Raw genomic sequence first — 144,179 nt, forward strand, 5'->3', positions numbered from 1 at the left:
TAAGCCCGTGCTTTTGTCAGTAGGCCATGAGACTTTTGGGGGTGTTTCCACTGAGCTTTAAATCATAATGTTGACAGACAAATAAGGTGGGCCTTCCTAAAGCAAGGAATTGTGTTTTCTCATTCACAAATATCTCTACTGACCTGCCTCCAGTTCCTCTTTTATCTTTGTTCTTCCCTTAGAAGGATCGGTCTAGGTTGTCTATATTGCTCTTCTTCTGAGCCCTCTTAGTTATCTAAATCATCCCCTCATATACAACTTCTCCCACAAGTCTGAAGCAGGGCAGGCCAGGGTCCCTCCCCTGCCGTGGGCAAGAAGAAGCAACCCTATGTTCTTAGAGAAGCAGTGTGGCTTAGTGGAAAGAGCATGGGCTTGGAAGTCAGAGGACATAGATTCTAATCCTGACTCTGCCACTTGTCAGCTGTGTGACTTTGGGCAAGTCACTTAATTTATCTGTGCCTCAGTAACCTCACCTGTAAAATGGGGATTAAGACTCTGAGCCCCATTTGGGACAACCTGATGACCTTGTATCTCTCCCAGCACCTAGAACAGTGCTTGGCACATTGTAAGCGCTTAACAAATGCCATCATTATTATTAGTATTATTTCCCCCTGCCTTCTGCATGCATGGCTATGGCTGGACCTATGACTGGAGACAATCCCATTGTGTATCGTGTGCCTTAGCTTTTACTGTATGAGCTGAGAGCTACTTTGGAGGATTAACCAAATTCACTTCTTCACTTGGATTTGGAGTCTCTTAATTTTACTATTTTGAGTGTAGTCCCGGCTCTATCACTGCTGTCATTACAGTGGAAGAGAACCAGAGAAAGGAAACTTGGATTCCCATCCCAGGTCTGCCAAGGACATAAAGGATGACCCTGAGAAAGTCATTTTAACCGCCTTCTGCCTCACATTCACTATCTGTAAAATGGGGTTAACCTACGTACCTGAAAGAATTCATGTACGAGAGTGACTTTAAACCCTCTCCCTCCTATTTATCCACTGTCTCCTCCAATGTACCCCAGATCACAATATTTGGTCTCCTCAAACTCTCATTCTCGTCTCTCCCACCACAATCACCAGCATCTTACTCACGACCTCCCACTTGCCTGAAGCTCCCTCCCCCTTCAAATCTAACTGACCACAGCTCTCTGCTTCTTCAAAGCCCTTCTGAAATCACATCTCCTGCACGAGGCATTCCCCAATTAATCTCTAATCTTCCCACCCCACAATTGCCACTTCCATACCACTTAAGCATTAAAGTATTCACAGTGCCTTCTCATATAGCACTTGGGTACATATTTTTTAGTAGTATTTGTTAAGCACTTGTACTGTTCCAGGCACTGTACTAAGCACTGGGATAGATACAAGCTAATTAGGTTGAACACAGTCCATGTCCCTTGTGGGGCTCACAGTCAAAATCCCCATTTTACAGATGAGGTAATTGAAGCACAGAAAGTTAAGCTACTTGTCCAAGGTCACACAGCAGACAAGTGATGGAATTAGAATGCAGGTCCTCTGACTTTCAAATCTCTGCGCTTTCCATTAGGCAACACTGTCTCTCTAATTTTCTGCTTTCTATTACTGCCTTCTATTTGACAACTAGATTGTAAACCCTAGAGCAGGGATCCTGTATATGGATTCAATGGAACTCTCCCAAGCACTTGGTACAGTGCTCTGCACAAGGTAGAAATTCAGTCGATATTATTGATTTGGAATTCTTTCAAGGACAAATATTCCATGACTATTAAAGAGGAGCGTGGCCTAGTAGAAAGAGCATGGGCCTGAGAGTCAGAGGATCTGGGTTCTAATCCCAGCTTTTCCACTTGTCTGCTGTGTGACCTTGGGTAAGTTGCACAACTTCTCCATGCATCAGTTCCTTTATCTGCAAAATAGAGATTCAATGCCTGTTCTCCCCTCTACGTAGACTGTAAGCGCCGTGTGTGACCTGATTATCTTGTATCTACCCCAGTGCTTAGTACAGTACTTGGCACATAGTAAGTGCTTAGCAAATACCACAGTTGTTGTTGTTATAAGTTCTTATGAACTTTCAGGGGAAGGTAGCCTAAATGTTTTCTAAAATAAAGAAGCCTCAACAATTGGGTTTGGTTCCAGTATAGTCCACCCATAAGAACCAAATGGCATACTTTTCTGGCATATCAGCCACATGCTGGGAAACACTCATTGGTATACCTTTCCTTTGGAGAGGCAGCAGAAAAAGGAGCCATGTCTGCCATCACAGTCTCTAATTATTGGGGGTTGTTTGGATGCTCGTTGATTTGGGGGGAAAAATTAATGAAGGCAATTGGTGGACTCATAAATCAAATGAAATCAGAGAGTAAAGACCAGTCATTCGTGTGGTGGAGGTGGAGTGAGTAATGTCAGTGCTCTACATGTTGAATCAATAATCCCTTAAGCCAAAGGCGGGGAACAGCAGCTAACTTGGCAGAGCAGGTACTGTGGGAAAAAGCCAAGAGCCCAGACAGCTCACCTTCCTTCCAAAGTCTATGCTGTGGGCCGTGTAAAGGATAAAAAGACAAAACTTGGGTTCCCTGAAGGAGTCACGCTAAATTCAGCAGAACCTGCAGTGTCCCAGCAGCCATTGTCCTGTCATTCACTGACTATGCTGAGTTGGTGGAGGCGCTTTGTTTGTACAGTGCATCCTTAGGAGCCCAAATTACCACATGATTTGCTTGTAGTCAGTTGTAGGCTAGAGGGCGGAGGAGGAAAGGAAGGCTTCCAAGAAAGCTTCAGTGAGATGGCAGTGACTCAGTGGGGAGAGCGAGGAGTGTAATATACGGTGAAGAGTCATAGGGAGGAGTTCTGAAGAGATGGAATCAGTGAGCAGAGGCGTAGGTGGGTCCAGGTCAGAGAGGTAAGGGGAAGGGGTGGGGAGTGACAACTCTGTTGGAAACCCAGATTGTGATTCCGAACAGACAAGAGAGAAAGATAGGAAAGAACCTAGATGGTGGCAAGGGAGTGGGCGGATGTGACAAAGGTTCCTCTTGCCTCTGTTGCCCCACAAGTCCCATGTTCCTTGCTGATTTCAGGGCTGCTGGTTTTCTATGGAACATGGGCTGGGGCTGAAAAAGTGCTACGCCTTCACCATTAATCAATCATGTAAGGTGTTGAGGTTCCAGAATGGGTGCCAGGGCTTTACCCACAGGACCCATAGCCAAACTTTGGCGCAAGTTGGCATCACACATTCACACATTCACCTCCTCCCCCAACAGACACACATACATATACATCTGCTCCCGTACTCTTCTCTCTCTCGTATACACAAACACTCCCCAAAGCCAACCCCCAGAAATACCAGAGTCATCATGGGCCTGGGAGTCAGAAGGTCATGAGTTCTAATCTCTGCTCTGCCACTTGTCTGCCATATGACCTTGGGCAAGTTACTTCACGTCTCTGTGCCTCAGTTGCCTCATCTGTAAAATGGGATTTGAGACTGTGAGCCCCACGTGGGACAGGGACTGTGTCCCACATGATTTGCTTGTATCCACCCCAGTACTTAGAACAGTGCCTGGCACAGAGTAAGTGCTTACCAAATGCCACAATTATCATTATTATATTATTATTACTTGCTACACCAGTTGCTCCTTCCCCATCTCCCCTCCCAGATTACTCAACTATAAATGTGGCGACTTAGTTGTGGTCTCTCAAAAAACCACCAGATGAAGGGAACAGCAAGGATGTCTGTTTTTGAACTCTAGTGGCCACATCATAAGATTTGTTTTGGTAACAGCAGGCTGTTTCTTTAACAAAAACTGTTCCTTAGAATGTCTGGAAATGGTTTTCTTCAGGTCCTCTTCGTGTGAAACAAGTCACAGTCTGGGGGCCTAGATGACAGGGATAACAAGGAAAATTCAAATGAACAGAACATTTTTTTAAAACTGGCAATTTCAGTTTCTGTAGAGCCCAAATTTTCCAAAACCTAGAAAAGAGCAAATGAATAAGTTTTGTGTTCCATCTCAGCTCCTTTCCTCTTCTCCCCTTTCAGAGAAGACTTCAGCAGTAAGTGGTGAAATCAAAAGCTGGAAGTGAGGAGAAGAGGCTTAGAAAGCCCATCAGTTGAAAAGCAGCATGGCTTAATGGGAAGCGCATGGGCCTGGGAGTCAGAGGACCTGGCTTCTAATTGCAGCTCCGCCACTTGCCTGCTGCATGACCTTGGGTGTGTCACTGAAGTTCTCTGTGCCTCAGTTGCCTCATCTGTAAAGTTGGGATTAAATCCTGTTCCCTCCTACTTAGACCATAAACCCCATTTGAGATGGATCGTGTCTGACCTGATCATCTTATATCTGCCCTAGTACTTAGTGTAGTGCCTGATGCATAGTAAGCACTAAGCAAGTACTGTTAAAAAAAAAAGTAGGCATGCAGTCAATTCCACCAGTTGACTGAATGACACCACCTTGAGTTCTGTCTAGATATGTGTCCATTTGTGGAAGAACATTCCCTAACTCCCCATAACATGCTGTCCCAAATGCCTAGTGGAAAGACGCATTGTACAAAGATGGACTGTAGTTGAAGTTAACACGTGGTGCCGTGTAACAATAACTGTCACTCTTTCTTTTGTTCAATCCTGCAGTGGAGTATGACAAGGAGTTTTCCCCTCACCAGCAGCACCACAAAGAGTTCAAGTTCAACTTGTCCCAGATTCCTGAGGGCGAGGCGGTGACAGCAGCCGAGTTCCGGATCTACAAAGACTGTGTCGTGGAGGGCTTCAAAAATCAAACTTTCCTTATCAGCATTTACCAAGTCCTGCAGGAGCATCAGCACAGGTAGGAGAAGGTCAGGGTAGCAGAGTGGAAGACTGCAAAGAGCGAGTTGGGGTGGGTTAGTGGATGGACCCTGGCCAAGTCCCATCCTGTCATGTGCAGCTGAGAGAGAGAGTGTCTGTGGGTGAAGGGTGTGAGTCTAGACTCAATCGCTCAATCCATGGTATTTATTGAGCACTTTGTGCAGAGCACTGAACTAAGTGCTTGGGAGAGTACAATAATAACAGACTTGGTAGACAAGTTCCCTGACTCAAGGCCATATTTGAGGAAGTCCTTTGGGCTATGGGCTTTGTGGCATTTATTCAGGCCAACAGGTTGTTGAAGCTGAATTGAAGCATTGCGTAGTCCAGTGACCATCATTCAGGGAAGGCAGTTTTCCCATCGTAGAACAAGGGAAGAATCCACTGATTGACAGAATCTCACCTGCGGCCTTTGTCAAATTCCAACTGCCTTCTTGTGCCTTGATCCAAGTCTTGTTCCTTTTTATTAACAGCTGCTGGCAAGCATGTTCGAGGGTCTCTTCCAGAAAGCTATAGCAAACGGACTGTGGAAGGATTTAGAGCAGGGTGGGAATTCTCAGAAAAACATTGCATTTGAATTTCGTCGTAAATTTTGTCTGTGTTTAGTATGATAAACAACACACTTTTAAACTGATTCCTTTTTAAGGAAGTTCACCACACAAATGAATATGCTGCCATGTCTCCCTAACATTATTATCCCTTGCCTGAGTGGAGCTTACCCAGGCCTCAGGGTATTTTACAAAACGCTGAGCAGCTTGGTGAACTAATGTGTGGAAATCTGCCTGTAGCGTTTATCCCTTCAGTTTTCCTGGAGGATACACAGGGTAAGTCAGTCAGCTTGTCTGAAAATCTAGAAATGTATTGGGTATGTACTCAGCGAGTCAATGCCATCATCATTATTATTATCTAGTAATTCTGGGAGCCTCAAACAGTCTCGGGTGAAGGATATAGGCTGTACCAAGACGGAAACAGAGATGTTGCACCTGTATTTCAAATTAAAACGTTAAGAAATAGAGTCAGGAAAAACGAAACGAAACAGCCCCCATCCCATATGGGCACGTGAAGCAGGGTTCCAGTGTGTAATTTTTAAGGGCGGGTAAGGAAAGTCAAGCCTCAGCTTGGCTAAGTTGAAAGCACTACAGCCCAGCCCCTATGCTTCGCTACTTGAGCATGGGCCTGGTAGTCAGAAGGTCATGGGTTAATCCTGGCTCCGCCACTTCATCAATCGTATTTATTGAGTGCTTACTGTGTGCAGAGCCTGTACTAAGCGCTTACTTGTCTGCTCTATGACCTTGGGCAAATCAGTTAACTTCTCTGTGCCTCAATTACCTCATCTGTAAAATGGAGATTAAGATTGTGAGCCCCATGTGGGACATGGACTGTGTCCAACCTGTTTATATCTTGTATCTACCCCAGCACTTAGTACAGTGCCTGGCACAAAGTAAGCACTTAACAGATGTTGTTGTTGTTATTATTATTATTATTATTATTATTATTATGAATACCAGCCTGCTCACTGTGGCTCACTCGTGTCTCTCCTGCCATAAACCTCTTGTTCACATCCTCCCTCCCTCTTGCCTTGAATTCCCTCCCCGTTCATAGCTGACAGACCACCATTTCCCCATCTTCGTAACTCTACTAAAATCATATCAATCAATTGCATTTATTGAGCATTTTACTGTGTCCAGAGAACTATACTGTTTGGCAGAGTATAATGTAATAGAGTTGGTAGACACATTCCTTGCCCACAAGGAGTTTACAGTCTAGAGGTGAATGCAGGCATTAATATAAATAAATTACAGATATGTACCAAAGTGCTGAGGGGTGAATAAAGGGTACAAATCCAAGAGGTGAATACAGGCATTAATATAAATAAATTACAGATATGTACCAAAGTGCTGAGGGGTGAATAAAGGGTACAAATCCAAGTGCAAAGGGAAGGAGGGAGTTCCAGGTCAGAGGCAGGATGTGGATGAGAAGTCAGTGGTGAGATAGATGAGCTCGAAGTACAGTTGAGTAGGTTGTCATTAGAGAAGCAAAGTCTGTGGGCTGGGTTGTAGTAGGAGAGTAGCGAGGTGAGGTAGGAGGGGGAAAGTTGATTGAGTGCCTTAAAGCCTATAGTAAGGAGTTTCTGTTTGATGCAAAGGTGGATGGGCAGCTACTGGAGGTTCTTGAGGAGTAGGAAAATGTGGACTGAACATTTTTGTGGGAAAATGATCCAAGCAGTCTAGTGAAGTGGGGGGAAGCAGGGAGGTCAGCAAGTAGGCTAATGGAGTTACAAAACAGGGTAGGATAAATCCTTGGATTAACAAGGTAGCAATTTGGGTGGAGAGGAAAGATCAGATTTTAGCGATGTTGTGAAGATTGAGCTGACAGGATTTGGTGACAGACTGAATATGTAGGTTGAATGAGAGGAGGAGTCAAGGATAATGCCATAGTTGTGGGATTGTGAAACAGGAAGGAGGATAGTGCTGTTTACAGTGATGGGAAAGTCAGGGTGAGGGCAGGGTTAGGGTGAGAAGATGAGGAGCTGTATTTTGGACAGCGTTACGTTTGAGGTAATGGCAGGACATCCAAATAGGTATGTCTTGAAGGCAGGAGGAAATGTGAAACTGCAGAAAAGGAGAGGTCAAGGCTGGAGTTGGGTCAGGAACATATATATCTCACATCTCTCAGAGGATCATATCTCCTCCAGGAAGCCTTCCCTGACTCACCTCTCCACCCTATTCTCCCTCTCAACAGCATTACTCAGTGGAAAGAGCACGGGCTTTGGAGTCAGAGGTCATGGGTTCAAATCCTGGCTCCACCAATTGTCAGCTGTGTGACTTTGTGCCTCAGTTAACCTCAACTGTACAATGGGGATTATGACTGTGAGCCCCCCATGAGACAACCTGATCACCTTGTAACCTCCCCAGCGCTTAGAACAGTGCTTTGCACATAGTAAGCGCTTAATAAATGCTTTTTTTATTATTATTATTATTATCATTATTATTATTATTATTATTACCTATGCACTTAATTCCATATCCCCTAAGCACTTAAATCCACACCCTACCTCCCACCTCCACAACATTTAGGTACATATTTTCATTATCTATTGCTTCCCCAACCTGTAATTTAGTATGACTGTCTCCCCTGCTAGATTGTAAATTCCTTGAGGGCAGCGATAGTGTCTATTTACTCCATTGTACTTTCCCAACCACTTGTACAGTATTCCACAAGCAGTAAGGACTCAGTAAATACCACTGATTGATTGACTGGGGTATCGGGAGGTCTGTGTACTAATCCCGGGTCTGCCACTTGCTAGCTCTGTGATCTTGGGCGTCAGTTAATTTTTCTGTGCCTCAGTTTCCAAATCCGTAAAATGGGAATGCCTGTTCTCTCTTCCCCTTAGGTTCTGAGCCTCATATGGGGCAAGGACTGGGTCAGATACGATTGTATTTACCCCAGAATTTAGCACAGTGCTTGGTACGTAATAAGTCCTTAACAAGTACTACAGTTTTTAGCTGTGGGTCATAAGAAGAGGCCTACCATTTGGCCACGGACAAATAATTTACAAAAAGAGCACCACCATTGGAAAGGAATCTTGTTCTCCTGCAATTCTGCTTTTGTGGGAGTGTGTCTTTGTGAGGATTCACACATTGTAGGCAGAAACTTATTTGTATTTTGGCTTTGCAGGATGTAGGTATAGGTCTAGGGTAGTGGAATTGGGGAGGGGGGCTGAAGCATTTTGTGCACTTTAATACTCCTTGTGGTTACCTGAATGGTTATATATGTATTTCTTCTTTAAAAAATCAAAATAGAAGCAAGTTCTAACCCTTCAATGGCTTTCTTTTGAAACTGTAGTTAGAAATTGTCAGCTGTGTGACTTTGGACAAGTCACTTAACTTCTCTGTGCCTCAGTTACCTCATCTGTAAAATGGGGATAAAGACTGTGAGCCCCCCGAGGGACAACCTAATCACCTTGTAACCTCCCCAGCGCTTAGAAAAGTGCTTGGCACATAGTAAGCGCTTAATAAATGCCATCATCATCATCATCATCAAATGAGAACCTTGGTGCTGGCTTGGAATTGCTTCTTCACTGGTTACTGGTATATTTAGTTTACTTTTTATTAACCTTGAATGCAAATACCAAAACCAAGAGGTTTTTTAGGGCTTGTGGTAGTTTGGTTTTGATCCTAGTGATTTGTTTGGGATAACCTTGTTTTTTTTACGTGGTGGGAAAGGATCTTTAAATCGTAAGCAGAAAGGCACTAGTGTTGAATGCTGTATAAATGAGCATGTTATTTATTTTTTTTACATAGCCAACAGAACATTTGTAAAGTTTAGGCTGATCTTCAGCCAAAAGAGAACAGCTGCTTTCTGCTTAGCATGGTGGTGGCATACTTATTTAAGGCCAGTGAGTTTGGAGACAAAAATCCTGACCTGCCTGACTTTGATGACACTTGGTTAAACCGAAAGGAGTCTGCAAGGAATTTTGGGAGAGTAGTGTTTTCATTCTTTAGCCAAACTTGGTGGGCTGCTCTTTGTGTGGGAGAGGGAGGATGGTACCTATGTTTTTTCCTCTTGTTTCCACGCGCTGTGTACAGTCCCCTTCTGCCTGCCTCTGCCTCTAGTTGGTAAACTCCTTTTATCGTATGTTCCTAAGTGCCTTGTTCTGTGCTCTGCATGCAGTGTATGCAGGGGCTCAAATGTAGCTGATGGTGGACTGAGCACCGACATATCCTCAGAGCTGGGTCCAGGTTTATTTTGGCCCAGGGCTTGTTTGCCTTGTGGGGGCCCCAGAGTGACCCGAGACACAGATGACATCATAAGCACTGTTGTGGGGTGACATCACACAGGCAGCACAACATACCTTGGCTGTAGCATGTGAGGGTCCCCCCACCCGCAGCAGCGATCCCCAACACTCAGACTCAGTGAAAACCTTGAAATGTTTTCTGCCAGTTAGGCATACATGCTGGGGTCAGGGTGCCTAGGAGGGGACGGGGATAAGGCTAGAGGAGCGAAGCCAGTGCTTTTGGCTAATGTAATCTCAGTGCTTAAAACTAGATTTGCTTAGCAGATTCTTGTTAAAAAATACATTTGGCCCTGTGCAGACACTGCTAGTCATCCAGCTGTTCTGTGTTGGTCTCATGGCACCTAAACTGGGGATGATCACTGCCAGGCTAAATTGTAGGTTAATCTCTGTAGATCACACAGATTCTCCTGTTAGGGTTCTAATTCCCTGTGCAAGCAGGGTGTTCCCAAGGGTTAACAAAATTGCGAGAAGCAGTGTGGCCTAGTGGAAAGAATACCGGATTGGGAGTCCGAAGACCTGGGTTCTAATTCCGGCTCTACCACTTGCCTGCTTTTTGACTTTGGGCAAATCACGGAACTTCTCCATACCTCAGTTTCTTCATCTGCAGAATGGGGAGTCAATCCCTATTCTCCCTTCTACTTAGACTGTGAGCCCTGGTTGGGACCTGATGATTTTGTATCTGCCCCAACACTTAGTGTAGTGCTTAGCACATAGTAAACACTTAACAAACACTTATTATTATTACTATTATTATTATTATTAATTATCAAGGCTTGAACCAGGCAAGGCCCCTCAGCCCACCCTCCTGGGGTCTTTACAGTGTCCAGAGCCCAGCCACCCTGAATTGACTGATTGAGCAGAGCCAAACTGTGAACTCTAACTACAATGTTCAGTCTTTTTGAGGAGCAGCTGGGTGTGGTGGGTGGGGGTACCACTCTTTGGAAGCTGGTTACCCTCAGGGGAAACATTTAAAGAGAAAAGAAAATAGATTTTATTTCTGGAAACTGTGCTTGGTGTATTATTCATTCCCGGAAATGGATGGCTTTGTTTGTCTTAAGTGCGTCTCTCTCTGGCCGGATGTCAGGGATTGTGGCAGGCAAGACTCGGCAGTGGGGTAGGGAGGAGGAGTGGGAAACTGAAAATATGATGAAGATGGAATTTATCAAGTGCTTATTATGAGCCAAGCACTGTTCTAATAATCAGAGTGGATGCCATTTCTGTCCCACGTGGGAGTCACGATCAGAGAGAGGGAAAAATAGGTATCCTAGCCCCATTTTACAGATGAGAAAACTGAGGCCCAAGGTCAGACAGCAAACAAGGTGCAGAGCCGGGATTAAAACTCAGGTCTCTTGCCTCCCAGTCCGATTTTGTTCTCACTAGGCCACACTGCCTCCCGCAAAACCTAAATTTTAAAATTCCAAAGAAGGGTCCTGTAAAGTCCCAACTTTTTCAAACCTCGAGTTGATGTGAACAATGTGGAGTTTCAATACACTTAGGATATGAGTGATAGAGGCAATATAACAAAAACGTTTAGGACTTCGGGTCTAGACAACCTTTTTAAACTGGTTATAATCCACATCTAGTCCATCTGTAGCTCCAAAACAGCTCTCTTTCTCCTAATTTGTGTGGTGCCGAGGGAGGAGTAGTGGATCCAGGTTCAGGAAGCATGGGAGAAGCAAGGGAGAAACTTGGGAGTCATGCTAGTGTGGAGGCATCGAGGAGAAGGAGAACAACTCAGGCTAGGGGATTTTAAAAACAGTGGCCTTAGTAGGAGCCCCAGCAAATTTCCTTGAGAACCACTGGTTCATGTAATAAAAGCATTTGGGGTTTGGTAAGGTTTTCTTTCAGGACCCAAATTTAATTCAGTGCAACTACAGTTTTGTCTGACATCAGTTAATCAATCAGCAGCATTTACTTAGTCCTTACTCTGTGCAGAGCACCGTACTAAGTGTGAGGGAGAGTACAGTAGAGTTGGTAGATATGATCCCTGTCTCCAAAGAGCTTACAGTCTAGGAAAGAGAGTTCAGTTGTCCCTTGAGAATGACTAAAAATTCCTCAGTTCTGGAAGTGAACTACTATGGTATGGCAACATATTTTGGAGATAGGACCATAGACCCCAACCACAAAGACAAGTTCAGAAAGTACAACCTATTTCATTTTAAGAGGTCATTAGATGTTTTGGAGCATTTTATTTGAAGCAGCAGTTTTACAGAGTCTAGACTGTTATGTCAACTTGTCTTTGAAGAACAGTAAACAAAAAAGGTCAGCTGAGGTAAATTTTAGAAATCTGGGGTAATTAATACCTGGGGAAATGACTGTTGACACAGAGCAACACCTGGACGGTTGTGCACTTTGAAGTCAGCCTAAAGAACTGTTCTTTGAGCCCAAATTAAAAAATGAGGCAGTCAGCATGGCTGTATGAAGCATCTGTATATGTGCTCTGTGTTGTAGTTTTCTCAAAGGTTTGCCCCGTTTTGCAAGGGACAAGAATGGGAAGTGGAATATGGTTTCAGTACTAAAATGTCTTTGTAGTTCTCACTTCGCTAAGGTACGAACTTTTAATTCCTTCACAAATAAACCCAAAGATTAAATCCTATCGTCCTGAATTGTTGTGGCATTTATTAAGCATTTACTATATAACCAAGCACTGTGGTAGATACAGTCCAATCAGATCAGACACATAGTCCTATTTTATGGGACTAAGGGAGAAGGAAAACAGGTATTGAATCCACATTTTACAGATGAGGAAACTGAGGCCACAGAGCAATTAACTTGTCCAGGGTCACATAATAGGCAAGTGGAGAAGCTGGGGTTAGAACCCAGGTCCTCTGTCTTCCAGTCCTTGTCTCATTCCCTTAGGCTATGCTCCTCCCTTTAGCATTATCATCATCAACAGCAGAATTCATTGAGTCCACTGTGTGCAGAATATAAAACTGGCACGTGGGGAAACATGTAAAAGAAATAAAAGAAACTATCCCTGCCCTGGCAAATTTATGTACAGATGCAAAGTACTCTTGTCTATCTTGCATTTGTTACACCTATGAAATTTGTCTCATAGCTTTTAATTCATTCATTCATTCGATTGTATTTATTGAGTGCTTACTGTATGCAGAGCACTGTAATAATAATAATAATGATAGCATTTATTAAGTGCTTACTATGTGCAAGGCACTGTTCTAAGCGCTAGGGAGGTTACAAGGTGATCAGGCTGTCCCACGGGGGGGCTCACAGTCTTCATCCCCATTTTACAGATGAGGGAACTGAGGCCCAGAGAAGTGAATTGACTTGCCCAAAGTCACACAGCTGACAAGTGGTGGAGCCGGGATTTGAACCCATGACCTCTGACTCCAAAGCCCGGGCTCTTTCCACTGAGCCACGTTGTATTAAGCGCTTATATGAAGTTGGCCTTCATTTTAATATGTAATGCTGCTGACAGTGCAGCCCTTTCCCTTTCCCCATCTCTGGCTGTTATGTGACTGATGTTCTCTGCTGCAGTTTGCACCTTTAGCAAGATCCCTGTTACGTCAATAGCACGGACTCAGGCAGGGCCTGTCTCTGCCTTCGATCCTGCCTCTTAGCCTCTGTATCTTTGCAAAGCTTCTGCCCCAAGGGGGCAGCCCCTATTTTGATTTCTGTCCATGAGCCTAGTCCATTTGCTGCATTGGTCCCTCAGCAGATCGTCTCCATCTGCCCCACTTTGCCTTTCTATTGTTTGTTCTCCCTTCTTGCTTCGTGGTTGCTGCCTTGCGGTTCACTATTCAACAGCTGTGGGAATGTCCGGTGTCCTTGCATGTTTTATCCACCAAAACCATCTTGCTACAGGCATGGCCCCCAATGAATCATTTGTAAATGGTACCAGAATTAATTAAAACTAAACTCTGCTGTTCCTCTAGGCGCACACTTGGTGATCCAGCCTTTTTTCGGAAACCTGGTCATCCTCACTGAGTATGTGCATGTATGTGGGCGTCCGTCTTTTTTTTTTTTAGAAAGTTATTGGAGGAAAAACCTACTGGATTTAGCCACAGAGTGAATGTGAGAATTGAAAGGGAGTGACAGGGCTGCTACTTCATAAAAAGAAAGGGTAATAGTTTTGGCAGTTACTACGGGAAAGTTAGGTGGAGAAGGTGATTTGAGGGAGAAGATGAATTTTAGATATATTGTGTTTAAAGGACATCCATATGACAATCTGCAAATGTGTGAGTGCAAAAAAGAGAAAACTTAAGAGCAATTCTTGAGTACAGACAATGCAGCAGTGAGGATCAATTGACAATCGGCCTCTTCAGTAATATTCAGGCAATCAGTAGCATTTATGGAATGTTTACTGTGTAGGGAAGTAGAGTAGTATTAGTATTCGTTACAGTCTAGTTGGAGAGACAGACACTAAAATAAATTACGGAGAGAAGGAAGTAATAGAGAATGACGATATGTTACTTAAGTGCTTAGGTGGTGTGGAAGTGCTGAAGTAGCACTTTTGGAGATGTAAGGTGAGAAGCTGAGAAGTAATGTAGGGAAGGCCTCCTGGAGGAGATATGATTTCAAAAAGGGCTTTGGAGATGGGGAGAGCTGTGGTGTGGTGGATGTGAAGCAGGGGCAATTCCCAGGCAAGGAGGAGGGGGTGAGCAAGAGGTCAGGGGCTGGAGAAACAGGAACGAGGAAGAACGAATAGGTGAAGAGTGTGTGCTTGCACATAGTGGGAGAGCAGTGAGGATAAGTAGAGTGGAGAGAGCTGGTTGAATCTTCTGAAGCCAATGGACAAAATTTTTCTGTTTCACGTGAAAATGGAGATTTTTGAGGAGTCGGGAGATGTAGGCAGAACGATGTTTCCGAAAGATGATTTGATCAGCAAAGTATGGACTGGAGAGAGGAGAGGCTCGAGTCAGGGAGATCAGCAAGGAGGTTGATGCAGTAGTCAAGCCCAGATATGACAAGTGCCTGGACCATTTGGGTGGAAAGGAAAGGGAAGATTTTGGAGATGTTGCGGAGGAAGACAGACTGAAAATGGGAGTCAGATGAGGGGGAAGAGGCCAGAGTAAGAGGCTTGAGAGACAGGGAGGATAGTGGCATGGCAATTGTAATGGAAATGTAAAGTGCAGGCCAGTGTTGGGGAGGGGAGATGAGTTCAGTTTGGGACATAAGGAGAGCTTGACATGTCGGTGAGTCGTCCATATTGAGAGGTCCTGGAGGTAAGAGGAAGTGCCAGGCTACGAAGTAGATTGAGTAGTCATCTGCAAGGAGGTGATTATTGATGTTGAAGAAATGAGAGAGCTGCCCAATGGAATGAGTGTAAAGTGAGAATAGAAGGAATCCCAGACAGAATCTTGAGAAACATTAATGGTTAGGGAATGGGAATCTGAGGAAGATCCCAGGAAAGAGATGGAGAAGGATCAGCCCGAGGAGTAAGAGGAGAACTAGGAGAAAAGTGTGCCAGAAAAACCGAGGTTAGAAAGGCACAGTGAGGACTAGAACCAAGGGATCCTGATTCCCAGAAAAGTGTTCTTTCCACCAATAGCAGGCTCAGGAAGAAAGAACGGCACAGAAATTGCTCCTCCGGTGGATTTAGTAGGTACTGTATATTCCTTAAGCCAAAGGTGAAGTGTGAAAGGATGCTTTTTCTGCTGTTTAGGCTCTGGAATACTGCCCGTTCCTCCAGAGCTATAATACACATTAAAAAAAAAAGGGAACACCAATAGGAAATCCCTGTGTTTTACCCCTATTAATTGGCTTTCATTCCGATGACACATCCCCTTCTCTTCTGATGTCTTCATTCCTTTCCTGGACTTGAACAACCGAACCCAGGTCCCTTCTTCTGTCAGCTCAGACAGGGTGTGGGGAATAGGGAAAAGGGAATAGCTCCAAGGCTGGGGACCCATATCTCTCCTGGCAACCCACTTGGCTCACTGCACTTCCCTGTGACGCTCCTAGGTGTCCTCCCAAGGCTTGAATCAGGGGCTGAGCCCCAGAGTCTCACACCTGGCTAGTCACGTCTCATGCTGACAAGGGATTTGTGATGCTTTGATGGGCCCTCTGCCTTCATATTGATATTTCTCCGACCCCAGTGGCTCAATTGTTAGACCTTCAGCTCTTCTTCCAGAAAGAAGAGCAGCCAGTCAACCAGAGAGGCAGTTGTCAGTTGCAGAAACCCCAGCCTTGGAGCACCTACTGGCTCCTTCTGGTTCCTTGCTACTGCCCTTTTTCACAGACTGTCAGTCAATCAATGGGGTTTCTCGAGCACTTACTGTTTGCGGAGCATGGTTTTAAGCTCTTGGGGCGTTCAGTACGATAGAGTTGGTAGATACGATCCCTGCCTTCAAGAAGCTTACAGTCTAGCCAGGGAGACAGACACTAAAATTACAGTTAGGTGAAGCAACAGAGTATCTATTCATGAGTGCTGAGGGATTGGGAATGGAGTGGAGTGATTAGGGAGCAGAGACTCAAGTGCATAGGTGATACAGAAGAGAGGGAGAATATGGCAGGGAGAAGAAAGATTAGAGGAGATGTGATTTTAATAAAGCTTTAAAGATAGGGAGAGCACTGATGGGCCAGATGAAAAGGGGGGGTAGATCCAGACAGGAGGGAGGGCAAGCAAGGGGTTGATAGCTAGAGAGATGAGAGTGAGATACAGTGAGGTGGGGGGCGTTGGAAAAATGAAGTGTGAAGATTGGACTGTAATGGATGAGGAGCAAGTATACGTATGGGTGAAGGAAAAAGCAGGGGGGATTACTCCCACCTGGAGTGGGGTTCCCCCAGTGCTGAACCCCTTTCCTAGCTGCCGATTCCAGGGATCCAGTTAATCAATCAGTTGATGGCTGGAGGGGTCTCCAATCCAGCAGCTGCAAGGTTGTAAGCATGTGACATCCCAGCATTGCAGCAGCCTGCTGTGCTGTGTTGGCCAAGGGCCCCTCCCAGCACTGGGCTGGCTGTGCTCCTCAGCTGCCTCCGCCCACCATCAGAGAGAGGCAAGGCTCAACCTCAAACCCCGAGGGCTCCACCTTTCCCAGTGGTCCCCATTTCTTCTCCTTTAGCATTTTGTATATGTCCTTTTCACGACTCCTAACCCTTAACCTTGTGGAACTGTCCTGCTGATTTTCCCTGAATCTCCCCTGCTTGGTTGCTGGGGAGTGGGGGAGAGTTGTGGGAGGGAGGGGCTGTCCGCAGGCATTCTGTATCTAGCCTTAGCACTTAGAAACTTCCGTCATCTCTCATACGCTCTAGGCCTTTCCAAATCCACTCTTTGGGACTGGATATCTCCAGTCCAGAGCTTTGCTCCCTGAAAACATCTTTAGAAATACGCTTCCTTCTTTTTTTCCAAAACCACAGGAGTGTCTGTTCTACGGGGGAGATTTGGGGGCAATTTATTGCCCTATGGAGTTGGAATTGTACAGACTAAGCCATTATGGAAGCAGTATGGCCTAATGGAAAGAGCATGGACCTGGAAGTCAGGGGACCTGGGTTCTAATCCTGACTGCCACTTGTCTTCTGTGTGATCTTGGATTCATTCATTCATTGTTGTACTTATTGAGCACTTACTGTGTGCAGGCACTGTACTAAGTGCTTGGGAAGTACAAATGGCAGCATATAGAGATGGTCCCTACCCAACAGTGGGCTCACAGTCTAGAAGGGGGAGACAGACAAAAAACAAACAAAAAAAACCCCTCGGGCTGAAGGGAGGTTGAGAAATCACAACCCATCACGCCTCCGGCTCTTGGGCCAGATCCCGCTCAAACAACTCACCTGCCATCCCTTCATTTCTCTGTACCTTAGTCTCTTCCCCTGAAAAATGGGGATGAGATACCTTTTCTTCCTCCCACTTAGACTGTGAGCCCCAGGAAGTGCGTCTATATGGGCAGCGATCCTGCTCTTTGGCAATTTCCTCCAAGATAGTCCAACAAGGTGCTGCAGAACCTTAATGACTCGACCCTTGTCCAAGCCTTTTAAGCTTTGTGGTTGCAGTGCTAGTGAAGAGGGATGAGGGAAGAGTCAGGGTTGGACTTCTGCTCACCTCTCTGTCAGCCAACCAGCCAGTCAATTGTATTTATTGAGCACTGCCAGCAAGCCCTTCGCTCCCAGCATCCACCCTTCCTGAACAGCCAAGGAACAGCAAGGCCTAGTGGGTAGAGCACAGGTCTGGAAGTCAGAGAAGGACCTGGGTTCAAATCCTGGCTCTGCCACTTGCTTTCTGGGTGACCGTGGGCAAGTCACTTCACTTCTCCTTTGCCTCGGTCACCTCGTCTGTAAAATGGGGATTGGGAGTGGGAGCCCCATGTGGGACAGGGACTGTGTCCAACCTGATTAGCTATTATCTACCCCTGTGCTTAATACAGTGCCTGGCACATAGTAAGTGCTTAACAAAAAACATTTTGAAAAAGTGCTGGGGATGGGGAAAGGTTCAGATTTTGATTTTTTAGAAACGTTACCTCTGTCTCTCTCAGTCTTTGTTCCCCCCACTATAATCCCACTACTGCCTGAAAATCATCTGGCTTTAAAAAATAAGGCTTTTAACGTGAGCAATACACACGCCAAGACCAAAGAATTGCAAAAGCAATTAAGCATGAAACTCCCGGCAAAAATGGTGATGCTGTTACCACCATCTTCTTTTCCACTCCCGTTACTGACTGTGTCACAGCAGGAAGTGGTGGCTAACAAGCAGATTGGCAGATTTGTCTGCCAGTCAGATCCTTTCTGTGGGAACCAATTAGAAGAAGTGGCCTGTAGACTGATACTTTTAATTGATGGTTGATGATCAAAGAAAATCACCCTAAGAATCTTAGCAATTTGTAGTTTATTTGATTCACACCCTTGTTATTGAAGCTCCTATGGCTTGCTGGAGCAGGTGTGTTGCTTTTTCCACTAGTTCAGTTCATGAAATGCGAATTACTCCTGGACATGGAATCTCAGCAGGCTTTTGGGATGATCTTTTGAAATGACGTCTATTTTGCATCTTAACTTGAAAGCATTGACTTGGAACTTCCCCCTTGCTGTTTGTGTGGAGGCTCCATCCCACTGTACAGTAGAGAAGTCTGGAATGGAAGGATGGTCTCCGTGGTTTGTGGGGAGAGGGGGGGAATTGTGGGGGAGGTGACCTGCCAGTCACCAGGATATCTTTAAAGATGGCCTACCAGGGTGCCATGCGGCTCAGATTGGTTAAGCAGCTGAGTAAACTGCTGTTTTGAATTTGAACGAAATGAAGGATGAAGTGTCCAACTAGATCTGACCCGCAGACTGAGCAGGAAGGGACCTTTTGGTGGAGGCTGTTTTCCCCTAAAGGACTTGAAGCAAACCTGAGGAGCCTCTCAAGTTGGCAAAATTGTAACAAAAGCATAGTGAGAAACAGGTGGAAAAAAACACTGTTTCCTCTGAGCCTGAGGATTTAATGCCTAGCCCGTATTACTGTCATAAATGTCTGAGACTGGAGAAACAGTATTGCCTGGTGGGAAGAACATAGGACTGGAAGTCAGGAGACCTAGCTTCTATTCTCGACCTTGGCAATTGCCTGTTGTTTAACTTTGACTGAATCACTTTACTTCTCTGTGCCTCAGTTTCCTCATCTATCAAGTGGGGATTCAATACCTGTGCGTCCTATGGGGAACAGGGCCTGCGCCTGATAGGATTGTTTTGCATCTCTAACCATTGCTTAGTACAGTGTTTGGAACATAGCTAACAAATGTTCTTCATGTACTATATTAATAATATAACAATAATAGTTAATATTGATAATAATTGCCATCAGAGTATCCATAGTGAGTCTGATAATTCTCTAAAGGGCTAATTTTTGAAACTCACTCAAATTATCAGTCTAGTGGGTGGCATCAGCTAAAAACACCAATGCAGTATTGGCCTCATCAGTAATGGGGTGGAAGGAAAAACACAAATTTGAGTTTTGCCATTATGTCACCCCACGTTACCCCCACACCTGGAATTATGCACACACTTGTGGTCCTACAATTTAAGCAGAACATAACAGAGCTGGGAACAGTACCGTTTCTAATCCCAGCTCCTTATCTTGCCTGCTGCGTGACCTTGATAAGTCACTTCACTTCTCTCGTGCCTCAGTTTCGTCATGCGTAAATGGAGGCTATAATGCCTGTTCTCTCTCCTACTTAGACTTTGAGCAGTATGTGGGGCAGATTGTGTCCGACCTGAGTAGCTTGTGTCTCCCAGTGCTTAGGACAGTACTTGACACATAGTAAGCACTTAGCAAATTCCATTAAAACAACAAGGAGTGGGGTGGGGCAGGGAGGGGAGAGAGAGTGAACGAGAGAACCTCCGATGGAAAAAGAACTAGTACCATTCTAGGAGAGGTAGAAAAGACAAAGACTGAATGGAAGAGAACTGAAGTTTATGGAGTCCTGATAGATGTAGATGAGGTGAACTAGGAATTTTTCACCAAATCCCAAAGCATCAACGCCAGGGGGCACCAGGGTGAAAGGCTCAAGATAAACAAAAGGAAACCCTTTTCCCTGGGCAGGTGGTAAAGCATATGGAATTCATTTCCACAGGAAGTTGTGCAGGCTGAAATGTCAGTTGTCATGAGGAGTTACGCAAATTGATGTATAAGAGCTCCAAAATGGAATACTAGCTGGGCTGTCAGAGACCAAAGGTTGAGGACAAAAACCATCAAGTTTTTCTGTTGTGTCCTTTGATGTCATTGCTAAAATCAGACTATTGGGCTGGAAGAACCATTGGTCTGACCTTCTAATATTCTCCTGTTGGGCACATGATTTGGGATGTTCATTAGAAGTTAAAATGGGGTTTGAATTGAGTTTAAATGTAGACTTACAGCTGCCAGATTATGTTGAGCAAAGCCTTCTCCACAGCACCAAGTTGGTGAAATATGACACGAGCAGATGAATGTGATCAGTGTTGCAGCTCAGCAAAAAGACAGTGTTGAAGATAACAAAATAATATAGTCTCTCATTCACATATCTGCATTTCTAGAAGCAGGGAGAATGGTGGTGGTGTCTACTAAAATGGGTCATTTGGTTGTAGGAAATGATATGGGTGGGAAGGTGACTTCATTTTTCAACTTACTGAGCTTCAGGAGCTGGTGAGACATCCATTTGGATAATTTGAATCATCCATTTCAATCATATTTATTGAGTGCTTACTGTGTGCAGAACACTGTACTAAATTCTTGAGAAAGTACAGTATAACAATGTGATAGACACTTTCCCATCCCACAACAAGTTTACAGTCTTGAGAGGGACACAGACAGTAATATAAATAAATTATAGATATGTACATAAGTGTTGAAGGGCTGGGGGTGGGTGGGTAGAGGCAGTGAATAAAGGGAGCAAATCAAGGTAACCCAGAAAGGAGTGGAAGAAAAGGAAAAGAGGTCTTAGTCAGGGAAGGCCTCTTGGAGGAGATGTGCCTTCCATAAGGCTTTGAAGGTGGGAAGAGTAATTGTTTGTCAGTTATGAAGAGGGAGGGCATTCCAGACCAGAGGCAGGATGTGGGAGAGAGATCGGTGGCCAGATAGATGAGATTGAGGTATAATGAATAGGTTGGCATTACATGAGTGAACTGTAGGCTGAGTTATAGGAGAGTGGCAAGGTAGGAGGGGACAAAGTGATTGAGGGCTTTAAAGCCAATGGTAAGAGTTTCTGTTTGATGCAGAGGTGGATGGGCAACCACTGGAGTTTCTTGAGGAGTGGGAAAACATAGCCTACATGTGTTTTGTAGGAAAATGATCCAGGCAACAGAATGAAGTATGGACTGGAGTGGGGAGAGACAGGAGGCAGGGAGGTCAACAAGCAGGCTGATACAGTAATCAAAGCAGGATAGGTGGAAGTGCTCTACGCACAGTAAGCACTCAGTAAATACAATTGAATGAATGAATGATGGAGAGGAAAGGGTGGATTTTAACGGTGTTGTGAAGGTCAATCCGACAGGATTTAGTGAGAGATTGAATATGTGGGTTGAATGAGAGAGATGAGTCAAGGATAACGCGAAGGTAAGGGCTTATGAGGCAGGAAGGATGGTGGTGCTTTCTATAGTGTTGGGAATGTCAGGGGAGGACAGGGTTTGGGTGGGAAGATAAGGTGTTCTGTTTTGGATATGTTAAATTTGAGGTGACTCCGGGACATCCCAAGTAGAGATGTCTTGAAGGCAAGAGGAAATATGAGACTGCAGAGAAGGAGAGAAATCAGGGCTGAAAATGGAGATTTGAAGGTGTAGATGTAGGTACTACCAAGTACCCTGATGAAATTCAGAAGCCTCTGGGAGAACAGCACAGATTGTAGGGTGGAGGTGTGTGGGAGAGAAGGCAGGTAGGAGGTTGTGGTGAGATAGAGGAATTTCAGAGTTGGTATGGCTGTGAACACACGAGTGGTGATAGAATGTCCCATTGGGAATGATGGAAGAGGTGGATGTGGATAGGATACAGTCTGGAGAGAAGAAAATGCATCCTGCGTGCCCTTATGTTGGGATTCCACCAACCAGTCAACCAATAGTGCTTTGCTGAGCACTTACTGTGTGCAGAGCACTGTTCTAATACTTGGGGGGGAGCACAGTAGAGTTGAAGGCAGACACAATGCCTGCCTTCAAGGGAATAGCAATCCAGCAGGCAGACAAACATTAAAACGAATTAGAGGTAGGGCAAAGTACAAAGATATGAACATTAGCATGGTCTAGTGGGAAAGAGCAAACTGTGTGCAGAACACTGTACTAAATTCTTGAGAGAGTTAGAGGACCTGGGTTCTAATCCTGGCTCTGCCACTTGTGTGCTCTGGGACCTTGGACAAGTCACTTAGCGTTTCTGTGCCTCAGTTATCTCATCTGTAAAATGGGGATTAAATCCTGCTCCCTCCGATTTAGAGTGAGCCCCATGTGGGACAGGGACTATGTTCAACCTGCTTATCTTGTCTGCTTATCTTGTGTCTACCCCACTGCTTAGTATAGTGCTTGGCACATAGTAAGCACTTAGCATAAAAAAGATGGGGAGAGTGAGTATCCAAGTGGTTAGCTGATGCCAAAGTGCCAGGAGGAGGGGAAAAGAAGTGAAGAGATGAGCGATTAGTCACAGAAGGTCTCCTGGAGGAGATGTGATTTGAGTAGGGCTTTGAAGATGGGGAGAGCAGTGGTCTGCTGGGTGTGCAGGAGGTGGGAGTTCCAAGCAGGAGGGAGGACATGAAGTCGACGGCCAGGGAGAGATGAAAACAAGGTGGATGGGGGAGACATTGAGGTGGCACATCCTGGGCTGAAGTTCCGGCCCGGTGTTCACTTTGCCTCATTGTTTCTTTCAGAGACTCCGATCTGTTTTTGCTGGACACCAGAGCGGTTTGGGCCCCAGAGGAGGGCTGGCTGGAGTTTGACATCACTGCCACCAGTAACCTGTGGGTGATGACCCCGCGGCATAACCTGGGACTCCAGTTGAGCGTGGTGACGAGTGATGGTATGTCGCGGGACCCACCTGCCGAGCATGCAGCAAATGGGTTTTTGTGGTGGTTCCCAGCTGAGGCTTGCGGCACTGTGATTTTATGGCTCCCCTCTCTGCTGTCCCTGCACATGCACCAGATTCCTTTTTAGCATTTTAGCACAGAGAACCAACGTGACGTAGTGGATTGAACACAGGCTTGGGAGTCAGTCAGAAGGGCCTGGGTTCTATTGCCGGCTCTGCCACTTGTCTGCTACGTGACCTTCACTTCACTTCTCCAGGCCTCAACTACTTCATCTGTAAAATGAGAATTAAGACCGAGCTCCATTTGGGACAGGGACTGTGCCCAGCCTGATTACCTTGTATCTACTCTGGCAGTTAAAACAGTGCTTGACACACATTAAGTGCTCAACAAGTACTGTAACTGTTATTAATTATTATTTAGAATGGGACCTCCCGGGCAGAGGTCTGATCCTCTAGTATGGAAAGATGTCCTACAGTGTGAAGTTTGAGACACCCAGTAAAATAATTTTTCCATTTTTTAAAAATGGTACCTAAGTACATTTTGGCAAAGAGAGCATGTTAGATGGATTTCCAGTGGCTATTTGTCTGGTTCTCAGCTGGCCTGCTCCCTGCCCAGGACTGGTAGGGCACTGGGGCCCTTTCTGTCTGGTACTTTCCTTTCAAATATCTAGCCCCTCAACCCCCCTCCCCCCAGCCCCTGCCATTTTTCATTCTGTAAAATGATTTGCCATGTAATGTAATTATGTCTTGCAGAATCTACTGTACACCTAACAATAATAATAATAATGGTATTGGTTAAGTGCTTACTATGTGCCAACTATTGTACTAAGCTCTGGGGGTGGATACAAGCAAATCGGGTTGGATGCAGTCCCTGCCCCATGTGGAGCTCACAGTCTCAATCCCCATTTTATAGATGAGGTATCTGAGACACAGGGAAGTGAAGTGACTTGCCTAGGGTCACACAGCAGACATGTGGCAGAGCCAGGATTAGCACCCATGACCTTCTGACTCCCCGACCCGTGCTCTATCTACTACACCATGCTTCTTCTCTAGATCAGCAAAGGGGTGTTTGGTCCCTTAGATTGCTGTTGCTAACCACCCTTAATGTAATGATGAAGCCATGGGATTCAGTGGAAAGAGGACGGGCTTGGCAGTCAGGCGATCTGGGTTCTAATGCCAGCGTCGCCACTTGCCAGCCTACTCTGTGTGACCCTGGGCGAGTCACACAGTTTATCTGTGCCAACTTGTACTTCCCAAGTGCTTAGTACAGTGCCTTGCACACAGTAAGCGCTCAATAAATACGATTGAATGAATAAATGAATGAATCTGTGCCTCGGTTTCTTTACCTGTAAAAATGGAGATTCTCTTTATTCCTTTTCCCTAAATTGTGATCCTTGTGCGTCTGACCTGATTATCTCATACCTCCCCAACTGCTTAGGACAGTGCGTGGCACATGGTGACTGCAATGCTAATAAATAATAATAATAATAACGATCATTTTCCTGTTCCCACTCCACTGCTGTTACCCAGCTTCTGGCTTTGGCCTGTTGTAGTGGCCCTTCTGATATCGTCATCTATTCATTTATCCCTTGCCCATCCCCTGGCGGGGGCGGGCAGGAGGGGAATGGTGGGGGCAGGGGACGAGAGGATTGCTGGCCTCCAAAGAACTCTCTCTTTGTTGTTTCGAAGGTCTCAATATCAGCCCACAGGCGGCGGGTCTAGTGAGCCGAGACGGCCCTTATGACAAGCAGCCCTTCATGGTGGCCTTCTTCAAGGTGAGCCAAGTCCACGTGCGCAGCCCTCGGGCCACCTCCAGTCGGCGCCGCCAGCAGAGTCGCAACCGCTCCTCCCAGGCCCAGGACGTTTCCCGGGCCTCCAGCGCCACAGGTGAGTCCTGATTGGCCCGGTTTGGGCTGAGGCGAGGGGCAACCTGGCTTCCTGTCTCCATCTCTCTTCCCCCATCTTCCCAGTGGCTCCTAGTCCATGGAGGGGAACGCCAGTGGCAGTTTGGAGCCCTGAGCAGGCCAGTTTCATTTTCTCTGCTGACAAGTCCTGCCAGTGCTCCCTGTACAACATCTCTCAGATCTGCTGTCACTCTTTATTGTTGTGTTGTACTTTCCCAAGTGCTTAGTAGAGTGCTCTGCAGAAGGTAAGCGCACAATAAATGTGATCGAATGAATGTACGAATACCTCCTCTTAACCTCACAAACTGCTGCCACCATGGGACAGTTTCTGATCATACTGTGACTAGACTATTGTGTCAGCCTCCTCACCAGTCTCCCTGCCTCCAGCATCACCTTCCCAGAGCATTGCTCAGCCCTCAGCTCTCCTCTCCTCAAAATCCTCCACTGGCTCCCTGTACCTCTCCACGCCCATCAAAAACTCCCAGCCCAGCTTCCAGGTTTCAGCTCTTTGTTTCTGCTCTTTTCTGCCACTCTCCCCCTGCCAACTCGCTCTGCTCATTCCTCCAGGTTGATCTTTGAACTGCATCTCATTCTTGACTGTCCCATGTCTTCGGCTTGCTAATGCTCTTCCCTGAGCCATGGGAACTCTTTCTCTCCCCTAATCTGACAGACCTCCCAGCTCTCCCTACATTCAAAGCCTTCCTAAAATTGCACCTGCAAACTTTCCCCCATTAATGCCGGCACTCTAAGACGTAGAAATCCATTAGTCATCTATAGTGCTTACAAATGTATTGATACCTATCCTCAGCATTTTGTGTATGTATATATATATATATATATGTTTGTGTGTGCGTATTTATATGTATATGTATATATATATGTGTATACACACACACACACACACACACACACACACACACACACATATACAATCATATATATATATATATATTCCTATTCGGTTTTTCATCCATTCAATCAAGCAATCAATGGTATTTTGAACATTTTCCATATGCAGAGCACTGTACTAAGTGCTTAGGGAGAGTACAATACACTAGAATTGATAGACACAATCCCTGCCTTCAAGGAGGTTAAAATCTAAAGACAGACATTAAAATAAATTACAGGTAGGAGAAGCAGCTGAGAATAAGGATGCATTCATAAGTGCATCTGATGATATATCTTGACTACTCTATTGTAAATATTTACAAATAGGTGAAGACTGGTAGGGTGAAGCGACCGAGTTTAAAGATATGAATGTAGTTGCTACTGGGGAGTGGGGAATATACAAGTGCTCTGTTGATGTGGAAGTGCTGATGTGACAGTAGAGAGAGTCATAGGGTGGTGAGATGAGAGATTAATCAGAGAAGGTCTCCTGCAGGAAATGTGATTTCAGGAGGGCTTTGAAGGTAGGTGGGAGCTGTAGTCTGCTGGACCTGAAGGAGGAGGGATTTCAGGTAGAAGGGAGAATATGAGCAAGAGATCCATGGTGAGAGAGAAGAGACTGAGGCACAGAGGGTAGGTTGCCTTGAGAAGAGTATCGCATAAGGGCTAGGATGTAGGAGAGGAGCGAGGATAAGAAGGAAGGAGAAAACTGAGTGTCTTAAAGCCGATGGTCAGGAGTTTCTGATTGATGCGGGGAGGAATGTGAAACTTTGGAGGTTTTTGAGGAATGCAATGACATGAGCAAAATGGAGAAAAGTGATCTGGGTGGCAGAGTGAAGTATGAACTGGAGAGGGGAGAGACTGGAGGCTGAGAAGTCAGAGAGGAGACTGAGGCAGTAATAATAATAATAATGTTGGTATTTGTTAAGCGCTTACTATGTGCAAAACACTGTTCTAAGCGCTGGGGTAGATACAAGGTAATCAGGTTGTCCCACGAGGGGCTCACAGTCTTCATCCCCATTTTACGGATGAGGGAACTGAGGCCCAGAGAAGTGAAGTGACTTGCCCAAAGTCACACAGCTGACAAGTGGCGGGGCCAGGATTTGAACCTGCGGCCTCTGACTTCAAAGCCCATGCTCTTTCCACTGAGCCATGCTGCTTCCCAAATTGCCAAATCCTGCCGGAGCAAGGACCTATGGGAGCCTGCTCTTCCGAAGAGAAAAATTGCTCCGTGGAGCCAGGTGCCCATGAGCTGGGAGAGCTTCTAACGACTCATCAGGTTTTAGTCAGGGATGTGGGGTTCCAGCAGCCTTCCTCCTCTTGGAAACCTTCTGGTCCATTGCAGACTGGGATTATTTTGCCTCTGCTGCCCCCGTCCTTTCACAATATGCGCCTGGCAAATAACTCACTCTTGAGCAAAGCAACAAAAGCTAGAAGAAACCCCACCAGAGATTTCCTACATCTGTGTAAAGAAGTTCGCATAATTCATCAAAGAGGCTGTCATCGGGGTGGAGCCTGACAGTGAAAGATGGGGCTATTTTTGGAACTTCACTTGGGCTTGAGACCGCAGGGCCCCCTCTCACAACAATAGAAAGTCCAAGAGACCCCTCCCAGCCCTGCTACAACATCTGTACTTTAGGTCTGGATTGGGTTTGAAAATAACAAGGGAAGTGGACAGAGGACTTGGATAAGAGCCTTCCTGGATTAGCTTTCACTTGCTGTTGCTTCTGTTCCAAGTGAATGATGGCCATTGGCTTGCCCTTCACGTCTCCAATGGCCTTGGACCCTGCCCAGACGGACTGGTTTCGACACATATTTTCTTGGGGTTAGCCCACGACACACTCTGCAGTCCTTCCAGGGTTTGGAAAGTTCTGTTTTCCGTACTGACCTTCTCAGATCCAGGCCTTCCTGCTCCTGATCTTCCCACACCTTACTCTACCAACCTCTAAGCTCTAAATGCTGTTCTGTAGACTCTTCCTTTATGAGGCATCTATAGGGAATGATTTGTTAAGGGCCATTTTTGAGACTGGATTTTCCTCCACCATTGATTGCCTCGACCACTCTGGGCTGCCACTTTCTAATATCTGTCAGTATTTGTTTGGGGCTAGTAAATAGTGCAGTGACTGAGTGGATGCTTGGCCTCAAATGAAGTGGAGCCAATTAGATATCTTGAGAGAGAATGCACAGAACCCTGCAGCATCTTTACCCCAGCCATCTAAACTGTCAACCCAGCCTGGAGGTTAAAACCAGACCGTCCCCATCAGACAATCAATCGGTGGTATTTATTGGGTGGCTGTTGTGTGCAGTACACTGTACTAAGCGCTTGAGAAGAAAGAGCCTCGACCTGGGAGTTGGAGGACCTGGGTTCTAATCCTGGCTCTGCCACTTGCTTGCTGTGTGACCTTGGGCAAGTCACTTAACTTTTCTATGCCTCAGTTTCCTCACCTGTAAAGTGGGGATTAAACAACTCGTCTCTCTCCTACTTAAACTGCGAATCGTGTTAAACAAAGTCTGGGTTCAGTCTGCATATACCATATCTACCCTATTGCTTAGGACAGTGCTTGGCCTTGAAGGGCCCAAGATGTCCATGGGGTCAGGGTTCAGTTCTGTTTCCTCAGCACCTGTTGAGGCTCTGGCTTCCAAAGGCAGGATGGATTTTCCTGGCTGGTGGGTTGCTTGAGAGCATTCAGGGGTCTGAAGCTGGTTTTTGGGATCCACCCAGTGCCCAGCGCAGACAGCACTTGTTTTAGTTGGCCAATAATCCCAGGTGGTGACTGGAGATACCCTAACTGTCCCTTTCTTGCTCTTTTCTTCCTGGCCTGAGCCGTCGACCCATCGCTCTTCCCAGTTCCTGGGCAGTAGGCCCTCTGATTAGCCCAAGTAGCTATTGGCTGTCCACCTACGTCAGGAGAGTCTTCTCCCGAATGGAGCCGTACTCCAAACTGTGGGCCGGGGAATGTGTCCACTCTGAATAGCCTGTCTACCCCAGCAATTAGTGCAGTGTTAAGAGCTTAACAAATACCCAACAACTGTTTTGAGTAAAATAATAATAATAATGATACTTGTTAAGCAATTACTATGTGCTGTTGTAAGTGCTAGGGTAGATACAAGTTAATCAAGTTGGGCACAGTCTATGTCCCACATGGGGCTCACACTCTTAATCCCCATTTTACGGATGCAGTAACAGGCCCAGAGAATTGACTTGCCCAAGGTCACACAGCAGACAAGTGGTGGAGCTAGGATTAGAACCCAGGTCTTTCTGACTCCCAGACCCATATGATCGTGGTTGTTTTCCAGCTTTGATGGGAACCCAGTGCGGGAGGACTTAGTCATGCATTTGGAGATTCCACTCCACAGTCGAAGTAGGTTTAGTCGTCCAGAGATCTCACTTTTCTAACCCCACACCCATCCCTGTGCCCAGCTTCACTCTGCTTCCTATCAATAGCCCTATTTGTAGTTAGCGCTGGCATCTCTCCGCATCCCACCCAGCCGGATCACTTTCTTGCCAAGTGGGTTAATACAAACCGGCTGATCGGTTTACAGCCACTCGATCTAGTCACGCTGGGGAGGGGAAAGGGCGATCCCAGAGATTTTTCTCAGCTCCTGACAAAAAGCAGCTTGCCGATTAAATACCCGGCCAAACCCGGAATGCGAGCAACTTGGGAGCAGTCAAAAGTATTCTTAGGAGGATTAACCTCTGTAAATATTTATATATTCTTTGCCAGTACTTAGCATAGGAGTCATTGGAAACCCAAGTTTGCTCTAAGGGTATCTGGAGGAGGAAAAACACGAGGGTTGAATTATTTTTCCAACCCGACCACCTTCTCCCTCAGCACCCTAAACAACAAAAATGCCAGTGTCCAGCTCTCAAAGGAACAGTTGTTCTTGGGTAGAAAGTTGTCTCGGTTGAACTTCAAGATGGTCAAAATAGAAACATGCACAAACAGGTCTCTGCCACAACAGAGGGGAGGCCATAGGTGCCCTCTGAGCAGTGATGTCATCTCCACATCTGACTGTGAGTGGGAAGGGTGGAGGCCTGCTCAGTCAGCCTCCTCACCTCAACCGATGGATGGTGAGGCACTCCCACCAGCCCTAGAATGAGCCCTCAGATGAGGACCCTTGTTTTTTCTCAAAGAGAGAAGGCTATCTTGTGAGGTCTTTGCTTCCAATACAGTTAATAGGATAAGAAGAAAAATTACTTTTGTATAATGTGGATAGTTGAGACCTTTTTCCCCCCTACCCCCAGCCAACTCCTTTCCTCTGTTCCACCCTCCTTTCCACCCTTCCTGCTTCCCTGCTGCCATACTTCATTACCTTCCTGCCTCTCCCTTCTTCCCTCTCTCCCTCCTTCCTTTTTTCCCTTCCTCCCTTCTTCCTTCTGTTCTTCCCTCATTTCTTCCTTCCTCTCTCCCTCCCTCTCTCCCAAAATCTTAAATTTGAGTAGGTGATAGAGATAACCCAAGATAGAAATGTGACCTAGATTTAATTCACTGCTTGTATATATGGAACTGCTGAGTGCAGAGTTCTGTGCTAAGTGCAGTAGAGTTAGTAGACATGATCTCTGCCTTCGAGGAGCTTCTGGTCTAGACACAAAAAATAATTTACAGGTAGGCAGAACAATGGTTGAGGAATATGGCTTTTAGTAATGTCATAGGGTATGTAGGATGTATACATAAATGGTAAAGAAGGTTATGATTACAGAAGTTCAGAAGGGGGAGTTGGGGGGATGTGACCTGAGGAGCAGTGTGGTCTAGTGGAAAGAGTTCAGGCCTGAGAGTCAGGTGACCTGGGTCCTAATCCCATCTCCATCATTTGTTTGCTGTGTGACCTTGGGCAAGTTGCTTAATTTTTCAGTGTCTCATTCTCATCTGTCAAATGAGGATTTTAAATACCTGTTCTCTTTAGGCTGTGAGCCACTTGAGGATTATCTTGCATTTACCTCATTGCTTAGTTGTATACTTGGCTCATAGTGAGCACTTAACAAATACCATAATTAATCAATTATTAGATTGGAAATTAATCAGATAAAATCACATCACATCTTCCTGGGGGAGATGTGAAATCCAAACAGCTTTGAAGATTGGAAGAGCAGTGGTCTGCTGGATGTGAAGAAGGAGGGGGGTGGTCCAGGGAGAGAGAAGAGAGGTGAGCCAGCAAAGGGTGATGAGAGAGACAAGAACGTAGCCCAGTGAGTAGGTTCTTTTGAGAGGAAGAAGAATGCAATCTTGGAGTATAGTGGAAGAAGAGAGTGGCTATGTAGGAAGAGAGAACTGAGGAAGAAGAATGCAATCTTGGAGTATAGTGGAAGAAGAGAGTGGCTATGTAGGAGGAGAGAACTGAGGCAGAAGAATGCAATCTTGGAGTATAGTGGGAGAAGAGAGTGGCTATGTAGGAGGAGAGAACTGATTAAGTACCTTAAGTAGGGATCAGAAGTTTCTACTTGATGTGGAGAGGAGTATTTCACCACTGAAGGTTTTTTGAGGAGTTGAGGAGACCCGTGCAGAAAGACATCTTACAAAAGAGGATCCATGCGGCTGCGTAAAGATTTTTGAAGAGGTGAGAGACTGGAGGCGGGGAGACCAGTGAGGAGCCGAGGCAGTAGTCATGCTGAGATGAGAGAGGTCCACAATGTCCAAAGCAGCCAAGTAGTGGAGGAGGATTAGGTTAGAGCAGGGTTCATTGCGGTTGGCAAGGAGGTGGTCACTGGGGAGCGGTTTCAGTCAAATTGAGGGTGGAAACCAGATTTTATGTTTTGAGTGAAACCGTGTTAAAAGCACCAGTGAATTTATAAATCCAGACACTGATCTTGAGACCAATTTCAGAGCTATCAAAGGATGCACCAGTGGATTGTCTCTTTGGGTAGAAACTAGGGGGAAGGAGAAGTAGGCTAAATGAATATTTTACAGCCAGTGTTTTGTTCTCTGGGGCAATGGGAAAGAAAGAACATGGAAAATAAGATGAAATTCCATAGACAAGGCAAATTAATATTATCTTGGAGACTCAACCTCCTCCCCCACCAGCCCTTTTTCCAGACCTATTAATGAGAAGCAAAATTGACTGTTGGTTCCATTGCCCATTAGTTCTTCCACCAGAAGCAGAGAGAGAAGGTGAATCTAAAGCCAAACAAACAAGAAACCCCAATAATACACAACTGGGGCCTTTGCATCGATCTCATTTCTCCCATTGTTGATCCCTTGCTCGTGCCCTCTCTTTTTTTTAAAGGTGTTTATTAAGTGCTTACTGTGTGCCAAGCATTGTACTAAGGAAGCCCTGGGGTAGATACAAACTAATCAGGTTGGACAGAGTCCTTGTCTCACATGGGGCTCATCGCCTTAATCCCCATTTTGCAGATGAGGTAACTGAGGCACAGAGAAGTGAAGTGATTTGCCCAAGGTCACACAGCAGACAAGTGGCAGAGCCGGGAACAGAACCCAGGTCCTCTGGCTATCAGGCCTGTGCTCTTCAGTACGTTACTCTGCTTTCAATCTGTTCTCCTGCTTGGAACTCTTTCCCTCCCTCCCTCATCTTCAAAGCCGTGCTGAAATTACATCATCTCCAGGAAGCCTTCCCTGACTAATCTCTCATTCCCCTCGCCTATCTTCCTCCCCACTGCATCAGGTACCTATGCACCTCCCCACTATGCGCTAGGTACTCATCCTGCTTCCTTCACCGATAGCTCTAATGAACATTCCATTTATACTTGGTTGCTTCCTCTCTAATTTATGTAATGTCTGTCTCCTCCACTGGATTGTAAACTCCTCGAGGGCAGGGATTATGTCTACCAACTCTCCTTGCATCCCCAAATTAGTGCCTGGGCAGCAGGGGCTGACGGAACCAAAAATAGATTTGTGCTTGGTGTCTAAGTGTAGGTTGATCTATGTCTCCTCCTCTCTCCTTACAGATTACAACAGCAGTGATTTAAAAACAGCATGTAGGAAGCACGAACTTTATGTGAGCTTTCAAGACCTGGGATGGCAGGTGCGTTCTCCTCCCCATCGGGGTGCCTTCTAGAGGGGCTCTCCCAACTAATCATCCCCCCGAACCCTGTTTGGCAACTGTGGGTGGCCAGCAAAGATGGGGGGCTTTGGAGTCACAGGGCACCTTCAAGGGCCTTGTCTTGTGGTTCTCAAAGTGATTTTCCAGCCTAAAGTAGATGAGTGGGAATTTAGTCCTTGCTCCTAGTTGCAAATGTCTTAACCTGAGATATAAAATACTAAGCCAGGAGTTTTGAACCCTCTTATATAATCCTGGTGTTTTCCCCTCTCCATAAAGACTTTTGCTTTCTGTTTTGGTAATTGGTTCTTCTCACACTGTTCTTCAGGAAGAAAATATACAGTTTCTACGTCACGATATGGGTAGTCAGTCCTGAACAACACAGTGATTAGGAAAGGGTCCTGGGGAACTTAAGCACCCCTTTCACACACACACTTCCTCTGCCCCCCTCACCCCCCCACCCCCCGCAAAAGAAACACACTGTGCTCTTAATGCGGTTGTTTGGGAATTGCTGTGGTTTTTAAAATGAGAAACATTAGGAAGTTTGAACGGAGTTGGTGCTTTAGGGGGATTCACTTGGTGGTCGTATCCTACTTCCCATCACTCTGTCTAACCAAGTCATAGAGAATATGGGGTCAGTAAAACCATCTTTAACTTCTGCTTCAAGTTAGACATTCGACGAGTACACCTTCAAGTAAACCTACTGCTCTCCTAGAAATACCTTCATCAAGATTTTCCAGCTGTCTCAAACAGTGTTCCAATGTTCAGTTTGGCCCACCCATCCAAATGCCCACGTTTAAAGATGTCTGTGCTACAAAGCCAGAACTGCAGCTAAAACATGCTCCTACTTGGACAGCCATGACAGGTTATCTTTTCCATGAGTAAATCAAGAGCATCCAAATTTGTCCAGGAGCCAAGTTGCCTCGTTTCCCATTAGCCTAAGGATTGGCTCAGTGTTTCAAATTTTTTGCAATTTTATAATGTAAAATGCTTTCTTTGGAAAGTCTAGTTCCTAGCACACCTCGAAGGGATAAGGAAAACTGATCTCTGAGAATCACACTTATTTTGAAGATTATGGGATCTCAATCATCTATGCTATAGAGGAACTTGTGTAGAACTAAATCCCTGCTTCCTATTCTTTTTCTGCTAAAGGACTGGATAATTGCACCAAAAGGTTATGCAGCCAATTACTGTGACGGAGAATGCTCTTTCCCCCTCAATGCCCACATGAATGCCACAAATCATGCAATTGTACAAACGCTGGTGAGTAGCCCAAGATTTTGACACTAGACAAAAATACAAAACACACTACGGGTACCTGAGAGGCTTATGCCGTGCTTTTTTTCGTCTTTCCTAATAGGTTCACCTAATGAATCCTGACTACGTCCCTAAACCATGCTGTGCACCTACCAAGCTAAATGCCATTTCTGTTCTTTACTTTGACGATAACTCCAACGTCATTTTGAAAAAATACAGGAATATGGTCGTAAGAGCTTGTGGATGCCACTGACATAAATGCCAACTTCTCGCTTAGGGGCCAGCTCTGCAAGCCCACCTTGGAGTTCTCGATTTCATCTGCCTTAAAAGAGAGAAGATGCAGTAGCACCTCTGCTGGCTGAGGTGGAAGAAACTTTCAGAGTCTTACAGCTTGGTGGTTTACCACCTAAGGAAGAATGAAAAGACTGCACAGATACTTGCTTGCTCAGTACATACTGTTGAGTAGGTGCCAGCGGGGAGGAAATTCTATCTGGAGCTACAAGACGGTGAGCATTGCAAAAACTTGACTTTGAAGGGTTTTCCAAAGAAAAGTCTGCCAAAATACATTTGTTGTAGCTTGGATCAAGCTATCTGTGGCCTTAGCACTTAGAACTGGGAGAATAAAGTTGTTACCTGCACTGCAAAGCCAAAGTTAAGGAATCAGCCCAGCGTTATTTTAAAAGGAGCGGGGAAATTGACCCTCAATGGTAGATTTAATTCGGAGATACTATTTTGTGCAGGACAGAAACCCCAAACCATAAAATAGGGATCTGGAAGTGCCTTCTGTTTCAGAGGACAATCCTTATTAATCAAGATATTTGGGAGGACAGCGGGGAGGCAGAGAAGGAGTTCTGTTTCAGATGATATTGCTTCAGCCAGAACTTTTTGCTATCCACTCCAATGATCTCTCCCCTTCAGAAGCAAAAGGGGACAAGGGTTTGGGCCGGTGAACCGCCCGACCCTGAGTTTAGCCACAGTCCAGTTGGTTCTCCTATAGTGCAGCAGGATACGTTCCTGAAGAACCCCATGTTAAGGAACACTTGCACTGTAGCATGTCTGCTCGACCCATGCCGCACATACATGTGCAGCACATAAATGGGCTTCCCAGAGCCCACCCTGTCCTAGCCAGACACCTGATGTGAGAAGAACACTGCGGGGTCAGTCGAGCTAGCTAAGTGAGCTTGCCCAGTTCCCCAATTCTCCAATGGGGCATAATGAAAAGACTTGTTCTAGAAGAACTGACTGTATATGTGAATTTTGCAGCCAGCCCTCCTAGGTTTGTGGAGCATCTGCTCTGGCTATACGTCTTTTTTTAGAAGCAGTTCTTTTTGACAATGTAACTTGTGAAATATCACACTTTTCCTGGAACTTTTCCCATTTGAAAATGACATCAACTGCTGGAATGCTGAATCCAAAGTCCCATCAGTTCTGGCATGTTCACCGCCTTTTGCAATATAGAGTGCATATCTTGCAATCAGGGCTAATGAAAAATAAGTATCACTGAAAGTCTGGCTCTTGACTTAGGGAAACAGTTTTCCCGCACAAGGGGCTGTTTATGAAGGGTTAGGTGACTTTTTTTAAAAATAAACTAATGTCTTTTTATAGATTTTTGAGACAAAAAATTTACATTCATATAGAAAGTCAGATTCAGTCAAACTATTTTAGAAATTATTTTTGTCAACCGTGATTCTAGAAAATCTTTAATCTGTTTCATACTAAACTTGTTAAATGCATTTATGGTTTCTAACTGTTTGCACTTAGTTTTTTGTAAATACAAACCTATAATTTATTGCCATTTTATTATATCCATTTTGCTGTATCATTTATGGAAAGACTAGACTTTTAAAAAAGAGTTTATTTAGAAAATTCATAGTGTAAACAATTTGTACCACTTTTTTATACAGGAAACTAATGTTGCAAAAAGCTCAAGCCTCTCACTGAGCATTGTGCTTCTGTAGAAAGTTTTTAAAAGCCCATTTGTGAACCATACATGTTTAATAAAGTATCCTTTATGACAGAAAAAGTACCTTGTTCTAATTCTGCCTTACAAATATCATGATCTTTTTTCCTCCTCACCAAGATTTCCATCCAATTTGCCAATATTGTTATTTATGCTAAATGATCTTATTGTCTTTGAAAGTGGGTGGGGATTCTAGGCCTTGAGTGATTAATTTACTGATGAAGAATACACTGCAAACAAAAGAACTTACTTGAACTTGCTCATAACTTAGCTTCTTTCCAAGAAAGTTTCCAACACTGCAAAGTCTTTGGTTTGGGAAGATGACATTTTAAAAAAGGAAACATTTACGCACAATCACTCTGCTCCTCAGCAGCACAACAGCGCCTGTGTGCTCACTGTTCTAAGATGACTATTGGAAAATCTCTAAAGAGGGCTGTTTCATGGTCAACAAAATCAGCTGCACTTCACCTCAGCTGTTCCTTAATAGTCAGGGCTAGCTGGACAAGTGAATAGAGGTGACTACCTTTCTGAAGTTGTAACCACTTCTAGGACTGGCACTTTCCCAGTGAATAGGGATTGTATTCAGACTTTAAGTACACCAATCATAGTAGAGACCCTAAGGAAAAGGTTTCCTTTCTAAGACAGCCATTTTAACATTTTCTAGTAGAGGTTTTACCAAAAGGTTGTCTGATCCTTTTATTCTGCTCTTAAAAGACAAGTTGGAAGGTTCATCAAACTTTAAAGTTTGAGAATGTCTATATGCCATCTTGTAAACTCAATGAAGGCATGTGAATTTCTGCTTCATTAATAACAGATATGTTCTTGATCAGTTAATAAATTCCCCAGGCATGCATGGCATGCTCGCTCGCTCTCTCTCTCTCTCTCTCTCTCTCTCTCTCTCTCTCTCTCTCTCTCTCTCTCTCTCTCTCTCTCTCTCTCTCTCTCTCTCTCTCTCTCTCTCTCTCTCTCACACACACACACACACACACACACACACACACACACAATTATGGCATCAGTATTATCTTATTCAGGCACAGATTAAAAGTACCATTAATGTCATTATGGCTAGCTAGTGTCCCACACAGAGAAAAATATGAACAGAGAAACACTTGATATAGTGGGCTGACATCATCCAACAGGGTGGATTTTTTTTTTTGTTGTTGTTCTTTTCAAGATCTAGAGTGGAGCATAATTAAGCTGTAAACTTTTGTTTAAAAGGCAGTTTTAGTACAACTGAGGCTTGTGCCTTTCTAGTAATCCTGGGCAGTTTGGGTGCTGACCGCGGGTAGTGAGGCTTTTGATCAAATTCATCCTGAAACCAAAAAAGTAGTTAACCAGTTTCCTTAGTCTTGACTATCCTCACCTTTTTAGTCTCAAAAGACTCCATTTAAATTTCATCGAGGGACAGTCAAAGGGCAACAGGACATCGTGCTTCTGAAAATATTCTGCACCGTGGCTGTTTGTGACACATTTACCTAGACAAACTTAGTAGAGAATCTGTACAGTGTGTTGGCTTAAAAAAAACACTACACACAAAAGCCACCACAAATTTAGAACATTCGAAATAACCGCCATTTGAAATGTGGTAACATTGACATGATTTAACTCCTGCAAATAGGGTGTGGGAGAGCAGCCAGGGAAGGTGACTCCGAGTATTTTTACAGTTCGTCTTTGGCCTGGCGCAGAACAAAACTGTGCAGGGTTTGTAGGTCTCTGGCTCCACTGTGTTCCTTGATCATCTCTCCTGCCCGGAAGAGCAGCAGCGTCGGGTAGCCCCGCACCTGAAAGATGGAGGAGAGCACAGATCTTCAGGTGCTGCTCATTTCCATACGAAGACATAAATCAGAGCTGCCTCAATGAAACCACCAAATTACCTTCCAGTTAGTTGTCAGACTTACTTATGACTTCAAGAATGAAGTTGCCCAACACAAGTCTGCTTCTTTAGCTAAGGATATGATGTTTTTATTAACACACCTAAAAGCAAGAGTTTTCTCCAAATTCTTTCCCAAGTTTGAAACAAAGAGGAATGACTTGTGTCTGCTCTTCTTGATAACTCTTTTCCAGAGGGTGACCCACCTCTCTGCCTTCATTGGTGAACATTTGAGAAGTTACCATCACACAAGTATTACCAATTCTAGGAGACCTTTTGAACTGGATTCCCAACCTTGTACATCCCTGGTCTCCACAAGGCCCAAGAGTTTCCAGCAAAGGCTGAAAAGACCCAAGATGGTGGCTTTCTGGTCTGTTAGCTCTTTGAAGTGTGTCTCCTTCCAGTCCCTATCCCACCCCACTCTCCAGCTGAAACATTTGCAGGGGTCTCCTGTTTAGTAATGTTCTAAAACAGAGCCCACAGCCATCTAAAAAAACAAGTCATTCCTATTGTCCTTTTGAAAACAGTTCAAGGACCAAAACTTGTCTCTTCATCACCAAATGGGTGCCTGTAGATTATTATTATTGTCTGACTGTAGTGAAAATAAGCAAAATACCAAGGAGGGTTGATGACCCCCAAAATACCCAATCTTATTTGACTTTAATATCCCACATTCTTAATCCATGTAGTAACAGGCTACAATTCCTAAACACACTAAGGTGTTAAAGGGGATTATGGCCCAGGGCTTAGGCCTTGGGTTGTTTTGTTTTAATTTTAAATAGAGATATGTACAAGGAGCCAGAGAGGCCAGCTTTTTATTTTGAGTGCAGTGGCAAAAAGCAGTCAGGGACTTTAGGGGGCAGAGGAGGGAGGCAAGACAATATAGAGCTAAGCACTCGTAACAGTGCTCTGCACACAGGAAGCACTCAATTAAAACCATTCATCGACGAGACTGGGAGGTGACAGGCTCTCAAGAGTTAATAGGCCAAAACATCACCATATGGGGTCATTTCAACTTTGACTGAAAACTCTGAGGGAATCTTTTCAGAGGTCTGGGCTGAACAAGTCGAGGAGTCCAGCTCAAAACAGCTGTGGGAGCATCTGTCTCCATCACCCCAGTGCAGAGAGCCCCTTGGCATCCCTGGGAACCCAGCTAGAGCCCTTTTGGAGGGTCAGTCTTCTTTCGATTCCACCAAAGGCCAGTAGGGATGGCGTTTTTAAATCCTTACTACAGATGGGGACGAGGAAGGGATCAAGCTAAAATGAGCCAAGCTTCAAACTTGGACCCCTATAGCGCACACTTACCGAGAATTTGCTGCAGATGGCATGTTGAGCGGTGCAGTCCACCTTGGCTATTTTGACATCTGCCAGCCCAGGGAATTGCTTTTTTGACAGGTCCTCCCAAGTAGGAGCTAACTTCTTACAGTGCCCGCACCTAGGAATGAGAGAGGGAAAAGCAATTGGCTTTGCCCAATCAACATTCACCCAAGCACTTGGTGCCCTTCCTAATCCTTCCCAGCAACAAATGCCCATCAGAAGAACAACTCTGGAAATTCTCACACAGGAACAAAGGCAAAAATGCCAAAAACATCAAACCTGTGGCTAGTTTGATGAGCTGTAAACTGATTTTTAAAGGTTTCTAAATCGAGGGCCACATCATTAATATGCCTCAGGCAAGAACGGGAAAAATGTATAAACTAAATATTTGGAAGGAAATTGCTTTAGTATCTGAAATTATTTTGGTTTGTTGAAGACGACATTCTGTTGCAACAATTTTAAGGCTAACTTTAAACAAATAATTTGAAAGTATACTGAGGCAACTCAGTGAAAGTTAAATAGATTGATTTTTAGGGTGATTTCCTTCTTCTTAATCAAGAGTTTGCTCCTTTGTACTCCACAGGCATCTGCAGGGAAGCTCCACCAATAATGGTGTGATTACTTTTCCCCTTATTGCAAAGCAGAGCCCTCTGGCATTCACTTGCTCTTCAACAGAAAGGCATGGGTTACGGGAAGAATGAGTCCCCATTCCCCAACAGCACTCTACACTCTAAGTTCTAGAGTGGGCAGGAAACATGCCTATCAACTCTGTTACATTGTACTCTCTCAAGTGCTTAGTATAGTGCTCTGCACAGAGTATGCACTCAATTAATACCATTGATTAATTGATTCCAGCCAAATCACATAGTGAAAACACATTATAGAAAGCTAGATAGTAAGTTACTGGTAGGCAGGGACTGTACTGCAGAAATGCTCTGGGCATGTTACTCCCCTCCTCAAAAACCTCCAGTGGCTACCAATCAACCTACACATCAGGCAAAAACTCCTCACCCTCGGCTTCAAGGCTCTCCATCACCTCGCCCCCCTCCTACCACACCTCCCTTCTCTCCTTCTACAGCCGAGCCTGCACCCTCCGCTCCTCTACCACTAATCTCCTCACTGTGCCTCGTTCTCGCCTGTCCCCCCGTCGACCCCCAGCCCACGTCATCCCCCTGGCCTGGAATGCCCTCCCTCCACACATCTGCCAAGCTAGCTCTCTTCCTCCCTTCAAAGCCCTACTGAGAGCTCATCTCTTCCAGGAGGCCTTCCCAGACTGAGCCCCCTCCTTCCTCTCCCCCTCCTCCCCCTCCGCACAGCACCTGTATATATGTTTGTACATATTTATTACTCTATTTTACTTGTACATACTTATTCTATTTATTTTATTTTGTTAATATGTTTTGTTCTCTGTCTCCCCCTTCTAGACTGTGAGCCCACTGTTGGGTAGGGACCGTCTCTATATGTTGCCAACTTGTACTTCCCAAGCGCTTAGTACAGTGCTCTGCACACAGTAAGTGCTCAATAAATACGATTGAATGAATACTAACTCTTTTTTGCTGTTTTCTGCTAAGCGCTTAGTACAGTACTCTGCACAGTGAGTAAATACCACTGACTGATTGATCAGGAGTCACTTTGTATTAAATGATAGTATTGATTACCCACCCAAGGATAATCCGCCCCACCAAATAAGTTTTCAATAGTGTATGGGTGATTTGACCCAGTTTTCTTATAAGTGACTGCATGCTGAATGAAATGTAGATAGGGGAGATTAGAAAACTGTACTGCTTCTGATCTGCCTTGCTGTGATTGTTGGTGACACATACTAATATGGAGCTGATGAAGTAAAATTCAGAAATAGAGCATACATTGGCTGAGGAAGAAAAAAGCTAATTTAAGCAGCAGAAAATGCTCTCTAATCCCGGAAAATCAAGTATTAAAAAGATTTTGTTCATCTAGAGTGGATGTAACAGTTTGGTAACGATACAAAAAATATCATGGCTCTAACCTGCTAGCAAATACTAGGGGAAATTCTTACCCCAAATAAATTACTGGCAAAACTTTCTCAACGCCTGCTAGAATTTAGTTGGAAAAGAACGTGACTTGAAAAAGGAAGTGATTTTTAAACCTCAAAAATTGATGCTGACAAGCATAGAATGTTGAAAATTTCACCTGCCCAGTTTCTGAAAATAAATAAATAAGCTCTAATGCATGTGATGTTGCTTACCATGGAGCATAAAACTTGACGAAAGTTATCCCATTTGCAACGGTTTGATCAAAGTCATTTTCGGTGAGAGACAGCACATTGACCTATCAAAAGAAATCACAAAATATTCAAACCCTGGGTTGAGGGAGATCACCTCTGACCTGTACATTACAGAAAAACTGAACAAGAACTCATATTCTGATATTATTGCTACACTGGCCCTACAGTCATAAAGACACACAGAGTTTCTATTTCACTTATCACAAGCTAATAGGCAGCGTGATTTAATGGGCTCATCAAACTGGGGTGTTGGCCAGGAGGTTGTACGTATGAATGACCGAATCCCTAAATGGTGGGGGATAAGGGGTGGTGGTCAGGGCATGAACCAAATTCCCTGCTAGATTGTAAACTCCTCGAAGCCAGGGATCATGTCTACCAACTTCATTATACTCTCCCAAATGCTTAGTACAGTGCACTGCACACAAGAAATGTGCTCAAGAAATTTCACTGATCGACTGAAATAGCAGGTCCAGTAGAAAGAGTTGGGCTTAAAGAGCATTCCGGGACAGGAAAGGGGCAGAGGTTGGTGGCTCTGTGAAGAAAAGAGCAGGGCCGTGGGCCGTGCCTCAGAAGAAGCAAAATACAAGCAAAAAGTTCACTGAAATCAGATCTAATCTGTATTCTGAGTTCACCAGTCTATGAGCATGAACAAATCCCAAAGCCATTGTGGACCTCAGAGAGTGTGCTCAGTAAGAAGCACCATGACTTTGGAGGGTTGGTGTAAGAGAAGTCCACAGCAGTTTTGCAGCTGGACTCAGAAAGCCTTCAAAAACATTGTTTTTTCAGGCACTCAAAACGTATCCATCTTTGCCAATCAATGGTATTTACTGAACAATTACTGTGTGCAGAGCACTGTACTAAGTACTTGGGAGAGTACAATACAACAAAGTTGGGTAGACACGTTCCCTGCCCACAATGAACTATTCTTGCTAGAGTCAGGACAGAAATCCATGGGCAGTGAGTATATTTTTATAAAGGTTCAGCAACAAGTGTTCAGTATGTCCTCTTCCAATTTATTAGAGTGATTTTATAGGCAAGGCCAAATTCCCTTAGCTGGGGCTTGTTGGTACTGATGCCCTTCAAAACAGATGGTTCCTGCCTACCACGAACAAGCCCAAGAAGTGGTGTAGGACTTGCACTCACGTTACCTTCTCACTTCCTAGTAAAGTATGTAAATATCTTAATCTAGCACAATATGGGAATGAAAAGTGGGGATTTGGTAATTTGGCATTCCCTGGTAATGCTGAGCCCAAGTTGTTCACAGAACACATCACCATCAATGATATTTATTGAGCGCTGAGTGCAGAGCACTGTACTAAGCGCTTGGGAAAGTAAAATACCACAGAGTTCCCATAGCTCACTCTTAAGTACTTCAGAAATCCTAGTGATCACAACCAGCCCTCCCGCACAAGATCACTTGAGCAGTTTCTGTAAGTTCAGGTTAGGGTAGGGGTAGAATTCATTATAAATGTTCTTGCATTAGAAAAATTTCTGACAGGCAGCCTAACCTGGCACCGCTCATATGTGGGCTATGACAGATTTATAACTGAGGAGTATAACTAAACGAAAAGGAAAATTTGGTGTTTGGCTTCCCAAATTAACCAGTGTGACCCATGGGTAAATATGGAGGCCATTCACCTGGATTTACACTGGACAGTCTGGTTTTCCACTGGTCTGTCCCCTGTCTGGTACTAATTACATCTGAGATTTTTAAGTAACCCAGCTCCCCTCCACCTTGGCTCCAACCACCGAATCCCATCAATCAATCAATAGTATTTATGGAGTGCTTCCTCTGTGCTGAGCACTATGCCAAGCACTTGGGAGAGTACAATAAAGGTGGTAGGTAAGATCCCTTTCCACAAGGAGCTTACAGTGAAGTGGGGGAAATGGACGCAAAAAGAAATTACAAGTAGGGCAAACAACTGGGTTTGAAGATATGACCCTGAGTGCTGCTATGGGAGGATGTGGGGTGACTACCTAAGGGTTTAGGGGGTTTGGACTCTCAGGTGGGGAGGTGAACAGTATGGTGGGAAATAGGATGGGGAGGTGAGTGATTAGTCAGGGAAGTTTCTTGGAAGAGGTATGATTTTTAGGAGGGCTTTGAAGATGGGGCTTATGGGAACCCTCGGCTTGGAAGCGACACCCATTTTTACGGGGACTGGGATGAGAAAAGAACTGCTCTGGAGCAAAGGAAGGGATAATAATAATAATTATGGTATTTATTAAGTGTCTACTATGTGCCAGGCACTGTACTAAGGACTGGGGTGGATACAAACAAATTGGATTGAATACAGTCCCTGTCCCACACGGGGCTCATGGTCTTAATCCCCATTTTACAGATGAGGTAACTGAGGCACAGAGAAGTTAAGTGACTACCCAAGGTCACACAGCAGACAAGTAAGGACTCAATACATACCACTGATTGCCTGAAATACCTATGTACTGGTATGGCTTTTTATAGATCAGTAATCTCTTCCAGTATTGAGAATCTGAACACAAACAGATGATTTTCTGGACAAGCGTGTAATTAGAGGACAAGTCTCCTAATAGAAATGAGAGTAAAACCACCAGAACTGTTTCTCCCCTTAACCTGAGACGTCAGCCTAAAGAAGAAAACTCAGTGCTCGATCAATCTCTGTGCTCTGATGCAACATAACCACTTTGCTTGAGATACCTGAACTCAAACATTCAACAAAAATAATGATCAGCCGCCATTGAATGTTTTTCTTGAAAGCGTTTTGGTTATTCTAAATGTGGGTTAAAGCTTCTTCATATACAAGAATGTAGGGCAGTCTGTTCTAACATCGATCCCATCTATTGACAATCCTGGAAATTAACTGGTCTAGAGACTGCCTCGAAAAGTAGTCTCTGTTTCTCCTGGGGAAGATTTACAGCATGGCGCTAAGAAAATACCACAAGGTTGTTAGTCTAGAAATAAGCAATATTTTCATGTTGGTGCTGGTAGGAGTAGCTTGTGGAAAAATATAAAGAGATTCTGAAGTAAACATCTACCAAGGTGGGACTACTATTAAAAAATACCATTTTAGGAAACACTCTGCATTAGTATATAATTATATACTATCAATATTTGCACCAGTTAGGGATAACCTATCATAACCATCATGACACATACACTCCTTCACTCTGTGGTGGCTGACAGGGCAGCAGTCTTATCTTAAAGAAAATTGGGCAATCTTACAATGCACCTACCTCATCCGAAGTGGGCTCAGCACCCTCTGGTGGGATTTCAGAAGGTTCGGGAGCCTCTGGGGCATCATCAGCATTTTGTAGTTGTGAGTCAATATATTCTTTTAGTGAGTCCAAATCCCGCTTTCCTTTGTATTGATCGACCTTAGTGTAAAACACAACATATTTCACAGAAAAATTTTATTTTCTAAAAATCCCTTCAAATTCATAGTTCAACTTTAAACTCCTCCATTCTCAGGGCAGTGTCTATTGTTACACATTCATCTTCATTGTTTCAATAATCCTGTGAATGGTAAGACTGAGTCTTAACATTTTTGACTGGTTACTAGAAACCCAGTTTTTTCTTGCCGGGGGTGGAGGGGAGGGAGGGGGTGTTAAACTATTACTAAAACCCCGTCATACTGCTTGGCATTTCATGAAAAATCAAAACATAATAAATCAAAATATTGTTGTGAACAGGGAATGTGTCTGTTATACTGTTATATTATACTCTCCCAAGCGCTTAGTATAGTGTTCTGTACACAGTAAGTGCTCAATAAACACAACTGGTTGACTGAAAAAAGATCCACTATCACAAGTAGCAATGGAAGACAACTATTGGAAAATTATCATTATTATCAGAAAATTATCACTACTTAAACCACACATCCCATGTGGGACAGGGACTCTGTCCAACCTGATTATCTTGTATCTACCTCAGCACTTAGTTTGGTGCTTGACACACAGTAAGCACTTAAAAAGTACCATTATTACTGTTATTATTATCAGTCTATATTGCGATCATATCATTGATTACACATGCCCTGACCTATGAATTTAATATTATTGTTTTATGATATGCCATGCATTCTACCTTCCAAATCTTTTGCCAATCTTTTAACTTCTTTTTACCATGCTATCTTTTGCATGCGTTGAAGTGACTTCTATAATGAAACCGAAAGGTCATTTTAAGATGTCCATTCATTCAATCGTATTTATTTATTGAGTGCTTACTGTGTGCAGAGCACTATATTTAGCACTTGGGAGGGTACAATATAACAATAAACAGACACAATCCCCCTCACGACAAACTTACAGTCTAGAAAAGAATCAAATTTTGACTCAAATTAGTTTAGGTATATTTAAGTCTCACCTTTTCGCCATTCTTAAACCAGAGAAGGGTGGGGTAGCCACGCACTTGGTTTCCAGAACAAAGTTCATAATGCTGTGTACAGTCAACCTATGAATAAAAATGATGAAATCCAAGCTTCCAGCATGTCACACCCATAAATTCCTCACTTTAAGACATTTGAAGAGATATGAGAAGCAGCATGGCCTAGGAGAAAGCGCACGGGCCTGGGAGTCAGAGGACCCGGGTTCTAATCCCAGCTCTGCCACATAATTGCTCTGTGACCTTGGAAAGTCACCTAACTTCTCAGTGCCTCAGCTGCCTCATCTGTACAATGGGGACTGAATACCTGTTCTTCCTCCTACTTGGACTATGAGCCCCATGTGGGACAGGGACTATTTCCCACTTGATTGACTCGAAACTACCCCCTGCACTTAGAAAAGTGCTTGACATGTAGTTGTTGTGCCTAGCAACAGGCCCAAAGCAAATATAACAAAGCAAACTTCTGCATTCACCAACTGAAGATACTGCTTGGTGAAGTTAAAGGGAGTTCAGTATAGTTCACGAAAAACTATGGAAAAGGGCTAGAAAAGGGTGAGAACAAATATTATCCATACCATCTCTACGTTCATCAAATAAGCATCAAATGACTTTGTCCCACTTTTGTAAAGAGGGAAGTCAGCAAACTTAAGACAAAACAGTTCTCCCTGAAGGGAGAATGAACTATCAAGTGACAATCAATCAATCAATCAATCGTATTTATTGAGCACTTACTATGTGCAGAGCACTGTACTAAGCGCTTGGGAAGTACAAATTGGCAACACATAGAGACAGTCCCTACCCAACAGTGGGCTCACAGTCTAAAAGGGGGAGACAGAGAACAGAACCAAACATACCAACAAAATAAAATAAATAGGACAGAAATGTACAAGTGAAATAAATAAATAAATAGAGTAATAAATATGTACAACCATATATACATATATACAGGTGCTGTGGGGAAGGGAAGGAGGTAAGATGGGGGGATGGAGAGGGGGACGAGGGGGAGAGGAAGGAAGGGGCTCAGTCTGGGAAGGCCTCCTGGAGGAGGTGAGCTCTCAGCAGGGCCTTGAAGGGAGGAAGAGAGCTAGCTTGGCGGAGGGGCAGAGGGAGGGCATTCCAGGCCCGGGGGATGACGTGGGCCGGGGGTCGATGGCGGGACAGGCGAGAACGAGGTACAGTGAGGAGATTAGCGGTGGAGGAGCGGAGGGTGCGGGCTGGGCAGTAGAAGGAGAGAAGGGAGGTGAGGTAGGAGGGGGCGAGGTGATGGACAGCCTTGAAGCCCAGGGTGAGGAGTTTCTGCCTGATGCGCAGATTGATTGGTAGCCACTGGAGATTTTTGAGGAGGGGAGTAATATGCCCAGAGCGTTTCTGGACAAAAATAATCCGGGCAGCAGCATGAAGTATGGATTGAAGTGGAGAGAGACACGAGGATGGGAGATCAGAGAGAAGGCTGGTGCAGTAGTCCAGACGGGATAGGATGAGAGCTTGAATGAGCAGGGTAGCGGTTTGGATGGAGAGGAAAGGGCGGATCTTGGCAATGTTGCGGAGCTGAGACCGGCAGGCTTTGGTGACGGCTTGGATGTGAGGGGTGAATGAGAGAGCGGAGTCGAGGATGACACCACAGAAAGTGACACACCACAGAAAGTATATAAATGTCTACGAATGAACAAAATGAATTCCATGCTGCTCTGGCTAAATACGTCATTTGAAGGAAGGAAGAAGATTTGTGTTTGATGGGGAGCTGGCACTTACCTTGCCAATCTTGACCATTTCAGAATGTTCCAAGATCGAAGCCAGCTGCTCCCAGGTTGGGGCCAGGGCCTTGCAGTGGCCACACCAAGGGGCAAAGAACTTGATAAAGTGGTTTCCTGTTGGGGGAAAAAAAATGCCAAGGAGAAAATGTCCAGTTCACATTGATACATTCTGTGACTCTAGGTTTAGTTTAAGGTAGTTCTGGAAAAAAACGAGACGCACAACATTCCTATTTTATTTGAACAGATATCACAGTTCAACGATTTAAAAAGACAAGGTGTCGTCTAGGTCTGTCTGAGCTTAGAGACGCCGGGCTTGAAAGGTTCTGGACAAAAGCACTCCAAGTTTAAAATATAATTCTCAGGCCTTGTAATTATGGATTTTCAGTCCTAGTATACTATTTTGGAGGGCAAGTGGAATATTTTGCTTTTACAGACTTATAAAAAATCTGTCCACAAGACCAACTGTGTTTGAATGGTTTAGGTTAGCAAATAAAAATAAATTATAAAATGACTGTATCTGTTAAGTGCTATGTGCCAGGCACTCTACTAAGTGCTGGGGTAGGTATAAGCAAATTGAGTAAATGCTGTGGCTCAGGTAAAATAGTATATAGAGGAAAACAGGAGGGGTGAGAAACAGAAAAGAATACCAACACTAAAGCACTGCATAACTTTAGGAATATTTAGAAAGTCCATTAACTAGTAACCCTTCACTAGTCATGACCACAGGGCTTCAGCTTCTTGGAAGGAGTTGCAAGGAGATCTTGTTTAAATTTTACTTTGATCCTGCTAATTATCTTTCCCTGCCAAACACCCTCATTCACTGGAAGCAGTACATATTGCATTTCTCCTGCCTTCAAGAGGCCATCTTAGAGAGGAGGATGATGGGGAAGAAAAATCATTAAATATTTTGGAGGAGAAAGACAAGAAAGGGGTGCACATAAAAAAACGATTATTAAAATGAACAAGATTGGGTACATAAGATGGAGTTTCAAAATATATTTCCTAGTTCCCCTGGACCCCAAAAGTCATACTGGGTAATTAGTTGAAAATCAGTACAACATGATAAACAAATCAGGGATTCACTTTATGTTAAATTAAATGGAAACTGCAGACAATAGAAACACATGTCAAGATCCTAAAGATCTTGATGTTCCGTGGACAGAGTACTGATACGCTTTTCTGAGTGAACACTATCTGTGAAAAAAACAGAACACTAATTTAACCATGTGCCAGCCCTCTTGCCTAGAGATTTATTAGAATATCCAGATTGACTGAGTTTGATTTGCACGTCTCCCTAGCCTTCTGATGGAGAGGCAAACAGTAAAATGTCTTAAAGGTAATTTCACAAGATGATGTTTCACTCCTTCTGTAGTGATGAACTCAAAAGTACTTCATTTGACTTCAAATAGACTTTAGGCTCCTTGTGGACAGGGAACATGTCCCCCAGTTCTGTTAACCTCTACTCTCCCAAGTGCCTAGTACACTGCACACAGTGAGCATTCAATGAATGCAACTGATTGATTGATTCAAATCAAAAAGCATTTGTTTCTACCTAAATGCAGTTGACGTTCTAGTAAACTCTTATCCCCAGATGGATTATCCAGGGTCTCACTGCTGCCGGGTGGCACAAACACTAACACATTAGTTCCTTCACGGCTTAATAGCAAAAAAAAGTGGGGAAGGCAATAGGAGCAAGTGACTTATATAAATGGTATTTTTAAAGTGCTTACTATGTGCCAGGCACTGTACTAAGAGTTGGGGTAGAGGTGAGCTAATTGGGTTGGACAAAGTCCATGTCCCACTTGGGGCTAAGAGTCTTAATCCTCGTTTTGTTGATATAACTGAGGCACAGAGATGTTAGATGACTTGCCCAAAGTCATACAGCAGACAAGTGGAGGAGTAATGATTAAAACTCAGATCCTCTGGGACCCAGTCTGCTGCTGCTCACTTAGTTCCTAGTTCCCCTCTTGAGCTTTGTTTTAACAGAGGGCAAGACAGTAAGACAGGGCAGAGAAACTAAAGCATCTACACTGGCAAGACTCTTCGTTGTGAATCCTTTTATTCATCACATTGTATTGTACTTTCCCAAGCGCTTAGTACAGTGCTCTGCACACAGTAAGCACTCAATATGATTTAATGAATGAATCACGTCTCTCTCCACCACACTCAAGACCATGTAAATCTCTGAGTACAGAAACCAGACAAAAGAAGGACCTGTGTCTTCATATTCCACAGAGCATCTATCACACTTTGGATACTTTACTAAATGCTAAATCACAGAACTATGACGTACCAGTTGTAGTGTGCAATTTGAAATTGGCTGCTGAAAGCTCATACAGTCCCTGTTTAGGTTCAGGGGCTTTGGAAGGTTCCACTGGAGGTTCTGAAGTCTATTAAGGAGAAAGGAAGGACATAATCACACATTTGTTGGGACAGCTAAAACACTGTTGTATGAAATCCATGTAGAACCCCTAATCCATAAATCAGTGGTATTTATTGAGCACCGACTGTGTATAGAGCACCATAAACTCTAAAGTTTAGACCACCATCTAGACACAAGACTGAAAGCCGGCTGTGGACAGGGAACATGTCTACCAACTCTGTTGCACTGCATTTTCCCAAGCGCTCTGCAAAGAGTAAGTGCTCAATACCATTGATTGACTTAGGGCAGGGATCGTGCCTACTAACTTGACTGTACTCTCCCGAGTGCTTAGTGCAGTACTCTGCAATCAATCAGTGGTATTTATTGCGTGCTTATTGTGTGCAGAGCACTATCCTAAGTACTTACACAGAAAACAATAAATACCACTTATTGATAAACTTAGTGATTGTCCAGAATTAGTTCAAATCAGAAAGATAAAACCACAATCACACCACCCAGCAGGTACCCTGACTAATTTGCCAGTCATTCAGAGAAGCAGTTTCTATCAAAGAGGGTCAAGACATACCACTGATCAACTGAAAATAATACTATATTAAAATATTTAAAACTCATGCTCTTCTGCAATTGCACTTCCACCAGGAAGCCTTTCCTTGTTTCTAACCTTTCATCGTCTTTAGTAAGCACTTACTATGTGCCAGGCACTATTCTATGTGCCGATTAACTTGCCTTCTCCTCCAGCTGGCATTTTAGTACTTAGCATAAACCACACTTTTTTGGGGTATTTGTTACGCGCAGTGTGCCAGGCACTATGTTAAGCACTGGGGTAGACACAAGCTCATCAGATTGGACACAGTCCCTGACCCAAATAGGGCTCACAGTCTTAATCCTCATTTTACAGATGAGGTAACTGAGGCACAGAAAAGTGACTTGCCCAAGGTCACACAGAAAACAAGTGACTCCCACGCCTGTGGTCTATCCACTAGGCCACACTAATGCTCTTCCTGCAACTGCATTTCCTCCAGGAAGCCTTCCCTGATTAACTTGTCCTCTCCTCCAGTTAGCACCCTAGCACTTAGCATAAACCACACACTTAGAGCCTCACCACCCTTTATAGCACTTTGGAAGGCACTCTTCTAGTACTTAAACACTCACTTAAATATCCACTTTCCTTGTTCGTCCTCTCTGTAAATTACTGTAGTATCACCTGCTAGACTGTACGTTCCTCTAGGGCACTGAACGTACTTACTAGCTCTACTGTACTCTCATAAGTATTTAATACTGCGCTCTGCCTACAGAAGACTGAAATACATCACTCCTGATTTGACTGGCTGCCGAAGAGGCAGAGAAGTTAACACTTTTAAACTAAGGTGAATTTGAAGATAATTTGTACTACACCTTCTCTTAAATAGAGCATTTTTATCTAAACCCGAAATTCATGTAACACCTGAAGACAAAAAAAAAAGTTTACTGATTTGATGTTCATTGTTCAAATAATCCTCTCATTTCTTTCCTCCTGGGGGCATCAACAAAGAAGAATCTGTTTAGTGAAGTGAGACTAATTTCTGAATTCTCAAGGCCGTACAATTCAAAAGAGTGACTTGGCAGCACTCCTCTCTTACTTTCGATAGGGCTATTTTAAGCGTTTGAGAATGTTTCATTCCCTTTTTCTGCAGGGTTTCACGGGGGTTTATTTGTACAAAAAGCATTTTACCCAAAGTTCAAGTATACATGAAAGTCGCACCTGGCAAATGCTCCCTACAGCCATCAGAACGAACAAAAGACCAGCTTGCACAGCGTTAACGGTGGGGTGGAGAAAAATAGTTGAAATGAAAGAGTTTTAAGGGAGAAAGCATTGTAATCACTGCAGAGAGCTGGAGTTGAGGAGTCCAGGACACCAAGTTCTTCACCGTAGTTTCCTAAGTGGCCTACTGTGTGAACTTCAGCAAATCACTTAACCTCTCACCTCAATATATCTCCCCTTACCTCATAAGAATGAGATATGGAAAAACCCAAATCAGAGATGTGAAAGCAGATTACAAATGTAAGGGAGGGTTATTAGTAATGAGAAAATAAAAGTGCAAGACCTTGAACTCCCCAAATTGCTTTCACAAAATGATCTCATTTTAATGTACTGGAATTATTATTAATAATAATGGTTAGAACAATGCTTGATACATAGCAAGCACTTATTAAAGGCCATTCTTATTAATAGTGTTGCTCATTAGTCTTGGATCCCCCCTGTTCTCCAGGATACATCACAGGCAGAAATATTTATTACTTAAATCTGTAGCACAGCACTACAAGATACCAAATAAGATTCAGATCTAGAGTTGTCTGGGACAGCAACACATTCAAACAAAAATTACTGCCCCTAAACGAAAGATGTAATCTTTTCAAAATGCCTACCTCTGATGCTGATGGTCGTTTTACTATCTACTCCATGTTATTAAAAGGACAAAACATTTACAACAATGTAATAGAGGCAGCACTTTCATTAGCATTCTAATGATCAAGTCTCAGTCAGCTCATCGGTATGAAATGTCATATCACTCCCAGCAAAACTCTCTTTCTCTTAGAGAGCAAAAGATAATTTTTTTGAGCAAAGGGCATTAGCCTGATGAGAGAGGAAGGAAAGATTTCCAATCCACTTACACTTGGTTCCTCACTTAGAGTCTGCAACATCCAGCTTTCCAGTGTCTGGAAATCCCTGGATCCCTGATACTTCACAGCTTCTTGGCCAGGTCTAAACAACTTTAAACTGAAAAATTAAAAAAATATATATATAAGTTAAAGCAAAACTTCTTTTCTCCTATTCTTCAAATAGCTACAAAGCTTGGAGTGCTCTTCATCTAGGAAGAAATGGGTCATCAGAATCATGAATAAACACAGCAAACAATTCGGAATACATTTTTCAAGGTATGAAAAGCCAACTCAAAAGAAAATTATAAGGAAACAAACAAGACCACTCTCTGCTTAATGTAAGTTGTAGATAATAAAAATAATAATAATAATAATAATGATAGCATTTATTAAGCACTTACTATGTGCAAAAGCACTGTTCTAAGTGCTAGGGAAGTTACAAGGTGATCAGGTTGTCCCACAGGGGGCTGGCTCACAGTCTTCACCCCCATTTTACAGATGAGGTAACTGAGGCCCAGAGAAGTGAAGTGACTTGCCCAAAGTCACACAGCTGACAAGTGGTGGAGCCAGAATTTGAACCCATGACCTCTGACTCCAAAGCCTGGGCTCTTTCCACTGAGGCATGCTGCTTCTCCAATAAAATTCAGGTGGGCAGACTGCAAAATGAAGTGGTCACTAGATGATTAGGCTCAATCTAATGTACCAATTCTCAATTTGCAAAATGCATCAGAAAAACTGTTTTTCAGAATTTGTGAAAAAACCTTTTTCCTTTATTTCAAAAAATGATGCAAAATACAACCACCTAGTCACAAGCCATCTCATTACTAGCAAAATTTATTATCATCGTTATATTTACGATATATTATGAGCAGCAGCACATGTCCTGCTGGCAGTGGGATAGAGTCTTCCTGTCCTAACCACTGGTGTTTGAGTCAGGCTCATCCTGAATGACAAGGGACCCAAAATGGCACCCTTTCTGTATTTTCATGGGCACAGTGTGTGAGAGATTTTCTCTAGGAGACACACACAAGCATGACTACCGTTTCACTGGTGTCAACATGACCTTCGAATTGAAGGACAACTCTACTCTATCTTCCATTTTTTCCCAAGCCCTCTCTGATCACAGTCCCCGGCCCACAGTCCCACTTTGTCAGCTGGGAGGAAATGCGAACGGTTCTCCAGGTGAAGCCCCCGATCCCCAGAAGCTACTGCCCCCTCTTTCCCTACCAGAATAGGAATTAGGGTCTGGTTAGAACATTTGTTTGGGTCCGATTACATAGTAACGCATGTTGCACTTCATGCTGTCTCCATGTTTACGATGCTCTTGCTCGAAACAAGGTTTACTGAATGGTGAGGTCATTTAGTAGCCTGGCCTAATAGAGCATAGGCCTGGGAGTCAGAGGGCCTGGGTTCTAATTTCAGCTCCACCAGCTGCCTGCTATGTGACCTTGGGCAAGTCACTTAACTTCTCTATGCCTCAGTTCCCTCATCTGCAAAATGGGGATTCGATACCTGTTCTCCCCCCTACTGAGACTGTGAGTCCCATGTGGGACCTGATTATCTTGTATCTACCTCAGCACTTAGTACGGTGTTGGCACACAGTACTTGTGTTTAAATAACACAGTCATTATTAATGTCACCGGATGCAGGATCGCTCAGCTATCATCCACATTTAGGGTGGTCCAGAGGTAAAAGGGAAGGCCTGAAAGTCTAGAAGCCCACATTACATTCCACCTCAAGTACTACCCTGCTGTGTGTCCTTGGCATATCATTTAACTTCTGTGTTCCTGTTTCCTTATCCATAAAACGAGGATGATGCTATCTCTTTCTCCCTACCTCACAGGGATGCTGTGAAGATAAAAATGAAATAAATCCAAAAACACTTTGGAAAAATAAAAGTGCTACGCAAATGCAAATTATTATCATATAATTAATGCACATTGGTTACCTGGAACCAATTTTAAAAAGTACCAATGCCCTATGTTGTCTGAAAGACATTTTTTCTCTTCTGCTTTCACTGGACAAACCAAAGCACTTAAAACAGAGACAATCTAATATAGCTTTACCCTGGCCATAATGCGTACACTTAGATTTGGCATTTACAAAACAAAATTTAAAAAAAGATGGCTTGAAAAATTCCTTTACATGGTTGGCAAAGGGCTGTGGAAAAACCTGCAAAATAATAAACATGCAGTCTTCTGTACTTACGTGGGATAGCCTCTAACCCCCTGTGCAGAACACACTTCAGTATCTGTAGTGCAATCCACTTTAGCCACATAGACCTTGGCATTTTCCAGCTTGTTGTATTTGTCCCCTAGTTCATTCCATGTTGGCTGCAATCGCTGGCAATGCCCACACCTAGAAGATGACGAAAGCACAAACTACTAAGCTATCAATCAACTGTATTTATTTTTTCAATCAATCGTATTTATGGAGCGCTTACTGTATGCAAAGCACTGCACTAAGTGCTTGGAAGAGTACAATGTAACAGAGTTGGTAGACATGTTCCCTGCCCACAACAAGGTTACAGACTAGAGGGAAGCAAGGGTTGTCCAGAGTGGGATTCGAACTCATGACTCCAGAGGAAACTGAGCCCCGAACTCAGAGGCTCAGACCGCTCGACCACCCTGTCTGCAGGGACCCCTGTTTATCAAAATACACTTACAGTCGCTCATAACTACAGCCCAATAAATTATCAAGTAAGAATTATGGAAAAGGCCACGTCAGGACATGTCAGAGGTGAACATGCTCTTGGGATTGTGCTTTAAGAAACGAAGACTGCAGAACTGGTTCAGAAGGAGAGTCCTTCTAGACTGTGCGCCCGTTGTTGGGTAGGGACCATCTCTATATGTTGCCGACTTGTACTTTCCAAGCGCTTAGTACAGTGCTCTGCACACAGTAAGCACTCAATAAATATGATTGAATGAATGAATGAGAAGCAGCACAGCTTACAGGAAAGAGCACGGGCTTGGGAGTTGGAGGTCATGGGTTCTAATCCCAGCACTGCCACTTGTCAGCTTGTGTGACTTTGGGCAAAGTCACGTAACTTCTCTATGCCTCAGTTCCCTCATCTGAAAAATGGGGATTAAGACTGCGAACCCCATGTAGGGTAACCTGATTACCTTGTACCTGCCCCAGTGCTTAGAACAGTGCTTGCCACATGGTAAGTGCTTAACAAATACCATCATTATTTATTATTATTATTATTATCATTATTGGAAGGTGGGTGTGGAGCTATGGAAAGGGCAAGGAGAGAAGCGACAGAGGAATCATCACACTTGATGAGGAATAATTCTCATTTTCTTATTTATAAACTTTTGAAAACCAAGATTAACTTTTAATCTCACCACCTGTGATTTTCAACAAGCTCCTACTCACCTTGAACCACTGATTCCTTCACTGGGAAGCACCTACTACTGCAAACTAGCCACAGAAATAAGTTGCACAGAATTGTCTTCATTTCACCGGGCAGCCTAAAACCTACTTGAGGGGGATTATGGTTTGGAATAATAATAATAATGTTGGTATTTGTTAAGCGCTTACTATGTGCCAAGCACTGTTCTAAGCGCTGGGGGGCGATGCAAGATAATCAAGGTTGTCCAACGTGGGGCTCACAGTCTTCATCCCCATTTTACAGATGAGGTCACTGAGGCCCAGAGAAGTGAAGTGACTTGCCCAAAGTCACACAGACAAGTGGCAGAGCCGGAATTAGAACCCACGACCTCTGACTCCCAAGGCCGGGCTCTTTCCACCGAGCCACGCTGCTTCAGATGGAAGGCATCTGGTATGGCTGTGCCAGTTCCATAGGGGTCCATCAATCAATACTATTTATTGAGCACCTAGTCTGTGCAGACCGTGACCCCGGGGTGATTGCACTTTGAGCACTAAGCTATTATCTCACCTTCTCCCCACACCCTACTGATAAGATCTGAGAGCCTCTGATAATCACAATTGTCACAATCATCAGGTTGAACTGTAACAGCAATTTAGACACCTTCGCTGGGCTACTGAGGGGCAGGAGAGGACAGGATGAATGAAAACAACGGTCCAGGGGAACCTACACTAGTAAGGCAATTCCCAGGTTTATCTCACTAGGAGATCCGCTGGGACGTCTCAGGGTGTTGGGTCGCGGGGAAGAGGTGCCCTGTTTTTCTCTGAATGGAAGTTGCAAAGAAACATAGTGAATCTGTTAGAAGACTCTGTAATAGACTATTATAAACATACACTTCCTCCCTCCCTCTTGTCCATCCCCCCCCCCCCCAACACACCCACCCAGAATTAACTGTTCTATTTGCTAACAGTCCAATAAAATGCTGGGGTCCGGTCTGACCCAGTAAAGGTGGGGTGAATGCATGTTGCTTTTCATGGGTTCGCTCACCATCCTTTGTTCAGGTTTGGGGAGGGAAGGCCGGGGGCGGGGGGGGAGAGAAGAGGGAAAGAGATTGGCGGGGGAGGGAAGGGGAAGGAGAAAGGAGATGGGGAGAGGAGGTACAGATGAGGTTGGGGAGGAAGGGGAGCCAGGGGAGGAGGGTGGACAGGGCCAAGCTACTGGGTGGGTGGGCCGCTCTACAATCCGGGGAGCCCCCCCGCCCCCTGTGCCCTCCGTCCTCCCGCCCCCCCCCCCCCCCCCAGTCTTCTTTCTCCTTCCCCGCTGCCCCCCTGCCCTGCCCTTTCCGTCCTTCCGCGCGGCTCCTCCTGCCACGTCACCGCGGAGGCCCGGACAGGGGAGCCCGGAGTCCGGGGATCCCCGCGCCCCCTTCCCTCCCCGCCCCGCCGGCCCCGGGGGGGGGGGGGGGGCTGCCCGTGAGGGGGAGGGGGGTCGGGGGCCGGGGGCTGCCCGGGGGCGGCGGTGGGAGGGCGTTACCAGGGCGCGAAGAACATGACGAAGTGCGCGGCGCTCTGGATGCCGTGGCTGAACATTTCGGCCGTGTACAAGTGCTGGGCGTGCGGGGCCTCCTCGGCCATCGCCTCGGCCTCCTCGGCCTCCGCCCGGGCCCCGCAGGACCAGCCGGACCAGCCCAGGAGCAGCAGCAGCAGTCGCAGCCGCAGCCCGGCCCGCCCGCCCCAACCCGACCCAAACATGCTTCGGCCGCCGCTCCACCGACGGGCAGGGGGACCGAGGGAGGAGGAGGAGGACGGGAGGCCCGCACGGAGGGGGAGGTCCGGCCGGAGGGGGAGGAGGAGGAGGAAGAGAAGGAAAAGGAAAAGGAGCAGGAGGAGGAGGCCCGCCCGGAGGGGGCGGAGGAGGCCCGCACGGGGTGGGGCGGGGGGGGAGAGGAGGAGGGGGACAGGAGGCCCTGCCGGAGGGGGAGGCCCGCACGGAGGAGGAGGAGGAGGCCCGCCCGGAGGAGGAGGCGGCCCGGCCGGAGGGGGAGGTCCGCCCGGAGGAGGAGGAGGCCCTATCCGGGCTGCCGCCGCGGCTGGGGGCGCCCCGGCGGCTCCTCCCCCCGGCCCGTGTCCGTCCGCTCCGCCCCGAAACACGCACACTCCCGGGGAGCCCCCCCCCCCCCTTTTACTGTTGTTATGAATAACGACAATAACAATAATAATGATAGCGGTCATTGGTAAGCGCTCACTATGTGTCAGGCACTGTAGTAATGATGATAATAATAATGGTGGTATTGCTTAAGCGCTTACTATGTGCCAAGCACTGTTCTAAGCGTTAGGGTAGATACAAGGTCATCAGGTTGGCCCACGTGGGGCTCACAGTCTTCATCCCCATTTTACAGATGAAGTCACTGAGGCCCAGAGAAGTGAAGTGACTTGCCCAAAGTCACCCACCTGACAAGAGGCGGAGGCGGGGTTAGAACCCACGACCTCTGACTCCCAAGCCCGGGCTTTTTCCACTGAGCCACGATCCTTCTCTGTACTGAAGCGCCGAGTTGGACACGGCCCCCGTCCCACGTGGAGCTCACAGTCTCAATCCCCATTTGACAGAGGAGGGAACCGAGGCCCAGAGAAGTGAAACGACTCGCCCAGGGTCTCACGGCAGACGAGTGGCGGAGCGGGATTAGACCTACCGAATCCCGGGGCACCAAGCGTCGGTTCGTTACGTGTTTACTCTGTGCCAAAGCAGTGTGCGAGGTACAACGGAACCAGATCTATCTAAGATTGAGGGAGAACGGATATTTAATCGAGGTTTTGCCTGTGAGGAGACTAAGGCAAAGAAAGGTTAAACGACTTGCCCACGGTCACACGCTTGCCAGGGGGAGAGGCAGACAGATTACAGAACAAGAATTTGCTGAGTATTCCGAAAACCAGGTTTGGAGAGCCCATCAAGGTCCTTGTAGCACTGGTATGGGTTTCTGAATCTTATTCCGTCAATGGTATTTATTGAGTGTTTACCATGTGCAGAGCACTCTACTAAGCGCTTGGGAGAGTACGGTATAATAGAGTTGGTAGACATGTACACTGCCCACAGTGAGCTTATTCACACTGATTGAGTCCTAAATAGTGGTCCCTTTTCAATCTATCAATCAATCAAGGGTATTTATTGATTGCCTACAGAGTGCAGAGCACTGAACTAAGTGGCTGGGAGAGTGCAGTTCAATAGAGTGGAAGACAGGATCCCTCCCTTCAAGGAATTTATAATCTAGTGGGGGAAATAGACATTAGAATAAATTCCAGAGAAGGGAATCTGCACAGTACATAACTGCTCTGGGGGTGAGGTTTGTATCAAAGTGCCTAAGAGGTATAATAATAATTGTGGTATTTGATAAAGAGTATGTGCCAAACATACAGCAATCAGATCAGACCCAATCCCTGGGCCCCATAGGGCTCATAATGGAAAAGGGAGGGAAGGATGGCAGTTAGACCCCATTTTACAGATGAGGAAACTGAGGCCCAGAGAGGTTAAGTGACTTGGCCAAAATCACACAACACGCAAGTGGCAGAGCTGGGATTAGAACCCAGGTCTCCTGACTCCCAGTCCTGTGTTCTTTCCACTAGGCCAGGCAGATTTTCAGAGATCCACTCAATCAAATCAAAACCAAGAGGGAATCAGCTTTCTGCTGTGGAACACTGCAGCCATGGCAGAAATACCCCCCCTTCCCCCCCGCACACCCCCACGCCCCATCCATAATGTACTACAGAGGAATCCATACTAGCCCTTCAAAGCCCTACTCCCTTCAAAGCCCTACTGAGAGTTCGCCTCCTCCAGGAGGCCTTCCCAGACTGAGCCCCCTCCTTCTTCTTCCCTTCCTCCCCCTCCCCATCCCCCCCGCCTTACCTCTTTCCCCTCCCCACAGCACCTGTATATATGTATATGTTTGTACGTATTTATTACTCTTATTTTGTTACTATGTTTTGTTTTGTTGTCTGTTTCCCCTTTCTAGACTGTGAGCACGCTGTTGGGTAGGGACCGTCTCTATATGTTGCCAACTTGTACTTCCCAAGCACTTAGTACAGTGCTCTGCACACAGTAAGCGCTCAATAAATACGATTGAATGAATGAATGAACCCAGCTCTCCTGACTCCATCTTCAACTTTATGCTCTCCAGTGGCTTCTTCCCCACTGCTTTCAATAATAATAATGATAATGATGATGGTATTTGTTAAGCGCTTACTATGTGCCGAGCCCACGTTTCCCCTATACTTAAAAAAACCCTCCCTTGACCCCACAGTTCCCTTCAGTCGCCACCCCATCTCCAAACTCCTTGAACGGGCTGTCTATTCCCACTGTCTCAAGTTCCTCTCCCAAATCTCTCTTTGACCCCCTACAATCTGGCTTCCATCCCCTTCACGCCACAGAAACTACCCTCTCCAGAGTCACCAGTGATCACCTTCTTTCCAAATCCAACAGCCTCTACCCAATTCTAATCCTCCTCTACCACTCAGCCGCCTTCGACACTGTCGACCACCCCCCTTCTCCTGGAAACAACAGTACCCAACTTCGGCTTCGCTGATGCTCTCCCGGTTCTCCTCCTATCTCTTTGGTCCCTCACTCACAGTCTCTCTCTCGGGCTCCTCTTCTGCATTCTATCCCCTAACTGTGGGGGTCCCTTCAGGTTCGGTTCTGGGACCCCTTCTACACTCATTCCCTTGGAGAACTCATTCTCTCCCTTGGCTTCAACCACTACCTCTATGGGGATGATACCCAAATCCACATCTCCAGCCCTGATCTCTCTCCCTCTCTGCAGTCTGACATTTCCTCCTGCCTTCAAGACATCTCTACTTGGATGTCCTCCAGTCACCTGAAACTTAATATGCCTAAAACGGAACTTATCTTCTCAACCAAACCCTGTCCTCTCCCTGACTTTCCCATCACTATAGACGGAACCACCATCCTTCCTGTCTCACGGGCCCGTAACCTTAGTGTTATTCTTGATTCCTCTCTCTCATTCAACCCACATATTCAATCCATCACTAAATCCTCTCGATTCAACTTTCGTCAGATTGTAAAACTCCGTCCATCCCTTTCCATCCAAACTGCTACCACGTTAATCGAGTCACTCATCCTATCCTGCCTTGATTACTGTATCAGCCTCCTCGCTGACGTCCCTGCCTCCTGTCTCTCCCCACACCAGACCATACTTCATTCTGCTGCCCGGATCATTTTTCTTCAAAAACATTTAGGCCATGTTTCTCCACTTCTCAAGAAACTCCAGTAGTTGCCCATCCACCTCCACATCAAACAGAAATTCCTCCCCCTTGGTTTTAAAGCACTCAATCCCCTGGACCTCTCCTACCTAACCTCACTACTCTCCTACTACAACCCAACCTGCACACTTTGCTCCTCTAATGCTAACTTTCTCACTCTACCTCAATCTCATCTATCTTCCTTCAGACCTCTCGCCAACACCCTGCCTCTGTCCTGGAAAGCCCTCCCTCCGCAAATCTGACTGGCAATCACTATCCCTAACTTCAAAGCCTTAATGAAGGCACATCTTCTCCAAGAGGCCATCTTCTCCATCTTCTCCCTAAGTCCTCCTTTCCTTTCCTCTCCTCACACTCTCTTCTGTGTTGCCCTGACTTGCTCCCTTTATTCATCCCCCCGCCCAGCCCCACAGCGCTTATCTACGTACCTGTAATTCATTTATTGATATTAATGTCTATTTCTCCCTCAAGACTGAAAGCTCATTGTGAGCAGGGAATGTGTCTATTGTTCTATTATATTCTCCCAAGCATTTAGTTCAGTGCTCTGCACACAGTAAGTGTTCAATAAATACAACTGACTGACTGACTCCCAGATCCCAGCTGTATCCTCCAGGCCACACTTCCCCTTTTCCTTTCCCTCCTACCCCACTTCCCGCTGTGCTTCGTGCTGCCTAGGAGGTCGGGAAAAGACTGGCTCAGTTCCTGCCTCTCTGGTTGCTCTACTGACTCTATTTTCTACTCTTCCAAGTGCTTTGTACAGGGTTCTGCACAGTAAATGCTCAATAAATATGATTGATTGATTGGTTGCTCTCTTTAAGCGGTGACTGGGCTTGAGGCCAGGGGGACCCAGGCCAGGGGTCCCTAAGTGAACTGCCCTGGCGCTGGACACCCACAGTCAAGGCCAACAAGCCTCCAGGGGATCCACAAGACCCCAGATAATGGCTCCTCAAGGTGAAGTTTCAGGCCATTCCTGAGGGCTGGAAATGGTACTGGGGAACGAGAAGCAGCAAGGTAGAGGGAAGAGCACAGGCCTGGGATTCAGAGGTCCTAGATTCTAATCCCAGCTCCACTACCTGTCTGCTATGTGACCTTGGGCAAGTCACTTTACTTCCTCTGTGCTCAGTTACCTCGTGTAATATGGAGGATCAACATCTTCTACCACGCCCCCAGACTCACCAGAAAAGGAGGAGGTGTTGGTTTCCTTCTCGCCCTCCCAGTGTTGCTTTCGCACTATCCCTCCTCCCCTTTCCCTTTCTTTCCCTTTCTCTGAAGCCCACATTATTCGCCTCTACCACCCCCTCCAGATTCTTGTAGCCGTCATCTACTGCCCTCCCCCGCCCCCCCCCCGGCCCCACCTCCAACTTCTTTAACGATTTTGACCCCTTCCTCACCTTCCTTCTCTCCTTTTCCATGCCCACTCTGATCCTCGGAGACTTCAACATCCACGTGGATATCCCTGGTGACTCCTCTGCCACCCGCCTTCTATCTCTCCTTGACACTGCCAACCTCTTGCTCCACCCCACCTCGCCCACTCACCAACTTGGTCACACCCTCAACCTCATCATCTCCTACCGCTGCACTGTCTCCACCCTCACCAACTCTGAAATCCCTCTCTCTGATCACAATCTTCTCACCTGCCTTCTCACTCACACTCCTCTCCCCGTAAATCCATATTACTCCCTCACAGAGATCTCTGCTCTCTTGACCCCATCCATCTTTCTGAGCGCCTCACACCCCACCTTGCCTCCCTTTCCTCTCTACCCAATCTTGATGATCAGATTACTACTCTCAACTCTACCCTTTCTACTCAGCTAGACTCGCTCGCTCCCCTTTCCCTTCTCCGCTCTCGTACCACTAACCCACAGGCCTGGATCACTGCCACTGTCTGCCTCCTTCGCTCTTATGCTCGAGCTGCTGAATGCTGCTGGCGAAAGTCTAAACACCATGCCTACCTCGTTAACTTCAAGTTTATCCTTTCCTGCCTTAACTCAGCCCTCTCCTCTGCCAGACAAAACTATTTCTCCTCCCTTATTGACACCCATGCCCATCATCCCCGTCAGCTCTTCCGTACATTCAACTCCCTTCTCAGGCTCCCGGTTCCTCCCCCTCCTCCTTCCCTCACCCGCAATGATCTGGCCTCCTACTTCATTAATAAAATTAAATCCATCAGGTCCGACCTCACCAAAGTCACCCTCCCCCCAACCCCCCGGCTCTCAACGCTCTCCGCTACTCTCCCATCCTTCCCAGCAGTATCCTCAGAGGAGATCTCCTCCCTCCTCTCAAGTGCTACTCTGGCCACCTGTGCTTCTGACCCCATTCCCTCTCATCTTATGAAATCTCTTGCTCTGTCCCTTCTCTCCTCCTTAACTTCCATCTTCAACCACTCACTCTCCACTGGTTCCTTCCCCTCTGCCTTCAAACATGCCCACGTCTCTCCCATCCTAAAAAAACCCTCTCTTGACCCCACCTCACCTTCTATTTATCGCCCTATCTCCCTCCTACCATTCCTTTCCAAATTCCTTGAACAAGTCATCTACATGCACCGCCTCGAATTCCTCAACGACAACTCTCTCCTCGACCACCACCAATCTGGCTTCCGTCCCCTACATTCCCCGGAAACTGCCCTCTCAAAGGTCACCAATGACCTCCTGCTTGCCAAATCCAACGGCTCCTACTCTATCCTAATCCTCCTCAACCTCTCAGCTGCCTTCAACACTGTGGACCACCCTCTTCTCCCCAAAACGCTATCCAACCTTGGCTTCACAGACTCCCTCCTCTCCTGGTTCTCCTCTTATCTCTCTGGCTGTTCATTCTCAGTCTCTTTTGTGGGCTCCTCCTCCCTCTCCCATCCCCTTACTTTAGGGGTTCCTCAAGGTTCAGTTCTGGGTCCCCTTCTGTTCTCGATCTACACTCACTCCCTTGGTGACCTCATTCGCTCCCACGGCTTCAACTATCATCTCTACGCTGATGACACCCAAATCTACATCTCTACCCCTGCTCTCTCTCCCTCCCTCCAGGCTCGCATCTCCTCCTGCCTTCAGGACATCTCCATCTGGATGATTGCCCACCACCTAAAACTCAACATGTCCAAGACTGAACTCCTTGTCTTCCCTCCCAAACCCTGCCCTCTTCCTGACTTTCCCATCACTGTTGACGACACTACCATCCTTCCCGTCTCACAAGCCCGCAACCTTGGTGTCATCCTCGACTCCGCTCTCTCGTTCACCTCTCACATCCAAGCCGTCACCAAAACCTGCCAGTCTCACCTCTGCAACATTGCCAAGATCTGCCCTTTCCTCTCCATCCAAACCGCTACCCTGCTCGTTCAAGCTCTCATCATATCCCGTCTGGATTACTGCATCAGCCTCCTCTCCGTTCTCCCATTGTCCTGTCTCTCCCCACTTCAATCCATAGTTCACGCTGCTGCACGGATTGTCTTTGTCCAGAAACACTCTGGGTATGTTACTTCCCTCCTCAAAAATCTCCAGTGGCTACCAATCAACCTACACATCAGGCAGAAACTCCTCACCCTCGGCTTCAAGGCTCTCCATCACCTCGCCCCCTCCTACCTCACCTCCTTTCTCTCCTTCTACAGCCCAGCCCGCACCCTCCACTCCTCTGCCGCTAATCTCCTTACCGTGTCTCGTTCTCACCTGTCCTGCCGTCGACCCCCAGCCCACGTCATCCCCCTGGCCTGGAATGCCCTCCCTCTGCACATCCGCCAAGCTAGCTCTCTTCCTCCCTTCAAGGCCCTACTGAGAGCTCACCTCCTCCAGGAGGCCTTCCCAGACTGAGCCCCCTCCTTCCTCTCCCCCTCCTCCCCCTCTCCATTCCCCCCGCCTTACCTCCTTCCCCTCCCCACAGCACCTGTATATATGTATATATGTTTGTATGTATTTATTACTCTATTTATTTATTTTATTTGTACATATTTATTCTATTTATTTTATTTTGTTAATTTGTTTTGTTGTCTGTCTCCCCCTTCTAGACTGTGAGGCCACTGTTGGGTAGGGACTGTCTCTATATGTTGCCAACTTGTTCTTCCCAAGCGCTTAGTACAGTGCTCTGCACACAGTAAGCGCTCAATAAATACGATTGAATGAATGAATGAATGAATGAATGAATGAATATCTAATAACAACTGTGGTATTTGTTAAGCCCTTACTATGTGCCAGGCACCTTACTAAATGCTGGGATAGACACAAGCAAATCGGGTTGGGCACAGTCCCTGTTCCACATGGGGCTCGCAGTCTTAATCTCCATTTTACAAATGAGGTAACTAAGGCACAGAGAAGTTAAGTGACTTGCCCAAGATCACCCAGCAGACAAGTGGAGGATTCAGAATTAGAGCCCAGGTCTTCTGATTCCCAGGCCTGTGCTCTATCCACTAGGCCATGCTACTTCTTCATCTTCATTTAGAGAAGCAGCGTGGCTCAGTGGAAAGAGCACGGGCTTTGGAGTCAGGGGTCATGGGTTTGAATCCCGGCTCTTGCCAATTGTCAGCAGTGTGACTTTGTGCAAGTCACTTCACTTCTCTGGGCCTCAGTTCCCTCATCTGTAAAATGGGGATTAAGATTGTGAGCCCCCCGTGGGACAACCTGATCTCCTTGTAACCTCCCCAGCGCTTAGAACAGTGCTTTGCACATAGTAAGCACTTAATAAATGCCATTATTATTATTATTATTATTATTATCTGTTTTCCCTCTCCCTTGGACTGTGATCCCTCTATGGGATGGGGACTTTCCTACCTGTTGGAAATGTTGCGGTGGCAGGATTTAGCAGTTGCTGGAGTATGAAACCTGAAATGTGTTACGCTGGGTGAGTCAGCACCCCATAGCCATGAGGAGGAGGTACTCAGAACTAGCAAAAAAGCAGCTTTGTTATTGTCACATAAGAAGGAAAGGCACCACCCATTAGTGTACCAGATGGATACACTCTCCGTAACTACTGGGGAATGGACACCCATTGATACCATCCACTAGCTACATAAATGCTCCCTTCATGTCAGTTGCCAGTGTTTCCACGGGCGGTCCATTGGTCCTCTTCACCATCCATGTCCCTCCGTGGTCGGTTGGTTGGGAGCTGCTATCCTCATATCCTATCCTGTCCTTCAATGCAGCAGGTGATGTTTCCTCCTGATGGCCTCTGCCTCTCGAAGTGGGCACCCCGCCATTTGTGTCAAAAAAACCTTCCTCGGCCGTTCTCTTTTATGTTATCAGGCAGAAACTCCTCACCCTGGGCTTCAAGGCTCTCCATCACCTTGCCCCCTCCTACCTCACCTCCCTTCTCTCCTTCTACTGCCCAGCCCGCACCCTCCGCTCCTCCGCCGCTAATCTCCTCACCGTACCTCGTTCTCGCCTGTCCCGCCATCGACCCCCGGCCCACGTCATCCCCCGGGCCTGGAATGCCCTCCCTCTGCCCATCCACCAAGCTAGCTCTCTTCCTCCCTTCAAGGCCCTGCTGAGAGCTCACCTCCTCCAGGAGGCCTTCCCAGACTGAGCCCCTTCCTTCCTCTCCCCCTCGTCCCCCTCTCCATCTCCCCATCTTACCTCCTTCCCTTCCCCACAACACCTGTATATATGTGTATATGGTTGTACATATTTATTACTCTATGTATTTATTTATTTTACTTGTACATATCTATCCTATTTATTTTATTTTGTTGGTATGTTTGGTTTTGTTCTCTGTCTCCCCCTTTTAGACTGTGAGCCCACTGTTGGGTAGGGACTGTCTCTATGTGTTGCCAATTTGTACTTCCCAAGGGCTTAGTACAGTGCTCTGCACATAGTAAGCGCTCAATAAATACGATTGATGATGATGATGATGATGTTATTAATCCATCACGCTTATCTAGAGCCTTGAAGGACCCTGGTTGCCTAGTCCTCAACTCCGTCTAAAGTACAACCTACGGTTACAAAGTTTTCAGCATGCCACAGTCAGTTGCGATGAATTACAAACCACACAGCACATCTCTAAACTATAAACTCCTCCTCTAGACTGTATGCTCCTTGTGGGCAGGGAATGTGTCTACCAACTCCGTTGTATAGTACTCTCCCAAGCTCTTAGTACAGTGCTCTGCACACAGTAAGTACTCAATAAATACCATTGACTGATTATTGACAGACGGTATATAATCACAAGCCATGTGAGTACATAACCTTTATAAAAGATACTGAGAAGTTGAGGATGACACCAATGAGATGGGGAGAATGGGTCAAAGATGGGCTAGTTAAGAGAAGGGGTGGGTTTAGGAAGGAAGATGAGAAGCTCAGTTTTAGGCATGTGTGAGATTTCACTGGGAGATCCAAGTGGAGATGTACTGGGGATAAGAAGAAATGGGGGATTGTAAGATTAGGTGAGAGATCAGGCTGGGGAGATGGATTTGGGAATCACTCACCTGAAGATGGTAGCTAAAAAAAACACAAGGGGATGACCTTCCCAAGAAAGTGAGTGTAGAGTGACAAGAGAAGGGGACCCGTCCCGGGGCCTTGGAAGACACCAATGGTACAGGATGAGAGGTGCAAGAGGATCCAGCAATGAAATTGAGGAAGGAAACTCAACCTCGAAGGCTAGGAGTATTTAATCATTGATAACTCTATCAAATGTAATTTTTTTGCTCAATTCATGGGATGCTTTATTCCTTCTTTCCCCAAATCTGTCAGATCTTAACTCTCTGGACATTCTCCTACAAGCTTACATAAAATCCCAACTTCTCTGGAAAGTCTTCCCCATCTAATTCCCAGTACTCTAAATCCAATGAATGCATCAGTTATCTCGGATGGCTTATTAGGAACTTACCAATTTATTTATACTCATCTCCAGCACTTTTGTCTATGAGCTTATTCAACTGTACAGTCAATTTTTATCTTGACTTCCCTCCTCGTAAATATTTTTATGTTTTTCTGTCTCCCTGCTTAGAATGGAAATTCCTTGTGAGTAGAGAACATGTTACTTCTTTGTCACTAATTAATTCATATATATATATATACACACATATATAATAATGATGGTATTTGTTAAGCGTTTACTAAGTGCCAGGCACTGTACTAAGTGCTGGATACCAGCAAATAGTGTTGGACACAGTCCCTTGTCCCACTTGGGCTAATGGTCTTGATCCCCATTTTACAGATGAAGGTAACTGAGGCTCAGAGAAGTGAAGTGACTTGCCCAAAGTCACACAGCAGACAAGTGGTGGAGCTGGGATTAGAACCCATGACCTTCTGACTCCCAGGCCCACGCTCTATATATTCTGTATATACTGTATGTATGGATATAGTGTATTCTGTATATATAGACTGTAAGCTCATTGTGAGCAAGGGAATGTATCTGTTTATTGTTATATTGTACTCTCCCAAGAGCTTAGTATAGTGCTCTGCACACAGTAAGTGCTCAATAATTAAGACTGAATGAATACAGGGTATTCTATTACTTTTAAGCATGACGGAAAGACCATGGGCCTGGGAGTCAGAGGACCTGGGTTCTAATCCCGGCTCCATCGCTTGTCTACTGTGTAACCTTAGTCAAGTCATTTAACTTCTCTGGACCTCAGCTACCTCATCTGTAAAATGGGGATTAAGACTGTAAACCCCATGTCGGACATGGATTGGGTCCAACCCGATCGTCTTGTAGCACAGCTGGATGACACAAATTGTTCTTGAGTCTAGACGTAGGAATAAAATTTATCGAGCATCCACTTGGTGTGGGTCACTGTACTAGGTGCTTGGGAAGGAACACAAGGAGCTGACCCTCTAACAAGGAAACAAATAGAAAAATATTTACAACTAGAGTGGTCAAAATGAATTGAGCAGACATTCCTCAAAAATCTCCAGTGGCTACCAATCAACCTACACATCAGGCAGAAACAACTCACCCTCAGCTTCAAGGCTGTCCATCACCTCGCCCCCTCCTACCTCGCCTCCCTTCTCTCCTTCTACAGCCCAGCCCGCACCCTCCGCTCCTCTGCCGCTAATCTCCTCACCGTGCCTCGTTCTCGCCTGTCCCACCGTCGACCCCCAGCCCACATCATCCCCCTGGCCTGGAATGCCCTCCCTCCCCACATCCGCCAAGCTAGCTCTCTTCCTCCCTTCAAGGCCCTACTGAGAGCTCACCTCCTCCAGGAGGCCTTCCCAGACTGAGCTCCCTCCTTCCTCTCCCCCTCCTCCCCCCTCCATCCCCCCGCCTTACCTCCTTCCCTTCCCCACAGCACCTGTATATATGTATATATGCTTGTACGTATTTATTACTCTATTTATTTTACTTGTACATATTTATTCTACTTATTTTATTTTGTTAATATGTTTTGTTTTGTTCTCTGTCTCCCCCTTCTAGACTGCGAGTCCATTGTTGGTTAGGGACCGTCTGTATATGTTGCCAATTTGTACTTCCCAAGCGCTTAGTACAGTGCTCTGCACATAGTAAGCACTCAATAAATACGATTGAATGAATGAATGAATGAATATACACGTGAGCGTTAAGGAGGGTGTAAATAAGTTCAGAAGATTCAACTTTTGATGTATTTAAATTCCACTTCTGATGTGTTCTGAATAAAACAAACTAATGAGGGCATGCCTAGGGGAGTTCCAAAACTTCTAATGAGATATATTTTATTTTGACAGCTGCTCTCAAAACCTTAAACTCTGACATTTCAAGGATGATAGTATGATGTAATCTTCGTGTCAGCATAATTGTCATTCCAAGAGAAAGAAGAGCATTGTAATCTCAGTGGAAAAAAAGTGATACTGCCATCTGTGAGCTTAGATTCCCACTTATTTCAGTACGTTCATCCTTTCACGAAGGGCCGAGAGTGGAAATTATTACAAGCTGCTGAATAAAAATGACATCATGTTGCCACCCACAAAATGTTATAGGTTTGACAGTCCAGAAGATGGCACAACCATAAGGGAAGCATGGCCCCATAGTAAGTTTCTTGCCAGGGAAAAATCATTTCACAAGGTTTGCGATTTTTTTTCCAGATTTCTCTCCTGGTTCGGTGACCACAAACGCTATGAAGTCAGCATTAGCAACTGCCTTGGCCTGGAAATTCGTGATTACTGGAGCCTGTTTCCTTCCCTCTGAGAGTTTTCACAACTCTGGAGACCTTGGTGGTTGCACTTAAAGATATGGAATTTGCTTTTGAACTACTTGTACTTATCTGAACTACCACACTAATCAACCAGACTTTTGGGTTAGGCAGCAAGGACTTGTTACACATAATAACAACATAGAAGTTGAAGTTTTCATGGATCATAAAGAGAGTGTTTCCTGTCTATTAATTTTGCAGCTAGCCTGGTTTGCTTCTTGGAACTAGGGAGGATAGATTGATTTTCCATGGTCAAATTCTCTTCCATTAAAGTGCACACACCCTCCTTGAGCAAACCATAGCTCTTTTTATTTGCCGATGCTGAATCTAGAGCCATGATGATCCCAGGCGGGAAAAAGAACTGACCTCATTAGTACTCAAAATGTGGAGACAAAAGAAATGAAAACTGTTTTAGAAGGGACAAACTGGGAGACAGCCATGATGCAAATGAGATTTGGAAGAATATAAAAAAAGTCCCTGCTGAATAGACACAATTACTCACTCACTGGATCTGGCCAACTCCACATGCAAGTTTAGTAGAAAACTGATTTTAATTATTTTTTAATCAGCCCTTTCAGTTGGCAGGTTCCACTTCTCTTTGGGTGACAGGGATCCAGTATATGGCAGTGTTAACCAGAAGAGAGGTGGGACTTGGACGCTAACTTTTCAAAACCAACTATAATTTGCAAAACTCAAACCAGTGTGAAGAGATGTATTTTTTTCCCCTCTCCTTCCCCTCCCTCTCTACTTTGCAGCAGCTCCACCTCTCTGCTGACCGAAGATTGGAGACGACCGCTCGCTGTAATTCTACATGACAGAGTCACCATTACTTAATATGTACTTTACACTTTCAAAATGTCACATAATCTGAGTGAGTGTTTCTGGAAATCTGATTGCCTCTTAGCTAGGCCAAAGAAGATGCCAACTCTGGTACCAGGTGAATGATTTCAGAGGAACAAAAAACGGAAAAGTCAGGACTCATGGTCAAATGAAATTTCTGGTTCTCTGCATCTTCATGCTATTCTTGGTTTCACTGATCACCAGAGTAAAGTATCAAAAAAGATATTCCCCTCAACTTCTCCCCTTTGCTTGCACCCGCCCCCCCCCCCCCCCCCCCCCCCCCCCCGCACCATTCAATTCCAGGATTAAGATGAAATGCATATTTCCTTTTCATTAATTTGAATATAACACATACTGCTACTTAAACCCATTTCAAATGTGTCACCTTTCCTCACAGATCAAAACTAGAATCAACTATTTCCCTTTTTGATTTCAAAGTCCAGATCTGCATTAAGGCTCTGATGGGCACGGACAGAGGAAGTGTAGCTTGGGAGGGTGTTGAAATAAATCCGGAATTTCTGAAAAGGAAGGTTTCTTTTTTAAAAATGGCATTTGTTAAGCATTTGTTATGCACCAAGCACTGTTCTAAGTGCTGGGGGAGATAAAGTTAATCACGTTGGACACAGTCCCTATCCCACATGGGGCTCACACTCTAGGTTAATTCTTTCTTCCAGTCCATGAGCAACTTTGGGGCTGAGGGATGGTGAATAAAGGATGCATATCCAAGTGAAAGGGCGAGACAGAGGGAGTGAGAAAAGAAGAAATAGTCGAAGAAGCCTAGTCGAAGAAGGCCTTGGAGGAGATGTGCCTTTAACAAGGTTTTGAAGGTGGAGATGAGTGAGAGTTTCTGGAATTCAGATTGCCTCTTAGCTATCCCAAAGAAGATGCCAACTGCCAACTCTAGTACCAGGTTTATGATTTCAGAGGAACAAGAAAAGGAAAAGTCAGGACTCATGGTCAAATGAAATTTCTGGTTCTCTGCAACTTCATGCTATTCTTGTTTCATTTCATAAAGGTGGAGAAAGTGATCATCTGCTATTAAGGGGGAAGGCATTCCAGGCCAGAGGCAGGATGTGGGTTAGAGGTCATCAGATAGATGGATGAAATCACGGTTGAGTAGGTTGGGATTAGAGGACAGGAGTGTGCAGGTGTGTTGTAGTAGGAGGTCAGAGAGGTAAGGTAGGTGGGGCAAGGTGATTGATTGCTTTAAAACTGATGGTAAGGAATTTCTGTTTGATGCAGAAGTGGATGGGCAACCACTGGAGGTGCTTGAGGAGTAGGGAAACATGGACAGTCAAGCTACTGACTCACTGCAGTGTATGTGCTCTCATAGCAGCTCTCTTTCTCTCTCTTTCTCATCCATTTCAATGCAAGCAGATCCAATCCTTTGAGAATTCCGTAATCTCTCCAAGTTCTCAGGGGAATACAATATAACAGAGTTGTCAGACATGTCCCCTGCCCACAAGGAGCATACAGTCTAGAGGAGGAACTGACAGCCTCAAGAGACAGAGTCTTCAAGGACGCCACATTAGGGAGGTGACAGGTGGATGAGAAACCAGTGATAGAGATGAAGAAGGAACAGTTGTAAGGGTAGGAGAATTTGGAAAAAGCTTTGCCAGTAAAATCAAGGTGAAACAGCATCTCCAGAAGGTAATGGTCCACAGTGTCAAAGGCAACTGAGAGGACAAAAAAGATTGAGGATTGAATAGAATCTGTTGGATTTGGCAAGAGGGAGGTCTTCGGTGGCATTTGAGAGTGAGCTTTAGCTGCAAGCTGAGATTTTTATGGGTCACTCGGAGTTGGGCAGGCCCATGGCCAATTCAATTTGGGGCATTACAAATAGCCACACACCATAACTGGTTGGAAAGGCAAACCCTCATGGGTAGCTTCTCGAAAAGTTCCCATCCAATATCAGGCACCCTGTGAGCCCTTCATAAATGCTTTTTTGTAGTTTTGACCAAATGACTCAGTAGATGAACATAAACGCAATTCCCACACCTACTAGTTCAACAAAATGCCACATCACCCTACTGTGTTGGCAAGCCAGTGACAAGCGGTTTACTTTAACAAAGGTTTAGCCACACCTAGCATTTTTATCACTGCAGAGAAGATGGAACTTCAGCTATTGGCGAGGTTATCTACTATTCCATCTTTGGAGAAGCTGACAGACTTAGGAAGAATGAAAATGGTGCATCCTCACTGATGGAAAAGATGGTACTTGTTGATGAGGCTTTGCTTGGGAATTTGTGGGGAGAAGGTAAGAGTGGAATACCATAGAGGTGCTACTAATATCTCGATAAAGGAAAGAAAACATCAGTGAAACATGCATTAATTGAGGAGGGAAGTCTGGCTGGTTTTGAATAATAGGCACAACCAAGATAAAATGGGAACATACTTCTGAAAACCAGAAGCCATGTCTGCACAGGCCAAGTGAAGTCAGTTGATTTAAAATAAAATTGTGAATTGAAAGGGCAATCCCTTTGGCCTGAATGATCCTGATTGGCTGTCTACACTGCCTGAATTGTCAGATGTTCAAAAGAGAAAATGCACATGTAGGGATGAAAAATATGGGCATGTAAATTGATGTGTTCAGAAATATTTTGGGTGAGGAGTTGGTACAGGAGGGCTGGAGTGCCAGTTGTGGAGGGCTATGATCTAGGGAAAAGAAAATATTAATCCTGGAGGCCTCCTGGAGGAGATGGGATCTCGAAGAGCTTTGAAGATGGGGAGAGCTGTGTCTGGTGGATTTGCAGGGAGAGGGAGTTCCAGGCAAAAAGAAGAGCATAAGTACAGGACCAGAGGCAGAAGAGTTGAAAACAAGGCTCATATTACTTGACAGATTTTGTGCTGATCAAGTTAGAAAAAAAGGGTGTCTACTCAGAAACAGTAGAGAAACTCTGGTATACAAAAAGCATACAAAGAAGTTGCAATCATTCAGTCAGTGGTATTTATTGGGCATCTACTGAGCGTGGAGTAAGTCAAGGCATATATTTTCTGCCCTCTGCGTGCTCACACTCTGCATGGTCTTCATGGAATAGCTCAGGAAAGAGGAAATGCTCAATAAATGCTATTGATCGGTGACTATACTAATATGAAAATAGAGTCACAGTACAATGACTGTACAGTACTATATGGTATAGTACAACACTCTGCAAACAGTAAGTGCTCAAGAAATCGATGGACCGACTGACTGAAAGTTAAACCCATTGATCAGGTTAAGAAGATGAAAAGAAAAGGTGGACTCCTGGACAATTATACCACCAGCTCTTTCAATACCTATTCTCTCTCCTACTTAGACTGTGAGCCCTATGTGGGACAGGGAGTGTGCCCAATCTGATTAACTTGTAACCACCCCTGTGCTCAGGGCAGTGCTTGGTTCATAGTAAGCGCTGAACAAATATATATATATAAAAACCAGTTTGAGAAAGATTAACTGTTACTTCTATTCATTAATCATTCACTGACATATATCTTCTCTTATGTAAATATTGCCTTTTTGACAGCTGGTTTGGGGCCTCCCCTATATCTGTGGCTGTAATTCAAGTTATACCGGATAAGGTGTGCTGAGTTCCTGGAGAATGTGCTGTTAGTCAAACACAATGAGTCATCAGACCTGTGGTGAGCCGAGAGCCCTGGTTTGCTCAAGATATGTGTGGTGCATTTTTAAACTGAAAGATTTAACTACAAATAAATTGGTCCTCCAGTTGACAGATGACTTCAGCCTCAGTTCCTCTGAAGTTTAGTCCTGTAGATTGTAAGCTCCTTGTGAGCAGGTATGTTATCTACCAACTCTGTTGTACTGTACTTTCCCAAATGCTTAATACAGTGTTCTGCACACAGTAAGTGCTCAATAAATACCATTGATTGATTGATTGATTGACCCTAGGGCAAGCAGATGTCAGAGAAGTGCAATGGAACCTTCTCAGGACAGAGGGCGGTCCCAAGAGTAACAGAAATTATAATAATTGTGGTATTTGTTAGTTACCTACTATGTGCAAAGCACTGTACTAAGCACTGGGGTACACACAAATTAATCTGGTCAGGCACAGTCCCTGTCCCATATGGTGCTCAAGTGCTAATAGATCATCCCAGAGATTTCCATGTAGGAGATACAAGGGAGTTTGCTTAGCCCACTTAAAAATACAGGAAAAGGAGTAAGTGACCCTTTAGGGATTTAGCTCATTGTGGGCTGGGAACGTGACTATCAATTCTATTATATTGTACGCTTCCAAGTGCTTAGGTCAGCGCTCTGCACGCAGCAAATGCTCAATGAGTATGACTGATTGATTGATTTAGACGTGCCACCAAATAAGGGTATCTCAGAGAAAGCAAACTCTCCAGAAAAAAAACATTTTAACACGGACAAGATTTTCTGCCTTTTATCAGATTTTATATTTCAAAATGGCATGTATAGAGAAATTCCAAGGTACAGACATTCCAGTCTCAGGCAGAATCATAACATGACAAATAAGTCATCTTTCTGTGGAAGAAATGCTATTCCTCTCTGATAAATTAAAGTGCATTAGATACACAGAGCAAGAGTGAACAGAAAATAAAGTCTGATGCATTAAAGTTAGGCCTCAGATTGTCTTTAGCAAGGGAAACCCAGATGGTGGGGAATACTTTGAATGGCTAGTGCCAGGTAGTGAAGGAGAGCTAAGAGTGGGCCATTCTTCTTAACTACTGTGAAAAGCAACTTCACTCTCCAGGTGACCTATCCCAGAAAAGAAAAAAAACACCATCTTTAAATCGTAAATAGGAGGATGGAAACTATGAAACTGACCACTAAACTAAGCATGGCAACAGAGGTGAAGATTTTAGGAAGTGAAACAAGAAAAATACACCATAAGGTGAAGGCTAAATAATTAAGGTTAAGTGTCTTATTCTCAGTTACAGCTGTTATTCTGTGTGAGGTGGGGTTTTTTTCCACTACTGTTTATTTAGAAAGAAATGAAGTATTTGCTTAATCCAGATATATGCTGGTAAAACTTAAACATTAATCCTAAATATATACTCCAGCAGTCCTAGGTATTTTTAATCTGGTGAATGATTCCAGCAGTTGGGGAATTAGCATAAAACTCTTTCACCTTTTCCATGTAGCCCTTAATTTAAAAACAGAGAATTAACATAGTCTGACTCTAAAATTGCTACACAGTCTGTTTATTTGATTGCCTGGGTGACTGTTTTCATGAGAAGCAGTGTGATCTAGTGGAAAGACCACGGGCCTGAGAGTTAGAGGACCAGGGTTCTAATTGCCGCTTTGCCAAGTACCTGCTGTGTGACCCTGGAGAAGTCACTTAACTTCTCTGTGCCTCAGTTCCCTCATCAGCAAAATGGGGATTTAATACCCATTCTACCTTCTACTTAAACTGTGAACCCCAATGGGGGACCTGATGATCTTGAATCTACCCCAGCACTTAATATAGTGCTTGGTACATAGTAAGCACTTAACAAATGCCACAAATATTCATGGGTGTTCTTGGTGACATCTTAGTGTTTGGACTGACTGAAATAAGAGCCACCAGAGTAGCAATAGGGGCTGAAGCCCTGGGAGGAGGATGCAGGGAGATGGGGGGGATGTGGGGAGAAAGGGGGGCAAAGAGGGAGGGGAAGAGAGGGCAGGGGGAGAGAGGGTGTGGGGAGAGCGGGGACCTGGTCTGTGAGGGGAGCATGGGGTAGGAACACCTGGTTTCTGGGTGGCCATTACTTAAAGAATTAAATATAGCATGCGGTTTTTGTGGGGATCTTTAGATGTGTAAAATTAGGAACAGAATCCCTCTTAAGCAAAAAATGCCCTACCTATTTATTGATTACCTACTGGTACGAGGCATTATATTAAGTGTTTAGGAGATCCCAGCAGAGCTTGAGACATGTTCCCTGCCCACAAGGAGCTTAAACTTTATTAGGAGCAGACAGAGAAATATTTACAAATAAGGTAATCAATAAGTGAGGAGTATACAGCTACTACTTAGCTGAGCATGTACGTGAACTTACAGAAGGACTTAACTTTGAAGGGAGTTGTTGTCGTCAGAGAGTATGCAAAATTGCAACTGCTTTCGTACCCAAGAAAACCCTGATGGGAACACTGAGAATTAAGCAAAGAAGAGGGATCAGCTTGACTCTTAAAAGCAGGAAGGGATAGACTGGGGAAATCTGAACAAGGGACAGAACTGACATTTGTTCCTGAAGCGGAATATGCCGACTCTGGATTTGTAGAATGGGGCTAGTGAACATCCTGGTTAGCACTAGGCTGAGCACTAAAGTGCCCGGGATAATGATAACTGCCTGTCAAACTTGGGGTGTCCGAGAACAGCCAGGGGAAAGGGGATAAGGGGGTTGTAGTTGATTGGCCCAGGATCCAATAACGATCAGCCAAGAAAACCGAAGTCTTCATTGCTAAAGTGTCCACGGGATGGGACGATCACCCCCTCAATTCCACAAACTTTAATTGTCCCTTAGTTTTTTTGTTCTAAGAAACCCATCCAATGAATAACCTATGTGCTCTGCTCTGGTGACAGCTCCATTTAGTGAATGTAAATAGGTATATGGGACAGCATTAACTGTGGGGGGAAATTTATTCAAGAAACAGGCCTTCCCCAGGTCCATCACATCATTTATCATGATTGATTGGCTGAATAGCTTTCTGAAATGGCTTTTCCAAAAAGATTTAATGAGATTATTAAGACAAGACATAGATCAGTTTTCACCAAAGAAATGCACAGGTTTGCTTTGCATCTAAACTCAAGGCTCTTTTGAGAAAGGTTGGAAAAGAGGATATGGGGGGGGGGGGTGTGTGTGCGTGTGTGTGTGTGTGTGTGTGTGTGTATTTTTGAGGAGGAAATAAGATTTTTTGGTGACACATGATTGTAAGCAGCAATAGCCCTGCATTGGAATAGAAGGAGCAGCAGAAGGGTGATGGGAGTTAACCACTGAGTGCCATTGATTTGCAGCACTTGGGAGAGTGTAATACAAGTAAGAGATACAGTCTCAAACACCCTCTTAACCTTCCTCTTCCCAAATGTTATTTTTTCTCCTTCCTTTCTTGCTAGATTTGATTCTTATAAAACCATTGTCATAGCCCCATCCCTGTTTAAAGGATACAAAAATTATGCAAGCAAATGGGAAAATTATATGAGTAAATACAATGTATTGCAAATTTTTCAACTTGTACCTAACCCTAACATAATTGACCCTTGTTTGGGCAGGGTTCATGTCTGGAAGAATGCCCCTCTTGCCTGTCTCTGAGGCTCAAAGGTGCTTCCAGCTTGGAAACAAAACCAAAGTAGGAGCTCCAAGGATGGGCACTGTCATCCATTGGCCATTGGCCCTCCACTGTGGATCCCCACTGTGGATGACGGGGAGAAAGACAAGGACCCTGGAAACAGAGGTGAAGGTCCTCAGAGCCCCACTGGCCCACTCCTGGCCTATTTTAAGTTAGTGGCACCATGGGAAGTCCTAGAACTGAGGGCTGGGAAGCCACAGGTTGGCAACCACTGTCCCACTGTCAAGGGGCCCATACAAGTCTAGAGAAAGGACATGGATAGGAGCAGTGTATAGACCTTCAAGCCCTTGGAGGTCCAGGAAGCTTGGAAACCCTCAGCTGACCCTCATCTCACTCTTTGGGAGGACACCCTCCCTCTCCACCCAGGAATAACTAATATATTTGAATCAGGCACTCAATCAGCTCTCTCTCCTACCTTACCTCACACACTTTGCTCCTCTAATGCCAAGCTTCACATCGTACCTCTATCTCACCACCAAGCCTTGCCCACATCCTCCCTCTGGCCTAGGACTCCCTCCCCCTTCTTAGCTGACAGTCCACCACTCTCCTCACCTTCACAATTCTCCTAAAATCACATCTTCTCCAAGAGGTCTTCCCTGACTTTCCCATCCACCCTCTCATCTGCGTTCACTATGTACTTGGCTGTGTACATAGGGAAGCAACATGACATAGTGGATAGAGCACAGTCCTGGGAGTCAGAAGGTCATGGGTTCTAATCCCGGCTCTGCCACTTGTCTGCTGTGTGGCCTTGGGCAAGCCACTTTACTTCTCTGGGCCTCAGTTACCTCATCTATAAAATCGGGATTAAGACTGTGAGCCCTATGTGGGACAGGGACCGTGTCCAATTTGATTACATTGTATCCACCCCAGTGCTTAGTACAGGGCCTGGCATATAATAAGCACTTAACAAATACCATAAGTATTATTATTATTGCCCCGTTAGCACTTTGATTCTCACTCCAGCCCTACAGAATTTATGTCCATATCCTTATACTCTACTATTTTCCCTTTCTGTAATTTATTTCAATGTCTGTGTCCCACTCTAGACTACAAGCTCCTTGTAGGCAGGGATCATGTCTACCAACTTTATTGCACTATACCTTCCCAGCACTTAGTACAGTGCTCAGCATACAGTAAATGCTCAATGAATACCATTGATTGATTGAGTAATCTGCTCCATACCACCCGGCACTTATACACATATCCTTATAACTCTGTTCCTTCCTTTACCTGTAATTTATTTTAACATCTGTCTCCCCTACTAGATTGGAAACCTTCTGAGGGCTGGGATTGTCTCTGTTCGCTCTATTGTGCTCTCTCAAACACTTAGTACAGTACTCTGGTCACAGCAAGTGCTCCATCCTCTAGACTGTAAGCTCACTGTGGCAGAGAAGGTGCCTGTTTATTGTTGTATTGTACTCCTCCAAGCGCTTAGTACAGTGCTCCGCACAAAGTAAGCACTGAATGAATTAATGACTTGATTATGAAATTTTTATTTTCCAATGTGCTTTTAGATTACATCCAGTTCCCCTCTAATGCAGGATTTGCATTTCTGTAGATCCTGGCTAAAGGAAATTGTGGCCTCGTGGGAAGAGCATGGGCCTGAAAAATCAGAGGACCAGGGTTCTAATCTCTTCCAGTTGCTTATTGTGTGACCTTGGGCAAGCCACTTCACTTATCTGTACCACAGTTCCCTCAACTGTAAAATGGGGTTTCAATTTTTTTTTTCTCCCAGTAATTAGACTGTGGGCCCCATGTGTTTGACCTGATTAACTTGTATCTACTCTAGAACTTAGAACAGGGCTTGACACGTAGCACTTAACAAATACCATAATAACAACAGGAATGGTACTCATTGTGTCCAGTGCCTTGTACCCGAACACAATTGTTTCTTCAGACTCTGCATTGTGCCAAATCCAGACAGATCCACCTCCTCCAGAAAGCCCTCCCATGGTTTAATTTTTCTTCTCCCCGGGATACATCCTCCCTCTCATCTTAGCACTTCTGTCCTCTGAACCTCCCTATGCACACTTGATTTACTGTTACTTAAGCACTTCTCTCCTCTGTGTGTAGATGATTGGATTGTAAGCTCCTTGTGGGCAAAGGTCTTGTGTCCTATAGCTATTGAATGCTCCCAAGTACTAGTAAGGGGGCAAGAGGCAGCAGCGCAAGCCCTAGGCCTGCCCCCCATGTAGTGCTGGGGTTTCCCTCCCTCCCCACCTCGCCCACAGGCCCTTGCTCCTCTCCTGCTTTGCACCAGTGCAGAGAGAAGGGCTCAAGCAGCAGCAGTGCATGCTCTGCAGTCAACTATGTTGGGGAGTCGGGGCTGAAGCTGCAGTTCTCATTGCTGGACTGACAGGGGCGAGGGGCCTGGGAATCTTCTCTTCCAGCCACGGGAATCTGCAGCCCTCTCTGGATTTGTCCTTGTCTTTTATGTTACTTTGAATGTCCATCTTTCCTTACTTGTCTGTCAGCCAGTCCACACTGCCTGCTTTATTCTGATATCAGGAGCCCCCTGATGGCTGGAGATTGGTCTAATCCCCACCCTGTATTCATTCCTGGCACTTAGTAGAGTGCTCGCTGTACACGGTAGCTGCTCAGTAAATACTATTTCCACCACCACGGTACCATGTTCTAGTGGAAAGAACATAGGTCTGGGATCTGGGTTCTAATTTTGGCTCTGCCACCTGCCTGCTGAATGACCTTGGACAAATCAGTCAGTTTCCTTGTGTGCGAACTTCCTATTTTCTTTCCCCCTTAGATCATGACCTCAGTGTGGGACAGGGACTTTGTCCGACCAGATTATATTTGATATTCACCCCACCCCTAACCCCACGGCACTTACGTACATATCTTAAAATTATACATTATAAATCACTTATTTAGTCATATTAATGTCGGTCTCCCCCTCTGGGCTATAAATTCGTTACGGGCAGGGATGTGTCTGCTAAATCTGTTGTTGTACTTCCCAAGCGCTTACTACAGTGCTCTTCACACAGTAAGCACTCAATAAATATGATTGAATGAATGAATGTTGTTCATACTCTCCCAAGTGCTTAGTACAGTGTTCTGCACAGAGTAAATGCTCAATAAGTACCCTTAATTGATTGACTGATTATCTTGTATATAGCCCTGTGCTTAGTACATAGTAATCAGTTAACAAGTACCACAATGATTATTACTATTACATGGTAGCCATTCAATAAATACTATTACTACCACCACATACCCAGTACAGTAGGTGCTCAATAAATACTATAACTACCACCACATACCCAGTACAGTAGGTGCTCAATAAATACTATCGATTGTCTGGAAGAATGTTCCCTAATTCTGCCATTGCATTCTATCTAAAATACAGAGTGAAAACATGCTTTCTGGCAACACTGAGTGCAAATACCTCAGATTTTGATTATTTAAATGGCATAACCATAGTTAACTTTATTCCATCTTTTTAATATACAGTACTATATGTTAGTTTTTAAAACAAAAGCTCAGAAGTTTTGGTGCCTAAGTAGCATCTCAAAAATATACATATATAAGTATATATATACATGTATAGTAAATGTGTGTGTTGTGTGTGTTAGAAACTATCAGTTCCTTGTAAAATATGCTGAGAAAGTGGAGTTAAAAATTCTCATGTTTGGCCTATGTCCAAAGGTGAATTTTTCAGGATTTCAGAAAAAGCCAGTCAGTCATCTGTGAGCCGCCCTTCTGTGAAAAAGCAGCATTATTAGACATTTTCAGCTCAGGCACTGCAGAGTCTGTCCCAACAGACCGTCTTCACAGTTCTGTTCCCATTGCATGTTTGGATTAACTCAGACACATTCCCCACAGACCTGTTCCCCACTAAGCCCCCTGAATTTAGCGTACCTCCAGGGGCAACCTTTCAGTCTGACTGTAACCTTGTGTGTCATAAAAATAGCAACTCTCTCGCTGCTTATAAATAAACCAAAAGGAGGTTTATGTATGCAAAGGAAAAAAAATCACACCACAGAAACTAAATATTATCCAAGAAGCTCTGAATTAAAAATACCACCTCACAGAATATCAGTTCTTTCTCCATTTTTGATTTAGTGGGAAACTCTGTAAGTGATGGGAAAAAGTAGACACAGGAAAGATAGACTTTCCTGACTACAAGGTGTTACTTCAGTCTGCCTCCAGGGAGAAGCTGGGCTCGATCCTAGACTGTAACTCCCAAACTAACTTCCCTGGCCTTAGCTCGTGTGTCCGGCTCAGCTAGTGAGCTGAAGCCACCTAGCCCTTGCTTGCGCTTTCCAGAATCTGCCTTCCCAGGTCAAGAAACCCAACCCAAATTGACCTCCCATCCTTCCCTTCTCCCCCTGCAAGAGCTTTTTCCAGGGCTGTTACAGTTCTAGCAAATGCCAGGGGTGGAACATTGAGCTTACTGGAAGGAAAGGGAAAACTGCTGAGAATTCCAAATAGAAAGGAGTTCAGCTTGTCTTCAAGCTGTTCCACCTGCTATTAACACTTTCGGGCATTCCCTTAACCTCTACTCTCCCAACACCCCCGAGCCAGGGATTAAATACTAAAAACCACATGCCAAAACTCACAGGCTAGATGGGTGGGACTGCCATCAGAAGGCCCAATCACTCTATTTATTGAGTGTTTACTGTACGCAGAGCACTATATTAAGTGCTTGGGCAAGTTCAGTACAATAGAGTTGCCCACAAGGAGCTTACAGTCTAGAGGGGGAAGGGGACATTAAAGTCTAGGTAGGGAAAACGGCAGAGTGTAAGGATATGTACATATGGACTGTGGGGGTGAGGGTGGGCTAGATGGCACATGTTTAAAGAGTACAGATCCAAAAGCTCACCTCCTCCAGGAGGCCTTCCCAGACAAAGCCCCCCCTTTTCCTCTGCTCCTCCTCCCCTCCCCATCGCCCTGATGCCCTCCCTCTGCTCTACCCCCCGGCCCCACAACACTTGTGTATATATGTAAATATTTATTATTCTATTTATTTTATTAATGATGTGGATATATCTATAATTCTATTTATTTATATTGATGCTATTGATGCCCATTTACTTGTTTTGATGTCTGTCTCTCCCCGTCTAGACTGTGAGCCCACTGTTGGGGAGGAATTGTCTCTATTTGCTGAATTGCACTTTCCAAGCACTTAGTACAGTGCTCTGCACACAGTAAGCACTCGATAAATACAATTGAATGAATGAATGAATGCAGAAGGGGGAGCGAGTAGAGGGAATGAGGATTTAATTGGGGTAGGTCTCTTGAAAGAGATGCGATTTTAGGTGGATTTTCGTATATGGAGGGGGAGGGAGTTCCAGGCCAGAGGGAGGAATCGGCCAAGGAGTTGGAGGCGAGTAGATGAGATTGAGGTACAGTGAATAGGTTGGCGATAGAAGAGTGGAGTGTGTGAGCTGGGGTGTTGGAGGAGAGAATGAGAGGTAAGACAGGAGGAGGAGAGCTGATTAAGGGCCTTACAGCCGATGGTAGAAGGCTTCTGTTTGATATGAACGTGGATGGGAAACCATTGGAGGTTGTTAAAGAATGGGGAGATGTGGACTGAACTTTTTTCAGAAAAACAATCTGGACCGGCAAGTGAAGTATGGTCTGGAGTGGGGAATAACTGGAGGCAGGAAGATTGGTGAGGAGACCAATAGGATGATGTTTGTTTTTTATGATTTTGTTAGTACTTACTATGCACCAGGCACCATACTATGCACTAGGGTACATACAAACTAATCGGATTGGACATGGTCCAAGTCCCATGCGGGGCTCACAGTCTTAATCCCCATTTCACAGATGAGGTAATTTAGGCACAGAGAAGTGACTTGCCCAGGATCTCTAAGCAGACAATAGAGGAGTCATCATTAGAACCAGATCCTTCTGACTTCCAGGCCTGTGCTCTATCCACTAGACCACACCACTTTCTTGAATAATTTGGGTCCACAAGTTTAGAGATGGAAGAAGTTGTGTTTGCTTACACTCATTTCCTGTTTTGCTAGACTTTTTCACAGCAAAAGTAAAGACTGAAAAAACTAACCACCCTAAAACTGAATCAACAAGAGTAAACTGTACAGTCAGGCAGATAAGGATGCTTCAATCAATCAATCAGATTTATTGAGGACTTACCAGGTGCAAGGCACTACACTAAGCTATTGGAAAAGTACAACATAAAAGAATCGTGGTAGTGGCCTTCCCTCGTCTCTAACAGTACTTTATCAATCAATTAATCCATCAGTGGTATTTATTGAGCACAAAACACCTGTCTTAGAGAAGCTGAAAGTGCTTTAGAGCCACTACCTGATTTATGGTTGAAGGATTTAAAAAGGTGGAGAGAAATCGCCTGCCTTGTAAGGAAAAGAAAACCGAAGGGTTCAGCAGTTAAGTGAAGGGCTAGAGATAGGGCTAGGTCTAGAAGGACTCTGAACCATTTTCCTCACTGTTTTCTAATTTATTGTCATTAAATCCCTTTTGACAGTCTGCAAGCCTACCATATTTCTAGAGAGATGTCTTTTTCAATCAAAGATGTTTCTACCATTTGTGAGATTATAATCATGAGGGTAGGTAGGGACGTAATTTTGTCCTTTGTAAGGCTGGTGTTTGCTACCTGCTGTTTGAGGTGCCCATCTAGATTGGGCCTCTGGGTATTACAACCTTCTCCTGTCCCTTTAAGACAGTTGATGTGATGATAGAATCCTAGATAGACATGCCACTGCACTCTTTACTGTTCCACGCCCAACTGGTCTTTCTTCAGCCCTGCCCTGGCTGACCTCAACTAGGCCTCGTGGACTAAAAATTTGTTCAGTCCTCCTTGCATATGGCCCCGTCACCACTCAATCAATCGATTGTATTTAGTGAGTCCTTACTGGGTGCAGTGGACTGTACTAAGAGCTGGGAAAGTACAATACAACAGAATGGGTAGATTCTGGTATCTGTTATGTTCATTCATTCATTCGTATTGAGCACTTACTGTGTGCAGAGCACTGTACTAAGCGCTTGGGAAGTACAAGTTGGCAACATATAGAGACGGTCCCTACCCAACAGCAGGCTCACAGTCTAGAAGGGAGAGACAGACAACAAAACATATTAACAAAATAAAATAAATAGAATAAATATGTACAAGTAAAATAGAGTAATAAATACGTACAAACATATATACATGTATACAGGTGCTGTGGGAAGGGAAAGAAGGTAAGGCTGGGGGGATGGGGAGGGGGAGGGGGAGGAGGAGGAGAGGAAGGAGGGGGCTCAGTTTGGGAAGGCCTCCTGGAGGAGGTGAGCTCTCAGTAGGGCTTTGAAGGGAGGAAGAGAGCTAGCTTGGCGGATGTGCGGAGGGAGGGCATTCCAGGCCAGGGGGATGATGTGGGCCGGGGGTCGACGGCGGGATAGGCAAGAACGAGGCAAGGTGAGGAGATTAGCGGCAGAGGAGCGGAGGGTGCGGGCTGGGCTGTAGAAGGAGAGAAAGGAGGAGAGGTGGGGGTGGGGGGCGAGGTGATGGAGAGCCTTGAAGCCGAGGGTGAGGAGTTTTTGCCTGATGCCTAGGTTAATTGGTAGCCACGGGAGATTTCTGAGGAGAGGAGTAACATGCCCAGAGCGTTTCTGCACAAAGACGATCCGGGCAGCAGCGTGAAGTATGGACTGAAGTGGGGAGAGACAGGAGGATGGGAGATCTGAGAGGAGGCTGATGCAATAATCCAGTCGGGATAGGATGAGAGATTGAACGAGCAGGGTAGTGGTTTGGATGGAGAGGAAAGGGCGGATCTTGGCAATGTTGAGACCGGCAGGTTTTGGTGACGGATTGGATGTGAGTGGTGAATGAGAGAGCGGAGTCGAGGATGACACCAAGGTTGCGGGCTTGTGAGACGGGTGCTTACTATGTGCTAAGCACTGTACTAAGCATTGCGGTAAGTAGAAGATAATAAAGTCAGACAGTGCCTGTTCCCCATAGGACTCCCCAGTTTACATAGGAAGGAGAACAGGAATGGAACCTTCATTTTACAGATGAGGAAACTGATGCTTAATAAAGTGAAGTGATTTGTCCAAGTTACACAGCAGGCAAGTGGTGCAGTGGGATTAGAACCCAGGCCCTCTGACTCCTAGGCTCGTGTTCTTTCCACCAGGCCATGCTCCCCATTATCTGCGGCTGGCAAACGTGGCTTCCCTGGGATTCCAGAACTTCAGAGCCTTTCGGGCGGCCGGGTGATAAGATATTCTCAGATTATTGCCGGCCAAATGCCATTGGCCCACAGAGAGAGGAAGACCATTGTTGTTGGCCATGATCTCTCTCTCTCTTTCTCTCTCTGACTCCACTTGGCAGATGTGCAAATCCACGTGCTGGTGGGGAAACCAGTCGCTTGACTCTAGATGAGTCAGTCAGCCCATTAATAAATAAGGAAATGGGACCCAGACTCAGACAAACACACAAAAAAGGGCCCATTTTGAAGTTTACTGGATGCAACGATGTTTGTGTCCCCTTCGGGGAGGCACTATTTTATCTCACTCTACAGTCTTCCTCTCCCAAAGGGAAGTGAACAAGTTCATCTGAAGCTAATCAGCTGCAGTGTTGGTATATTGGTTACAAAGCATGGAAAGTATTTTGGGTGGCCGTGGGGCTGTTTTCTTTATTATTCATTTCCATCTGCTCCTCCATTTGTTCTGCTACTTGCCTGCTGTGTGACCTTAGGCAAGTCACTCAACTTCTCTGTGCCTTGTCTGCAAAAATGGTGATGAAGTACCTGTTCTCCCTTACTCTTAGACTGTGATCCCTTCGTGGGACGGGGACTGTGTCGGATCTGATTGTATCAACCCCACTTGTTAGTGCAGTATTTAGCACATAGCGCTGAACAAATACCAATTTGCATTATTTTCCTTTTATGCAAAACTCTAATGACTAGAAGAGGTATTTAACCCCCATTTTACAGATGAGGAATCTGAGGCACAGAGAATTTAAGTTACTTGCTCAGTCTCACGGCAGGCAAGTGGTGGAGCTGAGATGAGAACCCAGGTCTCTTGACTTTCAGGCCCAATCATCATCATCATCATCAATCGTATTTATTGAGCGCTTACTGTGTGCAGAGCACTGTACCAAGCGCTTGGGAAGTACAAGTTGGCAACATATAGAGACAGTCCCTACCCAACAGTGGGCTCACAGTCTAAAAGTGGGAGACAGAGAACAAAACCAAACATACTAACAAAATAAAATAAATAGAATAGATATGTACAAGTAAAATAAATAGAGTAACAAATATGTACAAACATATATACATATAAACAGGTGCTGTGGGGAAGGGAAGGAGGTAAGATGGGGGGATGGAGAGGGGGACGAGGGGGAGAGAAAGGAAGGGGCTCAGTCTGGGAAGGCCTCCTGGAGTAGGTGAGCTCTCAGTAGGGCCTTGAAGGGAGGAAGAGAGCTAGCTTGGCGGATGGGCAGAGGGAGGGCATTCCTGGCCCGGGGGATGACGTGGGCCGGGGGTCGATGGCGGGACAGGCGAGAACGAGGTACGGTGAGGAGATTAGTGGCAGAGGAGCGGAGGGTACGGGGTGGGCTGTAGAAGGAGAGACGGGAGGTGAGGTAGGAGGGGGCGAGGTGATGGATGTTCTTTACACTAGACCACGCTGCTTCTCATAATCAGAAGAGTCAAAATCAGAATCTTAAGTTTCACTTAGCAGGGTGTAGGTCAACGAAGAGCAACTGTAGTTAGGCAATGTGAATTAACTGCAGGCTAACCTCACTCTGGTACTGGCCCTTAACTTAACCTTTGTTTCTTTGAAATTATTCATTCATGCATTCATTCATATTTTGAGTGAGTTCTGTGTGCAGAGCACTGTTCTAAGTGCTTGGGAGAGTGCAATAAAACAGACACATTCCCTGCCCACATCATTCACTCATCTATTCTCCTCATGGTAGGCCTTTCGCAAGGAGTTTCTTTATTTCCCGGGAAGTCCAAAGCGAAGACTTGCATCGGCTCGGAGTGGAAAAGAGAGAGTTTCTTTCCTGACTGTCTCTGTATGTAATCTTTTTTTTTTCCTGACCTCCCGTTTTGTCCCAGAGTCTTCCTGCAGTTGGTTTAGATTCAGCAATGTTTTTATGTGAGCTAGCCACTTTAAGAGAGTACAATTTGGAGACATCAATCTGAAACAGTCCCTACTGCTGCCCTGGCAGGGAAAGCATCAAGAGCTGTGGTTGGTGTGGGGATGGGGATGGGACTACATAGAAGGGAGGGTAAATAGGGAAATGGGGGGTGAATCAGGGAAGACCTCTTAGAGGAGGTGTTTTTTTAGTTTGGCTTTGAAGGTAGGAAGAGAGGTGGTCTATTGGCTCTGAAGGGGAAGAGGGTTCTAGGCCAGAGGGAGACTGTGGGCAAGAGATTTGTGGCAAGACAGACTAGACTGAGGTACAGTGCGTAGGTTGGTTTTAGGGGAGCAGAGCTGCGTGGACAGGTTGGGATGTAGTAGGAGATCAGTGAGGTAAAAAAAACCCCAAAACATCCCAAAAAGGTAAGTAACTTGTTCAAGACCATACAGTAGGCAAATGGCGGTGTTGTGATTAGGACTCAGGTCCTCTGACTTCCCAGCCCATGCTATTTTCATTATGCCATGCTCCCCTAAGCTAAACAACAATGAAAACAAGCTGCTTGTAGGGGCTTGGACTGCTTCTCTAAAAGCTTAAGAACATCTCTTGGGCACAAATCATTTCTTTCTCAAAACTGGGAAAACTAGGCACAGCAGCATGAGAGTAGTAGTAGTAGTATGTATTAAGCACATAAGGACACTGTCCTAAGCGCCGGGTGAGAATACGCAGGAGGGAATTAGACACGGTCCCTGTCCCTAGCTGGGTTCACAACTCAAGTTGAAATGGGAGAAAGCGTTGGAGAGACTCTGCCAAACGGCCCAACTGTGGTGTGAAGAATGGGCCGTCACACTGAGTTTTGTGTAGGATGGACTTGTGCCCTTCTCAGCAGGCCTGGAATCCTTTCCTTGGCAGGAGACAATAGGTAATGATTCAGAGGAAGGAGTTTCAATTCTTCAAAACAGACCCAGCCAGTTGTGTAATGTTATTCTCGGGGGCAATGGGAAGGGGGAAATTCTTTCCCTGGCTGTGATCAGCTTACATCCTGTGGTCGCAGATCGGATTAGCCTTATCTGTGCTTGCATAACTATAAATGTTATTGCTGGTCATAAAAGAGCCAGACTTTCCAAAAAAAAAAAAAAACACCCCCCAAAAACCAGCCCCTGTATTGGACTCTGTGACTGCCCACGGCAGTGCATTCCACAGGCTGTGTGAAAAAAAAACCCAACCTATTTCCTTTTATTTGTTCTAAATTTACCAGTTATTAATTCCATCGTGTCCCCTTGTTCTTGCATTAGAGAACAGGGTGAAAAGAACAGACTGTTCAGTTTGCACAGTCTGATTTGGAGCAATTTAATCACATCCCCTAACCCCCTCCAAACCCTTCTCCTTTCCAGGATAAAAGATATTCACTTTTGGCTCTTGTTCACCATGCACCAGGCCAGAATGAAGACCGGTGCTTGGTTTGGGCAAGGATGAACTGTTGGTGCCCTGGCAATAAGGTTTCCACCCAAGACCTTGCCCTCTGCAGAAATCCTGAAAATGCCCCGAGGGTCCGGTGATGGCAGGAGAGAGGTGAGAGGTGGAATGAAAGTATCAGATTCAGATAATTATCATTGCCAAAGTGTCCAAACAGCACTTTACCACATTACATCCAGCTTTGTACTGCATCGTAAACAGCCCAGGGTCACTGCTTATACTCGGTGGGTAGCGAATCATTCTGATTTTATTTTACTATCCTGTGAACCTTCAAGAAGGGGAGGAAGGGTGGGCTGGAAATACGGTTTTGAGAACTGGAAATCTATTTGTAATTTTTTGTCAGGTTTTACTCTACCATACTCAGTGTTACATGAAAAATTAAGGCAGACCCCAGGCAATACTGTAGGGACAGCCTTGAAAAGTTCAGTGCTATATGAAGAAGCCGAGAGCAGGACAGCTTTCCTATGGACTCAGTGATGTAAATGGAAGTAGTTTTCTGGGACATTGATTGCAAGGTAATGATAATGATAACAACAATAATAATTGTGATAAAGTGCTTATTATATGCCACCCACTCTACTAAATGCTGAAGTAGATTCAACCTAAGCAGATTGGACGCAGTTCCTGTTCCACATGGTTTCCCAACGGGTTGGCAGTATATAAATCACAACCCTGGGCTGGACCAGCACAGAGACGTTAATTGACTTGCCGAAGTACACGCTGCAGACAACTGCAGAAATTAATGCAAGCACTTATCCTATCCCGACTTGATTACTGTATCAGCCTCCTTGCTGACCTCCCTGCCTCCTGTTTCTCCCCACTCCAGTCCATACTCCATTCTGCTGCCAAATCATTTTCCTTCAAAAACGTTCAGATCATGTTTCCCCACTCCTCAAGAAATTCCAGTAGTTGCCCATCCACTTCCACATCAAACAAAAACTCCTCACCATTGGCTTTAAAGCACTTAAATCACCTTGCCCCCTCCTATCTCACCTCGTTACTCTCCTACTACAACCCAGCCTGCCCACTTTGTTCCTCTAATCCTAACCTTTTCATTGTACCTTGAACTTATCTACCTTGCCACCTACCTCTCCCGCACATCTCACCTCTGGCCTGGACTGCCCTTCCTCCTCCTATCAGACAGATAATTGCTCTTCCCCACTTCAAAGCCTTATTGAAGGTACATCTCCTCCAAGAAGTCTTCCCTAAGTCCTCCTCTCCTCTTCTCCCACTCCCTTCTGCGCCACCCTTACTTGCTTCTTTATTCATCCTCCTGCCCATCTCCCCATCATATATATATCTTTATATATCTGTAATTTATTTATATTAATGTCTATCTTGCCCTCTAGACTGTGAGCTGCTTGTGGGCAGGAATGTGTCTGCTTGTTGTTATATGTCTGTTTATTGTTATACTGCACTTTCCCAAGAGCTGAGTACAGTCATTCATTCAATCATATTTATTGAGTGCTTACTGTGTGCAGAGCACTGTACTAAGTGCTTGGAAAGTACAAGTCAGCAATAGAGACAATCCCTGTCCACAATGGGCTTACAGTCTAGAAGGGGGGGAGACAGACATCAAAACAAAGTGCTTTGCACATTCATTGTATGAATGAATGAATGAAATGGCCCCAAATTCTGTCACTTTTTCCTTCACAACATCTCTAGAATCTGCCCCTTCTTCTCCATCCAAACTGCTACCATGTTGATCCAAGGATCTTTCCTACTTCACCTTGTCTACTGCATCAGCCTCCATACCGACTTCCTTACCTCCATTTCTTTCTTTACTCTCTTGCCTGGATCATTTTTCTAAAAGACTTCTCAGTCCACATCTCCCAACTCTGAAAGACTCTCCAGTGGTAGTCCATCCACCTCTGCATCAAACAGAAATCCTTACCATCGGTTTTTAAACACTCAGCTTTCCCCCTCTTATCTTACCTCACTGATTCCTTACTACATACAACCCAGCCTGCACACTCTGCTTCTCTAACATCAACCTAACCACTGTACCTCCATCTCATCTCCCCTTGCCCCCCGCCCGGAATTCCCTCCCACTTCGTATAAGACAGGCCAGCACTTTCCTCATCTTTAAAGTGTTATTAAAATCCCATCTCCTCCAAGAGACCTTCCCCAACGAAGCCTTCATTTCCCCTTCTTTCTCTCCCTTCTGCATCACCCTTGAACTTGGAGCTGTACCCTTTAAGTACCTGATAGTCAATTAATCAATCCTATTAATTGAACACTTAGTATAGTGCTCTGCACACAGTAAGTGCTCAATAAATACGATTGAATGAATGAACGCTTACTACATGCAGAGTCTTGTAGTAAGTGCTGGGGAGAGTAGGGTAGCAGACACATTCCCTGCCCATGACAAGTTTACAGTCTAGAGGACCCTCATCCTCATGGCACTTAAGTGCATATCCATAATTTATTTTAATGTCTGTCTTCCCTTGTGGATTATAAACCCCTTATGAGAAGAGAACATGTCTGTTTTATTGAACTCTCCCAAGCGCACAGTAGTGCTCTGCAAGCAGTAAGCACTCAATAAATACCATTGATTGACTGCCTGATTGCTGCAAAACTTGCTCCTGACCCATACAGGCCAGGGCAATAGGAATAGCCCAGTGGGCTTTACAAATAAGAAATAAATTCATGCTATTTCATGAGCAGATTTTTTTTTTTTTTTACAGTAGATTCCTAAAAGTTAAGCCTTATTCAGCACCCATATTGGGAAAGAACTGGACTCTCTCAAGCTGAATAATTTATGGCTGGGTCTACACAGCATGAAGCAAAGTAGAAAGTTGGCAATTATCCATTAACTTGCTCCACGCAAACAGCCGATGGCACAAGAGCGTATTATTTTTGGCTTGTATGACTTGGTTAGGCTGTCTGCTGATTAACTCAGTTTGGTTAATTGTCAAATTTCCACTGTACTTGGCGGGTGGAGACCTGGTCAAAATAATTAAGCCTAAAACCACCCTTGGGCCTCTCATGTAGGGCTACATCCAAACTGACCCAATCCAACATGGACCGAGCTCTTGAAAAATCTCCAGAGAAGGAGATTCTGCAATTTTGCTTGACAATGCTTTTCAGTGTCTCAAGCTTCTTTTTCTCAATCTGCTAACACATATTCTTCAACATTTTATACCGCCTAATCAGCAAGGAAGCTAATACATGGGGTGAGCACCTTATTAGTAAATTTTGAGGGCCCAATTCACTCAGATGTCAATTCAAGAAAACAATGTGTAAACAGTAATAGCATGTATAAGGTGTGCCCTAATGGAAGGAGCATGGGCCTAGGAATCAGGAGTCCTTGATTCTAAACCCAGCTTTGCCACTTGGATGCTGGGTAACTTTGGGGAAGTCACTTCACTTCTCTGGGCCTCAGTCAACTGTAAAATGGGGATTAAGAGCGTGAGCCCCATATGGGAGATGGATGGTTTCCAACCTGATTAGCTTGTATCTACTCCACTGCTTAGTACAGCGCCTGGCACATAGTAAGCACTTAACAATTAACATAAAATTATTGTCATTATCACTAATTCATTAGTATTTGTCATATTTATAATAGCCCATGAGTGCAGTGCATTGTGCTAAGCATTCGAGGAACACAAGACCATTCCCTGCTCTTAGGGAGCTTAAACTCTATTAGGAAGGATATAAAAACCGCCCAATTTCATTTGTATTATCTGAACTCATCATCACTGGACTGTCAAGGCAGTGCTTATGTTTAGGGCTAGGGATGACAAACCGCATGACTGGCAGGAAGAGTTTCAGCATATCTGTTGTATTGTACTTTCCCAAGTGCTTACTACAGTGCTCTGCACATGGTAAGTGCTCAATAAATACGACTGAATGAATGAATGTAAATAACTCAATGTGAAAATCCCCAGGTATTTTATCACTTTTCATTACTTCTGGATTTTTTTTTTCCTGAGGGACCATTATTTAAGAGTGCTGTGGTTTTTTTGATCAACTCTGCATGCCTCAACATTAGTTACTGTTTGCTAAAGACCCATGTTACTCCAGACAAAGAAACCAGCTCAGATCAAAGCCTAGTTTCCACAGGCAGCACATCACCAAACTTCCTAGAACACTTGGAGAAGCAGTGTGACTTACCTGAAAGAGAGTGGACTTGGGAGTCAAAGTGCTTGGGTTCTAGTCCTGGCTCTGCTACTTGCCTCCTGTGTGGCCTTGGGCAAGTCACTTAACTTCTCTGTGCCTCAGTTTCCTGATCTGCACAATAGAGATAAAAGATAAAAGAAGCAGCATGGCCTAATGGAAAGAGCATAGACCTGGGGAGTTAGAGGACCTGGGTTCTAAACCCACTTGTCTGCTGTGTGACAAGCCACTTAACTCCTCTGTGCCTCAGTTTCCTCATCTGTAAAATGGGGATTAAGACCGTAAGCCCCATTTGGAACCGGGACTGTAACCAATCCGATTATCTTGTATCTACCCCACCACTTAGTACAATGCTTGGGACATAGTAAGCGCTTAAAAAATACCACACATTATTATTATGATTGTACCTGTTCTCCCTCCCTCTTAGACTGTGAGCCCTAGGTGGTCAGGGACTGTGTCTGATCTGATTGTATTGTATCTCCCCCAGCACTTAGTACAATGGTTGCCAAATAGTAAGTGCTTAACAAATAACACAATCACAATTAGGTAAAGAAAGGACCTAAAACCCAATGGAAAGGAGGATGCAGAGGAGGCTGACTGCTTCTGCCAAGAAGACAACACTTTCCCCCAGGCAGCACCCCTCTCAAGAGCAACAAGTGCTCAGCGATGAATTCCCTCTGGATGCTGGAGTTCAGAGAAGGAAACTGAATTGTCACACCTTCATTCATAATACCATCTCATGGAATTATTTTTTCCGCATTCTTGGGGAAGTTAAAGTATTTGAGAAGAATATCCGGAACTGTTGTTTCAGCCTGTTTGGCAAGTAGATAATTGCCTTCCAACTCCATTCTTTCAGGAAATGACATGAGTGTTGCATTGTTCCTTCAGAGGGGCAGCTTCAGCACGGCAAACACGGACACTTTATAAAAGCCCCACAAAAACACCCGAGCTAAGTCCCCGTGTCCAACCCAGACATCCTGAGCCCAGTTCAGATAAGAGACTAGCCCCAGACAACCTTTCCACATACCAGTAACATTCTTTAGGAGGGTAAGCAAATCTTGTTTACAGGAACAAGAAGTATTCTACAAAAGCCATTATGACAGGGTGGCAAAAAACCTTCATTAAACTAAGTGATATCAAACAGGCCTGGCAAAAGCTCATGGGAGAATTTAGACTCTTTTGTCTAATTTGATTTGCATTAACGTTCAGTCTGGAAACTGGAAACAAAATGCATTATATCCCGGAAACCTTTATGGTCTCTGTGGAATGTCTGAGGAAATTAGACTTGAGCTACACTTTCCAATTTCGGGGTCTGCTTCTAGTGATGTTGGCCTCTGAAATGTGACATCATTTATGATACAGGCTGGACATTAGCACCAAAGAGTGACAGAATCTGCATTCCTTTCACTCATTCATTAAATCGTATTTATTGAGCGCTTACTGTGTGCAGAGCACTGTACTAAGTGCTTGGAAAGTACAATTCAGCAATAAAGAGAGGCAATCCCTGCCCACACTGGGCTTCCACTTTAATACAAACTCAAGAATTACCGAAAGTCTTCTAATCCAGCAAGCGGCCCACTGAAAACTATTGCTGTCTCGACAAAACCAAAGTCTTAGAAGCTAAGCCATTGGAAGACCGATTGTGTCAAACTTGTCATGTCTTATGCTGTCGAGTCATTTCCAAATAAAATAAAATCCAAAGTATGCCTATAAAAGGATGGGCTTCGACAAAGTAAAGTTTCCAGGGTCACTCTTGACTCATCTCTAAAATCCTCAGCTCAGGAAAGCCAACAAAATGCTAGAGTTTATCAGGAAGGGCACTGTAATGGGAAAGAAAACATCATTTTACCATTATATAAAATCATGGTTTTTCCGTATCTGGAGGCAGTTCTGATCCCAGATATTAGAAAGGACAGAACATAGCACAGCAATTAGTGCTGTATTGCACTCTCCCAAGCACTTAGTACAGTGCTCTGCACACAGAGCTCCAATAAATACAGATGAATGAATGAATGAAAGGAGGAAATGAAAACTTTTGGGGAGGTGGAGCAATTTCCATATGAAGACAGATGGAAAGGAATAAGACTGACCCTATCTAGAAAGACGAAACCTGAAAGGGGATTTGTTTGAAATGCTGAAGCTTTGTATGTGCTTTTTGGGGGTGAGATTATAAGACTTCATATGTTGCTCCGTCGATTCAACCGCTAGTTTTATCCAACCCGGTTCCAAACCTGTAACTCAACTGTTTGACACTTAGAGACTCAGAGTTAAGGTACATTTCTTAAAAAGAACTTTGATAATTATATCAATATGACCACGTGGCTGTAACTACATCTTTGTTCATTATACTGATAAGCAAAACTCAGTTGATCAAAATGATCAACTAAGAGAAGAAAACAAAAACACCTATGTTTGTTGGAATTATTAAAACTAGAAAAACGGAGAATCTTCGATAATTAAGCATCATACATAACTTCAAATTTCAAAAAACAGCATTACCATTAGGGTTTCAAGACAATTAAGTGCTCACTTTTTTATTTGCCTAAAATCTGGTAAACTCATCTTTGAGTTCATGAAAGTATATTACCATTTTCATTATCTTTTAGAACAGATAAAGATGCAATGCTAAATAATATCTACCTCAAGCACTGAGCTGAACAGTTGGGAAGGTCTAGTGTTATTGCAGTGGCACCTACTGGTTCTTAGCTGCAAATTTCAGACTTACTGAACCATTTCCTTTCATTCTTACTAAAGGTGAAATAATGTTTAGGTGATTAATTTTGCACTTATTACTCATTCATAAAATGTTAGGTTCACTAAAGAACATTTCATTTTTATTCTGTAATTCCTTCGAAAATAATAACTCAACAGGCTATTTCTGGAAATTGGTATCACTTTATATTTTCTCTGACTAGCGTGGCTTAATGGATAGAGCACGGGCCTGGGAGCCAGAAGGACCTGGATTCTAACACTTGCCTGCTGTGTGACCTTGGACAAGTCACTTCTCTGTGCCTCAGTTACCTCATCTGTAAAATGGGGATTAAGAGTATGAGCCCCACGTGGGGCAGGGACTAAGTCCAACCTGATTAATTTGTATCTACCCCAGTGCTTAGAACAGTGTTTGGCACATAGTAAACACTCAACAAGTACCATTATTATTATTACTTCTATTACTAGAGAAAGAAATATGCTGTGCTTAAAGGGGAATTCTCACTCTGCATTCTTCTGAATTGTAAAGTCCTTGAGGAAGGGATCATATCATCTGCTTTTACTGTATGCTCCTAATTGCCTATTACAATGATGACTTGATAGATGCGAAATTTAAGTTTAAGATGTTATTTTGATGATATTTATTCAGCATTTACTTTATGCTAAGCACTGTACTAAATATTGGAGTAGCTATAGGATAATCAGATAGGGTAGAGTTCCTGTCCCACATGGGGCTCAAAAATCTATTATTATTATTCTGAATAATAATAATAATAATAATAATAATAATAATAATAATAATAATAATAATAACATTTAAGCACTATGTACCAACCACTGAGAAGGTCACAACCTAAGCAGTTTGGACACAGTCCCTGTCCCACATCACAATCTAGAGGAGAGAGAACAGATACTTTACTCCAATTTTAGGGATGAGGAAACTGAGGCCCAGAGAAGCTACTTGACTTGGCCAAGGTCACAACAGGAAAGTGGCAGAGCTGGGATTAAAATCCAAGCATCCTGACTCCCAGACTTGTGCTCTTTCTATTAGGCCATAGAACCTAAAGCATCACTTGTATACATGTTCAGAATGGAACTTTATGAATGTTATTGGCGAACCAACTTGTCCTGGTTTGGGAATTTTAGAGCCAAGACGTCTCATTTGATTAGACAAACTCAAGGACTCATGTCCTGGTCTACTGCAGTGGTAGACAGCCATGTATGCTTTGCTTCCGTTCCACTGTAGCATTTCTATAACGGAATTGTGTCCCATTCCCTAGCATGGGATTCTCAAACGTTTTATCCAACGGTCCCTAAAATCTTCTGCGCCCACCCTGGCTTCACATTCTCCCACATCTTCCTGCAAGGTGGCTACTGAGAGGAGAGAATAATAGAACAGCTGCAGTCAGGGAGGGATCAAAATGCTCACAAAACGTCAAAAATACCGTGCTGGAAGAAAGAACATTCATTTAGCTTTGCCCCGATCACGAGGTGTCAGAAGTCTTGGCCTGCCCCATCGGGCTCCTCAGCCTCCCATCGCCTGCTCACGACAGAGCACGGAAACTCCTGCTCACTGGCAGTGTTCACTTCAAGTTCTTATTGGTTTTCATGTGCGGGCTATTTGGGAACCACCTATGTACTTTTCCATCCACAAAACAGAATGAACATAATTCCTCTCTGCCTCAATGGCGGCAAATACTCTTTTTAGTCCAGGTACCGGATGATGATTGATGAGCCTGTCAGGCCTACGGTAGCAGGAGAGAGAGAGCTGGCTGGGGTTCCGTGTTATTGAAAGAAATCTCAAATAGTTAGTCCGTCTCCTCCACTAACTTTAATCACATTTTCAACATGCTGCCAGAAACAGAGCTTTGACACTCAGCCATAAATTTACACAGGGAGCCATTGTCAGCCTTTGCCTGTGCAACACTGAGATAATATGAGGGTCATATTTTCTTTCTTTCTCTCTTTTTCACTGCAGAGCAGTTAAAATAACATTTGAAAGATTTTCCTGTACCTTGGAAATTTGCATCAAATTCCCTCCCGTTATTATTGCACTTCGTTTTCGGTGAAGGCAGGATAAAGAGAGAAACAGTTTATGCTTTTCTCTTAGGCTGTAAAATGAAGATTTCAAAAGATCCACAGTGATGATAGCAACCAAACAAGGCTCATAATGAAACACCTGCTTATGAGAACATTCACTAAGGCTAGAGAGACCTCACTGCTACTATGGCCAGCTTGCCAAGTGGACAAACACTTTGGGTTCATTCAGCATTCGTTAGAATCTTTACATGATATGAAAGGACTCCTTGGCCGATTTTGATGATTACTCATTTGCAACTGACATGACAGGGAACATATTATTTACTCTACAAATTTCACGCACAGCAGAAAGGACAACTAACAAGGTAAATATTCTTGGGTAAGATCAGGGCTCTTGGAAGGGCTGGAGGCCAAAGCCCATTATTTTCCTGTAAACTCTTCATTTAAGCTATATCGTTAAAGCTCGGAATTTTAACTGTAAGAAGGCACCAGGCTTTGTGAGAGTCCTTCTGTCCAAGTCTTCCGGTCCACGTTACACCGAAAAGGCTACATAGAGTTGCATAATAATCGATGCATAGAGCACCAGGCATTAGATTAAGATGCCTTGACTCTCGGAATTCTTTTAAACCTCATCTCTGCTCTGCGGCTACATGTACCTTTAACCTGTCAGAGGACAGCAGAGTACTCTCCCTCCAACAGGATAACTGACATCCTTGTATCTGTTCTCTGAGTTCTCTGGTCAGTCATTCACTACTAACTCTGCAGGAGCAATAAATCAGACTATGCCTTGAAGTCTGAAAATTCTACACTGTGAACTAGTGAATGGCTGTGGCTAGAACACAACTTCTGGGTGGAAGTGAGAGCCAGACCACCCTCATTTCCCCTTCCCCTGACTAAAATGATTGGAGGCACTTAAATGGGTCAGGCCATTACAGTCTTCTTATCCGACACTAAACCGTCTGGGCTCTAACGGAAGTTCTTGTCTTTTTGAAATCTGCTCTCTGATAAAACAGTGTCACTGTTGGTATTGCTAAGCCTGAAGCAGAGGACAGGTAGTTGGCAGGATTTGGGGCGCAATGGGAAAAGCACAGCCTTTTCTGCTTTGAGTTCCTAAAAGGAAGTAAATTTAGTCAGCTCTTTCTCCATCTCAGCGTACTGTTCCTTAAGGCGCTCCATCGCCTTCTTGTGTTCTTCCTCCACTTCTCCTTGTTTGCTGTGCTGTTCTTTGACGAACGCCTCCCATTGGGTTTTGCGCTGTTTTTCAATGACCATTAATTGGTCGTTATGGAGCTGAGGGAAGAAAACGTGGCCGTTAAAAAAGACCTCATCTTCCAAAGGTGGCTAGTTTCCCACATCTTAGTGTCTCCATAAACACAAATACGTAAACAATGTTTCTTTCAGAAAATTCCAAAGATAAAGTTAGGATGCACTGAATAAGGGTATGAATTCTGAAGAACATTAAAGTAGCAGGAAAAGAAAAGACTAATGGGGCCTCCTAAAATCTACACTCAGTTCTGCCAGAAACTATGTTGTTGCTACCCATTTTGGATAGAATGTGATGACAGAATGAGGGGATGTTCTTCCAATACCGCTTATCTGTCTAGTTACAGTGTGATACTGTATTGTAGTCTCTGATGTGCTCAGTTCAGTGCTTTGCCTATGGTAAGCACTCAATACATACAACTGATTGAGATAGTGTTAGACTCAATGTTAAAATGTCAATCAGTTTCTGTTATTTATTCATTCATTCATTTATTTATATTAACGTCTGTCTCCCCCTTTAGCCTGTAAGCTTGCTGTGGGCAGAGAATGTGTCTGTTTATTGTTGTATTGTACTGTCCCAAATGCTTGGCACGGTGCTCTGCACACAGTAAGTGCTCAATAACTGCAACTGAATGAATGAGTAAAAAAATGCAGAGGTGCAAGGGCAACTGGAGGTTCTTGAGGAGTGGGGAAACATGGACTGAACATTTTTGCAGAAAAATGATCCGGTCAGCGGAATGAAACACGGGCTGGCATGGGGAGAGACAGGAGGCAGGGAGGTCAGCGTGGAGGCTGATACAGTAATCAAGGCGGGATAGGGTAAATGACTGGATTAACATGGTAGCAATTTGGATGGAGAGGAAAGGGCAGATTTTAGTGATGTTGTGAAGGTTGAACTGAGAGGATTTAGTGATAAACTGAATATGTGGATTGAAAGACAGATGAATCAAGGATAACTTCAGGGTTACAGGCTTGTGAGTCAGAAAGGATGGTGGTACTGTCTACAGGGATGGGAAAATCAGTGGGAGGCCAGTGATTGGGTGGGAAGATAAGGAGTTCTGTTTTGGACATGTAAATGTGAGGTGACAGCAGGACATCCAGGCAGTAATGTCTTGAAGGCTGGAGGAAATGTGAGATTGCAGAGAGGGTGAGCAATCAGGGCTCAGATCAGAGATCTCCTACATTTTCTCATTTTGGTTTGCAGTGTGAATGAACAAGAAGGTGCCGGAGGCCAAGAACATTATTTCCAGACCACGTTACTAAGAATGAATAAGCCTGCATGCTCAACTTTTCATTTTGGAGTTAATTTTTAAAAGTACAACAATAATAATAAAAGGAAGAATAATAATGATGGTATTTGTTAAGTGCTTACTTTGTGCCAGGCAATGTACTAAGCACTGGAGTGGATACATGCAAATCGAGTTGGTTGCAGTCCCTGTCTTATGTGGGGCTCACTGGCTCAACCTCCATTTTGCAGATTAGGTAACTGGGGCCCAGAGACGTGAAATGACTTGCCCAAAGTCACACAGCAGACCAGTGGCAGAGCCAGGGTTAGAACCCATGACCTCCTGGCTCCCAGGCCCATGCTCTAAACAAAATTCAAAATTTTCCGTATCTGTAATTCCTACTCCTCTCTGCTCTTACTTAACTGTGGTCACTCTTTGTATTACCAGTGGTTTTCTTTTTACGTGTTGAATGTAACTGTCCATTGATTTTTTACAGATAATACAACTGAATAAATATATCGTTTGTGAAGTTGTTTTCGGCACCTGACAAAATGATTGAAAGTTTGGAGGGAGATGATTTAAGTACATGTAAGAAATGTGGAAAAATGGATCAGACACTCCTTTCAGACTCACCAGCTTATATGCCAAAATTAAGCAAAGGTAGCCTAGGATTTTAAACCTTTCAAAAATATTTTCAAAAAAGAACTAAAAATCCAAAAATAGATAAGAAAATGCTACAGAATCCACTATTTTTCACAATCATGAAAGATGAGTCCCAGGAGGAAAAAACAAAAAACAAAAAACAAGAATAAGTCTAATGAACGCTTTCATTTGCAAAGGGCATGCTTATAGTAAACTGGAGAGAGGAAAGGCTAGAGGTAGGGAGACCAGTGAGGACACTGAGGCAGTGGTCAAATCAGGATATAATGAGCACCTGAATCATTGTGCGGCCTGCTTGGAGAGGAAAAGGCAGATTTGGGAAACGTTGCAGAGGAAAAACCAAGAGGCTTTAGCAACAGACTAGATGTGAGAGATGAAAGACAGCCTGCAAATGAGGATAATGCCAAGGGTGGGAAAACAGGGAGGGTGGTGGGAAGAAAGTCAGGTGGAAGAGAGGATTTAGGAGGAAAGTTAAGGAGGTCAGTTTTGGACGGGTTGAGCTTCAGATGCCACCAGGACATCTGTGTGGAGATGTCATGAAGGCAAAAGGAAATGTGAGATTGAAAATGGGGAAGGCTAGCAAGGAAGGACTAGACATGGTAGCTGAAGCCATGCAAGAGGATGAGATTTGCGAGCAGTAATATTAATAGCATTTGTTAAGTGTTTCCTGTATGTGGAGCACTGTACTAAATGCTGGGAAAGAATACAGAGGTGGGAATTAGAATGGACCTTGTCCCTTGTGAGGATCACAAATTAAAAACAAAGAAAGGAGAGGGCACTGGCAATGGATTCCTAAGGAGAGATGAAACAAGACATTAAGACAAGATAAAGACAAAAACAAGCATCAGTAAGGGTACCAGGGCTTCACGAGCAGAATTACCTGTAGTTGGCCATTGTGGGGGAGGAGTGGAAGAGAAGCCGGTGAAAGAAACTGAGAAAGAATAGTCAGAGAGGTAGGAAGAAAACCAGGATAGAATTGGGATGGTGAAGCCAAGATGGGATAGCATCACTGGGAGAAGGAAGTGATCCACAGTGTCAAAGGTGGCTGTGAGGAAAAGGAGGATTAGGGAATTGAGTTTAGGGGAGAAGGCAGTGTTACATAGTGGATCTATGTGTAAGTAGGGAGTCCAAGTGGGGCATGATGGCTTAGACCTAGTTTAAGGGGGCTGCAAGCCAGAGGTCACTGGGTACAGACAGAAGAGTTTTGCAGGGAGGAAGTGGGTAATTGGCAGTTGCAAGGCTTGTGGTTAGAGAGTGGGATTTCTGGGCTGGTGCACTTAGAAACGGTCCAATAGTAGCAGTGCTGAGGTCCAGCTTGTGTTCCAGTTAGGGTGTGGGTGATGCAAGAGATCTGTGGAAAGGAAGCAGGAAGCTGGGGGTCATTAGGATCCTGCACAGGGATACTGAAGTCCTCGAGGACAAGTGCTGGATTACAGACTGGACTATAGTGTGCATTCCACGCAACAGAAATAGATTTTAGGGAAATGGCAAGAATTTTTTTATGCACTTACTACGTGTCAAACAATGTTCTAAGCACTGGGGCAGATACTAGTTAATTAGGTCGGACACCGTCCCTGTCCCACATGAGGCTCACAATCTAAGTAGAAGGGAGAACAACCCCATTTTACAGCTGAGGAAACTGAAGCACAGAGAAGTGAAGTGACTTGTCCAAGGTCACCCAGCAAGAAATTAGCAGAGCTGGGACTAGAACCCAGGTCCTCTGACTTCCAAGCCCAATACTCTTTCCATTAGGCCACGCTGTTTTGTTTTTCCTTTTACAGGTATGATATGCACCAAAAATCAAATGACTACTAAGGCCTTCCGAGCTGGCTAGACTCCACACCGTGGCACCTTCGAGAGTTTTCTCTGTCTAGCTCTGGGGTATTTAGACACTTAAAAACAAAATCATGACTGCCTTTTGATTAGTTTGTCTTTCCAACTTTTCCGGCAGTAGATATAATGACACTTGACAAATAAAGTCATAAAAAAACCAATGTCTTGGGGAATCTCCCAAAATGAGATTAAATGAATGCTTTTGGCAAACAAATGTTGCACTGTTTTCCTTTTTCTTGACAGTGTTTTACTGAGAAGAAAATGTCTGGGCAGAACTTATCTAGGAGCAACACATCTACATCAAAAAGGAATTAATGCAATTTTGATTTGCTTCAGTAGTAGGAGAGATGCTGAGCAAAATTTTCCATTGAATAAGGAAGAATGGAAAAGAAGTTTACAGCGAGAAAACACATGCAAGAATAAGATGAAAAAAAACCCCACAACCACTTTTTTTTCCTCTTCCAAGCCCCTATCCTTGAAAATTCTAATAGAGGTTTAAGAATAAAAAATACCACTAATAAAAAATTCAAACCCAAAACATTCTCTCTCATTGTTTCTGGGGATCCTTTGGACTCTGGACCCAGAGAAGTAAAGTGATTTGCTCAAGGTTACATAGCAGATAAATAGTAAAGCCAAGACCAGAGGGCTCTCTCCAAACAACCCAGACTCCAGAATTGCAAGAATGAGGGGGGCATTCTCAGGTATCGCTCCAGCTGGCTGATGCCCAAGCCCCCCATTTGGTAACTCTCTGTAAGGGTCAGTGCTCTACAGTTCTCTCCGCAACCCACAAATTCCGCATTTTAGGAACACCATTTTACCTGCTATGGGTCTCTTTAACTGATAGGGACTTTAATGAGTTCCAGGGTTCTTTTGCCATACAAAAGCCACAGAACAGTTTAAGCAAATTAAGCATGGGCATAACAGTCAGTGGTAAGGACATGATAATCAGGTAATTACCCTCTGTGTAAGGAAAATTTCATACGACATTCATTCATTCACTGATTCAATTGTATTTATTGAGCGCTTACTGTATGCAGAGCACTGTACTAAGCACTTGGAAAGTGGAATTCGACATAAATGAGATGTTTTAGGTTTTAGTTTGTGACTTCTGTTAACAACCCCAGAAGTCAGAGGACTAAAATTCCTGCACAATAATTGTTGAGGATACAAAAGACTGTGCAGAAATACAATGAACATGTGTGCACAACCTCCATCTCCCATGAGAATAGTACTGTTTATAAAAGCCTATGGGCATCTAAGAGAGCGAATATTCTCAAATGGGTCATTATTTGTGCTGCCAGCATAAAGAAAGGCAACTTAGTGTTGGAGGTGGCTGGCATCTCATATGAGAGTAACCAGGGAATGCACATTTATTGTTTGCCTGAAAATGCTATTCAATATCAATTGTGGGAAACACGGTTAGGTTTGAATGACGTTTATCTCAATTCATTTCCCACAGAATTCCACAAATTGTCTTGATGTAAATGGATTTATGATTAATGCTCACATTTTTCTTTACATCATCATCATTCCTATATTTATCTTTTGAAAAACAACACACGTATATATGAAAACTCAGTGAAGAGCCATGAGACTGCTTTAACAACAAGAAACAAGAAAAGGCCAGACTGCCAAGTTGACAGATGGAAATAGGGGCATTTGGGAATCCTATTCTCCTCTTCAACACCCTCAACTTTGTTTATCATCTCTAAATGCTATCTTACCTAAAATCTCTCCCCCTCCACATTAACTTGTAGAATAGGTAAGCACCAGTGCCCTGAGGACTTACAACAGTACATTTTATATGAAATACACTTCTAGAACTCAGTGGCAAAATTCTCTAGTCCTGAAACCGAATAACATAAATAAGCCACATGCATATGTGTGCGTGTGCACTTCAAGATACATAAAGTATCAAAACACTAGAGAGTCTCTCCTTGGAGAAAATATCTCTTCTAAGAAATGACCAAGAATGTTAATTCCTGCTACACCATGCCCTGTCATTAATATTCTGAAGAGTGATGTATCTGTGATTTACCTTTCCTAAGCCCTCATTTCCTCCTTTTCCACTCCCTTTTGTGTTGCCCTGACTTGCTCCCTTTATTGACCACCCCCATCCCGACAGCACTGATGTACACATCCATAATTTATTTACTGTCTGTTTCTCTCTCTACACTGTAAGCTCACTGTGGGCAGGGAATGGGTCTGATTTGTAATCTTGCAATAAGGACACTAATTTCTTTGCCCTGGTTTTTCTAATATATGTAAGACCATGCAGGCCAGCTGTATTTGGGGCAAAGGGGTTGTCAACTCCAACATGAGGGACAGAAAGTGGCCCCACCAGCAACTCTGGCTGCAGTTTGGACAATGATGCCTCTCTCTAGCTTCGTGTAGTCTTTCCTGGTCCTGAGCACCACCTCCAGGCTGCAGTGCTGCCTACAGAGTCCCATCCTGGCCCCTAATAATAATAATGACGATGAAATTTGTTAAGCGCTTGCTATGTGTCTTTGCACTGTTCTAGGGGTAGATACAAGGTAATCAGGTTTGTCACAGTCTCTGTCCCACATAAGGCTCACCATCTTAATCCCCATTTTCCAGATGTGGTAACTGAGGCGCAGAGAAGTGAAGTGACTTGCCCAAGGTCTCACAGCAGACAGGTGACGGAGCTGGGATTAGAACCCAGGTCCTTCTGAATCCCAGGCCCGTGGGGGAACTGGATCGGGGGGGGGGGGGGGAGGGGCGCGGTGGGAGGGGGGTGGAGACCCTGGGGTGACAGCCCGGGGCACTGAGGTGGACTCTGTGGTAGGGCAGCCCCAGGGATAGAAACAGCCCTTCAATGGCCACCACACGGAGCCAGGTTTGGGCTCTGTCCGCTTCCCCAGGGTCCCCCATTTTACACTCCTTTCACTCAATAGTATTTACTGAGCACTTGCTTACTGTACGAGAGCACTAGACTTAGCATTCCTTTGCCTGTTCTGCAGCCTACACATTTCACAGGTGAAACCATCTTACATGTTATATACTCTACTCTTGGCGCAATAGAGAACTGTGGCGAGAGTAAACAAAATCAGAATGTGCTTTACCTCAGGGTGCACCGTCATGGGCATAACACCGCCACCTAATTAAAAGCCTGAGTCCAATATCTAAAACCATTTCCTAATTTTAAAAACATACTGAGCTCATGCCTATTATCGTTTACCAAGAGCAGGGGATTGTTTATGTTTTTAATACTTGAACTCTGATTTCTGTTATTTCTCAGAACTACCAGGAAGTCTAGCATTCAGGAAATGTTTACTAGCTCTCCGTGTAACTAACTTGAGATGTGTCATCACGTTCCAATGCTTCAGTCAATCCAGCTGAAAAACTGGTTAAAATGGTCTCACTGTGAACAGGAGTCCGTACCGGAGAATAGCCTGGCCTTTCGTATAAAGCAATGTGGTCTAGTGGAAAGAGCAGGGGTCTGGGAATCAGAGGACCTGGGTTCTAATCCCAGCTCTATCACTTCTCTGCCTTGTGACCCTGGACAAGTCGATTCATTTAGCCGTGTCTCATTTACCTCATCTGTAAATTGGGCATTTAATCCTCCTCCCCGACTGTATGCTCGTTCATTCATTCATTCACATTTATTGAGCGCTTACTGTGTGCAGAGCACTGTACTAAGCACTTGGGAAGTACAAGTCGGCAACATATAGAGACGGTCCCTACCCAACAATGGGCTCACAGTCTAGAAGGGAGAGACAGACAACAAAACAAACATGTAGACAGGTGTCAAAATCGTCAGAACAAATAGAATTAAAGCTATATGCACCTCATTAACAAAATAAAAAGAATAGTAAATATGCACTAAACATTTTCCAATGGCTGTTAACACTGTCCAAATATTTCCTAACATAGTGTTGTGATGACCCAGCCAAGAGGAAAAAGTCTCAATTGTATTTTCAACACAGTCTTATAGATGTCTTTTAAATATCTGATGCAGAAAGAAATATTTGATACCACCAGCATCTGAATCTTCCTTGCCCCATAGCAGGGCATTGGAGTATTTCATTGTTTGGAGAAAGTCTTGTAGACAGATAACCTCTAAACAGTTAATGAGTAACAAATATCCTGTGAATTGTACATATCAGTGTAAAAAACAAACACGCAAACAAACACTCCAGGGGGAGAGGCAGTGGGTTGGTAAAGAATTTGCACTTAATTACAAAGCTCTGGTACCTCATTTGCTCTCACACAGACTTGTTGTGGGCAGGGAATGTGTGTGTTTATTGTTGTAATAAGAATAATAATGATGGCATTTGTTAAGCACTTACTATATGCCAAGCACTGTTCTAAGCAATGGGGGGGATAAAGGGTAATCAGGTTGTCTCCCATGGGGCTCACGGTCTTAATCCCCATTTTACAGATGAGGGAACTGAGGCATAGAGAAGTGAAGTGACTTGTCCAAAGTCACAAAGCAGACAAGTGGCGGAGCCGGGATGAGAACCCATGACCTCTGACTCCCAAGTCCCGTGCTCTTTCCACTGAGCCATGCTGCTTCTCCCAAGCGCCTAGTACAGTGCTCTGCACACAGTAAGTGCTCAATAAATACGACTAAATGAATGAACTTGGACTGTGAACTCCAAGTGGGACAGTGACTGTGTTCAACCTATCTTGTATCTACTCCAGTGCAAAGTACAATGCCTGTCACAGGGTAAGTGCTGAACAAGTACCATTTAAAAATATGACCCAATCATCTGACATCTGGAGAAACAGCAGTTTACTTACATTTAATAAAAATGGGGAGGCAGCAGAAAGAGGGGGCATCCCTAGAGATTACCGAAAGGATGAAGAGTTGGAGACATTAAGCTGTGGCCAAGAAATCACTTTTACCTATTTGTATTGTGCCCTTTGAGGACTGGCTCCAAATTTTTCTTTTTAACTTTTGAAGTTTAAGAGGGATATATTGAGGTCGCCAAACAAATCTCCTCCAGGAGGCCTTCCCTGATTAATCTCCAATCTCCTCACCTTATAGTCTCCAATTACCACTTCAATCAATCATATTTACTGGGTGCCTTCTCAGTACTAAGCACTGTACTATGCACTTGCTCCCAAATTAAGGATAGTAAAGAACAAAAATATCAAATGTTCTTTCTCAGTCACAACATGAAAATATAAAGATTTCAAGAGGTATTCATGTCTTGTTGCCACTTTCTAAATCTGAGTCTAGTCAAGCTGTAATTCAAATAAGCAAAGTGTCATACAGAAAGTGATTCCAGGAGTAACATATTACAATAATATGGTCTTTCATTAAATGACCCATCCACAGGCTTGAAATACTTCATTTTTCTGGGTACCCAGGAAAGATTTCCATTTCCACTTTGGTGGGTGTTTTTGTTCCACGGTATAAGAACTATTTTCTCTTCTCTGCAATACCACTTTCACAGCAAAGAGGGAAATTGCTAACATAAAAAAAAAATACCCAGCTGCATGGGGTAAAAAAAAAAAAAGCTGGTAACTTGCTTATGCTTATTACTGTGTTCCTCCAACCCCCTCTTCTGGAGGATTAATTTGTCAGTGAAAAAATCTTCAGTTAGTCCACAGGGGAGGGTGAAAACAGAAAAGTCTTTTTTATGAAGGTATCTTCTGTTGAGAGGTAGTTTAGCAGAATGAGGCATGTAAGAACTAAATAACCTATTATTAGTAGTACTATTATTCAATCATCCACTTTTACCTTTCTTTGTTCTAACTCCCTCTGCTGAAGTCTGTGGATTGAATGGTTGGCCGCTTGCACTGAAATAGAGAGATGAAGTTTGATCAATCAGTTGCCTTGATTTAAAGGACAGGCTTGTGTGAAAAGATCTTTTAACAACTCTCGGCTGCCATGAGGCAATGTCATTACTTTTTTGTCAGTCGGGTTCAGTTTTGAAAGGAAAGTCTGTCATACTTGCAGGAAGCTTGCTACAATGCTAAATGTGCAGGCACACAAGAGAAAGTTGCCCTCTTATCCTCTCTAGAAGTCAAACAGGAAGGGCAACCAAGTTCTCTTGGGATCATTATCCTGAACAATGTTGACCAACAAATTTCCCAGAATCCTGAAAAAGGATTTTACATTCCTGTACACCTAGAGGTACTCAAAAACCTGCTGAACAAGAATGGTAAATTCTGATTTTATCCGGCATTACCTATTTTAAAAAGGGCTATCACCAAATTCCCTAAAAATAGTCCAAGAGAATACTGCTTTACCTTGAACCAATGTTCCTGAAAAAGACTTCATTTGGGACTAACTTCTTAATAAATGCAGAGTTGCAGCTAACCAGTTTTTGAATATCTATTTCTACATTTTCTCTCAAATACAAAGTAATCTTCTCATTTTTGTTCTTGTTCAAACTGCACGGTCCACTCACAATTTCTCGAATAACTGCAAATCTGGAACTACTGAAAAAACTAAGCACTTGACCCCAAATTTCCCCCATACTGGTGTGTTGCTGCCTAAACATCAAAGGCGGACAACTGCAGCCTGGGGGAACACAGCAGACTGAGAGAATGAGGCTCCCAAACAAGGAGATCCAAGTGGTGTGGAATCTTCCCCCTCTCCAAATCATTTTTGCTGCTGGCTCTGGGTGGCCACCTAGAACATGTCAGTTGGCTCACCTTGGGTTCTGGAGCCAGAAAGGGCAGGAAGGGACAGCAGAAATGCCTGCCAGGGCCAGGACAGTGTTTAATTAAATAATTAATCAGCCCATTAGAGAAGCAGCCTGGCATATGGACCTAGGAGTCAGAAGGTCACGCATGGGTTCTAATTCTGGCTCCGCCACTTGTCCAATAAGTGACCTCGGGCAAGTCACTCCACTTACCTGTGCCTCAGTTACTTCGTCTATAAAAAGGGGATTGAGACTGTGAGCCCCACGTGGGACAGGGACTGTGTCCATCCTGATTTGCCTGTATCCATCCCAGCACTTTGGACAGTGCCTGGCACATAGTAACTTCTTAACAAATACCATAAGAATTATTATCATTGTTAATTAATAGTATTTATTGAATGCTTACTCTTTGCAGAGCACGGCACTTAGCACTCCAGTGTGTACAATAGGGTTAATAAACACGATTTCTGCCCTCGAGGAGCTTAAAATCAAGCAGGGAGACAAGCACTAAAATAAATTACAAGTAAGAGGAAGCAACAGACTTCAAAAATGAGAGGATCCTGCTGGGGGTGAGGAAGTGGGGAAGAGGAGTGAGCTTCCAAGGACTTAGGTGATGTGGCAATAAGTGGGGGAAAGGGGATGGTGAGATGTCAGCCCCTGGAAGGAGATGTTATTTCAGAAGGGTTTTGAAGATGAAGAGAGCAGTGGTCTACTGGATATGAAGGGGGAAGGGGATTCCATTAGTACTGTGCTTTGCACACAGTAAGCGCTCAATAATTACGACTGAATGAATGAATAGAACCCAGGAATGTACAGTCAAGTTGGGCGGGCACAACACTGAAAGCTTGGCTAGGTTTGGACAGCTCGCTCTTCTTACAGCTGCCTGTCCACAGCGGAACAAAGCTAAAGGCGCTAAAGGAATGTTGAAATAGTTTTCGGTTGGTTTTCTCTCTCCTTGAATTGTGCTCTCACAGGGATATAAAATCAAAACAAAGACAACTGTACGAATCTCTTCTTGGATTTTTAAGGCAGTTCTGATGAGACTGCAGAAGCCCTGGATCATGACAAGGCCACCTAGTGATTTCACAAAGGGCCTGTGTCTCTTTTCATTTGCAGGCCCTACTGAAGGAGCCAATCTTTCCAAATTTGAAGGCCTAGAATGACTGAAACTCAGGGCCACGCAGTACTCTGACCCAGGGCGTAAACCAATGAGGCTGCAGCACGGATGGGGAAAGTTAAGAGAGGAGTTCAAACTAAAGATATAAAATTGTGGTATTTGTTAAGCACTTACGCACCAAGTGCTGAGCTGAGTACTGAGGTGGATACGAGCAAATCAGGTTGGACACAGTCCCTGTCCCACGTGGGGCTCACAGTTTCAATCCCCATTCTGCAGGTGAGGTATCTGAGGCCCAGAGAAGTTAAGTGACTTGCCGAAGGTCACACAGCAGACACGTGGCGGAGCCGGGATTAAAATCCATGATCTTCTGACTCCCAGGCCTGTGCTCTATCCACTGTGCCATGTTGCTTCTCAAGAGAGGTGCCAATGATTCGGCTACCTGAGTATGATCCGTCTCCGGGAACCAACTTTAAACTGACAACTTCCTGTGTCGAGTAGGACAGATTTGAATTTTTCGTGAACAAATCAGGAATAAAACAGAATGAAATAAGGTTTTCAGAAATACGTTTTCCTCTGTGCAAAACGTAGCTTCAGCTGTATCTTTACCCACTCTTTCCTATTAGACAAACAGAAATCTATTCATTCTGCCAATATTACACTCAATTAGTTTTAAGGGTGCGGTTGGGAATTGAGGACAGGGATGTTTCCTTTGGGAGAGCCAAATGAGGTCCCACATCCGACGGTACCCCCATCCTCCTCGGCCTCAAATCAGGAACAGGTAGTCAGGTCTGGCCTCAAGTGGCCAAATGACTCTCTTCCAAGCCCTTACCACCTTTCTGGTGGTCTCCCTTGTAGTGAGTGCATGTGTGCGTGCATATCTGCACATCCATCTCCCTGACCCCTCAAAAGTGTGTCCACCCACCCATCTCTCTGATTTGTGTGCCCCCAGGGTGTGCACGACCACTTCCTCTAGCCTCTTGGGAATGAATGCCTCTCATTTTTTCCCCAGCCCTGCCCCCTTGGGAGACCACCTCCCTCCACCACTAGAAGCCTCCCCCGCCACCCCAAGGCCACCCCTACGCTTACAGCCTAGTGGACAGAGCTCAGGCCTGGGAGTCAGAAAGACCTGGGTTCTAATCCTGGCTCTGCCGCTTATCTGCTGCGTGACCTTCAGCAAGTCACTACACGAATCTGGGCCTCAGTTACCTCATCTGTAAAATGGGGATTAAGACTCTGGGCCCCACGTGGGGCAGGGACTGTGTCCAAACTGATTATCTTGTATCTACTCCAGCGCTCAGAACAGTACTTGACACATAGTAAGCGCTTAACAAATGCCATCACCGTCATCACTCGGGAAGCCACCTCCAACAAATTTACAACACTCCAATTATATTGTCCCCAAACCCATCCCAAGCACTTAAATATTTTATTCCTGTATCTCCTCAGCATTAATGAACATAAGCATTCTCAATTATTCAGCTAGTTTATCCTGATCTATTTCACAGCATTCTGTTATATCTTTGTTCCCTTCTTCCCATCACTATTTGTAAATGATTTCTGCCTAAGATCCTCGAGGGCAGGCAAGGAAGAACCTAGGAGTGTGCATCACGCTTAACAGGTGTTCAATAAATACAACCGAGTCCACTGACAGTTCTGCCTGGGAGTGTTGGGACCTCTATCCACACCTCCTCCATCTCCCTATCAGGTCTCTCTACCTGGTAATGGAAGAGAAAGGTCACATTATTTATTCTCTAACTCATATGTGAGGGAGAGTTACTTTTCAGAGATAATCTCTGTCTGACCAGAGACTTGTGGCCAATCAGAAAGAAATGGGTTTGGGGTGGAACTCATGAAATGTTCTCATCAATCAGGAGCTCTATCATCAAGTCCCGGAGCAGGCTTGGGAGACTGGATTAGTGGAATCTCGCTCCAAATATATTAATCTGTCAACAGCTATCTCCCAACTCAAAGGCAATGCTCGGTAATGATGCTCTTTAGCTCCTTGACAGCAAGAAGTCTATATTTAAATAGGAATTTTATCCCATAAGGATAAAAGGCCAGATATACAAATAGTCCACTCTCCGCCCTACGACAACTGCAGACAACTTTAAACCTATTTTTCTCAAGACCATGACAGGAGTATGACAAGCATTTCAATCTGAGCAACTACAAAGCATCAATCAAAGGAGTTATCTTTAAGATAAAGGCTTGACAGTGTTTGATGGATTTACTAGGGAGGGAGGAAATGGAGGGTGACCATGAGGCATATCTTTTCCCCGTCAAATGCTGCAGGTGAAGCCCAATACCAAATATTATCTCGTCAAAGCATTCTAGATAACTGGTCACAGTACAGCCTTGGTTGAGTCTCAGATCCCACAGTTAAGCACAAGCTAGCCTGATCCCTGGGTCCCTGGGAAGCCGGGGGTAGAAGCCGTGATTCCCACATGTATCCCAGCATGAGATCCCGCTGAAATGTGGTTGCTGCAATACCTGTACCCTCCCTATTGTAAATTAGACCTGATAGAGGGACTGTAGCAACTATGTAAATCCAATCCGGATCCTTTTACAAAATTTTGTTGTTCATCTGCTGATCCAATCAAACAAAAAGAATCATCCTCTAGGAAAACCATTAACTTAAAAACTCTAAACTTCTTAATCACTGAATCCCCCTAGTCAACTAGCAGTTCTTGGGCTTATTCTGATCAAATGTATTGAGAGTTTTTGAAGTGTTAGCTTTATGGAGAGATTACAATCTCTATGAGACTTGCTGGCCTGGACTACAATAGGGATAAAAAAAATTAAAATATTTGCTTGGCGCCTGTCAAAGAACTCTCTGATTTGGGCAGGAAAACAACTCTGAAAGTCCCTTCCTGGTCTCCTAGGCTAACAAGAGAGTCCGATTTTCCCGGCAGAAGCTGGAATCTTAACTGTTAATTTCCTTTCTTCTTGTTTTATTAAGTCTCCAGTTAAGGAAATACTTTCAAAGTCTGAGCTATGAATTACCAAAGTTGTTTGGATATTTTATTATGGGACTATGGTTTGTAAAAGCCAGCTTTTATATCAGAATTGTCCTTACAACTAAGTGGTTCAAACTGGTCTAATATATTAAGACTTAAAGCTACAGGTAATAGGAATAATCACTATTCACAAAAACAGGGCCAGAGAAAGTTGAACGATTTTATGTGCAACTGTAAGATCTCAACAGGAATGAGCACTTTCGGTTCCTTTTACTGTAGTTAATTTGCATGTTCGCTTTGTGGTTAACAACATAATAAGTCTCTCTTGGGGAATAAACTATTTGCACATAAAATCTGAAATGTCAAAGAATTGATGTGGATGATATATGAGTTAAATGAAACACAAAAATCCAAAATTAATTTAAATGACAAAGAGGATACATGCTCTTAGTTATGTATGGCAACGCTGTTGTTTTATGGGTTTTTTTTTTAAACTGTTTCTGAGGGTTTCTAAGACTTACAATGGAATTTGGGGCCATATGTTGAATTATATTGCAACTGGAAGATTATACTTTATGTACAATCTACAAAAACTTTGCATAACTTGATCAATGCAATTCCACTCCAGCAACCCTCATTTCAAGCAATGGTATTTATTGAGCACTTTCTATGTGCAGTGCATTGTACTAAGCACTCAGGAGCATACTTGCTTCTCCTTTCACTCAGCTGTCTTCCCCACCATAGGGATACACAAGCTGGAAGCAACCCACAGTGCATAAAACCCACGGACGGGCCAGCATGTGACAGCTCCGCTCCTGACGTTGTGACCCATCGAAGCACCATGGTCTAGTGGATCGAGCAAGGGCCTGGGAGTCAGAGGGACCTGGGTTCTAATCCTAGCTCTGCCACATGTCTGCTATGTGACCTTGGGCAAGTCACTTCACTTCTCGGGGCCTCAGTTATCTCATCTGTAAGAATGGGGATTAAGATGGTGAGAATCATGTGGGACAGGGATGGTGTCCAACCTGATTGACAGAGAAGCAGCATGGCTCAGTGGAAAGAGCCTGGTCTTGGGAGTCAGAGGTCGTGTGTTCTAATCCCGGCTCTGCCACTTATCTGCTGTGTGACTTTGGGCAAGTCACTTAACTTCTCTGGGCCTCAGTTCCCTCATCTGTAAAATGGGGATTAAAACTGTGAGTCCCGTGTGGGACAACCTGATTACCCTGTATCTACCCCAGAGCTTAGAACAGTGCTTGGCACATAGTAAGCACTTAACAATTACCAACATCATCATCATTATTATTATAATTGACCCGTATCTACTCCGGTGCTTAGAACAGTGCTCTGCACACAGTAAGCGCTCAATAAATGCGATTGAATGAACAGCGCTTGGCACAGAGTAAGCACTTAACAAGTACCATAATTATTAATTGCTGATTATTAAGACAGTTCCTCCTGGACTTCCCACCCAATCTTTCCCTATTTCTGGAAGCTTTTCTGTCCCTTCTGCTCCCTCCCTACAGAACTGTACTGTAGTTCAGTATTTGGTTCTTGTTTCCCTTTGAACCCTGGTCTTAGAAGCCACCATCACTACCCTCCCCACCCTCCCCGCCAACCAACCACTTCCTCTTCGCTGGGCGAAGAGGTGAAGATGGTGACAGATTGGGACGCCGTGATAGGAAAAAGATTGGCGGAAGCTCAGTAAGGGGGCTGCTGGGGCAGTCCCAAGCGCCCCTGCTACTTAGCTCCCCTTTCCATCCACTCTGACCTGACACTGTCCCCATCCCTGCAGCTTTGGCTGGGGTGAGGGAGCGGGGTTGCAACTCGGCGAGAGGGAAGCCGTGAGGTGTGATGGCTGATAAGGCTAGATTTTAATCCCGGCTCTGCCACTTGTCTGCTGTGTGACCCTGGGCAAGTCGCTTCACTTCTCTGGGCCTAGGTTCCCTCACCTGTAAAATGGGGATTAAGACTGAGCCCTATGTGGGACAGGGGCTATGTCCAATCAGATCGGCCTGTATCTACCTCAGCACTTAGAACGGTGTTTGCCACATAGTAAGTGCTTAACAAGTACCATTACAATTAATTCAAGGTGAAAGAAAGAACCAGAATATTGTGCTCTAGAACAGCTCAGTAAAGGGGAGAACAGGGGGTGGGGTGAGGGCTGCAGAAATTCTGCTGAGAAGTGGCCAGGAAGGGAACAAGGGGGTACCGGGATCCCTTGCGGGGAACTCAAAGGCACACATGGACTCAGAAGGGGTCAGTCCGCTACAAGGTGCAAGATGAAGAAAATACTTGGTTCAATGTAAAGTGGACCAGATTCTTCACTACAATGGACAAAACACTACCACAACCAGCAAAAAACTACCACAGTCAGCAAACTAAGCTTCTCTTTCTGCAGCCTCCTGTAAAGACTCATAATTGTATTTCAACTCAATAATAATACTAACAGTTGCGGTATGTGTTTAGTGCTTATTATGTGCCAAGCACTATACTAAGCACTGGGGTGAATACAATGTTGTGACATTGTGCTATGAGTTGCTTTAGCAGAGATTAAATGACAGTTTAGGGATGTTTAATGTCACACTATACAGCCCGGAGCAGAAAGATGAGCAAACCCTTTTCCCCGAGGCAGGTACCACCGGGGAAGTTTGCCTGAGCAGATGTTTTCCAGCTTGGCCCAGGTCAGGTAACACAGTCCAGGGAATCCTAGAGTTGAAGCTGTGTGCCGAGCCCCACAGGGTGGTGGAAGCAGCTTTTCATCGACCCTTCCCCTCCCCCTCCAAATACACCACGCTGCTCAGAAGCCCTGATTTTCAGCCCCGGAATGATGCTCAGAAGCCCCGATTTTCCCTTTGCAAAGTGACGGGTCCATCACAGATGACATAGACACCAAAGAGGAGCACACAGAAACCAGCATTAGGATTAAAATGCAATTCTTCATTTTCCGCATCTGTAAGTGGGGGTGGCTCACCTACGGACCCTTTTTTGAGGGATGCATTAGCAAGCCATTTAGCACAGCTGGGGAGCTGAGGAGCCGTGGAGCTGCAGGAGCGTGCCTCTGGGCCAGAAAGGACAAAGGGAGGAACTGCTCTATTCCACACAGGCCCCAGTGAATCTTCATGCTGAGTTGCTGGGAGAAGGTCCAGCTACATAACTTGGGTTGGGAGGAGTTGAGCAAGGGACTCTGGGCAAATTACTGGCTCCGTTTAATTACATGATGTCTTACTGTACTCCTCAATACTTTGATGAATGGGGAAATAGCTTGAACGTTTTTGGCCCAAAAAGATTGTGAAGGTATATTCTAGTGGAATAGTTGCAAAACAATATAATTACTAGCTTACATCGCAGGAGCACCTGGCTCAAGGAGTCATGCAGTGTCTCCTTACACTTGGGAAGAGTATGGTCGTTTGTTTCGCAGATCATATTCTTCAACTTCTCAAGAACTCTCAGTTCCCGGAGGCCACGTTTTTCCTATTCAGAAGAGGGGAGAGATGGGTTACTATGACACAGCTGGCCCAGAAATACCCTAGTTTCCAGGTTTTCCCCTCGTTCAGAATGCTTCTACTGCTCTATTAGAAATCATTCATTGGTAAATAAGGTCCCAACCTGATGAACTCTGATCAATGAGATCAATGATCGTTTGTGGCAATGAGAACGACTTTTGTAGTATTCATTCGATCGAATTTATTGAGCACTAACTATGTGCAAAGTACTGTAGTCTCTGAAGGTGGTGGTAAGAGGTATTGAGGGGAAAGGGGAAGGGCTAATACTTTGTTTCAGCTAAGAAAACAGAAGAGAGCCTTGATAAGGTGACCCCTCTCCCTATCATTACCCCACCAGTACTTTTCAGGGCCCTATAATGTATGTAGTATAAATGATGGTACCCTTTAAAAGAAGAAGAAAATGTCAACAGAAACTGCTATCAGAAACCTGATCCTATCATAAATTCACACTATTTCTGTTCTGAAACATATAATTCTGAGAAGAAAGCTCTCAAACCTTGGTTTCCCATGAATCACACCCAGAAAATGGCAACAAAACAGCTAAAACTGATTCCACATTGAATATGCAAGTTTGGAAAAAGTCAAATTTCCTTCAGAAAGTTACCATCAAACTGCTTATTAACATCAAGTGGAAATGGGGGATGGGGAAGCTTAGTAAAGTCAGATTTATTGGAAAAATTATTACATTTAGAAGTGTAAAAAATGGCTAAACACACAACTCAAACCTGGATTTGTAAATTCCTGCATATAATTAAGGGATACAATTTTTCTCAAGTTTGTTATTGCTTCTACATTCAGTATTGTTCAGCAGGGAGAGGCAAAGCAGACATGAGAATATAGTGTATAGAGTGTACAGCTCTAGAGTGTTTGGTATAAATTTTAGGGGCCAAGCCCAAACCTATAAGCCACTGGAAAATCCAGGGTCTTGTCTACAGTCAAATCAGAGTCTAGAGGACTCTGAATTTTTATTAATTAACCTGAAGTATATCTTAAGCGATTTATGGCAGGTACACAATTCCTCTAGGCTAGTTACTACTACCTAGAGAAGCCCAGACTACACCCCCATACTTCTTCCCTCCACAACTAAGAGTAAGCTTTGCTTAGGACTGTGCAGGAGTGAAATGGAAGTATGCTGTTAGGCATTCTGGTAAGAGTTCCACGTCTCAAAATGCACTGCAATATGCACCTCTTGCAGGTTCAGCCCAAGTAGGTCTAATAACAATAATAACAATTGTGGTATTTGGTAAGCAGTGTGGCCTAGAAGATAGAGTAACGGCCTGGGAGACAGAAGGACCTGGGTTCTAATCTCAGCTCCATCACTTGTCTGCTTTGTGACCTTGGGCAAGCCACTCTCTGCCCCTCAATTACCTCATCTGTAAAATAGGGACTGAGACTGGAAGACCTATGTGGGACAGGGACTGTGTTCAACCTGATTATCTTGTATCTACCCCAGCGCTTATTTCAGTGCTTGACACATAATAAGCACTTAAATACCACAATTCTTATTATTACCACTACTAATAACTTAATAAATGGGGTTAAGCAAGTCTTTTGACAAACTTTTTGATTGACAGTAATGGCAAAGTGGCAGCAATGTGAAAACTTTCTCTATTCCCCCTCTCCTGGGAAGCTGGTTCTGCAAACCACTACGCTTCTCTGGATTTTGGTGGGATAATGAAGGAACTGGGAAACAAATGCAAACTGGATGTAATGGGGATTGAGCCAGAAAGTCCTTGCCTAAATCTAGGACTTGTTCTTTCTCCATCGTAATGATGGGAGTCTCCCATCAGGGACAGTGGATGAGCCTTAGTCCTGAGACCTCAAATACTAAGCTAACTAACCAGAAGACCAGAGGTTCATGCAGTCCAATCCAATTCCCATGTTTTCAGTCATATGGAAACCAATGGTCAAAACAGAAGTGAAGCACACAGAACTAAAGAAATTCAGGCCAAAACAAAGACGGCATTACTTGGCTGCAAAATTCACAACTGCAAGCCATCACGGGTTGCTTTTTATTTGAACAGGGGCATATAACATGGAGGTGGACAGTTATTTCATTTTCAAGTTACACTATCAACCCTCTCCTCACTAATTTGCTGAGTTCCAAACAAATTCCAAAGACAGTCATGGCAGGAGCAAAAGGAAAAGAGCTGGGATAGGTGTTTGACGAATTATGTCCATGTCATAAGGCTTTGCAACCCCCTCATTTAAAAAATTTAAAATTGTATGGGAAAAACAGGGCACTTGGAAGGTAGGCGAGCTAGGCAGGAGGAGAAAGCAGCCAATTTCCCACAATAACCTGCAAGACCTGTAAGGGCTCAGTGACTTGCTCAATCTTTTCCAGACCCTTGGCCAATTCCTTCTGGCCACTTGTATTCATTCCCTGCTAATAAGGGGGATTTTGTTTGTGCAGGGATGAGCCTACTGTACTTTAAAACAAAAGTACCATTTCCCTCCACTCAGAATGATAGCCAAGTTTGAACGGCCATATCGGTTAATAATGTGACTAAGCACTCCCTGAAGAAGTCTATACGAAGTATGCTCTGAAGAGAGGTTTTGTCTTGCTTTTTGACACATTTATGCTGGTGCTTCCTCAGCATGTAGGCAAAATTAATATTAGGGAGGTTTAGATCCCATATTTTTAAACAAGAAAACTCTATGGATATACTACCAGAACAACTGACAGATGGAGATGGGGAGCTCTGGGAGAGATGTGTCCATGGTGTCGCTATGGGTCGGAGATGACTCGACAGGGTAACACAAGACAAGACCCCAAGCCTCATCTCTGAGGCTACTTTGACTTCAGCCCGCCCCTCTTTGTCTCCTGGGCGTGTGTTCCTGAAGCATTTTGATACACACCCTACCCCTCAGCACTTACGTCCGTGTCCTTATAATCTGCAATTCCCCTATCTGTAATTTATTTTAATGCCTGTCTCTTCCTCTAGATTGTAAGTTCCTGTACCATATTCTCCCATGCACTCAGTACGGTGCTGTGCATAATGTAAGCGCTGCCCAACAAATATCTCTGATTGACTGAGCCCTCTTCCCTTCTCAGCCCCACTCTTGTGGCCCGCTACCCTACTGAAATGTGGGCAGGTTAGCTGGGTGAGGAGCCAGGGAAGAAGGATAGAGGCAGGCAAGAGAGAACAGGGCCCCAGGCAACATCTTGGGCTTCAGATACCAATCATAGAGCTTCAGGGCTAATCAGGAAGTTCACACCAGGAAGCAATCCCTTGGCCAAAATATCATGACCATGAGCTCAACCTAACATTTTCCAGCCTTTCTGAGCTATACTGGGAATAAAAATACTAGTTACCAAGCCCCCTTTCATTTGGCTGAAACAAAGCTGCTAATATTTGCACCATTAAGAAACATGTGGGAGCCGTTAAACATTTTTTCAAACTGCTGTGCTGTTCATTTTGTGTAGACATATTCCCTCTATGCAGAGCACTGTGGGGAGTTCAAAAAGAAGCAAAAGTCAAGGGTCTCTGCTCTCCAGGAGCTTATAATGCAATGGGGAAGACAAGACAAACAGGACTCTCTCAACAGCCCTTTCACAAAAGCTGTCAGTTATTAAAATATGAGAATAAATCAGTCAATCACCTAGGTGAATGTTCAACAACCTTATTTTCCATAAATATTACCTAATATTTAGCTTTCAGTCAAGAGATTAATTGGTTTTACTTCTGCGCTCTTAAAGGATTTACTCTCACTATGTTATGGACTGAGAAACTAAGAAATAAAATTAGATAAAATCCAAACATCCCATTCAGCAAGCTATACACTTCACCAGTTTTCAAAAAATGGTTTGAAAATACTCACTTCAAATTCTTTCACAAAGTAACGTGCTTCACCTTGTATGATTGGCCTATGATCTAAAAGCCTGGAATGAATCTCTCCAAGATCTACAAAGATAAAAGGAAAATCATGATTATGTCTTACTCCAAGGTCACAGTCCATATCGTTAGATTGCATTACCCTGTCAGGATTTCTTTTTCTAGATATGCAGAGCTAGGAAAGTCAGGACAACTCAAAGGCAGCATGCAATGGAAAGAACATGGGGCCTGGAATTCAGAGGACTTAGGTTGTATTACCAACTCATACACTGGCTTGTGGTGGGATCCTGGTAAGTCACTTAGCCTCTCTATACTTCAATTTATTCAACTGCAAAATCGAGATAAGGCATACCTTTTCCTACCTCACAGGGATGTTGTGAAGACAGAAAAAAAATGAGAGGTAAGGGTTGTGAAAGGGTTCTGAAAAATACAAGTGGCTTAGATAACTTAAGGTATTCATCAATTGTCCTCAGTAGCAGTTAGAAGACTTATGTTGTATTTGGAAGAAACATTCCTGAATTCTAAATGATCATTTACAGCCCATCTGGTGATTTCTATTTCATGGTTAATTTTACCCATCATTTCATTAGCAAATATCTTTTTTTGACAGATAATTGATAGTTTTTTTACATCTAGGTGCCTTAAAAGTAACAGCCACCCGGGTAGCCAGGACCTTGTCAAATTCCAAACTGAGATTACATTATAAAAGAAACTACTTGGACTTACTTTAGTAAATAATGTACATTATCAGAGAAAATAAACCAGTGTCAATAGAGTCTCTTACAATAATAAAGCTAAGAACAGAAGTCCTTGCAGGCTCAAGAGAAGGTTACAAGGCCTTGCTTGTGCTAAACATATAATGCCAGCTTCTGTTCTTCCCCACATCTGTCTACAGAGATGGCTGTGTGCCTTCAACCTCACACTAGGAATACCTGCATTTCCTGGTACAGTGGCTTGACTTAATCCTTTGTTCTTCCAAGGTAGCTAAATTGGGTACCATGCAATTCCCATTTGTATCTGGTTTGGCTGCCTCTCATCTTTCTCACATAACTGTCATCTAGACTGTGAGCCCGCTGTTGGGTAGGGACTTTCTCTATATGTTGCCAACTTGTACTTCCCAAGCGCTTAGTACAGTGCTCTGCACACAGTAAGCACTCAATAAATACGATTGATTGATAACACTAAGGCCACTCCCATGGTTGATGCGTTGTTAAGTTCTGAGTATTTGAGCTCATGACACCAGTCACAAAGCCTGGATTGGAATGTCCATGATAGCTCAAGTAACCCTACTCAGGAATACAGCAGCATTGAACTTCATGCTTGCAGATTCCTGGATGGCCTGATCCAATCTGTGGCTATCCCAGATTCTCTCAAGGAGTCTGGCCCACTTTGGTCTCAAAGACACAGGTGTTGTGATTTGGCTGGCCAAAGGCTACCTTACTTGGACAAGGCTTCTACCCTCCACATCTTCAGAAGATTCCTAGCACTTAATCCTAGCACTTAATTGTGGGCAACAGTCTTCCTTCATGTCACTTCCCTATTGAACCACCTGCTGACTCCCAACTTCTTCCCGGCCCTCCCAAACTCATAGCCTTTGTGTCAAGATCACATTCCCTTCCCAAACTGAGTCCGATGTAGGGCATGGAATGATTTGATTGTATTCTAGAATGTAAGATTGTTATGGGCAGGGAAACTGCTAATCCTATTGTACTGTACTCTCTCAAGCACTTAGTACAGTGCTCTGCACATAGTGAGCACTCAATGAACACTACTGGCTGATTCTATCTAACCCAATGCTTGGTACATAGTGAATTATTACACCAATACAATACATCATTATTATCATTATTATTACTTAACTCCCCAGTAGAGGTATTCAGAATGTATATGTGTTGTATGTATAAGGGAGGGGAGAGGTTTGGTTACTAGAAGCAAAAAGTGCATAAGCCAGGGGTCTTGGGTCTGGGAGAAAACTTTAGAAAATTGGGTTATCAAGCATCAAAATGGCATCATTCCTGGTGTAGATGTGGAAATGCAAGAGATGGAACTTGTAAACCTCAAAAAGGTGGAGGCGAGCTGCAATAAGACCTAGCTAGGGTCTAACTGGAGGAATGAAGTTGGGATGGGAAGATGGCGCACAGCAGTAGGGATTCGTCAAGTGGAAACAGAACACGCAGGAATTTTGGGGTGTACGGAGTTATTTGGGCAAATGTCTCTCCCCTCCCACACCCAACCTCTTTGAGGTGACAGAGCAATTTTGCCATTAGGCATGATGGCAATGCCAATGGGTGATGCACGCTTATTACTGCTGCACTGAATAATCTACCCAGTTCACAGTTAGCACTTAAATACCGTCATTAATCTAATAACAATAACGACATTTAGGCACACACTGTGCCACACGCCGTACTAAGCCCTGGGATAGACACAAAATAATCGGATAAAACCGTGTCTCGCACGGGGGTCACAGTCTAAGGGCGGACCGCGGGGGACAGAACGGGTACCTTCAATCCTCACTTTACAGACGAGGAGACTAAGGCACGGAGAAGCACGGTGACTCGCCCAAGGGCATACAGCAGGCGAATGAAAAAGGAAGTTTGGGCTAGGGCCCTGGAGGAGGAGAGAGGGAGGGAAGGGTGCGGGGGGGAGGAGGAGAAGGGAAAAGTCACTGGGAGCTTGCGGGGAAGCGGAGTTTGGGATGGCGAAGGCGTGGGGGTCGGGGAGACCCGGAAACTCCCTACCCTTGATAATGAGGTGAATCGGCGACCCCCCGGCCCCCGGGGAGTCCCGCTGCCGCCCGCCCGCTGGGGCTGGGGCCGGGACGGTGGGCAGACACGGGCCCGACGGGCCGCCCTCACCCTCCACCACCGCCGCGTCCATCCCACCGCCGCTCGGCCCGACACACTACCCCCGCGCAGGACCCACCCCGCCCTTCAAGGGGGGGGGGGGGGGCGGCCCCTTTAAAAAGGGCTTGGCGTCATCATCCCACACCGGCAACTACTTTAGCCGGAGGAGGCCTGAAAAGGCGGCGGCAATGTCATCACTCCGCGCCCGCTCCAATAGCGGAGGGAGCCGGCCGCCAGGCAGCCAGCCACCCACCTCCCCCTCAGGCGCGCCCACGTGGTAATAGTAACAGGAATAATGGCATTTATTAAGCGCTTACTATGTGCAAAGCACCGTTCTAAGCGCTGGGGGACACAAGGTGATCAGGTTGTCCCACGTGGGGCTCACAGTCTTAATCCCATTTTACAGATGAGGTAACTGAGGCCCAGAGAAGTGAAGTGGCTTGCCCAAGGCCCCTCAGCTGACAAGTGGTAGCTGGGGGCCCCGCATCGCGGCAGCCCGGAGGAGCTAGTCCCGTCCGTCCGTCCGCTCCTTCTGTTCTACCCTACTCTTCTAATAATAATAATAATAATAGTAATAATGTTGGTATTTGGTAAGCGCTTACTATGTGCCAAGCACTGTTCTAAGCGCTGGGGTAGTACGGTGCTTGGTACATAATGAGCGCTTAATAAATGCCATTGTTATTATACAAGGTGATCAGGTTGTCCCACGTGGGGCTCACAGTCTTAATCCCCATTTGACAGATGAGGTCACTGAGGCCCGGAGAAGTGAAGTGACTTGCCCAAAGTCACGCAACTGACAAGCAGCGTGGCTCAGTGGAAAGAGCATGGGCTTTGGAGTCAGAGGTCATGGGTTCGAATCCTGGCTCCACCACATGTCTGCTGTGTGACTTTGGGCAAATCACTTCTCTGAGCCTCAGTTCCCGCATCTGTAAAATGGGGATTAAGACTGTGAGCCCCATGTGGGACAACCTGATCACCTTGAATCCCCCCCCAGCGCTTAGAACAGCGCTTGGCACATAGTAAGCGCTTAACAAATGTCATCATTATTCTTCTAGACTGTGAGCCCACTGTTGGGTAGGGACCATCTCTATATGTTGCCAACTTGTACCTCTCAAGCACTTAGTACAGTGCTCTGCACACAGTAAGCGCTCAATAAATACGATTGAATGAATGAATGAAGTGGCAGAGCCAAAATTAGAACCCATGACCTCTGACTCCCAAGCCCGGGCTCTTTCCACTGAGCCACGCTGCTTCTTCTAAGCGCTTTATCCAGCGATCTGCACACAGTAAGCGCTCAGTAAATACGATTGAATGATGAGTAAGCGCTCAAGAAACTCGGTCAGTTGATTGACAGACCACAAGGAGGCTGATTGAGTAACTGAGTGTTCCAGTGGCAGGAAGGGCTGGGCCCCCAAAATGTTCTGGAAGGGGAATCCAAAATACATTTGGGCAGGTGTAATCTCCTCACCGTTAGTACCTCACCTCACCTCAGTGCTTAGTACAGTGCTCTGCACACAGTAAGCACTCAATAAACACGATCGATTGATTGATTGATTGTACTTGCTTCTGATGAGCAGTGTGGCCTGGTGGGAGCCCATGGGCCTGCAAGGGAGGAGACCTGGCTTCTAAATCTTGGCTCTGCCACTTGCCAGCTGTGTCATCTCGGGCAAAGTTGCTTATTTGTGCCTCCGTTTCCTCCTGTAAAATGGAGTTCAGTACTTATATTAAGTGTTTACTGTGTGCCGGCCGCTGTATTAAGCGCTGGAGTGAATACAAGCAAATTGGGTTGGACCCAGCCCCTGTCCCGTGTGGGGCTCACAGTCTCACTCCCCACTTTACAGATGAGGTAGCTGAGGCCCAGAGAAGGGAGGTGACTTGCTCAAGGTCACACAGCAGACAAGTGGCGGAACAGGGATTAGAATCCATGACGTTGTGACTTCAGGCCCATGCTCTATCCACTACGCCATCCCTACTTGGACTGTGAGCTCCACGCGATGCAGGTACTGATTCTGACCTGATTATCTTGTACCTCCCCCAGTGCAAAGAACAATGTTTGGCACCTAGTAAGTACTTAACAGATGCCACAGTTATTATTATTAGATTGGAATTGAAGATGATACCAATATTGCCAGGTCTCAGTCATAGGAAAGATAGGGGTGGTATCACAGATGTAGGAAATTAGAGAGAAGTTTGGTTTGGAGCATGTTGCATTTGGGGTGCCAACAAAACACACACACACTCTTTTGCTTGCTGATGGATTTAGCTCTCTTTTAGAGAAGCAGCATGGCTCAGTGGAAAGAGCACAGGCTTGGGAGTCAGAGGTCATGGGTTCAAATCCTGGCTCCACCACTTGTCACCTGAGTGACTTCGGGCAAGTCATTTAATTTCTCTGTGTCTCAGTTACCTCATCTGTGAAATGGGGATGAGGACTGTGAGCCCCACGTGGGACAACCTGATCACCTTGTATCCTCCCCAGTGCTTAGAACAGTGCTTTGCATGTAGTAAGCACTTAACAAATGCCATTATTATTATTATTATGGATCATCCTGCCATAGTTGGTGTCAGTGACGTTTTGAATGGAAGAGTCTAATCAGATACATTTTTAGAAGCCTATCACTTTTCCCAAAGGCTGTCTGGTGATGACTTTTGACAGACAATAGTCTCATCCAAATGCCGGTATCCATCTCATAAGTACACAGTGAATGGGTAAACCCAGACCCACTGAACCATGCTTCTAAGAACTAAAGAATTGGGAATATTTGGCTGTTTAGTTGTGGGTGCAGTGTGTTTTTATAATAAAGATCAATGGTATTGAGCACTTACTGTGTTCAGAGCACTGTTCTAAGTGCTTGGGAGAGTACAGTATGATAGGGTTGGTTGATGTGATCCCAGCTATCAAGGAGCTGTGTATTTGTGAGTGGAGATAGAGTAGAAGGGAATAATAATAATAAGTATGATATTGATGATATAATTATTGTTATGTGCCAGGCACTGTACTAAGCACTGGAGTAGGCACTGGATAGGAGAAGATAGAAGAAGGGGCCCTACAATTCATGACTGGAATCATCCTTGAGCTATTCCCAGGGGAAAAACTGGGTCTGCAATCAAGTAAGTTGGAAGTTTAGGGGTGCTGTTGCTGATTCTGATCAAAGCAAGCCTGGAGCTACAATGTTCGGAGTTGTGTCTTGTCAAATCAGCTGTCTGACTACTGTATTTCTTACTCAACCTGGACAGAGAGGCCTGCAGGGCTCCAACTACTCAAGCAGATGATGTTAGAGAGGACAAGAATGAGCCACTGCCAGCCTAAGAAGACAGATGATAGCTAGCAGGATGGCCAGCCAAATCCAAAGATGTTTCTCCAGTGCCATTGGCCAGCCCGAGGCTACCTGCCTCTTCTGAAGTGGAAGAAGCATCACCAAAGAGCTGTCTGATTAGCTCACCAGGCTGGAAGACTGAAAAGATTTACTTCTTCCAACAGAGAAGGAGAAATGTAATTGCTAAATATCTATCTTAATGGGGCCAAGATAATGTGGGAAGAAATCCTTGAGATGAAATTGCAACAAATATGATCAATCTCTTCTAACCTCTATTTCCCACCTTCCCCTATTGTGCTATTCCCAGTTTGTGAGGGATGAGTGTGATGGGGGGCAGGTAGCCCCCCAGAATTCTTTTACTTCCCACCAGTAAAAGTAATAAAGGCAGAGCCTAAAGGAACGAGTAATCATTGTGAAATCAAATTCTCCATCCCATCTCTGATATGCTTATATGTAACCCTAGAGCTGGGGCCCTCAGTGTTATAAATCCAGCCTACAAGACATGGAGAAGGGTACATGGAGCCTTCTGTGTAGCAAAAAGCTCAGTGCAGTGAGAGATATATGATGGCAACTTTCTTCCCATTGCTTTTGCAATAAAATTCACCCCAAGCTCCAGAAAGAGTTAGGAGGGTAATTCAGTTTCGATAAATCAAGACTAAAATTAAGATAGCCAGATACATAGTGATGTGCTCAGGTGAAAGAATATGAAATTTAGAACTCCAGTAACGGGGAGCAGCAGATTATCTAATTATGGAGGCTAAGAAGAAATATTACTCTCTGGGGGCAAAAGTTAAATGCTCTAATCCATTAAACCGTCACATCTCTGCTGCAACTGTTATATTAACATTAAGGCCTGTGGAACAGATCCGATTTTTAAAAGAATAAAGTGAAAACTGGTGTGTGGGGAAGGATGTAAATGAAACAGCTGTGCAAAACCATAATTCAAAGGTGGCACCTGCTACACATTTCAGTGTTCTTTTTCAGGCAGCCAATGGGAGAAGTGCCCTTGGGTATTTCTACCCTTCCTATGTGCTGCTGCTTTGTCATTATCTCAATAAGATTCAAGATGAAATTTCAGTAATCCTCTCGTTTGGAAACTTTGGTTCAAACACCCACAATGTGCTGTTCCCTTCTCTGTATTGATGATGGAAGTTTAGCATGGGAAACTATTCTCTTCCCCCAACTGGCTAACTCCCAGGTAATGTATTAAGCATCCAGAAACACTGGGAATGTCAATCAATCAGTTGTATTTATTGAGCACTTTCTGTGTGCAGAGCACTGTATTAAGTTCTTGGGAGACTACAATATAACAGTTGGTAGACAGGTTCCTTATCCTTGAATATAAATATATTACAGATATGTTCGTAAGTGCTGGGGCTGAGGGAAGGGCGAATAAAAGATGCAAATCCAAGTGCACCTAATCTCTCTGGGCTGGCTTTAGTTTTCTCATTTGTAAAATGGGGGCAAAATGCCCTTTTTCCTTCCCCGATTAGACTGGGAGCCCCTTATGGTCAGAAACTGTCCCCATTCTGCCTTTGGTGATCAATCCGGCTGTGAGGTATATCCCTTCCTGGTTGAAACTTTTTTTTTTTTGAAGCCGTAGAGAGCAGTGATCTGTCAAAGGTGCAGGGTGTGAGCAAGGGGTCGATGGTGAGAGGTAAAAGCGAAGCAGAGCGAGTAAGTGGGTTAGAGGACCAAGGAGTACGTATCCCAATAGCAATGGGAAAGCCGGGAGCAGGGGAGCGTTTGGGAGGGAAAAATCAGTTCACTGTTGATCTTGAAGTGTTGGTGGGCCATCCCACTAGGTTGTAAGCTCTTTGAGGGCAGGGGTTCGGGTCATGATTCCTGACTTTCAGGGAAATTCCTTTTAGCATGCTCAGTATAGAAAACTGAGTTTCGGCAAAATAGAAAAGCCTCTCATGACCTGGAACTGCCTCACTTCCCTAATACCATCTTGCCTTGCACCCTTCACATTCAACCCTTTTCAGGTTCTTGGTATGTATCCGGTGAGAGTGGAGTGGAGCTGATGGTGGGATTTTAGGAGGGCTTTGAGGATGGAGAATGCTGTGATCTGGCAGAGTTGGGGTAGGGAAATTCCCCATGCCGGGTGAACTGCCACAGCAAAAGGTTAGAGGCAGGTGAGTCGAGAGTGGACTGAAAGAGACCAGGTTGCGGGGAGGAGGAGGAGGGCAAGCTGGGAAGTAGCAGGGACAGAGAGCCATTATGTACAATGGAGAGCTTTGGTGGAGAACCTGAAGTCAGTGGAAAGATGTTTAATTTTATGTGGAGAGAGATGGGCAGCCCATATTTACATTTTAGTTTTCACTTGTTTAGTGCCAGGAATCACCTGGGATTTTTCCTCTATCTTTCCTGGTAAATTCTATTTAGCACAACAACAAAAAACATCCCCAATTAACTCAAGAGAATAAATCATTTTATTTCCATTGCCCCTTCGGGCAGTTCAAAAGTTAATTCTACTTTGATGAATAATGACTGCAGGAAAGAAACAAAGACTTTTTTTCAACCATATTTACTATCTCACATAAATATAGGCAAATACATCTTTTCCCTTACTGCATCCTTGGCACAGTTTATTATAGCTTTTAATAAAAAATAAACTAGTGTAAACAACCATGTTCATTTTCGGGGGAAGTGGGGAGGACAGAGGAGGGAAAGAAGAAAAAGGGTGAATATCACAGGTATGGGACACTGGTCAATAAACAGCCAAAAGGAGCAACTATTGAAAACACATAAGATTTTTCTTTTATATTAAGATTGAGCTGCTGATTGTAATTTAATTAAAATCTATTTCACCTATAGAACAAAATTAACTTAGAACTTGATGATTGGAGATTTTTAAAATGATGGTTGATTTCTACATAAAACATTGCAAATGTTAAACTCATAAGAATGAATGAAACATTTAGACACACTTTTATACATTATCAAAGGTTCTAGTTTGCATTCCAATACTGAACATAATGAATGACGGCATATCAGTATTTGCATGATAATGATTCTATGGTGTGTAATTCTGAGATCCAGGATACATTTCCCATTTTCTAAGCTCTCAGTTTCTTCATGAATGGAAGGGGAATCTTGACGGTCTTCTAGTGGGCACTACTATACAGTCTGTTCTTGATAAAGACTATACTTGACAGATTCTGTCTGATGCCTGGAAAATGTTGAATGTGACAAAACCAGCGAGACACGTTCAGGTATTTCTCTTTCTCTTGAACTGTAAGGTCAGCCTAAAAAAGGGATTTAAAAAATTGCAGGCATTACATAAGCCTAGCTGCTAGTAACATAATAATAATAATGGTGGTGTTTGTTAAACACTTACTGTGGGCCAAGCACTGTACTAAGTGCTGGAGTAATCAGGTTGCACACAGTCCCCATCCCACGTAAGGCTCATAATCTTCATCCCCATTTTACAGATGAGGGAACTGAGGCCCTGAGAAGTTAAGTGACTTGCCCAAGGTCACAAAGCAGACAAGCGGCGGAGCCGGAATTAGAACCCAGGTCCTTCAGACTCCCAGGCCTGTGCTCTATCCACTTGGCCATGCTGCTTCTCTAGCACAGGAAACAGAAATGTTTCACAACAAAAAGGCAGTTTTCCAAAGTCAATGTTCTCTGACAGGAGAAAAACTAATTCTGACAGTCTGGAAGACTCCTGCTTTTGTTTCATGCTTTTCTGTTCAGCTTCAGCTTCAAACCAGGTGGGCACTCCAGAAAAATCTGACATTACTTGGAGGCTGGACTATGTTTTGAGGGATGAGGGTAAAACTAGGTGTAGGTTAACATAAGCGCCCAATAAACCATGACTCTGGTCAGATAGAGTGAGGGTAAGAGATCTCTGGAATTTTGCATGGGAACACTATAGAACCTCTAGAAAAACTTTAAATGTATGACCTAGTAGGAAGAGCATGGGACTGAGAATCAGAGGACCCGGGTTCTAATTCCAGCTCCATTACCTGTCTGCTGTGATACCTTAGGCATTTCACTTAGCTTCTCTGTGCCTCAGTTACCTCATCTGCAAAATGGGGATTAGGACTGTGAGCCCCAACCTGCTTAGCTTGTATCTACCCTAGAGCTTAGTTCAGTATGCCTCTGTTCTATACCAGGCTCAAGTAAGTGCTTAAATACCATAAAAAATAAAGGGTTTGCCATTTTCAACTCAAGGTAAAGTTTCCAGGTGATACTGACTCACTTCAGGAAACAACTGGTTGCCTTTAAAGTGGATGTTTCTGAGCAGTGGAAGGATGGGCTTGAGATCTGGGATCTTGAGAACTACCTCTATTGTACTGTTCTCTCCCAAGTGCTTAGTGCAGTGCTCTGCACACAGTAAGAGTTCAAAAGATGCCACTGATTGATTCCCCACAGAATGAGGGGAATATCATACATAGCTGTTTTTACTGTAAGCTGATATGGGAAATCAAATAATCAAGAGCCATGTAATTAAGAGACTAAAATTTGATGAAACATTTGTCCATGAAGAATAAATACCTTTGACTGATCGACTGATTTTGGAATTCAAGATCCTGTTGATAGGATCCCTCAGTGCTGACATTCCAGTCACAGGACTGACTTTTCCATTGGAGTTTTTCTATTTCGGTTGTTACTCGTTACCACTTCCTCCACCCTGTTCAGCCCTTGCCGACATCTCTATATACGCGCCTCCCTGCCAACAATCCTTCCACCTGATTTAACGGGGACCTCTGGAAACAAATTTAGCCACAGTGCCCACAAGAGCTCATCTTCAATGACCAGTTTTAAGTGATCTGCTTCAAGTTTGCACGGGTCATACCAATGCCTTTGGAGACTAAAAAACAACCCTAAAACCACCTGGCTTTTATTTTGGCTCAGAGGGGAGCTGGCCTCATTTTCACCTAGAAGGGGGGATTTCCAAATAAAAGGGAAGCTTTGTTGTGTGAAGCTTCTAACAGATACATCTTACAATTGTGCCTTGGTGGCCTATTTCTTAAAAAGAGCTTCTCACTGTAGGTCAAATTTCTTTGTCAAGATTTTGCCTGGGTCTTAATTTTTAAGATTGACAGAAAGCCATTTAAGGACACGTAGAAAGGGTCTAAATCCCCAACAATGTTCTAATCAAAATACAGAGTGAAAACATACGTTCTGGCAGAACTGGAGGCTCAGTGTCAAGTATCTTACAATCTAAATATTAATACCCAGAAACCAAAAAACAAAGCTTTCAAACTTTACTGGGAAATGTGGTAATGAATACCACATATAAACAATAACAAACAGTGATTCTAAGTTACGATTCTAAGTTATGATCAGGGCAGGAAACCTAAGAATTGTACACATTGGTAATGTAAACAAAGGGAAATAGATTTGGTTCTCATTTATGCAGAAGCTAATAAAACGTTCAAAGCTGTTTCTTGAATCCAAAAAACTGTTAAATAGCTGTGCTATATATGACTTGCTGGCCTCAAAATCCATCCTGGTGTTAACGGATTTAAGAGTACTCTGAGGCATGCTCTACTTTTTAACTCAGATCATCAGTCAGGTTAATTGTTTAGAGATCCCTTACATGACATTTTCGCAATAGGATGATTGCTTCTTTTGCTCTCATTAAACTCCGGACTATCATCCCCAAGCTCTAAAGCTCTCGCAGAGCAGGGATTGTGTCTTTCGCTCCTTATGTATGTTCAAGCCCGTACTACAGCAGGGCATTCAAAAAGTGCCAATGGTGGTTCTGACCGGAGGAGGGATTCTGACTGGGCAGAAGAAAGAGCATCTTGACTGTCAAGGAAAAAGAGGGGACGTCTACCTATCTGGGATCGTTTGGTCATTCTTGTCCCTGGAGTCAGAGGGAATCAGCTGGGACTTCTTGAGTTGACATCCTGGCTCAAGTTGAGCTCAACAGGTTTCATCTGCAACACTGGTATGAAAAACCCAAGTTTCGCTTGTTTTCTCTTTTCACCATTCCTTTTCCTTTGCAATCTGTTCTACGTTTCATGATGTTCATCTTGTCCTTCTCTGGTGTCTTAACGGTCTCCGGACAGGTTCCAGGCAGTCACTGGATTTATGACCCAACTGGTTCCTGAAAACTGTACCTTAAGTTGGAAATTGCAAGTAGGAACCAATTCTTGCTATAATGGGGGGATTGGTTCCAGAATCAAGATTCAATACCCTGGTTTCTTTTTTTTTAAATCAAAATCACCCTGAATTGTGTCATTTATAGGTAAATGCTGCAACTACACTAATTTACGATGAGTCAGTAAGGTTCCACAATATGGCAGCTGATTTTTACTTCAATGGACACAAAATGGACACCCTGGTCATCTCTTATGGCTCCATTTGGCCCTCTCTGCCTCCAATTTCTTTACATTTTCCCCTCCCTTCTTCCCCACCACAACTGCTGTTTGTAACATTTCCCAGCTACCTTGTTCTCCCTCCTGCTTAGACTGTGAGCCCCAGGCGGAAAAGGGACTAAGTCCAATATGATTATCTCGGAAACACCCCAGCGCGTAGTACAGCACTTGGTCCGTAGTAAGTGCTGAAATTACTACAGTTATTATTGTGAGTCCTCCACCACTGCCTTGCTCCCTAGTGCCACAGAGAAGGCAAATGCCGTAAAGGCAAAACCGATATGTTAGAAAGTCAAAACACGGTGTACATTTACAAATGCTAAGTGTGGTTCATCTTATCTTGAAATGTCTTAGTGAAAAACTGCCTGTCTTTTTTTGAATCACGAAACATTTTCCCGTGAAGATAGAGAAATATTTCTAATGGTTTACATAACTCTGAATACAAATAATCTGGGTGCTATTAACTCTCCACCTTGAATCTTTAATCAGATTTTTCCTTTTTTTTTTTGAGAATTCACTCTAGTCTTCACAATATTGGGAATTCCATTTTTTTTCCTCTACTCTTCTTGGCCCTAATAATTTGTCATTTGGCAAGGGTGATTGATCAAATCATTGTAGATCTTATCTTGCTACTAAATCCTTCTTTCACCAAATGTTTTTCCCTAATAATCTGGAATTTTACAGTTATGATCACCAATCATGTAGAAAGTTTGATAATTTTTGCATCGTCTCCTATAATAGATTTTGCTAGCACAATCAAACTAAATGCCATAAAGTCCACAGGTGGGACCCCATAATTATCTAGGGTAAGTGCATAAATCTGGGCTCATTTTTGATTCTAAACCATCTTCTTTTCCCCTTAGAAGTAAAAAAAAAATTCAGATATGCATTTTAGTATTGTAAAAATACTCTGAAATATCACTTGCAGTTGAAGCTACATTATTAAATACTCACAATGATGCGATGAAGACCATAATACAATAGAATATCTGCTAAAGTAAAGTTATTTCCCGTAAAGTAAACTTTATCTTCAAGATAGGCATTAAGATCCTGTAAAGAGAAAAATATACCCACCATTAAATAGGACAACATGATGCGACTCAAGAAGATATTCATGCAACAAAACTCCCCTTCCTTTGGATCTGACAAACCACCACACTCCCCCTCTTCAAAGCCCTCCTAAAATCCCATCTTCCCTAAGCCCCTACCTCCCCTCTCCTCTGTGTCACCTATTCACTCAGATCTGAATCCCCTAAGTATCTGAAATTACCCCAATTTCAGCTCCACAGCACTCATGTCCATATCGTTCCACTCTGCCATTTCCCTTAATAACTCCACTTCAAGTTTATCCTTTCCTGCCTTAACTCAGCCCTCTCCTCTGCCAGACAAAACTATTTCTCCTCCCTTATTGACACCCATGCCCATCATCCCCGTCAGCTCTTCCGTACATTCAACTCCCTTTTCAGGCCCCCAGTTTCTCCCCCTCCTCCTTCCCTCACCCCCAACGATCTGGCCTCCTACTTCATTAACAAAATTAAATCCATCAGGTCTGACCTCCCCAAAGTCACTCCCCCCTGCCCCCCAACCCCCCGGCTCTCAACACTCTCTGCTACTCTCCCATCCTTCCCAGCAGTATCCTCAGAGGAGCTCTCCTCCCTCCTCTCAAGTGCTACTCCGGCCACCTGTGCTTCTGACCCCATTCCCTCTCATCTCATGAAATCTCTTGCTCCATCCCTTCTCCCCTCCTTAACTTCCATCTTCAACCGCTCACTCTCCACTGGTTCCTTCCCCGCTGCCTTCAAACATGCCCATGTCTCTCCCATCCTAAAAAAACCCTCTCCATCCCCCCATCTTACCTCCTTCCCTTCCCCACAGCACCTGTATATATGTATATATGTTTGTACATATTTATTACTCTATTTATTTTACTTGTACATATCTATTCTATTTATTTTATTTTGTTAATATGTTTGGTTTTGTTCTCTGTCTCCCCCTTCTAGACTGTGAGCCCACTGTTGGGTAGGGACTGTCTCTATATGTTGCCAACTTGTACTTCCCAAGCGCTTAGTACAGTGCCCTGCAAACAGTAAGCGCTCAATAAATACGATTGATTAATATATTTTAATGTCTGTCTTCCCATCTAGTCTGTAGGCTTCTTTTGGGAAAGGATTGTGTCTACCCACTCTATTGTACTGCACTCTCCCAAGTGTTCAGTACAGTGCTCTATGCCCAGTAAGTGCTCAAATAATACCATTAATTCCTCTCTATAAAATTTCCAAGTCTGTTTCAGACTGAAGAGGGTGAGTTTAGTTAAATGACGACTAATTTTTTACAAAGGTTTTAAACAAACCCTTAGAAGTTAAACCCCCAACAGCACTGTTATTTCTCAAAACAAATGAAGAAATAAAATTTTAAAAATCCAATACCTGCCAAGCAATGTTTGTTTCCCTGTTCAAACTCCTTCAGATCCCCTTCGTTAAGTACCCTTTTCTAATCTAGTAGTAGGGGTAACAGCATTTAATGAGCACCCCATGTTCTTGGGAAGTACTAAAGAAAGAAGCATGTTCCCTGTATACCCTCTAAAAGGAGAGCCGACATCAAAGCATTTTTAATTTCTACTACCAGTGTGCTTCAGGTGCTGTACAAGAATGCTCTGGGCACTTGCTACCACTAGCTGAAAGCAGAGCATGACAGGGGCAGGAGCCTGAGCATGTGAGGCTGAGGAGGATTCATTCATTCAATCGTACTTATTGTGTATTTACTGTGTGCAGAGCACTGTACTAAGCACTTGGGAAGTACAAGACCAGAGGACACAGCTGAGCAGAGGCCAAAAAGGGACAGAAGATGTAGTTGAGCAGGGGCTGAAGAAGGCCAGAGGTCATAGCTGAGCAGTGGCCAAAGAGGGCCAGAGGACGTGGTTGAGCAGTGGAGGGACGACCTAGGAGTCAGCCTGGGGGTGGGGAATGCTGGGAGAAGGCAACTGAACAGGCTGGAGCTGTTCAAGACAGGTCTGAGGATGAGCATGATGATGATGAAATCTATCAGCGAAGATGACGGATGAACCTTGGGCCCATCGCTTCTGGTGTCCAGGCCCTTGAGGGGCCGGGCTGACGGCAGATCATACCCATGGGGGTCAGACTGCCTGCTGTGCGGCACCCGAGCCCATCTTCTACTTAGCCAGTCTGTCACCCTTTGGCTGGGGCAGAACCGAATGGCCGCCTGGCCCATAATAATAATAATAATGATGGCATTTATTACGGGCTTACTATGTGCATCTGACACCAAGAAGACCTATCACAAAGCCAGAGGCTCCCGAGCACTAGTAACGATGGAGACTTGGGAGGTTGGCAAGATGCAGGCCTCAGATACACGACCTTGCCTTCGTACCCAAGGTTCGGGCATTCTCAACCCCAAACAGAGGTCTCCATTACCTTCAGTGTGGTCCGGATAGCATCGATATTGGAGTGTCCATCTATTTGAGTTATCCTGTATTCTAGCCATTGTTGAACTACAGCTTTTTCTTCGGCAGAGCTCCCAAGCAAATGTTCTTTATTGGCTAGCTTAACAAGATGAGATGCTATGGTCGTCAATCCTGTTAGGCTTGGGCCATTGTTTGTCTGAAGAACTGGAATCTAATAAAAAAGCAAACGCAAAAATGTCAAAATTACACGGCACGTAGAAAAGTCTAATAATAATAATAATAATTATAATGATGGTATTTATCAAGCGCTTACTATGTGCCTAGCAGTGTTCTAAGCGCTGGGGTAGATACAAGGTAATCCAGTTGTCCCACGGGTGGGCTCACAGTTTTAATCCCCATTTTACAGATAAGGTAAATGAGGCACAGAGAAGTTAAGCGGCTTGCCTAAGGTCACACAGCAGACAAGTGGTGGAGCCGGGATTAGAACCCATGTCCTCTGACTACCAAGCCCGTGCTCTTTCCACTAATCAATCAATCATATTTATTGAGCGCTTACTGTGTGCAGAGCACTGTACTAAGCGCTTGGGAAGTACAAGTTGGCAACATATAGAGACGGTCCCTACCCAACAGTGGGCTCACAGTCTAGAAGGGGGAGACAGAGAACAAAACAAAACATATTAACAAAATAAAACAAATAGAATAAATATGTACAAGTAAAATAAATAGAGTATTAAATACGTGCAAACATATATACATATATACAGGTGCTGTGGGGAAGGGAAGGAGGTAAGGCGGGGGGATGGAGAGGGGGAGGAGGGGGAGAGGAAGAAGGGGGCTCAGTTTGGGAAGGCCTCCTGGAGGAGGTGAGCTCTCAGTAGGGCCTTGAAGGGAGGAAGAGAGCTAGCTTGGCGGATGGGCAGAGGGAGGGCATTCCAGGCCAGGGGGATGACGTGGGCTGGGCTGGGGGTCGACGGCGGGACGGGCGAGAACGAGGCATGGTGAGGAGATTAGTGGCAGAGGAGCGGAGGGTGCAGGCTGGGCTGTAGAAGGAGAGAAGGGAGGTGAGGTAGGAGGGGGTGAGGTGATGGACAGCCTTGAAGCCGAGGGTGAGGAGTTTCTGCCTAATGCGCAGATTGATTGGTAGCCACTGGACATTTTTGAGGAGGGGAGTAACATGCCCAGAGCGTTTCTGGACAAAGACAATCCGGGCAGTGGCGTGAAGTATGGATTGAAGTGGGGAGAGACAAGAGGATGGGAGATCGGAGAGGAGGCTGATATAGTAGTCCAGACGGGATAGGATGAGAGCCTGAACAAGCAGGGTAGCAGTTTGGATGGCACTACGCCATGCTGCTTCCCCACTACTGTAAGCTCCTTGTGAGCAGAGAATGTGTTTACCAACTCTTTTGTATCTTACTCTCCCAGGCACTTAGTACAGAACTCTATCCACAGTGAGCACTCACTAAATACCATGGATTGACTGACTGAATAAAAACATGAATAAACCTGGTTGCCCACGTGATCAGATAGGAGCACAGAGAAGTCTGCAATGGAAAGGAGTTGGAGCAACGTCATCGTAGGCAAGGAAGGCGTCTTACAAACTCTGTTGTGTTCTGCTCTTCCACGTGCTTAGTACAGTGCTCTGTACATCATAAGCACTCAGTAAATATCACTGCTTGATTGATTTGTAGGCTCCCTCCCTCAGCCATTCAGGAGGGAACATCTGAAATAAGCAACTGATCACTTGATCAAAAACAAAAATCAATCAAAAGTTACTACTACACAATTTGGGGGGAAAGATTAAATAATCCCAATTTCTTAACTTCCAATCGGCGTTTCCAAATGTACAACAGAAATTCCATGCAGTGAATTGATTGGAACTGAGGCTTCTTCAAAAATTGAAAGCGTCAGAACAAAACTATGTTGAACTCAGGCACATAACTTGCCAGGGGTTGTTAGGTTATTTACATTACAAAATAAATAAAATAAAAGATAGTCTTTTGGATGGAAAGAGCACAGGTCTGGGAATCAGAGGACCTGGGTTCTAATCCCAGTTTTGCCACTTACATGCTGTGTGACCTTCGTCAAGTCACTTAACTTCTCTGTGCTTAGGTTCCCTCACAGCAAAATGGAGTCAATAGCTGCTCTTCCTCCTACTTAGACTTTAGCCCCATGTTGGACCCAATCATTCTGTATCTACCCTAGCAATTGGTAAAGTGCATGGCACATAGAAAGCACTAACCCCCCCCCCAATTATTATTTTATATAATATATATACGAATGCATTATCATTATAATAATTGGCTGGATCCAGTAATCAGCTTTCTAATTAACATACAATCTTATATTTAAGAATTTTGGACTCACATTTTCCATCCATTTCAAATACAAAATTCAGAAAGTCCTCAAACATATGACACAATTAGTTCTTGGAACTGCACCTTAAATTTAAACCTCAGAAATCAAAAGCAATTTTCCCTTTAAGAGCAGTAACATAAATTTGGAATTGATTCTTGATCTAACGTTGCATACCCTACCTGTACCAAAATTTCTCAGAACTGTGGAATTAATTATAGAGGAGTAATGAAACTACCTTGGTGTGTTTACAATAAGGCAGAACAGTTCCACGATAGGGTTGCCAATTTTTACTTCACTGGAAGTTAACTGGGTACATCGACCCGCTAGGTAACTCCACACCCACCCCTGCCCTCTTCATAATTTCCCTGTTTTTCTTCCCCAGAGTGTGGTTTATAAAATCATTTTTCTGTGTTTTAAGAGCATGCTCCCCAAAAGACATTGCCATAACATAGGCTGATAACAAGAAACCACTGGGGCATTTAAGCACTTACTATAGTAAGTATATATGCCAAGCCCTGTACTAAGCGCAAGGGCAGATATGAGTTTTAATCAGGTCAGACAGTGTAGACTAGTCAAAACCGATGAGCTGAAACAGTATAAATTTAGGAACATTTTAAGTGCCTTTTGTCTTACCTTAAAATGTCTAAAGTTGAAGACTTCCCGTAGGGCTACATCTTGATTTTTATGTTCAAATACAATTATCGGTAGTGTAACAATTTCCCCGATTTTTGCAAAATATGGGCATTTTGGTTCAGTGGCTGAGAATTTGAAACCGAAAATCCAGCAACCTCATTTTCCGGGCCACATCCTAGCCCAGCCGAGCAGGCGCCACTTTAACATGGTGCTTTCTATGCAGCCCTGACCGAATCTAAGAAGCCCAACACGTCTGGTAGCAAAGATGAAATCCAGGAAAGGGGTTTGTTGCTCCCAAGACAGTTTTCACGGTTGCAGAGGTGGAGTGTCCCATTTTTGTTTCCCGCTCACTGAGTTTCTTGGTAAGAGAACTTTGACTGGGCGCCCCATGTGGGACAAGGACTGGATCTGATTTGATTGTTTTGAATCTACTAAGCTCTTAACAAATACCAGTGATTATCATATTGCCCCTTCCTTGGTATTCAGTCAGGTTTTAGTGGTAAAAGGAGAAAGCGTGTCCTCTGTCAACACCCGGCGGGGGGGTTGCCTTCACAACTTTAGAATGGAAGACTGAAAGCTGCAGACCCTCTGGGTGGGGGGCAGGGGCTAGGGTTGTTTCCAGGACTTTATCACATCTCACCTCACCTCACACCTTGACTCCGCTGCTGCAGTGACTGTTGTAACAGTTGGACTCTGCTCCTGGTTACTCTTACTGAACTTATCACTGACCTCCTCTTTTATGCTGTTCTTACTGCTTCCTTCTTTAGGCATCTATCACTATCTCCGCCCCCAACCTCCACGGGCCAAGCACAGTGCATAATTCTTACCTGTGTCTTTTATTCCTAATGCTCAGGGCAGTGATTTGCCCGGATTAGGCCCTTAACAGATACTATTACGTCTACCAATAAGCACTGAACTCATACCAAACCAATGAAGCTACAGAAGCTGCAGACGTTTTGTGAATTTCTAAAATATGTAGTCAAATAATAAAAAAGGACAGCAATATCAGACAACAGCCCAACAGATGGACCTGTGAAAATAAATTATATTTGCAATGATTCTCCATAATTACCAACTCAGCAATATGACGAACAACATTTAGTGGCCTGACAGAAAACATTTAGGGTTGAAAAACTGAAATAGACACTGGGCATAATTACAGTGGGGGTAAAAATAGCCCTGAAATTGAAGAGTTTTACAATCTAGTGAGGGCAAGGAGAGTCAAACCAAACTCACAGAAATTCAAGAAACCCAGCCTTACAACTACAAAACCAACATAGCTAGGAAACTACCAATATAGCTAGAAAACTATACAAAAGGGTTAAGTACTTTGGGGTAGTGGGGAGACTGGAAAGGAGGATGAAAAATATAAAAAGAACACTGGAATAACTGTAGTACCAAGCTAGAAAAACCTTATAGAGAAGTTGACGCTTGACGAAAAGTAAGGATATGGCTTGGTACAGGCCATATTGAGGTACTGTACGCTAGAACAGCACAGCACTATAATGTGGCCAACTGGGTTTAAACCACTGAGTGGAATCAATCAACATTTACTAAACGCCTGTGTGCACTCATGTCTTATATTTAACAGTTTTGGACTCAATTTCCATCCTTTTCAAAAACAAAATTCAAGAAGTCCTCGAAACAATAACATAAGTAGTTCCTGGAAACTGCATCTTAAATTTAAACCTCATAAATCAAAAGCAATTTTTTTCTGAGGCACAGGAAAAAGCTAATAGGTAAAAAATGAAGTCTAATACCCACAGCACTATCCTTCTTTGAGAGAAACAGTGTAACAGTGGGAACAACACAGGGCTGAAAGTCGGGAGACCCAGGCAATCTACTAAGTGCTTGGGAGAGTACAGTAAAAATATTTGATTCTTGCCCCTAAGGAGTTACACTGACCAGTGATGCAATGATAGATAAGGAACTAGAAAACAGAATAAAGAAGGCCAGCACATCTGTTGGTGGGAACCTGGAGAGCTGTCCAACAGACCTGTACCATATACAAGTACCATATCCAGTTCCTGGAACAGTTCCATCAACATCACTTGTGGGCCAGACTCAATATTTCAGGAGCAAGACAAGTTCACGAACAATGAAGATCTGGAATACAGTCAGCTTCTCTGCATGGAAGCTACACTCACCTTCACACAGTTATACTTAGTTGAGACATGTGAGAAAGAGCAACAACAGCAGGATACCCAAACAGGAGCTGTTTTGGAGAGTCAAAACTGGGAAACTGAAAGCAAGGAGGACAGAGGAACTATTTAAGGGCATGGTAAAACAGCCACAGGCAATGCCGCTTCCCAGATTTAAAAAAAAACAAACAAAAACACAAAAAAACTGGGAGTTCATGATGAGCATGGCACACTGCCATTAAGAATGGAGTGTCCTGGAAGCAAATGCTTTGCACGGAAAAGAGACTAGGAGGGGAAAAAAGAAAACAGCACCAGGTGCTGCAAATGAAAAAGCACAATCAATCACTGGTATTTATCGAGTGCCTACTATACTAAGAACTTGGGAGAGTTTAATACAACAGCGTTGGTAGGCGTGTTCTCTGCCCATAATGACCTTACAGTCTGGAGGGAACATGAGCTTACAGTCTAAAAGGGGACTACACACAAACCAATTTACAGGTAACAGGAAGAGTGGCTGCGAGTGAAAAGTAGTAGTTGGGAGAAAATGACCTGCTTACGAGAATCCTACTGGGTGGGTAATGTGGGCTCAGTAATAAACAAAGATTAGAGATGCGGTAAAAAGCCCATACGTCAAAAGTGAAGTCTAATACATGTAGCACTGTCCTTCTTTTAGAGAAACAGTGGGAATGGCACAGGACTGGAAGTCAGGAAACTCAGGTTCCAATTCCGGCTCTGCCACTCACCTGCTGTGTAAACTTAGGCGAGGCACTTAACTTGTCTGTGACTCAGTTTCTTCATGTGGAAAATAGGAGAAATTTCTGTTCACCCTCTCAGACTGTGAGCCCCACACGGATCTGTACCCTTTAAAGCACTTGACATTTCCCCCCTCTTTCAGCCCCACAGCACTTATGTCCATATCCATAATGGATTTATTAATGTCTTTCTTCCCCTTTAGACTGTAAGTGCCTAGTGAGCAGGAGCCAGATCTACTAACTCTGTTGTATTGTACTCTCCCAGGCGCTTAGTACAGTGCTCTGCACACAGTAAGCATTCAATAAATGCCACTGATTGACTGTGTCCGACCTGCCTATCTTGTATCTACCCCCCCCAGTCCCCGGCTTACCACAATCAATCAATTGTATTTATTGAGCGCTTACTGTGTGTAGAGCACTGTACTAAGCGCTTGGGAAGTACAAGTTGGCAACATAAGTTGGCTACCACAGTGCTTGGCACATAGTATACACCTAGGAAATAACACAAAGACTATTATTATGACTTTGGGCCAGACGGTAGCCACGGGTGGGCCAAAAAGTCTCATAGACAAATCTAACCCTTT

At 44.4% G+C, this 144,179-nt stretch overlaps 4 protein-coding genes across 4 annotated transcripts in view; 1 reads left to right on the forward strand and 3 right to left on the reverse strand.

The window, feature by feature from the left end:
- Nucleotides 1-626: 626 nt before the first annotated feature.
- BMP6 (bone morphogenetic protein 6) lies at nt 627-36,059 on the forward strand. The gene is made up of 10 exons (XM_038770724.1): nt 627-667; nt 810-960; nt 3,050-3,186; nt 4,006-4,019; nt 4,591-4,783; nt 22,843-22,991; nt 24,687-24,884; nt 32,688-32,764; nt 33,932-34,042; nt 34,140-36,059. The coding sequence occupies exons 1-10, from the start codon at nt 627-629 to the stop codon at nt 34,287-34,289; spliced, it is 1,221 nt and encodes a 406-aa protein (XP_038626652.1). The 3' UTR covers nt 34,290-36,059.
- Nucleotides 36,060-37,323: 1,264 nt separating this feature from the next.
- TXNDC5 (thioredoxin domain containing 5) lies at nt 37,324-57,751 on the reverse strand. The gene is made up of 10 exons (XM_038771576.1): nt 57,448-57,751; nt 54,792-54,941; nt 52,596-52,701; nt 49,854-49,950; nt 47,559-47,674; nt 45,789-45,875; nt 44,660-44,800; nt 41,411-41,493; nt 39,175-39,304; nt 37,324-37,780 (listed from the first exon to the last, which is right to left on the reverse strand). The coding sequence occupies exons 1-10, from the start codon at nt 57,663-57,665 to the stop codon at nt 37,658-37,660; spliced, it is 1,251 nt and encodes a 416-aa protein (XP_038627504.1). The 5' UTR covers nt 57,666-57,751; the 3' UTR covers nt 37,324-37,657.
- Nucleotides 57,752-98,557: 40,806 nt separating this feature from the next.
- BLOC1S5 (biogenesis of lysosomal organelles complex 1 subunit 5) lies at nt 98,558-124,743 on the reverse strand. The gene is made up of 5 exons (XM_038771438.1): nt 124,540-124,743; nt 121,785-121,867; nt 117,801-117,930; nt 109,476-109,534; nt 98,558-100,073 (listed from the first exon to the last, which is right to left on the reverse strand). Exons 1-5 carry the CDS (start codon nt 124,676-124,678, stop codon nt 99,894-99,896), a joined length of 591 nt encoding a protein of 196 aa, XP_038627366.1. The 5' UTR covers nt 124,679-124,743; the 3' UTR covers nt 98,558-99,893.
- Nucleotides 124,744-130,375: 5,632 nt separating this feature from the next.
- Nucleotides 130,376-144,179, reverse strand: part of EEF1E1 (eukaryotic translation elongation factor 1 epsilon 1) — a 15,574-nt gene continuing 1,770 nt past the window's right edge. Inside the window, exons 2-4 of the mRNA XM_038771390.1 lie at nt 137,725-137,925; nt 135,248-135,343; nt 130,376-131,209 (exon numbers count right to left, since the gene is read on the reverse strand). Coding sequence (XP_038627318.1) covers nt 131,069-131,209; nt 135,248-135,343; nt 137,725-137,925 — 438 coding nt within the window. The 3' untranslated portion in view covers nt 130,376-131,068. The remainder of the gene's footprint in view (nt 131,210-135,247; nt 135,344-137,724; nt 137,926-144,179) is intronic.

Source organism: Tachyglossus aculeatus, chromosome X2, assembly GCF_015852505.1.
Source record: "Tachyglossus aculeatus isolate mTacAcu1 chromosome X2, mTacAcu1.pri, whole genome shotgun sequence".
NCBI classification, from domain to species: Eukaryota; Metazoa; Chordata; class Mammalia; order Monotremata; family Tachyglossidae; genus Tachyglossus; species Tachyglossus aculeatus.

What these genes read in the sequence shown, in the direction of transcription:
- BMP6 (XM_038770724.1), top strand. Translation starts at nt 627, where the DNA reads ATGGCTATGGCTGGACCTATGACTGGAGACAATCCCATTGT. An exon ending in ACTGGAGACAATCCCATTGT is followed by an intron (nt 668 to 809) that starts GTATCGTGTGCC and finishes CTGTCATTACAG; the next exon opens with TGGAAGAGAACCAGAGAAAG. An exon ending in ACGTACCTGAAAGAATTCAT is followed by an intron (nt 961 to 3,049) that starts GTACGAGAGTGA and finishes TGCTGATTTCAG; the next exon opens with GGCTGCTGGTTTTCTATGGA.
- TXNDC5 (XM_038771576.1), bottom strand. Translation starts at nt 57,665, where the DNA reads ATGTTTGGGTCGGGTTGGGGCGGGCGGGCCGGGCTGCGGCTGCGACTG. An exon ending in GTCATGTTCTTCGCGCCCTG is followed by an intron (nt 54,942 to 57,447) that starts GTAACGCCCTCC and finishes GTCATCTTCTAG; the next exon opens with GTGTGGGCATTGCCAGCGAT. An exon ending in CAAATTGCACACTACAACTG is followed by an intron (nt 47,675 to 49,853) that starts GTACGTCATAGT and finishes TTCCCCCAACAG; the next exon opens with GAAACCACTTTATCAAGTTC.
- BLOC1S5 (XM_038771438.1), bottom strand. Translation starts at nt 124,678, where the DNA reads ATGGACGCGGCGGTGGTGGAGGGTGAGGGCGGCCCGTCGGGCCCGTGT. An exon ending in GAGCCAGGTGCTCCTGCGAT is followed by an intron (nt 109,535 to 117,800) that starts GTAAGCTAGTAA and finishes TCTCTATTTCAG; the next exon opens with TGCAAGCGGCCAACCATTCA. An exon ending in GGGAGTTAGAACAAAGAAAG is followed by an intron (nt 100,074 to 109,475) that starts GTAAAAGTGGAT and finishes TTCTTCCCTCAG; the next exon opens with CTCCATAACGACCAATTAAT.